General features: G+C 42.4%; 2 protein-coding genes across 3 annotated transcripts; one reads left to right on the top strand and one right to left on the bottom strand.

Annotated features, from left to right (window-relative positions):
- Window positions 1-28,466: 28,466 nt before the first annotated feature.
- On the bottom strand, window positions 28,467-120,172 carry ZNF292 (zinc finger protein 292). Of its 2 annotated transcripts, none has more exons than XM_075862121.1 (8): window positions 119,241-120,172; window positions 61,379-61,533; window positions 60,035-60,113; window positions 48,193-48,328; window positions 43,514-43,716; window positions 39,691-39,827; window positions 38,786-38,927; window positions 28,467-35,994 (listed from the first exon to the last, which is right to left on the bottom strand). In XM_075862121.1, the coding sequence occupies exons 1-8, from the start codon at window positions 119,328-119,330 to the stop codon at window positions 28,933-28,935; spliced, it is 8,004 nt and encodes a 2,667-aa protein (XP_075718236.1). In that variant the 5' UTR covers window positions 119,331-120,172; the 3' UTR covers window positions 28,467-28,932. The 2 variants fall into 2 exon arrangements, with proteins under 2 accessions (XP_075718236.1, XP_075718235.1); XM_075862120.1 differs by lacking the exon at window positions 119,241-120,172 and adding an exon at window positions 100,692-100,957.
- Window positions 120,173-128,594: 8,422 nt separating this feature from the next.
- Window positions 128,595-141,620, top strand: CGA (glycoprotein hormones, alpha polypeptide). The gene is made up of 4 exons (XM_075864175.1): window positions 128,595-128,703; window positions 134,988-135,093; window positions 137,093-137,280; window positions 140,125-141,620. Exons 2-4 carry the CDS (start codon window positions 134,994-134,996, stop codon window positions 140,200-140,202), a joined length of 366 nt encoding a protein of 121 aa, XP_075720290.1. The 5' UTR covers window positions 128,595-128,703; window positions 134,988-134,993; the 3' UTR covers window positions 140,203-141,620.
- Window positions 141,621-144,179: the final 2,559 nt, after the last annotated feature.

Raw genomic sequence — 144,179 nt, 5'->3', positions numbered from 1 at the left:
CCATTCAGCGCTTCCTGGGATTCGCCAATTTCTACAGACAATTCATTCCAAACTTCTCACGGACATCTCCTATCTCTAACCTCACCAAGAAAGGCATGAACGCCAAGGTGTAGACTCCAGAAGCAGAGGCTGCATTTATTAGTCTGAAGAGTTCCTTCACCCCAGCCTCTATCCTCCATCATCCAGATGCTTCTCGACAGTTCTTGTTGGACGCCTCCTCTGTCGGTGCTGGTGCACTCCTGTTCCAGAGAGGTTCCAAGGGCAAGTCAATGGTATGTGGCTATTACTCTAAGCTCTTCTCTTCCGCAGAGCGCAACTACTTGATTGGGGATCGGAAGTTACTGGCCATCAAATTGGCTCTGGAGGAGTGGAGACATCTATTAGATGGCGCAGTTCATCTCATCTTGATATTTACGGACCACAAGAATCTCACTTATCTCCAGACGGCCCAATGACTGAATCCCCGTCAGGCCAGGTGGTCGCTGCTCTTTGCCTGGTTCCAGTCTGAGCTCCACTACCGCCCAGCGAACAAGAATGTGAGAGCCGATGCCTTGTACAGGTCATTCGAGACAGAGGACACTATGGAGTCTCCACAGAATATCATTAACCCATCCTGCATCATCCCTGTCAATCCTCTGCAAGTTAGAGACATTCCCCGGGGAGGACTTTTGTGCGTCTGGCTGACAGAAGAATCCTCTGCTGGGGACACAGTTCCACATTGGCAGGTCACGCGGGTGTCCGTAAGACCAGAGACCTGATTGCTAGTCAGTTCTGGTTGCCCATGCTGCCCAAAGACATCACAGACCTAGTCTCCACCTGCACAGAGTGCGCAGCAAATAAAGTTGCCCACTCCAAACCGGCGGGTCTGCTCCAGCCGCTGCCTGTGCCCGATTTTCCAAGATGGCTGATTTTATTCCACTGACCGGCTTACCGTCCACTTCTCGACTGGCCAATCTCTTCGTCCAACACATCTTCCGTCTGCACGGTTTTCCTCTACATATTGTGTCTGATCGGGGGGTTCAGTTCACCTCAAAGTTCTGGAGAGCCCTCTGCGTACTCCTGTGTGTGAAGTTGGACTTTTCCTCTGCCTACCATCCCCAGTCCAATGGTCTAGTTGAGAGAATAAATCAAATTATGGAGAACTATCAACGACACTCTCTCCAGGCAGCATGATGACTGGGTGCAGCTGCTTCCTTGGGCTGAGTTCTCCTACAAGAACCACACTAGTGAGTCCACCACTAAGAGTCCATTCTTCATTGTCTATGGCCAACACCCTCAAATACCTCTCCCTGTTTCAGCTGCAGGCACCTCGAACGTAGTGGACTCTGCATTCAGGGACTTTATATAGATCTGGCAGAAGACCCGATCTTCTATTTTGCTGGCGGTCGACCACATGAAAAGAAAGGCATACACAAGACGACGAGAGCCTCCCCAGTTCCCTCTAGGCACTAAGGTCTGGCTGTCCCCTAGGAATATCCGGCTGAGGGTGCCATCATACAAGTTTGAAAATAGAGAGGGTTGGGCCCTTGGTAGTTGGCAGGTCTGATATACAAAATTGAAAACAAATGCCAAAGGCAGAGAAAACCCTATTTCCCAACTACCGTTAAATTGGTTAATAATCTTTATTGTGCTATTGCAGCAAACAAACATACAGACAAAAACAACACATAGGGTTAAAATTTTCAATGCATGGATAGGGATAATAGCCGTGCGTGGCTATGCTAATAAGCATGTGTGTCTGCCGTCTGTATCGTCCGTGGTAGCAGTGTACCGTCTGAATAAACAGTAGCTATACCAGTGAACACATGTGTCTGTCGTCTGTATTCGCATCCAGACAGGTTCAGCGGTCACTGAGACCAACAACGGATTGCTAGGCAGTTAGATTTTTAAATTGTTAGTTAGTATTGCCCTAATTCCAGCATGTGTTAAAATAGAACAGAGAGCCCCCCCGACATGTTTCGCTACAGATGTAGCGTCCTCAGGGGTTCATGGGGCTACTGGCGGCGCGCCGAGAAACTCACAGTGTTATGGGAATCCCCAATGACGTGTTAGGGGGGTGTGTAAGTAGATTGGACCAATGGCAATGAAGATGGGTGGGAACTGTCCGCCCACCACTTGAGTGGCAGCTATAGCTGCAAATGAACAGATCAGTAGTACGAACGTCCAGATAAGAACGCCCACGCATGCGCACTAGGACTTTAATGACTCTTATATTAATAGACCACCCATAGGAGTGAAGCTGTGTGAGTAGTGGTTTCTGTTCACATCTTATTAAAGATGCGAAGTTGCTTATATTATTGTGCTAGAGACCACTGGATGAATAGAGAGATATAAATAAACCGATCAATGTGCCGATCCGTGCTGTTGTCAATGTCTGAAAATAGACTGTTGCGGAACAGATGAAGAATGCCGATGCATCCTCACATACCGCAAAATATTTAGGGCGGGGATATGAGAACTATACAAAAAGTACAGTAAAATATATATGCCATTATAGTAAAAAACACTGTAAACATGATTGTAATATCTACATGTGAAATGATTTCAAGCAGGCACACAATAAAGGGAAGAAATTCACATACAGTATACTACATGATACTCAAAAGCACAAACAAATACTTCTCAAAACTCATATGAATGGTTCTTTATCCATTGGATTTTAGATTTGAGGATACCCAAGATAAAACAAGGAGAATCGGAGTCCGCCAGAACTCAATAGTTGAATGTTGTCTGTAATTCTGTACAGTGTCTAATGCAAAAAGTGGACAGAATCATATTATGTACAAGTGCCGCTGCATTAGCAGCACTGAACTAAATGTATTGATATAACAATCTCAGAGAAAAGCCGCAAATGTAAAACCTTCGTTAAGACCCAAAGGGCTAAGAGAATGCAAACGATGAATCCATCGTGCTTCCTCTTGTAATAACATGCGGTCTAAATTACCAGCTCTTGGTCCCAATTTCATCTGGGCAACCCCCCAGAATTGAAGCAGCTTAGTATCGCCACCGTGTAGCTGGTGCATGTGTCTGGATAGTGTAGTGTCTTCTTTATGGTTGATAGTACTGAGATGTCTAGAAATTCTCCTTCTCAGTTCCTGTACGGTTTTACCCACGTATAGCTTGGGACAGGGGCATTTCGCAATATATATTACCCCGCTGCTCTGGCAGTTAATAAACTGCTTGATCGTATACACTTTCCCGTCAGATGGATTAGTAAAGGCTTTTGTCATAGGCATAAGAGGACAGAAGGAGCAACGACCACATGGATGGGAGCCCCTAACTGGGGATTTTAGCCAGGTTTGTTGAGACTTGCGTCTGGTAGAATAGTGACTATGCACCAGAAATTCTCGTAGGTTTTTTTTTTTTTTTTAAACTCGTTTTATTGAAAGAATTGTACAATACAAACGTCTATAGTACATGACAGGAAATAAACACATTTATGTATTCATACACATTTAACACAGATGCATAGTAGCTATGGTGGTTTTTAACATGTCATAACTCAATAGATCACATAGTTAGCCCTCAGAGACAACACACTAACATCCCAACGGGCAAAATACTTTCCCAGGCCAGTTTGATTTGTTCCATATAAATATAGAGATCTTATAAGTAACCAGTCATGCAACACTCGTCCTCCTCAATGCTGCATCAACTGGTCCCTCATGTCTGTAAATCTGTTCGGAGTATACAGGGTACATGATGAATCACACCAAATCTGCCATATTTTATAAAATTTACCAACACACCCTCTTTTCTTATATAATACTCGCTCATATGGTATAATGGAATTGATCAGCGATTTCCATTTCATCACCCTAGGAGGTCTCTGATCCATCCACCGAAGTGCGATGGTCTTCCTTGCCATAAACAACACTTCGCGCAATAAAATACGCATGTGAAATGGCCATTGATCTTCAGGGAGCACCCCAAATAGACAGATCTTAGGTGAAAAGGGGATCGGCTGCTTCACCACTTCCTCAACCACTTTCAACACCTCCCCCCAAAAGGAGGCCACCACTGGACAATCCCAAATCATGTGCCAGAAATCAGATCTGGGAAAACGGCACCTGTGACATTCAGTGCTAGGATATCTGCCCATTCTATGCAATCTCACCGGCGTGAGATAACTCTGATGAACTATAGCTAATTGGATCATTTTGTTATTTGCCGCCGGTGACACAGACACAGGAGATGAAAGTATATCCTCCCATTCCTCCTCTGTCAGATCTGGTATCAGGCTCCCCCATTTATCTTTTACCGGTAATTTGACATTGGCCAGTTTAGCATGTATAAGGGCCGTGTAGACCGCAGAGATCAGCCCCCGGGGGCCCTGCGATTTAAAAACTCCAATCAGAGGGAATCGTGAGAATTCTTGATCTGACCTAGGGTATTGACTTGCGAGAGCATGTCGCAGCTGCAGATATCTGTAAAAACTTTCCCTAGGAATTTGGAAGTCCTCTTGCATTTGCGCAAAGGATTTAAGGACATTATCCTTATACACATCCCCAATTCTATGTACCTCAAATCCATCCCAAAATGAGGGGGCCTGCCCCTCCATTAGATGTGAAAGAAGGGGGTTATCCCATAATGGCATGTCCACTTGTACATCCGTATATGAATAAATTTGTTTGGCCACCGTCCATGCCTGCACGGCCGCCTTGTGGATTGGGAGCATTCTTTTATAAGTTCCCGGGGAGCTTTCTATCACTGGCCAAAGGTGCACTAGATGCAAATATGCAGCGAGGTGCTGTTCCCTCATTGGTAACGGGTCCGACCCAGTCCATAGCTGTAAATATCTCAACTGCCCAGCTAGATAGTACATAAACAAATCCGGTAGTGCCAATCCCCCCTCCTGTTTGGGTCTCTGCAGAGTAGCCAAACTAAGTTTGGATCTATTGGATCCCCATATAAAAGCCGGGAATAATGCATGTAGGGTTTTAAAAAAAATTCTCGTAGGTTTTTACCCCTACGATACGTAATACTTGGAGTTGCAGAGATGACCTTTTTAAGATCAGGGTCACTGGTGAGTATTGGCCAATGTTTTTTAAGGATGTCCACAACTTGAGAGGAGCAAACATCATATGTTCCAATGCAGCGTATGGCACTGGATGACTCAGTTCTAGCAGGGTCAGTCCCGTTATTCTGGATCAAATTCTGTCTATTGGTAGCCCTAGCCCTAGCATAGGCCCTGTGCAGCCATTTTTTTGGATAACCCCGAGCCACAAATTTGTTGTATAATGTATCACATTCGATCTGAAAAGATTGTTCGTCAGAACAATTTCTTTTGGCTCTCAGATATTGCCCTATTGGTATTCCTCTTTTCAGAGGTAGTGGATGATGGCTCTGCCAATGTAAAAGGCTATTTGTGGCAGTGGCTTTTCGAAATATGTCGGTATGGACACTGCCGCCAGGGTCCAAGGAGATCGTGAGGTCAAGAAAATCAATCTCGCTCTTATGTGTTTCATGAGTAAATCTCATGCCAATGTCATTGTTGTTAAGTGTCAGAACGAAATCATTAAATAAGTCAGTGTCACCATCCCAAAAAATGAGAATATCGTCAATAAATCTCCCCCAGAACAAAATATGTGATGTGAAATTAAGTAAAGTATCTGTGAAAACAATAGTATCTTCCCACCACCCTAGAAATAAATTTGCATAAGTGGGTGCACATACAGTCCCCATCGCCGTGCCTTTAATTTGTTTATAGTACTTCCTATCGAAAGTAAAGAAATTGTGTGTAAGAAGGAATTGTAATAGTGATAAAACAAAATCATTATGTAAATGAAATTGAATACCCTTTGTGCTTAAAAAGTGTTTAACTGCATTTAAACCTAATTGGTGCTGAATGTTGGTGTATAGTGATTCAACGTCAATGGTGGCAAGTATAGTAGTTTGTGTGACATGGATCTCCTGGATCCTGGCAACAGTGTCCTTGGTGTCCCTTAAAAAGGAGGGTAGAGAGGAGACAAACGGAGACAGAATTTCGTCCACATAGAGGCTTATCCCCTGTGTGAGATTTTCATTTCCCGACACGATTGGTCTCCCGGGAGGTGGACGTACAGCCTTGTGGATTTTGGGCAGGGCATAAAAGGTAGCTATAGTAGGGCTAGGGTTATACAGACGTTTAAACTCATCTGTTGTTATTAGATTCTTATCTTTTGCCTCCGAGAGGAGGAGATGTAGCTCGGCCAAAAAGCGATCAGTGGGATTCCCTGTCATTGTGACATAGGTGGTAGGGTCATCTAATAATTTATGAACCATTTGTGCATAGTCTAATCGGTTCATCACAACCACATTTCCACCCTTATCGGAGGGTTTTAGAACTATCTCCTCGTTATTACATAAGTCATCCAGTGCCAATTTCTCGCTAGTACTTAGGTTTCCAAAAACCCTAGATCTCTCATTCTTTAGTTTCCCCAGGTCAGTACACACCATTTTGACAAAGATGTCGATGTGACTATACTGGGAAAATGGCGGAGTAAGTTTAGATTTTGGTCTTAAGGAGGAGAAGGGGCCGATAGCGGTCACAGCTCCAAATTCATTTTCCTCTAAAAGAGTTTCAAGATCTCTCAGGGTTTTAAGTTCCTCATGACTATATGATGTACCATCTCGAGTAAGATTTTAAGTTCCTCATGACTATACATCATATAGTCATGAGGAACTTAAAACCCTGAGAGATCTTGAAACTCTTTTAGAGGAAAATGAATTTGGAGCTGTGACCGCTATCGGCCCCTTCTCCTCCTTAAGACCAAAATCTAAACTTACTCCGCCATTTTCCCAGTATAGTCACATCGACATCTTTGTCAAAATGGTGTGTACTGACCTGGGGAAACTAAAGAATGAGAGATCTAGGGTTTTTGGAAATCTAAGTACTAGCGAGAAATTGGCACTGGATGACTTATGTAATAACGAGGAGATAGTTCTAAAACCCTCCGATAAGGGTGGAAATGTGGTTGTGATGAACCGATTAGACTATGCACAAATGGTTCATAAATTATTAGATGACACTACCACCTATGTCACAATGACAGGGAATCCCACTGATCGCTTTTTGGCCGAGCTACATCTCCTCCTCTCGGAGGCAAAAGATAAGAATCTAATAACAACAGATGAGTTTAAACGTCTGTATAACCCTAGCCCTACTATAGCTACCTTTTATGCCCTGCCCAAAATCCACAAGGCTGTACGTCCACCTCCCGGGAGACCAATCGTGTCGGGAAATGAAAATCTCACACAGGGGATAAGCCTCTATGTGGACGAAATTCTGTCTCCGTTTGTCTCCTCTCTACCCTCCTTTTTAAGGGACACCAAGGACACTGTTGCCAGGATCCAGGAGATCCATGTCACACAAACTACTATACTTGCCACCATTGACGTTGAATCACTATACACCAACATTCAGCACCAATTAGGTTTAAATGCAGTTAAACACTTTTTAAGCACAAAGGGTATTCAATTTCATTTACATAATGATTTTGTTTTATCACTATTACAATTCCTTCTTACACACTTTTTTACAATTCCTTCTTTACTTTCGATAGGAAGTACTATAAACAAATTAAAGGCACGGCGATGGGGACTGTATGTGCACCCACTTATGCAAATTTATTTCTAGGGTGGTGGGAAGATACTATTGTTTTCACAGATACTTTACTTAATTTCACATCACATATTTTGTTCTGGGGGAGATTTATTGACGATATTCTCATTTTTTGGGATGGTGACACTGACTTATTTAATGATTTCGTTCTGACACTTAACAACGACATTGGCATGAGATTTACTCATGAAACACATAAGAGCGAGATTGATTTTCTTGACCTCACGATCTCCTTGGACCCTGGCGGCAGTGTCCATACCGACATATTTCGAAAAGCCACTGCCACAAATAGCCTTTTACATTGGCAGAGCCATCATCCACTACCTCTGAAAAGAGGAATACCAATAGGGCAATATCTGAGAGCCAAAAGAAATTGTTCTGACGAACAATCTTTTCAGATCGAATGTGATACATTATACAACAAATTTGTGGCTCGGGGTTATCCAAAAAAATGGCTGCACAGGGCCTATGCTAGGGCTAGGGCTACCAATAGACAGAATTTGATCCAGAATAACGGGACTGACCCTGCTAGAACTGAGTCATCCAGTGCCATACGCTGCATTGGAACATATGATGTTTGCTCCTCTCAAGTTGTGGACATCCTTAAAAAACATTGGCCAATACTCACCAGTGACCCTGATCTTAAAAAGGTCATCTCTGCAACTCCAAGTATTACGTATCGTAGGGGTAAAAACCTACGAGAATTTCTGGTGCATAGTCACTATTCTACCAGACGCAAGTCTCAACAAACCTGGCTAAAATCCCCAGTTAGGGGCTCCCATCCATGTGGTCGTTGCTCCTTCTGTCCTCTTATGCCTATGACAAAAGCCTTTACTAATCCATCTGACGGGAAAGTGTATACGATCAAGCAGTTTATTAACTGCCAGAGCAGCGGGGTAATATATATTGCGAAATGCCCCTGTCCCAAGCTATACGTGGGTAAAACCGTACAGGAACTGAGAAGGAGAATTTCTAGACATCTCAGTACTATCAACCATAAAGAAGACACTACACTATCCAGACACATGCACCAGCTACACGGTGGCGATACTAAGCTGCTTCAATTCTGGGGGGTTGCCCAGATGAAATTGGGACCAAGAGCTGGTAATTTAGACCGCATGTTATTACAAGAGGAAGCACGATGGATTCATAGTTTGCATTCTCTTAGCACTTTGGGTCTTAACGAAGGTTTTACATTTGCGGCTTTTCTCTGAGATTGTTATATCAATACATTTAGTTCAGTGCTGCTAATGCAGCGGCACTTGTACATAATATGATTCTGTCCACTTTTTGCATTAGACACTGTACAGAATTACAGACAACATTCAACTATTGAGTTCTGGCGGACTCCGATTCTCCTTGTTTTATCTTGGGTATCCTCAAATCTAAAATCCAATGGATAAAGAACCATTCATATGAGTTTTGAGAAGTATTTGTTTGTGCTTTTGAGTATCATGTAGTATACTGTATGTGAATTTCTTCCCTTTATTGTGTGCCTGCTTGAAATCATTTCACATGTAGATATTACAATCATGTTTACAGTGTTTTTTACTATAATGGCATATATATTTTACTGTACTTTTTGTATAGTTCTCATATCCCCGCCCTAAATATTTTGCGGTATGTGAGGATGCATCGGCATTCTTCATCTGTTCCGCAACAGTCTATTTTCAGACATTGACAACAGCACGGATCGGCACATTGATCGGTTTATTTATATCTCTCTATTCATGCAGTGGTCTCTAGCACAATAATATAAGCAACTTCGCATCTTTAATAAGATGTGAACAGAAACCACTACTCACACAGCTTCACTCCTATGGGTGGTCTATTAATATAAGAGTCATTAAAGTCCTAGTGCGCATGCGTGGGCGTTCTTATCTGGACGTTCGTACTACTGATCTGTTCATTTGCAGCTATAGCTGCCACTCAAGTGGTGGGCGGACAGTTCCCACCCATCTTCATTGCCATTGGTCCAATCTACTTACACACCCCCCTAACACGTCATTGGGGATTCCCATAACACTGCGAGTTTCTCGGCGCGCCGCCAGTAGCCCCATGAACCCCTGAGGACGCTACATCTGTAGCGAAACATGTCGGGGGGGCTCTCTGTTCTATTTTAACACATGCTGGAATTAGGGCAATACTAACTAACAATTTAAAAATCTAACTGCCTAGCAATCCGTTGTTGGTCTCAGTGACCGCTGAACCTGTCTGGATGCGAATACAGACGACAGACACATGTGTTCACTGGTATAGCTACTGTTTATTCAGACGGTACACTGCTACCACGGACGATACAGACGGCAGACACACATGCTTATTAGCATAGCCACGCACGGCTATTATCCCTATCCATGCATTGAAAATTTTAACCCTATGTGTTGTTTTTGTCTGTATGTCTGTTTGCTGCAATAGCACAATAAAGATTATTAACCAATTTAACGGTAGTTGGGAAATAGGGTTTTCTCTGCCTTTGGCATTTGTTTTCAATCATACAAGTTTGCTCCCAGGTTCCTTGGACCCTACGAGATTTTGCAACAAACCAACCCTGTTTCCTACAAAGCTTCGGCTGCCTCCTACCCTCAAGAACCCCAACTCCTTCCATGTCTCCCTGCTGAAGACGGTGATCTTGAACCGCTACTCCAAGACTTCCACTCCTGCAGTGGCTCCCAGCGGTTCATCAGACTTTTGAGGTGGAGATCCTGGACACCAAGAGAGTGGGTGGAAGAACCTTTTATTTGGTGGATTGGAGGGGGTTTGGTCCTGAAGAGAGGTCCTGGAAGCCAGAAGAGAACCTCAATGCCCCTACCCTCCTGAAGAAGTTTCTCTCTCGTTCTGGCTCCAAAAGGAGGGAGCGTATGAGGAGGGATACTGTCATGCCCATGGGCCATCAGGCTCAATCACCTCCTTACGCCTGCAGCCATGGAACTGTGAGCGCTGGTCCCAGTCTCCGCCTCAGGAGACGCCAGCACGCACTTCCACTTCTCCCGGCCGGCACCTGAAGTGAAGTACAAAATTGACCCATGATTTCTGGACTATAAAAGGGGCCCAGCCCTTTCCTGCCATGCCTGAGCCTGGTTGTCGTTACCCTAGTCTGTCTATGCAAATGGCCTCCTAAGTGTTTTCCAGTTCCCGGAGTTTCCCGTTACTGCTACCTGTAACCCGTGCTATCCTGGTCAAGTGCCGTGCTGAAGTCATGCTGTGCTTAGTATCACGCCGGTCCTGCTGCTCCATGCCTGGCTGCTGCCTAGTCCCAGCCGAGCCGGTCTTGCTACTGTCTGAGCTACGAACTATAGCCTGTGACCTGATGGCCAGCTGCCATACTGTTAAAGTGGTACGTCCCAGTGGGTCCATGTACCCAGCGTGACACACACACACACACACACACACACACACACACACACACACACACACACAATATGCATTCGGAAAATCTTCACACCATTTCAATATTTTCGCATTTTGTTATGTTAAGGCCTTGTGCTATAATAAAAATTAAAGGTTTTCCCATTCATTCTGCACTCAATACCCCATAATGACAAAGTGAATGTTCGTAATTTTTGCTAATTTATTGAAAAGGAAAAAATTCAATATTGCATTGACATAAGTATTCAGACCCTTTACTCAGTACTTTGTTGAAGAACCTTTGGCAGCGATAATAGCCTCCAGTCTTCTAGGCTATGATGTCACAAAGTTTGCACACCTGGATTTGGGGATTTTCTGCCATTCTTCCCTGCAGATCCTCTCAAGCTCTGCCAGGTTTGATAGGGACTATTGATGAACTGCCATTCTCAGGTCTCTCCAGAGATGTTTGATAAAGTCAGGACAAGCCACTCAAGGACATGCAAAGTTCTCTCTAAGCTACTCCTGTGTTGTCTTGGCTGTGAGCTTAGGGTCATTGTCTTGTTGGAAGGTGAACCTTCAGCCCAGTCTGAGATCCATAGCATTCTGGACAGGTTTTTATCAAGAACATCTCAGTACTTTGCTACATTAATCTTTCCCTCAACCCTGACCAGTCTCCCTGTCCCAGCCACTGAAAAACACCCCCACAGCATGATGCGGCTATCACTATGCTTCACTGTAGGGATGGTATTGGGCAGGTGATGAGCAGTGCACGGTTTCCTCCAGACACGACGCTTAGAATTGAGGCCAAAAAGTTAAATCTTGGTTTCATCAGACCACAGAATTTGCTTCTCATATTCTGAGAAGTCTTTTAGATGCTTTTTTTTCAAACTCCAGACAGGCTTTCATGTGTCTTTTACTGAGAGGCTTCTTCCTGGCCACTCTGCCATAAAGCCCAGATTGGTGGAGTGCTGCTGTCTATAGCTGTCTATAGCTCGGTTGTTGACGAAATCTCCCTTTTTATCAGATGTGTTCAACATATTATCAAGGAGTGGACTGAACATCAAGGATCCCGAGAAAGCGATAGAACACAATTTATTTTTTGATTTTGTGTCCCCGACCAAGTCTTGAGCCACAACGCTTTTCTGGCGGCATTGGATAGGGCCCCATTTCTGGCAGAAATCCTGACCGGCTCGGCTGATGAGTCTGCCAAGAAACCGGTCGCCATTTTAAGTAGAGGAAGAGTTTCTAGAATGTCTTTTCTAGAAGTCTTCATTATCAAATAGTTTTCGAATTGAGTTAACCATACGAACATTGATCTTGCTACGGATACAGCTGCAATGTTGTTTAAGACTAAGGGGCATCACACACGAGCGTGTTTGGTCCGTGATATACGGTCCGTATGTCGCCGCATTTCCCAGACCGAACACAATGCAGGGAGTTGGGGCTCTTAGCATCATAGTTATCTATGACGGTAGGTGTCACTGCCTCGCTGCGGGACAACGGTCTCGTACATTAATCATGTTTCATGCTATTTGTTGTGGATTATACAACGGGGAAAACCCTCAACAAATAAGTAGTGTTTACGCAAATAGAATTGACTTGATGCGGAATAAAATTCTGCACCGCAGGCCAATTTCTGAGCGTTTTTTTTCCGCTCAGTATTTACACAGCGTCTGGATGAGACTTGTTTCATCTCATCCACTTTGCTGCTACTGGATTTTCCGCAGCATAATACAGGTATTATAATACAGATTTACGCAATGTGTGAACTGACTACAGGCATACTGAATATGACTAAACATGGTGTCAGTCATGTGACCCCCCCCACAAGTCACCCCTAGAATTCAGTTAGCAAAAGGGTTACATGACATACATGTGTTGGGGCCACATAGAGGACAAATCCATGTGCTAAGTGAATAGGTCTAATGGTGGCATAATGATGAACAACTACTTCACTGTTTGTATTTACTGGCTCTATATGATTTTTAAAATGACCACCTATCTCTATGGGTTGTTGTCATGTTGTTAATAAAGTTAAATATTTAAAAAAAAGAAAACAGAAGGGAGAAGAATGTAAAAGAGCTGCTCCTCACAGACCTCATGATGAGATGGTGTTGTATGTAGAAATACTTTATTTTTTCTGCTCCTCAGTAACTTAATGTCCACCTGTTATATACCTGGAAAGTGTTACCTAAATTCCAGGGGTCACATAACTGCCACCATATTTAGTCCATTCAGTTATCCTATGGATGCATTTCTATGGACTAATCTGTGGGCAATACCATTTTTATTTTTTTTAGACAAAGGCAACTACACTGGTATAAGAAAGGTATGTAAGTAGAATGTTAAATAAGTATACATTACAAATCTGTATGATTTCCTATTCTATAAATGAAATAAATTAAAAAGGGGACAACCCCTTTAAAGAGGACAGTACTTACTAACCTTGACAGAAGTCTTGAAAAACAAACGCCTTTTTCTACCAGTTTTATGGTCTGCATAAAGGCCTTAAATCGAGCAAGGCATCACTTTAAAGATGGATCCAGTCTGCTATATCTCGAGCCTATTCCCTCCAGGATTTCTCTTCTCCACTTATTACAGCTTGTTTCACAAGATTTGCTGCGGTTTCTCGAGCTAAACTGAGGCATGGTTTCTATGGAAAAAAAAAACTGTCAAGCCGCAATCTGGTCTTCCACAAACATGTTGGTATGACACTAGTCTGGATTTCTCCTCCTCTGGTCCAGCCTTTGGTGTCGGAGTGCTTCATGTGGTAATCTTCAAGTCAAGCAGCCGTTACAGCAGGGCCATGGCTGTAGATGTGAACAAAGAAGGAGGCATCCGGTTGTCTTTGCGGTCGTCGGCAGGAGTCACAGGACTTGCCAAGACTCATTGCCAGGCCTATGTGAGTAATACAGCGTTCCAAGTCATCCCAAAAGGTGTTTGATTGGGTTGAGGCCAGGGCTCTTTGCAGTCCACTTGAATTCCTCCACAAAAGGCTCATCAAACCATGTCTTTACCATGTCTCGTTGTACACAGAGGCACAGTCATGTGGAACAGGAAAGAGCAATCACCAAACGCTTGCAACAAAGGTGGATGCATACAATTCTCTAAAATGTCTTTGTACGCTGTAGCATTACCTTTCATTGGAAATAAAAGCCTAGCCCAAACCCTCATTTTGAACAAAATTTTATAGTAGGCACTATGCATTTTGGTAGGTAGCATTCTCCTGGCATCCTTAAAACCCAGATTTATTCATCGTCGGTGACATTGCAAAAAGGTGACCTTAGGCTTTTGTTCAGCTGGTCGACCATGGAACCCCATTTCATGAAACTCCCAATGCAGTTCTTGTGCGGATGCCACTTCCAAAGACAGTTTGGAACTTTGTAGTGAGCGATGAAACCGAGTATAGGAAATTTTTACGCACCACACGATTCTGCACTTGGCAGTCCATGTGTGGTCTGCCGCTTTTTGGCTCAGCTGTTACTCCTGGAAGTTTCCACTTCACAATAATAGCACTTACATTTGACAAAGGCAGGTCTAGCAGTTCAAAAGTTTCACAAACGGACATGTGGCAAAGGTGGCATCCTAAGACAGTGCCATGTTTAAAGTTACTGACCTCTTCAGTATGACCTGTACTACTATCAATGTTTGTCTATGGAGGACATTGCATGGCTGTGTGCTTGTTTGATTTTATCTACCGATTTTTAATGGGTGCGGCTGAAACATCTGAACTCAATAATTTGGAAGTGTACACATAAGTTTGCCCATATAATGTAGCTCCCAGTTGTACTGCCAGCGTTCAAAGAGGAATAAATACATCTTATTCACTGAAAATTTATTTTCCAAAGTCTGAAAGCAGCACTCCTGTAGTAAAATTTGCATATGTAACACATTGGTAAATTTTCAGAGTAAGGATATTAAAAACTCATGCAATTAGCATGAGTGAACAGGAATTGTTAGGGCTTGTCCACACTTAACGGAATTGCTGCAGGAAATTTCTGCATTTCCACTAAAACTGACAGACATTCCGCCTCGGAAAAACCACACCATTTCCTGCATTTTTTACTGCAGAAAATGGTGCAGATTTTGCTGTGTTTTTTTCAAGTCTGTGAGATGGTGATATCTCCTCTAAAAAAACGCAGCAATTCAGTCCACTTTCCACAGCAGGATTTGACATGCTGCGGAACGAAAAAAAGATGCACAACATGTGAATTTAGTGACGGAAATTTTATGCAGTGTGTGGATGAGATATATTGAATCTCACACACTATGCCGATACTGTATTCCGCTGCGTACTTTCCGTCTGCAATTCCGGCCGGAAAATATGCAACAATTCCGTTGTGTGGACAAGACCTAATTGTAGTTCTGGATGTACTGGACCATGGTTTATATTTGTGACCAGACCTTAGGGCTTGTCACTTGGAGAAGCCATAGTCTCATGTGTATCGAAAGTGTATCATTTTAGCCAATATCTATTAAGGCTGGGCACATTTTTTTTCATACAGGTTGTGGCGAATTTACGATGCCTTCTTTGAAACATTTGTCGCAACCTACCTTCTGGCTAAAGGAAGATACATTTTTGGTGAATAAAATTTACTTTATATATCAAAATGATCTTCACAAAAGAGGTCATCTATTTTATCACTTTATTTAAAGTGTGAATTAGCAACATTTAAAAAAAAAAAAAAAAAAAGTAAATTGTTAATTTTTAATTTGGGTGGCTCAAACAAACACAACAAGTTAGGGCCATTACAGGGGTTTTCCAATGCAAAAATTATAATTTTTTAATTTGCGATTACGGTTAGGGATGGTTCCAGGAACACTGCCCAGTTTTTAAAATCAATTTACTTACTGCACGTGCGCTGCGCTCGATTTGCACTTTGTATACCTCTGATACTTCCTCTTGTCGGCCGTTTCCTGTAAGTGTCATTGCCTAAATTCAGCGCAGGCGCTTTGACAGCAGAGGATTGGGCACGCGTGGTGAACACTGTGTAGCAACCACGCATGCGAAGAGGATCCAGTCCACACCTTCCTTTAGTGTATAGTGACGTCAGAAATGATGTACCCGTCCATTGAGCCGGCCAGAAAAGGGAAGTAATAGCTCTTGAACGGGGCAGCCCCAGAAGTTCAGATTTTACTGTTGGAGACACATCACATAACCGGCTCTGGAATAGGGTGTTAGAAACAACAATGCAAACGCAAGTATATTACAAACTGCATTCATTTTAGATGTTCAGTTAAATATGATTGAGTAAATTAGTTCCGGAAAAAAACCTTTAATTCAGCACCTGTGCAAAACCGCTAAAATTTGTCTGGTATATTAACAGGTGTTAATATATTTAAAGGGAAAGGGCAACCTCTTCTCATACTGCATGTCAACCTTGCAACGTTGGATCAGAACTAGGAAGCTGTGAGACTGTGGTAAAAATGCTATTTTTTTTGCTGAGATTTTCATGAAACGGTTGAAAAAAACACGCTATTTTGCAGAGATTTTATGAAACGTGTTAACCCAGTCTATCTTTTATTCTAGTTTTTCTGCCTGCAGCACTGCATCATCAGGAACCCATTGTTCTCAATGAACATCCAGTATTCATTTTGGTTGACTTTCCAGCCTTGGGCTAAGTTCACACGCAGCAGTTGTTACAGAAACTTCTGCAACTCAAAATCGATTCCATACATTTGAAGGAGGTGGTTTCTGCAGGTGTATGGATTTCTTCAAGCCCCATTCAGATGACTGGAAAGGAATTTCAGTCGCAAAAATTTGTGTAAACAGAATCTGCCACCTGTGAACTTCCTCTTACGGTGTCATGAAAAACACTGCACTATTAACCCTCTCACCACCAGTCTCAAACTTCTTGCATCCTGGCAGAAATATTAGGCTGGCAAATGGGTTTGTCTTTTGTTGTATTTAGTCCAATATGAAGTGACAGATGTAGGAATATGTACCAGAAGAGGTGAAAGGGTTTTTTCTTTTAAACTTAAAAGGAGTTATCTGGTTTAGAAAACTAATTTTCATATGCCCTGTGGGAATTCTGAGTTAGATGAGTGCCTTGAACAGGGGCCTCCATTATTACCTGGAGCAGAGGGCGGTTCCAGAATGTCCGTACATTACATGGCTAGCACATTGAGTTCAATGACAACAGATCCTTCATTTACCCTGTGATGAAGCTGCAGAAAAATTGAACACTTGCTGCCAGGTTTTTCCTCACAGATTACAGAGTACGTCGTTTTGATAAGAATAGCACTGCGCACTCCATGGGGGAACACGTGCTGGGCACACAGATGGATCGTTCCCTCGCTGGACTCTGGGAGATGGTGAGAGCTCTCCCCACACGAGCCGACATGGCTGCGCACATGTCTCAGTTGGAAGAGAAACAGGCCAAAGCACTGATGGAGGTCTTCCAATCTGTGCGCTCACTGGATGATCGAGTCACCCGACTAGAGAACAACAACCGGTCCTTAGCCTCGGATGTGTCAACGCTCATCACAACCGTGAGTAATCAGGCCATGCGCCTGTAGGACTTTGTTTTCGATATCATCCACATGAAAAGCAGAGGCAGGCAAACAATCTTAAGTTACGGGGGATCCCTGAATCCGTGCCCTCAGAGGAGTTGCAGGAAGTGGTGTCCTCCATCTTTAATAAGCTGTTGAACCGTGCACCTGGAACGCTGTTGGAATCGGACAGGGTGCACCGCACGGCGGGCCCCAGAGATATGATATGTAGAGTCCATTTCTACAGACAAAAGGAGGACATTTTGCGTAATGCATGGGACCGCGGCTCGGTTCCCTACTACGGGGCTGTTGTCCTGATCCTGCCTGATGTATCTCGCCTAACACTCTATATGAAGCGTATTGTTAAACCTCTATTGGAAGCCACTAAACGGGCAGGTGCCTCATATCGTTGGGGTCACACTTTTCATATAATCCTACAGAAGGCTGGCCAAACCTTTGCCATTAAAACACTGCTAGATCTCCCGGAGGCCTTCCGATTCTTGGAGTCCGAGAGGGTCCCAGATTGGACCCTACCACCCAGAAGATACCTGGCGACCCGTCCGAGATGGCCAGAGCTGCAAGATGAGGGATCCATGCGCCCGGCTCGTAGTCCTCGAAGTTTGAACGATGTTTGAAGGGACGGACTGGCATTTTTTCCCACCTACCTTTTGGTTTCTTTAGGCAGAGCTCAACGTTGACAGTATTCGGTGTTATAGGCATGGAGGTCTGTTTCACCGCATGACCCATGGTGTTGTTCTGCTAAAATGGCTTTACCCCCGTCATAGGGTCCTTGCGAACTGACGAGACTGTTGGACTTGTGAGAGATGGAGGCCATGTTCTTCACATTATTACATAAGGGAGGGGGTCTGGATTCTCACTCCACTTGGGTTCTATGATAGTCTGTGGTTTTTGGCTGTCAATATGTTATTGCCTAATGTGATTTATGCAGTGTGTTGTCCGTGTGCTCCGGCCACCTTATGTTGCTGTGCCTTTCTACGGCTCCATTTATTGACCTGTAGTTTTGCTCGTCCTGTTTTTGGGTTGTGCAAATCACAGTGGTCCCTTGGAGCTTTTGTGCTCTTTTTCTCTTGCTTCTTTCTAACTCCCTGTACCTCGTGCCTTTTGTCCTCTTGTTTGATCCACTCTTCCCCCCTCGCTCTCCTCCTCTTATCCTCAGGGTCGTAACACCGGCTGCATCATGTCTAACTTAACTATTACCTCTCTAAATGTCCAGGGTCTGAATATACCGGAAAAGATATCTTCACTACTACGTCTTCTTTGGATAAAAAAGGCTCAAGTGGTCTTCTTACAGGAGACGCATTTCCGCTCGGACTAGCTCCCGTCACTCCGCAACTCGATTCCCAGATGTATACCACAGTTCCTCTCCGAACTCTAAAACCAAGGGCGTATCCATTCTTGTAGCGAACTCTGTACCTTGAAAGTGTTTGGGATGTCACACAGATGACGCGGGACGATACTTGTTCGTAAAGGGTAAGATTGCAGACTGCACCATGACTTTTGCTAACATATACCTCGGGTCAACTGACATTACTGGAGCAGGCCCTTACTGTACTAAACGACTTTGTGGAGGGGACGTTGGTTATGGGAGATTTTAATATGGCCCTAGACCCCAGATTATACACCACATCGAACCAGCCTGCCGTCTCTAGACCTTTCACTCATCGCCTACAGCGTTCGCTCCACTCCCATCAATTAGTAGATCCTTGGCGCATACTACACCCAAATGATAGGGACTATACATTTTTTTTCTCATTCGCACAATATGTACTCACGTATAGACTACTTTCTGCTTCGGCATTCCAAGCTTACACTTCTTTCCACAGCCTCTATAGATGGCATGATCCGAAAATGATATGCAATGATAACTCTAACCCTGGCCCTCCCCTCCTTGCACCCGACTACGTGGCAGTGGCGTCTGAACGACTCGTTGCTTCAAGATCCTGCGGTCTTGGAGGAAGTGAAGTCTGAACCGTCCGATTCTACTTGGACGCCAATGTTACGGCAGATTCTAATCCTCTTTCAGTCTGGGAAGCCCATAAATGCGTTATGAGAGTTCTCATACGGATTGGCTCCAGGCTCAAAAAGGAACGTGCTGCGGTATTCACAGATCTAGTGGGGGAAAATACACGCCCTGGAACTCTCACAAAAGGCTATTGGACCCAGGCTCGGGAGCAGAACTAATAAGGTTGCGGGATAAATTACGTAATTTGACAATCTCCGCTGTCAAAGCCTCTCTCACTAAATGCCGTAGACACTATTATGAATTTGGCAACAAGCCGAGTCGCACGTTCGCACAGGCTTTGCGAGCGCAGAGGACGCGCACGTATGTCCCTTGCATTACTACACCAGAGGGCACAAAAGGTACACTCGCCGGGACAAATTGCAAAAACCTTTCGTTCCTATTATTTAAAGTTATACAACCTAAAGGGACACTGAAGGCATTCCTCTCCCCAATACTAGACGGGACGTCAACAGATCATATATCCAATCCTCGGGATTAAGTAAGATTCCGCAAGAGGCGGTGACAATACTAGACGCCCCGATTAAGGCAGATGAGTTTCTTGAAGCGCTCAAAGCATCCCCCTCTGGTAAGGCCCCAGATGGTCTATCACTGGCCTACTATAAAAAAACGTACTACCCTCCTCACTAGTCCTTTTTTGGCGGCCTTTAATTCCATTACAGAAGGTAGATCGCTACCTACAGACACATTAAGAGCTCACATCACAGTAATCCCTAAGGAGGATAAAGACCCCTCCCAATGCAGTAGTTACCACCCAATTTCCCTTCTAAACTTAGACTTAAAACTTTTCTCAAGGATTTTGGCTACCCGAATCACACCATTTTTATCGAAAATAGGCTTTCTTCCTACGAGTGAGTCCAGGGATAATACCATTTGAGCTGTCAATCTCATTGAGCACATTACCGCCTCCTCAGTTCCAGCGTTTTTGCTCTCCACCGATGCCGACAAAGCGTTTGACCGGATTGATTGGTCGTTTCTCCATCTTATATAGGTCTGGGCCAGGGTATGATCCATTGGATTTTGAGTCTGTACTCCTCCCCCTCGGCATCGGTGAAGGTCAACGGTCACGATTCTTCCTCCTTCCCCATATCTAACGGAACCAGCCAGGGCTGCCCGCTCTCTCCTTTGATTTTCACGCGATGTTTGGAACCCTTCTTAAGTCATGTCCGAGCTAACCCAGATGTTGCGGGTGTTCAGGTGGGGGATACGACTCACAAAGTCACAGCATACGCGGATGACTTACTATTTTTCCTTTCATGGCCCCGTATTTCGGTTCCGAACCGGATGGCTGAATTTCGGTCATTTGCAGCACTGTCCAACTTTAAAATCAACTACCAAAAATCTGAAGCTCTTAATGTCTCCCTCTCACCCCAGCTGGTGGCAGCCTTGACGGATTCCTTCCCCTTCAAGTGGGCGGCTAGTGCCATTAAATATCTAGGCATTCGGCTCACGAGTCGGCCCTCACACCTTTATGCATGTAACTATCCCCATATATTACGAACACTTCAGGGAGATCTTGAAAGGTGGTCTAAAGGGACCTTCACTTAGCTTGGTCGTTGCGCCATATTCAAGAGGAATGTGTTGCCACGGCTGTTGTACTTTTCAGGCACTCCCAATCTACATACCACGTCTTTTCTTTACCTTCCTCTCTTCTCTAATGCTCACGTTTATTTGGTCGAACAAACCCTCACGCATTGCACGAACGACTCTGACCCGCCCGAGATTTGACGGTGGTTTGGCCTTGCCTGATATTCATCAATATTTTCAGGCGGCACATTTGACGCGTATCATAGTTTGGTGTAGACATGCCGGTTCCAAACCATGGGTCAAGTTGGAACAATCCTTCCTATCCCTCCCTCTTTTGGCGGCCCCACGGCTACTGGATCAGATCCCAACATCGGCAAGATCGCACTCTCTTATAGGTCCCACCCTGCGAGTTGCGACGCTTGCGTTCAAACATTTCCGTATCTCCCCGTCACCGCTATATCCAGTATTAGGCAATCCCTCTTTTCAGCCGAGTTGTGAACCTGGACCATTCTCCCGCAAACGTCTAGCTGGGAAGATACAGGCCCACCGTTATATCAGTAATGACAGTTGGAGGACAACATCTCAATTGACAGTGCGGATCCGAGCCACCTTCCGCTTTGGCAGGCCTCCCAAATCCGTCACTTTGTTATCTCTTGCCCCTGCATCCGAATTTTCACGTGACCTTACAGCATTTGAAACGTTATGCACAATGTCGGGCACGGTCAGTCACGCCCTTTCGGTAAACTATAGTCTCATAAACTCCCCAACGGCAGATTCACATCCATCATACTTGGCTAAATGGGCGACAGACCTTGACATAAGTATTACAGCTGATGAGCATACTCGACTGTATACCATGACTCATCAGTCTTCCATTTCAAGTAGAATTCAGGAGGCGGGCTATAAGATTTTGACGAGATGGTACAGGGTCCCTTCCAGACTTAATAAATTTTATCCAGAGGTATCTCCTTTGTGTTGGAGATGCAGGGTGGGGGTCAGTGATCTCTTAAATACCTTTTGGGATTGTCAGCGCTTAACAACTTTCTGGGAGACGGTCTGGAATGTAGCATCTATGTTCACTGACTACACGTTGCCCAGATCTCCGGGCTTCTTCCTGCTTCATCTGTGTGACAACCCGATCTCCACATACAAGAAGTCAATAGTGCATCTGATCAACACGGCACGTGCTTGCATTCCAGCTATGTGGAAACAGGTCGAGGCCCCCTCGGTGCACCTTTGGTTTCAGAAGATCCAGGAAATGAAACGTATGGAGGAGCTTACGGCTTCCTTGCGGGACACTCATGGATACGTTTATGCGAGTATGGTCTACGTGGGTAAGCTTTGAGAATTCTTCGGAGTATATTGATTTGCTGTCCCAATAGTGTGTAAACTGAATGTACATATTCCTCCTAAGGGACGTCCGCTCATAGGGTGGATGCTGAGGATAAGTCCCCCCTCTATACCCCTTCTTCCCCTTCCCGGTTTACTCTCTTTGTATTCTCTATGTCTGTAGAATTTTCATTTGTGCTCCTGTCATAACTGTGCATCACAGAGTCGTGAAATGTTTTATTTCTCTGTCATTCACCTTTGATAAATAAATAAAAACAGAATAGCACTGCATGCACCAGATCCTCCAGCGCAGATGTGAACACAGGCTTACAGCCCCAAAAGAGGAGCTCTAGGCAGATTATGGGGTAAAAAAATCTGACACAAAATAGTGGTAAGCAAGCTTTTTAACAGAACTGAAACCAGCGCTGTATCTTACATGGATCCAGAGATGTCTCCATTCATTGCTCTGCTTGACTTTCTTCAGGCTGGCGGCTCACGGGGAGTGTCCTGCTTCTCCCGGTCATAGCTTGGCAAGTCAGATCTTCTCAGGGTTTCCTTTCATCTGTAGGGTTAACTAAACAATGCTACACAAATGCCCCTCATTGCATTTATTTTTAGAGCGAGAGTCCAGCCCTATATTAGAGGCAGAGCCCAGAGCTGCAACTAATGTGAGCAGAACATCAGTCTAAAGCTAGTTTGCGCACCACTCCTTGCGCCCAGTGTGTAAGAAATACACACACATTTGCCATCACAGAAGACGCCAAATATGTATTCAGGTGTGTTCACTCAGTTGAATGCACCAGATGTAAAAAAAAAAAAAACACACAAGCACCTAAATTTAATTCCCCCCCCCCCATTTCCCTACCATATTTTTTTTTTATTAAGTTAAATACTTTTTTTTTTTTTTTACACAATTATGTTCTGAGAAAAACAAGACCAAATACATGTAGGTTGGATGAGTAATAGAACAATTTGCTTTAAATGGGCACATGGCTAAAAAAAAAATATGAAAATGTACCTGATTAGGAAGTGGGTAACTTAAGAGGATGGACATTATCGGTCCCATGCTATCATTTACACACCCAGAACTTTTGTGGGGAGAAATACACTATATGGATGAAAGTATTGGGACACCTCTTAATCATTGAATTCAGGTTTCATTTAGTCCCATTGCCACAGGTGTATAAAATCCAGTACCTAGCCATGCAGTCGCCTTTACGAATATTGGTGAAAGAATGGGTCGTTCTTATGAGCTCATCAAGCGTGATACTATAATAGGATGCGACTGTTGAAACAAGTCCGTTCATGAAATTTCTGCACTACGAGATATTCAATGGTATTATTGATAGGTGGAAGCGTTCAGGAACGTCAGCAACTCAGACACGAAGTAGCAGACCACGAAAAGTTACAGAGCAGGGTCGGTGCGTGCGGAGGTGCATAGTGCAGCATAAAAGTCACTATTGCTCTGCTGGCTCAATACTGTAGAGTTCCAAACCTCCTCCGGCATGAACATTCGCACAAAAATGGCGTGCCAAGAGCTTAATGGCATGGGTTTTATGGCCGAGCACCTGCATGAAAGCCTTAAATCACCAAGCACAATGCCAAGCGTCTGATGGAGTGATGAAAAGCACGCAACCACTGAACTCTGGAGCAGTGGAAACATGTTCTGCAGAGTGACGAATCAACCTTCTCTAGCTCAGTCTGATGGGCGAATCTGGATTTGGCAAATGCGAGAGGAACATTACCAGGCTGACAGCATTGTGCCAACTGTAAAGATTGGTGGAGGAGGGGTTATTTTTCAGGGGTTGGCCTAGGCCCCCTCATTTCCAGTGAAGGGAAATAATAATGCTTCAGCATACCAAGACATTTTGGACAATTGTCTGCTTCCAACTTTGTATGTTTTGCATTTACTTCAGTAATTAAGAACTAGTACATTCCCCACAATGGAGATGCTCCATAGTTTGAAGGGTATTTAGAATAAAATTTGGGTGTTCAACGTTCAGCGCAGTCTCTCTAATTTGGAAGAACCCACTATTACCGGAATAAGGTCAACTTGAGGGGTTTGGGAATTGGGAAAAAAAAACAGGTTTAATTACTATTCCACAACTGTAGAACGATAAATATTTCAATTATTTTGAACAGTTAGTGGGGGATTTTAACATTCCAAACCGTTTTTGATTATATATATATATATATATATATATATATATATATATATCTACAGCAGCAGCAGTTTGCAAACAAAGGTTGAAACCAGAGCTTATGTAGTTTGATAATGTATTGGTGGTGTTCAAGAGCCCCAAAGTAAAACATGATATATCTAAAGCTTATAGGGTTATTTTAAAGGCACATCTTAAGTGTAGCTAAACGTTTCACAAAATTCTTACATGTCAAAGTGACATGTCAGAAGTTTGGATCGATGGGGGTCCGAGCACGGAGACCCCCACCAATCTCTAGAATGAAGCAGCAGAAGCGCTCGTGTGAGCGCTCGGCCGCTTAGTTTCTGTTCGGCTTTTTCCGGAAAACCAATGTATCAGAGTATGGGTTCATAGACTTTCTATGGAGTCCGTACAGCGATACATTTATTTCTGGAAAAAGCCGAACAGACACGAAGCAGCTGCGCGCTCACACGAGCGCTTCAGCGGCTTTGTTCTAGGGATTGGTGGGGGTCTCAGTGCTCGGACCCCCACCAATCCAAACTTCTGACATGTCACTATGACATGTCAGAAGTTTGTCAAACGTTTAGCTACACTTTAAAGATCTCCAATGTATGCAAAAAATGGCAACAAGACAGTATCCGTCACCTTTTTTTTTTTTTTCTTAATAGTTTGGATCCGCTATTCATTCTATTTAACAAGTCCTTCTCCTACTGTGCATCACTTCCTACATAAAAAAAAAAGGTGAAAAAAAAACCATGGATCCGCTAAAAAAAGGTGTATAACAGATATCAAGCTTAAACAAACAGAATGTAAAGCTTCGTTTTTTTTTACAGTAACCTTCCATTTTCTCCGGTTTAGAATTTGTTTGTTGCGTCACTTTCCATTAAATTTGATGGATTTACAATACGAAAAATAGGCAGTAACACATGTTCCCCATTACTAGTGGATGTAAACAAATGTAATAGTGGCCTAATGGGTCAGTTTTATTATTGTATACTGCCACCATGTGTACCAAACAAATTACAACATTGGGGTTTAAGCTATAAACTGATAGTTACCAATCACATCTCTAAAGTTGAATTGCTACAAAGAGCAAGAATAGGTCTAAATATTTTTTGTAGAGTTGAATTCATTAGTACTTTTCTAAGCACACTACTACTACTACTACTGATGCACTATGCATGACTGAAAATAAACAATGTTCTACCAAGGCATTTATACAAACAGTACAGTTTATATCACACATTAACCCATGAAAAAATGCTACAGTATGAAAAAAAATTACAGCATACTTCAGCTGTCTGAATGTTTTTGGGTATTTTCTCACATGCAGATTTATACACGTACTCCATGTAGACAAAACTCACATTCATTACCTGCTACCTGTCAGAGACCGTACGCTTTCACAAAAATGGTACTCACCTGGCAAATAAGAAAAACCTGCTGATTCTTCTTGCACTCTGCAAATTGATTAATTGAAAGCCTATGGAATGCTAGGCATACACCTTCAAAATTAGTTTAAAGCTCTGTTCACATTTGTTTTTCGTCAGGGATACCTGTATTTTATTTACAGAAAAAAAAAAAAGTGGTCTAGAGTGCTATTCTTGACCAGACCTAAAGTCAACAGGAGAAGCCAGGATTAGTTTGAAAACAGATCAGTCATAGCTGTTATATACGGAAGCCATGACTGTAGTATTAACAGAGCCTAAGTTTAGTAACCATACATATAACACAGGAGTGGTAAAAATAATATCACTAAACACATGACCTTGAAAATAGTATCAACCTTCCTGAACCAGAATCGTTTTTTCGTTTTAATTTCCTAACCATTCAACACTGACAATGTTAATGACTTGTTACTATCTAAACAGGAACAAAAACACTAGAGTGATCTATCTATATACATACACACAAAAATTATACATTTATCATCGTTCTGATTAACGTCCAGTACATGGCAAAAGTATATGAAAAGTGTATATTGAATATTCCACATCCCTCAGTTTTCAGTAAGCATAGGTATTCTCTATTTGTACAGAGGACACAAAAAACAGGTTTAAAAAAAACAAACAAAAAAAAAACCTCTGTAAATCTTGCTACACACATTCAATATTTGTCACGGAACCTAGCAGATTTCAACAAGTGCAATGTGTATTTGGATTTTATCCCGCCCAACACTTTGTACCAGGGGTGTCTGGGAGTGCTTATTTCATTTCTCTACTGCTGCCACTTAGGCTTATTGAACACACACATTTGCAGGAGACTCGGGGAAGACACTAGTAGGCGTAAAGTGGTCTTATGCGTATAGCCAGCTAAGCCGGAAAATTTAAAAAATTAAAACAAAACGAAACTTCTAAAAATATATGTATAACCTAGACTCTAGGGGCTACTCACACTGTTCTCATACTGTGCTTTAATAGGTGCAGTACAGTGTATGATAACCTAAGGGGTACTTTGAATTTATTTGAGTAGCGGGGAGGGGTACTTGGCTCAGGAACAATAAGAAACACTAATCAAGAGGACAATGATACAAGTTTGCATTGTACTGGCCATCAACCTTTAAAAAAAAATAACAAATAAATGCAAAACTGAATGAGCAAATAAGTCTATAAAAATGTAACTTTTATTTAAGGCAACACTGGGCTACTTCACAAATCACCTGAAATATATACATTGCTCCACACAACTATTAATGTCCCAGGACATTCACATAAGCTTCCCTTAACACGGTGACACACAAAGGTTGTACTGCATACTTCATGATAAAATTAAGCATGGGTGGTCTTTGGTCCCCAGCATTCCTTGAGACTACCACTGCTGGGACTTACTGCTTCATAAAATTCATAAAACTGGTAACAGTTCAGTAATCCTAATAATTTCATCCAATTTTAAAGATGCAGCTTTTGTAGAATACTTTCTTTAAAAACAAAGCAGTTAAAGTGGAGTGTTATTAATGGATATCCGCTATTACACAGGTAACTGGTAAAAAGAATAATAAAAGCCTACCTGCAAGTAAAATGAGTAATTCAACATCCTCTAACAACCAATACTTGAGTTTACCAAAGCCTTTAGACCATGCTCACACGTCGAGGATTCTGCACCTGAATCGGGACAGAATCCACATGAAAATGTTTTTTCCTTATATTCTTAATTCACGCGCTATGGAAAAAAGGCACCACAGATTTAAAAAATGATTATTCATGCTGAAAAGCTGCGAATTAGCGTCACTGAACTTGGAGCTAATCCGAATGCAAATTTGCATGTATTAGTTACTAAAAAAAAAACAAAAAACAAGAGACAAAAAATTCAGTGCCAGAAACTCTGAGCTTTTGCAAACAGAATTTTATAGAGCATAAACACTGTAAAAAAAAAAAAAAAAAACGCCTCAAGAAGTTATCCAACAATGAAATTCTGAATAAGCATCATGTGTGGCTTTGTTCTTTAAGAAATCATTTGATGGGTTAAGGGAAAAAAAAAACAAAAAAAACCTTCAAAGAACGAAACAATCCATATTATGGTATTAAAATCAATTAAAATGGAATTTCCCCAACCTAGCACTTATACTGATGTACTGCAAAACTGGACACACGGTTACACGGTGAGGAAAAAGCAAGGAAAACGGATGCAATTTTATTTAGACTCACAGGTAATGCTTTTGACTGGTATTTTGCCAACTGTAAAACTAATCGTAAAAAGAACCCATTGAATCCATCTTTAGTTGAAGGGAAAAAGGAACCATCATTTCTAGTGTATTGATTGTACACGTGTCCACCCTACAGTCAGACAGGTTTGCAGCAATAAGCACTGTACAGATGTGTAATGCAACCAAGTTGTCAAGTATTTACATATTAAAAACTTTCAATAGATACTCTGTTTAAGTAATTACATAAAATGTGCAACTCAAAATACTTCCAATACAAAATTCTTTAAAAAATGTGATTGCTAGATTAACAAATGAAAATCCGAATATAAATGTGTAATTTAATAGTTTAGACGTAGGCAGCAATGTGTCAGATTGATATTTACAAAAAGGAAAAAATAAAAATAAAAAATGAGAGTGCCTTGTCCCTCCAAAAAAACAAACCATATTTACAAATATCCTGTAAAACATGAGCAGTGAATCTGGTAAATAAATCAAATTTCACGCATAACACACAAACTATTAATTTGTGGAAATTACAATTTATCAATAGAAATAGAGGGTTTGGAACAATATTTACAGTACTGAATAAAATTTCCTTCCTTTAGTCCCATAGGGATAAACATGGAATAAAAACATTGCATGACTTGAGCCACATCTCTCTTTTTTTGGGCCAACTTTAGTCACTTTCACAAAAAAAAAAAAAAAATCCTAATAAAAATACATTTATTGGCATGCTTGAAAGTTTCTAGTTCACAATAAATGTACAGGCTTTGAATATACTAGGACCATTCTATAATGTGGCTTCACCATCTAAGTCTATATTTTGTTCCTTTGCAGCATTTCGACTTTCATTGCAGCAAATGTCATGTTTTTTAAGAACCACAACTGGTTTTAATTCATTTAGCTGCTTTAGAACCAGTTCTATGTAATCATTGAAAGCCTCATTTAAAACTATTTTTACATTGTCCATGTTGGGTAGACGTGATGGGTTAGAAAATAGTAAGTATATATCGGTATCAAAGTCCTCATCAACAGAAAGTCTAGGCCTCTTTTCACAGGACTGCGGTACGGTCTCTGTCTCAGTCTTAAAATTACCCTTTTCTACAGTTTTCTTTTCCTTGACCGCAGATTCTTCTAGGAATTTAAGGAACGACACTTCAAATCCCATAGGTTTGAAGGCGCTCAAGTCAAATGCCGGTGCCTCCTCACAACTATCAGAAACTAATGTGTCCTCACAGCTCAGCGTACTACTAGATTCAGCAGACAGTATTTCATCCTTTGCGTCATTTTTTCTCTTTCTATTAGGAGTCCCATGCTTTTGTTTATTGGTTCGTTTTACAATGTTTACGGGCCGCTGTGGCTCAGACTGACAAGAACTTGATTCCTGGAAGTCACTGCCTACAATGGATAAAGTCCTTGCTTGGCTCTCTGAGCTAGTGCTCTCTTCATTGCTTAGTTTTGAAATAAACAGTTCCGTTAGTTCATCCATCTCATCCTTTTCAGTTTCACTCTGTTGGGAAGTTGAAATTGTGGACTCATCGCTACTTTCAAGTAAAGTGGAAGTTGCTTCTTTTTGTTGGGGCAATGTTGTGTCATTGGGGCTCTGGTGAACCTCTGGCTTTTCAAGCTCTTCTGCGGACTCTAATTTGGGCGTTTGAGACAATTCTTTAGCTTTGGTGCGACCACTCCTTTTGTATACAATTAGTGCTTTTTTGTGCTTCATAATGAATGGCCTAGATAATTTGTGGGATTTGTAATGTCTAATAAGGTTGTGGTCAGAGGCGACAATAGATGTACAGCCACGTACCATGCAAGGATACTGCTTTGTGAGTTCATTTTTACATTCTGCCAACGCGGCTTCTTTATCCTTCAAGGAGTACGTATGTCTACCATATTTAAGAATTGATGGCCCTTTATCATTTTGGCTAATTTTGCGTTTAAGATTTTTTTCTCCCTTGCGGACTTTAGCTTTTCTTGCTTTAGGAACATCAACATTATTTTCACACTTTTGTCTCGGAACTTTGTGTTTTTCTTTAGGAGGCTTGTCATCAATTGTATCCGGATCATTTAGACAAATTTTCCTGGGCCTGATCAAATGTTCCTTGTGTTTATCTTTGTGCTTTAGATAAATATGCCGAAGCAAATTAGACCTAGTGGCATACACACGGTCACAACCTTCACAATCACACTTGTACATTTCGTCGCCTTCCATTTTAACAGGCTTCATTTTTAAGTCATGGACTTCCTCAAGGTGTTCAATGTATTTTGAACAAGTCGTGAAAGTAGCCATACACTGGCTTTGATCACAATTAAATTGTCCTATATTTACAGTGGAGATCACATTTTCAATTTCCTCCGCAATCATCTCATGAAGCTTCACGTAATGTTGTATTAGGCTAGCAAAACTGGAAAATATTCGAGAGCAGTCAGTCTCTGTACATCTGAACTCTTTAATGATTGGTCCATTGCTATCCTCTTTTAGGTCATCTTCTAGAGAGAACTTAGAGCCATCTGACTTGTGGAATACTTGATAATGAAGTATTAAGTTCTGTTGAATTGTAAAAGCTGCTGTGCAGCCCTCATGAACACACTCATAGGGTTTATATGTATTTGATGCCTTAGTAGGCTTGCCATCTTTTTCTATTGCCTTTTTATGCTTATGTTCTTTTTCTTTTGGCTTCCTCCGTGCTTTAGGTCTTTTTTTGCTTTTTTGATCAACCGCAACAGAATGTAACTCTCCAGAAGGCAAATCAATAGGCTCCCTAATTTCTTCAACCTTGGGGGCTTTTAAGACTTTCACAGGAGGTAATTCTTGGTACGTCTCTGGGTTCTGAGTTAGAGGTTCTGGTTTGGTCATCCCTAGAGCAACTTCGTAAGGTTCAATGCTCTTTTTTACTTCTGGACTTCCACTTGGCATTTCGGGAGACAAATCAATACCCTCATTAGCAGATTTTCTACCATAAGGCCTTTTTATTTTTAATTGTACCATTTGTTCAGAAGTAAAATGATGCATTGACGTACAGTGAGCACGGAGATTGGAGTTTCTGGTGAATGTTTTCGTACATGAAGGTACAACACATCTAAAGGGAGCAAACTTAAGCTGATGTTTCTTTATCTCTCCTAGTTTCTCTTCTGTGTAATAATGTACTTTACTGTAATGCTTGAACAAAGCATCTTTAGTCATTGCAGCATAGCTACAGCCCTCCTCTTGACAAATAAAAGGTTTTTCATTACATTTATCACCTAACAGTGAAGATGCATCAGGTGTTTGTTCAGACAATAAACTTACACTTGGATTTGGAACAATTACACTAGACATTATGGGTAACACTTCAATAGGTGAAAATTTCTCTTCAGTTTTTAATTCTTCACACATCCCATTATCCGCAAGCTGAAGGTTCTGTACCAAGTCCATGATCTCCAACACTTGTTCATCATACTTAACACAAGTTTCCTGGGTAGGAGACACTGAGCAGATCGGTATGTTCATTTTGCTAGTAGGGCTGGGAGCAGTGTGTGTAGACATTATGCTATGCATGACCCCAGTTATTTCATCATCTATACTGCTAGAAACACTAGATCGATTCTGTGGCATAGAACAACAAATATTCGGAACGTTACCATTAACAGAGTAAACTTCAGTGGAGTCAGAAGGCGTAGTATCAAAGGTCTTCTCCCTAAAATCTGTGTGGACAATTAGTTTTTCCGTTTCTTTATGATCGGAAGTGAATGCTGGAAATTGCAAAGTGTCACTTTTTTCTTGCTTTGCAGCAAGCTGGCATATTGCATGAGTTTCTGAGCTAGCCTTAAGACTCTCATTAATGCAAGACATAAATATCTCTTTATCAGCACTGCTCAAATGTTTTGCAAGGTTTTCCAGTAAGTCAGAACCATAGGTCATAAAGTTTGGTTGCATCTCAGTAGACATTTGTAGGTTTCCCCCCACAGCTGCCAAAATATTTTTGGCCAGCTTATGTGAAGCTTCAACTGCTACAGGTGCGTCCGATTTTTTCTTCCTTTTGGAACTGTTGCTCCTTTTCTTGGTGGTGGTTACAGAACTCTGAGGTCCACTAATAACAGATACTCGGGCGCTGCTTACTGGTTTGGGTATGCAATGGCTTCCCTCAGCTGAATTAGTCACTAGATTTGGACACAAGACATCTGTCTTTACATCTTCTTCCACTTTGGGAAGCTTTGATCTGTTAGTACAATAAGTCATGTTAACATTTTCTAGACCGTGTCCACTCTCAGTGATACAGTTAGTCTGCGAGACCTGTGTGGGGGCTGCACTTGATGGATCAACTGTGTTTACTGGATGACAAGTGGTAATGCAATCATCTGAAGTCATGTTGGTGGGCAGCGGTTTGGTACTTATATTTTCAGAGGTTTCAAAATTTTGCTTAACAGGACTTCTCAATTTGTTTCCAGATGGCAAATAACTGGATATGCTAGGATGCATAAATCCACTGTGCAAATATTGAGCACTCTCATTGTCAGACTGCACAGGTGTCAAAAACGGCTCATCTTTAATTGTCATTTCTGAGCTTAAAGTCTGTGCAGGCGCTTGTGCTTTTTGCTTTGAACCAGATGAAAGAATCATACTTGCCAGAACAGAGTGCTGCCCATCTTTCTGTGGAACTACTGGAGGAAAGTCATAATCATTATGGGGCTTACATACAGTCCTTTTTGACAAATGGCCACCCAAAGAACGTGGGTTGGTAAACACTCTAAAACACCTGCTGCAGATAAACTTGCCATCTCGGATAATGGCAGGGCATTTCGCACGAGGGCTATGCTTTGATCTTCGTTCTCTATTTCGGTTTGTCCTCTCAGTACTATTCTTATTATCTGCTGAATTTGACAGCATGGTAGAAGATTTCTCCAGATTAAAATTAGCATCCATTTCAGTTCCATCAACCTGTTTGGAAAATTGAGTTTCAGAATCAGCATCTTCTTTCATAAAGACACAGTTATTAGCCTCATTGCTAGCTAGAACATGATCTGAACTGCCTCCAAGTTGAGAGAACATTGTACTTCCACTCAAAGATGACATGACTGGCACAGGATCATTTTCTGTTGGCATTGGAAGAAATGGGTCTGAACCGTTTTCAAATTTCATAGGTAAAACTTTTGCCAAATCATCTAATTGTGATGACAAGGTAGCATTACTCAAATTTCCAACTTCCGGTCCCAAGAGCGTTTCTGCAACATTTTTAGGCATTCCTTGAGATATGACATTTTCTACAGGACTCAATAAAGGATTGACTAGGTTTCCAAGGTGTGTTGGGAAGACTGGATTTGGTAGATGTTGCAACTGGTTACAGTAGTTCGGGTTCACAGCATTCTGCAGAGGTGATGGAAAAGTAGAATTATTTTGACCCCGTGGCCCTAAAAGTATACAATAAGTAGGTTTTTCATCGGATGTTGAAGCCTTTTGTTTCTTTCTATTCTTGCGCTCAGTTTTAAAGGAATTATAATGATCAGGGTGAGTACTCTTCATGTGCTTGCCAATGCTCTGAACTGAATTATATATTCGCGTGCATCCCTCTACATTGCATTTGAACCTTTCAGTTTGAGCTGTTGGTACTGGAGTTGTTGTGGCAACACTGACAGGAGGCAGAACATTTGAGAGTGCATTACTTGTTTCAAGTGACAGTGGCAAAAGGTTTTCGGCCTTTGCACTGTCTTCATACCCAGACATAACTAGATTATTTTCACGCAGTTGGGCAGTTTGGGTAGCTATATTAAATTGCAGTATGTTACTTATCTGCTGATCTCCTTCCATCTTGATTTCAGTAGAATTTACAGCACTAGCTTGATCTTTACTTGGCTGACCTTGGCTGCTATTTTTTGCATCTTGAAACAATGATAGACACCGTTCTTTCATACCTGGATTTGCTATGGTTTGTGCCTTATCTGCAGGATCGACACTGGTAAGTAGTTTATTTCCACTCAATAGGTCATGAAATCCTTCAACAAGAGATGGTAATTTAACGTGTTTAGATTCGGCTTGGAAAGTAGAATTAACCAACATGTCTGGTTTGGGTAAAATATTCTGAGCCTCAGAGGCTGTTGGCAAAACCTGACTTAAAGCTGAATTAGGGAAAGCCTCACTGGAAGACGGAAGTAGTTGATTGAGCATTTGCATAGATGTCTCTAGGTCACGTGAACTCACTGCACCAGTTTTCTGGTCTAGCAGTGCTGCTTCAGGCTCTTTAGCCATGTTCGAACTGGGAACGTCTGATGAATGTAAGGACACGGCATTAAAATTTCTGTTTGCATGACACTTTTGTAGTGATTTTCCTTTGACCGTAACACATTTACTACCAGCAACTATTTTTGTTACTTTAGGGAGATCCTCAGGCTTGTTAGACTCTGGTGCTGGAGAACCTGATGAATGCTCAGATAAGTGCTGTTGTAATTGATGTTCAGAATGATATATCTTTCCACAGGCAGGGATTTTGCAAGTGAATGTGCTGTAGTGTTGTGCTTCATGGTCAAAGAGCATATAAGCTGCAGAGAAGATTCTTCCGCACTTTGGAAACATACACTTTGCTTTGAAGTCCCGATGTGCCTTTCTGTGCGTTAACAAATCTGCGTAAGTGTCAAAAGTTGCCTTGCACTTCATTTGTATACAAATGTATGGTTGACTCCCACAGTGCATTTGCAAATGATCATTTAAGTGAGTTAGACTGACAAACTGCCTTCGGCAATACTGGCAAACTACCTTCTTGCTCTGTATCTCAAGAAATCGTGCAGCTTCTACACAGTCTTTATGACCCTTCACATGTGCAATTAAATTTTTGAAGTATTTGAATCCTTTGTTGCAGAATTGTACAGGACAAGGGAACTCATTAACTAGTGGTGGTTTCTCAGTTTGTAAATTCTCAGACTGGTTGTCTTTGTCATCATTTTCATCAGAGTTGTCATTATCATTAAAAACTATGAAGTCATCAGAGTAAAGGGTGTTTTTCTTAACTTGTCGCTCTTGTTTTGTAACAGTCACCGTTTTCTTTTTCTTACATGCCGGTGTTTTTTTAGGCACATTGACTAATTTCTTGACAGGCCGCATACTTTCCAGTCTTTCTTTGCAGGATTGTTTGACATGTAAAGTTACATGAGGGATAAAGGTATCTTTAGTGGTATATTGTTTTGCACAGATTGGACAGCTATAGATGCCATCTATGCAGTGTTTTTGAGCATGTCGAATTATTCGGTGACCCAAGAACTCTTTGTCACACAACACACAATACTGCATGTAAGCTTGCCAGTTTCTAAACCTTGCAGATATGTTTCCATGCTCTTGGATTTTCTTAATACGCCTCTTTTTTTTCTTTTCTTCAATGACCTCTGGAGCAGGAGCAAGGTCAGCAAAGTAATCAAATCCATTTAATGTAGTGTCCTTAGTCAATTCTTGGAAATCATCCACTTGATCATATGCTTCGTTGTCATTTAACTCATCAATTGAAGAAACAATAGATGCTTCTTCTCCCATTAACGCCAGACATTGACGTTTCAATGTTTTCCAGTCCCAAAACTCTGGATCGAATGGCCATCGAGTTTTCAAGACCAGCAACAACTCACAGCGCAGGGAGTTTGGAACAGGAAGACTTTCTTCATCATATTTTTGGTCTGGTTGGTTATAGAGCATCTCAACAGCATAGTATGCATCGACAGTGGGCTCCAAAAGGAATTCTGTAAGTTGGCAAGCTCTCTTGACCTCCAAGTCTTCAGGCAATAAACACGAGATTGTTTTGCAGATGGAGATCTTCACCTTGGCATTGTCACTTGACTCTAAGCGAAGGGCCCGTACACATAGCTCAATACAAGTTGGGAGTCCTGCAGCCTCAGTCTGAAATACCAACAGAAATAGTAGTTAAAAGTTAATAGTATTTGGCTGAACTAGTAAGAATTGCTTCAATAATACTGTACAGGATGAGATTTCCAAGCAAGACTATTTTTAAAAATCTTTTAGGATAAACATTAACAGTATGTCAATATACAACAATACATATACAGCTGATCCACAGTGGATCTTCAGTAAAATCCACGGCTGTATCTCAGGATTTCCAGTCTATAAAAAACTTAGCGCAGTAAAAAATGACAAACAAAAAAAAAAAGGACAGAAACATCATCTCTGGCTATTAAAATAAGATTGAGACGCTACGGAAATTATTTTATTGAACAAAGAAAGTAGATGTCTGGTAGTGGAATGCAAAATAACATGCAAGTCACTACCCAAGGGTGATGCTGACCTGATACTTATTTTCCTCTGTGATGGCTACCTTTAGGTCAGCTTCAGTAGGACATAGCTACGATTAGTTACATCAGATAATGTCCCTTGTCATGATTATGTTTGGGAGATCTATTCTCGCATGTCTTTTTCTTAAACAAAGTCTCAGCACAAGGTAGAAGGAAACCATTTAATAAGGAAATGCAGGAATATTCAAGACGCCATTTAAAAAAATAAAAAAAATACAAAATATAAAAAATAATTATATATATAGATGTGTTAGAATGGATCTCTGTAAAAGGATGTACAGATGGCCTTAGCTGTATTACGTAATCTGAGCTTGAGGAAGTCTGAAAACACCCCTTGTCTCATCAATTGCTCAGAGTGCTGCTCTATCCCCCTCCAAGCTTTGCACTGAGCAGATAGAGAATGATTATGAACTAAAATGATTATGAACTAAAAGGAGTAAAACAATATAAAAATCGACAGGTAAATGCAACACATATACGAAAGCAAACTAGACTCAATCAAAGGGTAAGACTGCAGAACGGCTATGAATAAGAAATCCACCTTAGATCAAACTCCAAGCACTATACATCTAGCACCATGATCACGAATGCCGTTTTAGATGAGTGGAGTAACGTATAGTCTACTTTCTCATGTGAAACTTCACTGTAACAGCAAAATTTACTGTAAGAGCCTTTTCAGGTCACGTTTTTCTTCTATGTTTCCTGTATATAGTGATGAAGCTCCCGGCGTACACGCCAAGTGTGGCTATAAACCTCCATTGCCAGACAGAAACCAAAAGGTTTGGTTTCCCTTATGGCCACCACCGGTTAACGTCAGTATACTCCAAAAATAAAGGTTTGGAATAGTGTAGTAGACTGTGATTTCATAAAAAAGTATCCAGTAAAAAAAAGTATATATTTTTTTACAATGGGAACCTATGGGTGATGGCTGCCACTGTATGTATCATAGGCCTCCGTTAAACGTAAACTACCCGGGAGGCTCCTGTGACGTCACAGTCCATATATGGACATAATCACTGGAAATTCCCCAGGCACAAAAGCGTAGAGCTGCCTTCAGAGTGTGTATCCTCAGAGAGAGGAGGCACAATCTTCCCGTGGCACTGGAAGCCACTCATCTGGACCTTCTGAGGAAGCTGAGCTGTGGCTTGGCGATACGCAAGTGACTTACATTGTAGCATCTCTCGTCACCACACAACTTTTTATCCTACTTCCTCGTTGACGTATGGCTGATCTCCTTTCTCCAACCTTTAGGTTCACAATATTGTTTGTGACCACGGTGCATGAAGTTAATATTGGTTTTTTTTAGATGCTTATGTGTCCGATGCACTGCTTACATTTATTTAAGTGGAAAAACTGTGTGTGTGTGTGTGCGTGTCATGGAAGAGCCCTCTTTTCTGGCAATTAGTCAAAGAACCTTTGTGCTCCTAACAGGAGAATCAAACAAGATGATTCGAAAACTGAGCAAGATGTATCCCCAAGTCCAGGCACCCAGTGAGTACACGGACATCATTGCCTGCTCTTTAACCCCTTTGAGGACACAGGTGTGGCCAGGGAGGGGTTACCAGGCACAATTCATAATGTAGCACTGGCTCCACACTCTAATCTGCTGTTGACTGGTTCTCAACAGGGGAAACCGCAGGAGCACAAGTGCAAGAAAGACTGAACCTTTGTACTAGATCTAGACAGAGAAGCAGCAGAGTAAGGTGAGCCCTGCCATGCCATTCACGGACGTCTTATAAAAAGCCTGTGAGTTATACCTGGGCTTAAAAGCAGCAGGAGTCCCTTGACAGAGCATCAGGATTTAGAGAGCCTCCCCTCTCGGAATCCCGATGCGCTGTCTGGGGATTCAAGCTGCCTTATGTCCACTCGGGGAATCACCTGTGACATAACCATCCATATAAAAAAAAACAAAAAAAACGACAGTTACGTCAGTGAGGCTTTTCGGGCACTGCAGGTCTGTGCGCTGGAGTTGGAGATATTAGCTATCACGTAAGGGGTGAAGGGGACAAGTGAACCAGAGTCTGTAGCTTCCCTGCATCCCCTCTTTCTGCTGCTGCCAGAGAACCCCCAGACACCTCAACTATCAAGAGCTTCAGTGTCCAGCGGTATTGGGGTTGAGTTTGGATGTAAATGAACGAAATGAGACGGCTGTGCCAAGGGAGGGGGCTGAATGGGCAACGTATCCTACTGTATGCCTATACTGTGGAAACGTTGCAGCCTTCCATCGGAGGTATATGCCGGGAGTCCTCCCGACTTAATCCTCCGGCATAGGTATAAAGCGTAATGTGTACTAAGCCTGAGAGATGTGTGTATTTAAAATATATTGCAGATAGTGATGGTATAAACATGTGGATTTACTAAATGCCTTCTAGAAAACTTACCTCTGACTGGATAACCTTGATGAGAAAGAAGATGTGATACACGGTTTTTGTTAACTGAGACAGCTGACGACATATTTCTAAATACACTTGAATAGATGGTTCAACTCTTCTCTGCAGCTTGCTCCAAAACAGTGTCAACTCCCTAAGAACACAAATATGCATTTAAAAAAAACAATATTAAAGAGTTGTAAGCCTTAAAGCGTACCTCCACTTTCATAGAAAAATTATTATAGTGCAGGAGTGTGCACAATAATAGTTTTTCTAAACACCTTTAATTAGCAATTTTGCCTCTAGCAGCAGGACGGACTATGTAAAGTCCGTGCTTCCGGCAGTGATTAACTCTTCAGTGGGACACAGAGCGTCCTGCTCATCTCCACGACGCCTGTATGCAGAACGGCCGCCAGCACTACATAGTTCTATAGCGCTAACTGAAAGTGGAGGTACGCTTTAAGCTTTGGTGACCAGAACAGGTTTACCTTTTGGAATGATGCATTTTAAAGGTGATTATTTATCTTAGTCTACCCCAATATGCTTTCTTCTTCTCATGATTGCGAGACAGAGGGGCATTCTTTTTGTACCAATTTTGGAACCAATATGGTATTATTCTGTTAACAGTATATAGGGAAAAATGGGCATAACTATGGGGGAAAAAAAACATATGCCGGTTATCTTACTTTGTACTATAATATGGTTGGTTTAACACACTTTGACCTAAAGACTCAAATTTCTCCCCTCAATCGTTATAGCATAACAATAAGATATATCATTAAGGTTTGACCAGTTTTGGTCTGTCCTGATCAATGATTTCAGGAATTCGGATCTAGTGTTTAGATGCCTCTAAATTGATTATTTTTTTCTTAATATGGCCTAAGACTTCGCTTACTTTTTGTTTTCTACGTACTCACCAGGCACAATACATCTCCCCAAATTGGAGTTGGCGGGATAGAAATGCTGCGCACAGTATAAGTGATGTTTTTTCATCCCCTTCAGATTCGAGATTACATATCATTTCCAACGCATCCTTGCAATCTACTTTGGCAATCTAAAAAATAAAATAAAACACATTACATTGTAGTAGTAGATAGTGACCATGGTATTTTAAAAGGATACTGTAAGGACGAACCCATCTAAAACATAAAACTCTTGCTGTTACATTGTTGATTTATCTGTCCAGTGACTATACCATAAATTTGGAGTACGCTCTAAAGAGATCCATCACACTATAACAGCTATGTAATTTTAGTTCCAGTACATAAGACAGCAGTAAATACCATTGATAAAAAGAAACAAAAAAGTCCTGACTTGTAATGCAAAGCATGATTCCATTTCAGCAATGATCTCATTATTGCCTAGTTAGGCTATGTTCAGATCATATTTTTCGTACTCGACATATACTCCGGGGAAAGCTCCCGATGGTATCTGTCAAAGCTTACGTTTCACATATACACCAGCGGCATGAATGAGCATGATCCTTTTTAAGATGTATTTGTTAAATGGATATCATTATAGTCTATGGGTGAGGGATGCCATGCTTAGTAACTCGTTTAACGCATACCTCACGCATAGGGCTATAAAAGCATCTGTTTAACGGCTATGCCATGAAAAACGGCTTAAAAGCTCATTATGTATTCGTATAACGAATGCCAAACAGTTGCATCTGTAAACTATAGGCTACTATGTTAAAATAAATATATTTTTTTTTTTTTTACTGGACTCCATGGGATGGAAGAACGTGATGTACACCGGACAGAAAAAGGACAAAATATTATTATTTTGGCCTCCACCTGACAATGGACCCCTGATGTACAGTCTAAGCTTAAACAAAACAAAAAAAAAGTCATGTAAACAGTGCCTTACCAATACTCAAAAACAAAAAACTGCAGGACATGTCTGCATTTCAAAATATACACACATACATACACAGCTGGCGATCGAGGGTCTTAAAACCTGTGCCATTTGAATGTCAGGTGCACGGCAGTCAGTGACCCTGAAGAGAAGATAGAAGCAGTTTCACTGCTTCTATCTTCTCTGATTGATTGTACAAAGGGCTCAATGAGCGCTGTGTATAGAATAGAGGCAGCAGCACACGATCGCCAGGATGAAGTTAGCAGGAGGCTGCTGCTTGCTCTAACTAGAGCGAGCACAGCCCTAATAGTGACAATAGTCACTATAAGAGGACTGATTTCCCCCATAACTGGGACTACTGTGCAGCCAGTTAGTGGAAAAATGTGTAAAAGAAAAAAAAAGAAAGAAAAAGAAAGAAAATGAAAGTCTTCCAAAGTGGTCTTCTGAACTTTGAGGGTCAGACTATAATAAAATTATAAGATAAATAAAGCGCAAAAAACAAAATAAATACACAAAAAAATACCACACAAAAAAAGAAAAAAAAGTTCCCCTTGCAAATCACTGCCATAAGAAATTAGCTGAAAAGCAAAAAAAAAAAACAAAATTTTTTACTATTATTTTCAAACTATAAGCCTGAAAATGCTAAAAATAGAATTAAAAGGAAGTGTATAAAAATGCTAAAAAAATAGAAGCCTGCATGGTCTACAGAAAAATGTTGCAAAAATCACGTTGCTAGCTCAAAAAATTAAAAAGTTAATAGTTTAACTAACGCATGATAAAAATGGCTAAACAGTGTCTGGTCCTGAAGGCTCAAAATAGCCCAGTCCTGAACCGGTTAAACAAAAACGTAAATGGGTTGTCTCATGATTAAATATTTAGTTTTTCTTATAGATCACGCTAAACATAACCTTTTAAAAAAAGGTTCTGTGTCTAGATATTGCTATTACATAGTTATGGCGCCCCCTAGTGTTCTTTTGATTCCCACTCAGAACGTCAACCTAATGTGTCTAGTACAGGTGAGAAAAAGCCACTTCTTGCGAGGATTCTTATTGGCTTGCACAATAGCAGGGAGAACTCTGCTACCCGTGTCCAAGAGGATCTGGCAGGTGGTACTGAGCGAATTGGACTGTGTCCACAGGCACTGGAGACATTAAAGGGGTCTGAAAGAAAGTCCTAAAATCCTAATGCTCAAGTTATCCCAACAACATACAGATCGCTCCTAATCACCTCCTTAATGTTTTTAGTCTGTTTAGCCTGTGTGTATTTGTTCACCATCTCTGATGCAGCGGGTCAGTGTAAATTTCAATTCTGTAGGTGTGCGCTAGTTGAACGGTCACATGACCTCAGCAGTGCTGTGCACTTTTTCCCCATGATTCAGGTGTCTGCTGTGCTGGCTCCCGAGCTTTGTTGTGCACTTTTTCCCCACGATTCAGGTGTCTGCTGTGCTGGCTCCCGAGCTTTGTTGTGCACTTTTTCCCCACGATTCAGGTGTCTGCTGTGCTGGCTCCCGAGCTTTGCTGTGCACTTTTTCCCCACGATTCAGGTGTCTGCTGTGCTGGCTCCCGAGCTGTACTGTGCATTTTTTCCCTATGATTCAGGTGTCTGCTGTGCTGGCTCCCGAGCTTTGCTGTGCACTTTTTCCCTATGAGTCAGGTGTCTGCTGTGCTGGCTCCCGAGCTTTGTTGTGCACTTTTTCCCCACTATTCAGGTGTCTGCTGTGCTGGCTCTCGAGCTTTGCTGTGCACTTTTAATAATAAAATAATATGTAACATCTTGTGTCTGTGAGATAGATATGAGATGTGTACACACGCATGTCTATCCATATTAACCGCTGTGTGCACCACGGACAACAGTTAGACGAGCCTGGAGTGACTCAATAAAGGTGCTGGTAGGTATCTACCATATATATATATATATATATATATATATATATATATATATATATATATATATACACACACACACACACACACACACACACACACACATATACACATACATATACATACATATATATATGGTCAAGTTAGAAACAGACCAAAAGCTCGGGAATAATCAGAAGTTCCCTAGTGCAAGCGAAAATAAAAAGCACGTTCATGAGACCATGGAAGCCGACCACAGAGGCATACTATGCACGGGATGTTTCTTTGCCCGACCTTAGCCAGAAGAGTGGGTTCTGGTCGGATACAAGGGCAACCAGTAAGGAAAACATAAGTTCTGCCTGAGGCATGGTCTGAAGGTATCTTCCTAACAGTGCATTTTGGAAAATGACATGCAATTAGACAAATGTATAACTGCCATTTCTGGCCACATTCAACTGGCATTTAGTTTGTGGGCAAACCCCTTTAGGTGGACTTTGAGAGGGAATCAAAAGAACAGCAGGGGCACCATAACATGTAACCGCAATATCTAATCAGGACCATCTTTTATTAAATGATTGCAATGAGAAAATTGTTGCTTTGTGTGGTTAAAAAAAAATACAGTATTTAATCTTGAGACAACCCTTTTTGAGGATTAACATTAAAGTGCTGTACTAGATTTCATCATTAATATAAACTCAGAAAGGCTTGAGATGTGACTTTTCTAACGAAGATATGACTTATGTTCATTAGCATACGGCACAGGAACACTAAAAAATGGAATACTAAAGGTACAGAGCCGACTTAGAAGATAATTATAGGTTACATAAAAATGATATCACCCACTTCCACCAGGTATTGATGGGTTAATAGGTGAAATGTTGGCGACAGGCTCCCTTTAAGCGCTTCCCAAATGGATAAAGAAAACGAATTCAACTTATCCACTTTGAAACCATTTATTAAAACAATTGAAAAGATAGGTACACTTTAAAGAGAATTAAAGTGCACTAAGAGAATAACTAACCTCTTCTATGAGCTTTATATTTGGTGAGGCTGCACACAGACATTTCAGGTAGAGCTGTTTGAAGTGTCCTTTCTTGGTCATTTCTTGGTGGTCTGACAATATCTTCGCCAGGCATGTTGCTCCCGCCACTTTGCCAAGTTTAAGGAGCCGTTTGATTCGCATTTCCAGTAGCAATGGGCCCTCGGAATGAAAAAACTCTTCAGCTGTTGAAAATGGAGGAAGAAATTAGATATTAGACACATTCCCTTCGATCGTAGCACAGATATGATGTGACCTGTCTCACCTTAGTTTGCCAATCAGTGGCAAGTTGTTGTTTTTTTACATTTTGCAGAGTTGAATACTGAAACAGTATCATGAAGATTCATAGATTTCCTATTAAAATTCCCTATTTAGACCTCCTTTGCCAAGCAGAATGTGAATGTTTGTGCCACTGCTTAGAAATGAAGACCAGAGGATGGGTGACCTCTCCACGCTCTTATATTGGTAGGTGCCGCTAGCTTGTTCTGCTTCAACCGCTCCAGTCATTGACTATGAAATTGATTGAAACAGCGGAGTGCTGTACTCCGCTATTTCCATCATTCCCATGCTCTACCGCCACTCCATTCAATATTCTCCTCACAGTGGTCGAGCATGGAGGAGGAAAAGGGAATTCACGATCGGTGGGGCCCCCAGTGATTAGATAGGTGAGAACTGTCAATTCTGGGAATACCCCTTTAAACCACAAGTTTCCTTACTATGCATAAAATATACAAATGCACCTTATTGCTGCCTGTAACCTTACATATTTGTGAATATGCACAGCTGAATATTAAATAGAAGCAAATGTACGAAACATAATACTAAAAGATTACATCAGAGGATATTTTATGCTTCCGAGTGCAATCATTTTAATTGAAATTATGTTTGACTGCCTAATATTTATGACCTTGGCATCCCACGCAGTCAGATCAAGGAAATTATCTACTACAGCTTAGAACAGACATTGTAAGATAATAAAAATCTCTGAAGAAAAACACAGTATACATTTTCAGTATATCTTTTACACAAGACTATAAAAGTTAATTAAAGCGGGAGGGGGAAGGGGGTTACCGCTGACAAGCTGTAGTTTCCGTTCTGACCTAACCTCTCTCTGCCCATCCTGCTGCAATAATCCCAAATATTCCCTTAAGGGACAGAAGACATTGGGGGCAGCAGGCTAACCGCTTTAATCAGACCTACACCAAAGTCCTCCATAATAGAGCGCCTGAAGAACATTGCCCGTGAGGAAAACCAAGGCGGTGCCTGCCTCCACAGGGTGGCTCTCTCTGCAGAGCTCTGGCTGACCTAATAGAGAATGAATAAATATTGAAACAATTCTCGGACCAGCTGCTGGCAGTCATTACTGCTTCAAGAGCCTCTCTGATGGGTAGAATGTATGAAATAAAAGTAAGTCTGCTCAGGCAAGATCTTCAGAATTTAGCGAATTGGATCGCACATAAAGAAGACCGAATAGAAAAATCGCACAACCCAGCTCCCATCAACATTACAAGAGCTTGCAATTAAAACCGAGATCTGGAACCAAAAGGCGGACGTCCTAGGAAATGAAGGGGTAATGTTAAAGGAACAGTGTCATCACAAATTATTTTTTTATATGTTAAAGATGTTAGTGCTTTATTAAAAACGTTTATATTCATTTGTGTGTTTGTGTTTTACTTTTTCTTATTTTTACACTTTTTCTTCCCTATGGGGGCTGCCATTTTTTGTTCCATTTCTGTGTGTGTCGATTAACGACACATACAGACATGGAATACGGCAGCCACAGTCCCATAGGGACTGCGAACGGCTCCCGTCCCATTGACTGCAGTGTACGGCGTCTGTGTGGGAACTGCGCATGCGCCGCTCCCACACAGTCCTATTCGAAATTGGCGCCGTCCGGCGCCATTTTCCTGTGGACCGGAAGTCGCGGCCGGACAGTAATATTACTACTTCCGGTCGCGGCTTCCGGATTTGTGCACTTGCACCAGCGGCAGCAAACGGAGCGGACGGGCCGGAGGGAGCCGCGGCGGCAGGAGCAGGTAAGAGATTTCAATGTATGTTCGTGTTTGTGTGTGTTTACTACTGTATGTAAACCTACTACACTGTGGGTTAGCTCAAAAAATGGCGACACACAGTGTAGGAGGTTACATCGTTCAAACCCCTCGTTTATCCCGGCACTAGCCAGGATAAAGGAGGGGGGGAAGCTGAGAGCTCACTAGAGCGAGGGCTTTTAACCCAATGTTGCAATGCTGCAATTTTGGGAACAGCTCCATCTAGTGACCAAAAATGGGTAGTATTATAAATTAGAAATAATTTATAATATTACCTGGACTCGTGCAAAAAAATAAAAAAAATTTGAACAGTGTTTAATCACCCACACACTAAATGTTTAATTTTTAAAAAAAAAACATGTTTTTCTGGCAACACATTCCCTTTAAGGGGTAATTAAACTATCTCCGTATCATTGGAATGCCTGAGAGAGTGGAAGGTTAGAGGTTGGAATAATTTGTGGAAAAACGGCTAGATGGTCTATTTCCAGAGGCAAAATTCCTTAGAGCCTTTATAGGGCAGCCCAACCATGGTGCTTGCAGAGATCAGGATACTGTACTGCAGCTCGCCTGCCGTGCTGGAGAGATCCACCTTGAAATTGAATACATCTCCCAAATTTTCTTCTGCAGATCTGCAAAAACATCGAGCGTCCTTTATAGTCCAGCGCTAGATAAGGGCATTGCAAAATATTTTCCATGGTGTATCCTGCCCATCTGCGAGATGTGGATTGTGAACGCACCCAATTTTTTTTGCTTCTCTAGCCACGGTGGATGAATAGCTGTCCACTCAACATCGTCCTACACGGGCGTAAAGTCATGCCGTCTCTCTACATTGGCACTATGGAACCCTCAAGCTAGTGTATCAACTCTATCCTGAACAATATTTTATTTTGTATATGGCCTTTGTCTATTCTTTTCCCATTTAGCTTATGGTGTAATTGGATCCGGTTAACGGCGAGATCTTTTTGCAGAATATTTCAGGACTCTATTTTGCATCTGTAAGTTTCCTGATCCTTTGTTTATTTTTGTGAAACGAAAACTATTGTGTTATAGTGCCAAATTTTAGCTGCCTCCACTTTACAGGTGCAAAATTCATAGTTGCTAGGTCATGGTGGAGTAACTTCTTTCCATTCATTGTCTGCATAGCACCATTACACCTGTCGCTACACGGACTCCCTACGTCATCTATGCCAGGAACAGAAATGGTTGTTATGGTTGCTACCACTGATCTTTTATGGTCACTTGGTTACCTGGTCTATACAAATAACCAGTTTATCACCGGTGTACAGACTTCGATTTAAATACTATGCACAAACATTTGGGAGAGAGATGATTTATCGATGGTCATTTACAACAACATGTTCTACAACCAATATATAACTGTATACATTATATTTTATTATGACCGCACTGATGGACACTTCCCTTGCAATTCAGAATAAAAATATAGTGTATAGGAGCTGCACTGTAATAAGATCCAAAAAATGGCCGGGTTCTAGGTGGAGAGAGTCTTGACCAAGTCCCCTATGACTTTATCCCTTACCATACATACGGACGTCCTGGGGCATATAGAACGGTGTATGTGTGACCATATTTATTATGTATATTTATTGTATATCATGTTTGCGCTTTAAAGGGAATGTGTCGCTAGAAACATTTTTTTTTTTTTTTAGTTAAACAGTTAGTGTATAGGTGATTAAACATTGTTCTAATTTTTTCACGAGTCAGGAGATATTATAAATTAGATTCTAATTTATAATATTTCCCAGCACTGGTCACTAGATGGAGCAATTCCCAAAATTGCAGCATTGAATGTGGTAAAGCAACCACATTGCTTTATGCTGCAAAATTTGAGAAAACACACTCGCTCTAGTGAGCTCACAGAATCCCCCCTCCCTTATCCTGGCTAGTGCTGGGAGAAACAAGGGATTTAATGGTCAAACCTCCTACACTGTGTGTCGCCATTTTTTTTAGCTAACACAGTGTAGTAGGTTAACATACAGTAGTAATCACACAGTAAAACACGAACATACACAGAAATAACTTACCTGCTCCTGCCGCCGCCGCTCCCTCCGCTCCGTCTGCTACCTCCGCTCCAAGTGCACAAGTCCGGAAGCCGCGACCGGAAGTAGTAATCTTACTGTCCGGCCGCGACTTCCGGTCCACAAGAAAATGGAGCCGGACGTCGAACAATTCAATTTGGACTGTGTGGGAGCGGCGCATGCGCCATTCCCACACAGACGGCGTACAGCATAGTGGATGGAACGGGCCCCGTTCGCATTCACTATGGGACTGTATGTGCCGTATTCCATGTCTGTATGTGTCGTAAATCGACACATACAGAGATGGAAAAAAAAATGGCAGCCCCCGTGGACAAGAAAAAGTGAAAAAATAAAAAAAAAGTAAAACACAAACACACAAATAAATAAAAAAATGTTTAATAAAACACTAAAAGCAAATTGATCTAATTTTGATTTAACTTTTTTCGTGACACTGGTCCTTTAATGCATTTGAGTAATATGTAAATCTGCTGTACTTTTTCTTTATAGGTTATTACTATTTAATAAAAAACAAGTTTGGACAAACAAAAATGTAATAAATTTTAACAGCACTTACCCTGATAAGGATCCTGGATTTCATCATTAAGAATTTTATCCAAGATTGGATCCCTCCAGACGCCATCTTCTTGAGACATATTGTACAAGAGCACAAGCTCATGGCTGCCATTTTCTGTCAATCTCGTATGTGCGGCCTGAGAGAGTAAACAAATTTAACAGGTGCTCTAAAGGAAAAATGTGAAATGTTAGCAAGTTATATTTTACTATAAATACGTTTACTTGAATTCTTCATTCCACCTACTCTTTACAGCTATCATTAACTCCGGATTCTTAGAAATTAAATAAAACTGGGCAAAAAGGAAACTAAACCGATACCGTTTTGGCCCATAGGAAACTATGGGTGCCGTATTAAAGATGCATCTTAGGGGTCTATTCACACAGCGAGTGTGAGTTTGGCGTGTCCATCGAACCTATCTTAAGAGCCTCATTCACTCGACAGATCCGACGGGTCAATGATCCCTTTATTCAACTGTATAGAACAACATAGTCGACTATGCTATTTTATATAGTAGCCTCCAGTTTAAAAAAAAAAAAACAAAAGAAGAAAGTAGTGTGAATAGATCCTAACTTGTTTACTACTATAATTTTTTCCATTTTACGCCGTGTTATTTATTTATCGAATTGACCGCTGATGAAGGATGAGAATTGTAAAGCGTAGGGTTGTTCCTATTGTAGTTTTAGCTGACAGCTAGTTAGAATAAATTGAGTTAGAGAGTGACCTATAATAGAATAGGATCCGGTTCTTTTCTACTGTATCTAAATATAGGGCTAGAATCCTCAGGGCTTTAGCAGGCTGTCCAAAATCTCACGTATATTCACATCAATCTGTCGCACTTAAAAAAAACAATCTGCAGCTAGGGCCTTATTCAGAGACTGGCAAACTGGTTAACATCCAGCGTTTCCCTTCAGCAAGTAGAAACCCCAATTTATTTAAACGATTGTAAGGCAAATGTAAAGTGTTTTTCTTGCTGATGTAAATAACCTTTTGTCGGATTTTCCCCACCAACAAGTGTCCTAGGGCTAATATGCCTCCAGAACTCTAGACTACCTATTGTGATAAACAGGGAAATGAGGGGGAACATATCGGAGTACTTATATGCAGGACAAGCAAAAGGCCTCCAGATTATTGTTGAAGTCTTTGATACAGATTCAGCGAAGCAAACATTCCAAAGAATATGGCAGACACATCAGAGAATACCAACCAATACCACAAAGCATTGAGAATCCCACTGTTGCTTTGTTGTGATAAATACATCAAGTCAAATCAGGCAGCTTTTTACAATATATCAGTTCCATCCGGACAGTTTTTAGCCTGAGCAGGATACAATTGATACATTTTGCGCACCAGTCAGGCGTCCATAGCCAGACTATAAGGCCTAGTTCAAACAGCGCTTTTTGCAAGTAGAAAAAAATCTGCCTAGAAATTCCTTCAGGAATTTTGAGGCAGATTTTGAATAGCCAGCGTTGTTGGACGCTTTTTTTTTCTTCTGCCTCCCATTGGAGGTCAGTGGCGGAAACTAGAAGAGCATACAGTTTTTTTTGTTTTTTTTTACGTAAGTGGCCAGAAGCCACTCAAGAAAAAAAAAACACCTCTGCCTCCTATTGAAATCAATGAGGGACGATTTGGGCAATTTTTTGGCGCCAATTCAGATGCGGTTTCCGTATCAAAATCAGCGCCGAAAAACTCTTTGTGAACTGACCCTAGGAGAGGAAACTGCTGCACGCAACATTGTTCTGTCTGACAAAGGTAGACATACGGCATTAAAAAGGATGCAACTGATGCCAGAACAGCTTCTATAGGAAAGACTGGTATCAGTTCTGGCATCAGTTTCCCTCCGGTGTTTCTGTACCACATCAGAAGGAAACTAAGCCTGATCGCCGGATATATGGGAGCGGCCCTAAGCCAGGCATCATAATTTAACCCCTTCCCGCCGGATCACGTACAGTAACGTCATTAAAACTGGTGTCTTACCGCATTTTCACGTTACTGTACGTCATGGAGATGAAGCTGGCTCAGGAGCTGAGCCAGCGACATCACCGCCGGGTGACAGCTGTATGTTACAGCTGGCACCCTGAGGTATCGGGCAGGACCGGAGCTAGCCTCCGATCCGACCGATTAACCCCTCACATGCTGCGTTCAATAGAGATCACAGCATGTGAGGAGTTTATAGCCACCGGCACCCCAGCAACGTGATCGCTGGGTTGCCGGTGGCTGCAAAGGCAATCGGAGAGCTAATGCTTACCTCCCGATCAGCCTGTAACGGAATCCTCCTATGCCCTGTCGTAGGCGGGGCCCAGGAGGCTTCCGGTACCATCAGCAAGATGGTGCCGGCTCAGCTTCCGGCTCAGAAGCTGAGCCGGCGTCATCAGCAGTGGGTGTCCGCTGTATGTTACAGCGGACACCCCGATCTATCTCCAGGAACCGGAGCTAGCTCCGATTCCTGGCATTAACCCCTTCGATGCAGCGATCCATTATGATCGCTGCATCCTAGAGGTTTTTAGAAAATCGGCAGCCTTGCCATGCGATGGCAAGGCTGGCGACTGTTACTATGGCAACAGGAGCCCTAACAATGGACTCCTGTCTGCCATTACGTAAGCTGATTAGGCCCCACCCAGAGGCGGAGCCTGATCGGCTTGCTGTCAGTGAACAACTGACAGTTCCAATACATTGCACTACATAGGTAGTGCAATGTATTAGAACATCAAACAAACAGTTGGACATTCAAGTCCCCTAGTGGGACTAAAGAAAAAGTATAAAAAAAAGTGTAAAAAAAGTAAAAATAAAAGTTGTAAAACATACAATACAAGTTTCAAGTAATAAAATAAAACACAATCGCCCTTTTTCCCTTATCAAGTCATTTATTATAGAAAAAAAATAATAAAGCCATACATATTTCTTATCGCTGCGACCGTAACGACCTGAACTATAAAAATATTATGTTATTTATCCAGCGCAGTGAACGCCGTAAAAAAAAAACCTCAAAAACACTGCCATAATTACTGTTTTTTTTGGTCACTGTCTTCCAAAAATTGAAATAAAAAGGGATCAAAAAGTCGCACGTATCCAAAAATGGTACCTATAAAATCTATACCTCGTCTTGCAAAAAACAAGCCCTCACACAGCTCCATCGACGAAAAAATGTAAAAGTTATGGCTCTCACAACTTGGCGACAGAAAAAATACATTCTCTTTCCAAAAGTAATTTTATTGTGCAAAAAGGTTATAAAAAAAGTTCTATAAATTTGGTATCGCCGGAATCGTACTGACCCGCAGAATAAAGGTAACATGTAGTTTATAACGCATGGTGGACGCTGTATAAAAGAAAACTAAAAAACTATGGCAGAATTGCTGTTTTTTTATTACATTGCCTCCCAAAAAAACGATAACAAGTGATCAAAAAGTCGCATGTACCCCAATATGGTACCAATAAAAGCTACAGCTCGTCCCGTAAAAAAAGAGCCCTCATACCACTACGTCTATGAAAAAATAAAATAAGTTAAGGCTCCAATAATTCAGGAAAGAAAAATATCCAGTTGTGAAGGCCCGAGGGGAACATTTCTTCTGTTTCAAAAGGCGATGTATCAAGGCACTAAAATTAGAGAACCAGGAAGGGGAGGGCCCAAACATATCTGCTGGAAGAGACGGTGCCCGTATTATACCAGGACAACACTTTCCCGGCAAAATTCCCCAAACTCCAAAGGTGCGGAGTGTGGACCAAAAGGGGGATAAGGAAGGACATTTATCAGTGTGACACCGGCCTGTGCAGAAAGGATCGATCACAGCGTAACAAACATCTATGGATCATTTTATTATTTTTTTTACCTTATTATTATACCACCTGACTATGCCCCTGATGTACTCTGCCCAGCTCAGATATGCCCCACATTATAAACGGAAACAACAGTGATACTCCAAACAAAACTATTACCAAGCAAATTCCATGCTCCAAAACCCAAATGGCACTCCCACCCATCTGAGCCCTACAGTGTGCCCAAACAGCAGTTTACTTCCACATATATGGCATCACCATACCCGGGAGAACCCTTTTAACAATTTTTGGGTGTGTGTCCCCAGTGGCACAAGCTGGGCACGACATATTTGACACTGAATTTGCATATCTAGGGAAAATTTTTAATTTGTACCTTCCGCAGTGCAATCATTTATGGAAAAGACACGTGGGGTGAAAATGCTCACTACACCTCTTAATAAATGCCTTGAGGGGTGCAGTTTCCAAAATGGGGTCACTTCTCAGGGGTTTCTTTTATTATTTCACATCAAAGCCTCTGCAATTGTGAACCAATACTTTATATGTCGCCAAATTAGGCCTCAATTTTACATGGTACTCTTTCACTCCTGAGCCCTGTCGAATGTCCAGGCAAAAGATTAGGGCCACATGTAGGGTGATTCTAAAACCGGGAAACACCGCATAATAATTGAGAGCTGTCTTGTTATGGTGGCTCAAGCTGGGCACCACATATTGGCGTATCCAAGGAAAAATTCCCATTTTCATTCTCCCACATCGTGTGCACACGAATTTCTGCAAAACACCTGTGGGGTTAACATGCTCACTACACCCCTAGGTGAATACCTTGAGGGTGTTGTTTCCAAAATGGGGTCACTTCTGGGGGGGATCCACTGTTTTGGTCCCACAGGGACTTTGCAAATGCAACATAGCGCCCAGAAACCAAATGCAGCAAAATCTGTACACCAAAAGCAAATGGCGCTCCTTCCCTTCTGAGCCCTGCCACGTGCCCAAACAGCAGTTTATGACCACGTGTGAGGTATTGCCGTACTCCAGAGAAGTTGCTTTACAAACGTTGGGGTTCTTTTTTTCCTTTATTTGTTGAGAAAATTAAAAATTTGGAGCTAAAGCTACGTCTTATTGAAGAAAAACGATTTTTTTTATTTTCACTGCCCAATTCTAATAAAATCTATGAAACACCTGTGGGGGCAAAATGCTCACTACACCCCTAGATGGATTCCTCAAGGGGTGTAGTTTTCTCAATGGAGTCACTTTTTTGGCGTTTTCACTGTTTTGGTACCTCAGGGGCTTTGCAAATGCGACATGGCCTGCGCAAACCATTCCTGCTAAATTTGAGCTCCAAAAGCCAAATAGCGCTCTTTCCCTTCTAAGCTCCACCGTGTGTCCAAACATCCGTTTATAACCACATGTGGGGTATTGTTTTACTCGGGAGAAATTGCTTTACAAATGTTGTGGTGCTTTTTCTCCTTTAGTCCTCGTGTAAATTAGAAAAAATTAGCTAAACCTACATGATCTTTGAAAGAATGACTATTTTTATTTTCACGGCATACTTCCAATAATTTCTGCAAAAAACCTGCAGGGTCAAAATGCTCACTATACCCCTAGATAATTTCCTCAAGGGGTGTAGTTTCCCAAATGGGGGTCGCTTTTGGTGGATTTCCACTGTTTTGGCACCGAAAGAGCCCTTGAAACCTGACATGGTGCCTAAAATATTTTCAAATAAAAAGGAGGCCCAAAATCCACTATGTGCTCCTTTGCTTCTGAGGCCGGTGCTTCAGTCCATTACCGCACTAGGGCCACATGTGGGATATTTCTAAAAACTGCAGAATCTGGGCAATAAATATTGAGTTGCGTTTCTCTGGTTAAAAACTTCTGTGTTACAAAAAAAATAGATTAAAAATGAATTTCTGCAAAAAAATATGAAATTTGAAAATTTCACCTCTACGTTGCTTTAATTCCTGTGAAACGTTTAAAGGGTTAAGAAACTTTCTAAATGCTGTTTTGAATACTTTGAGGGGTGAAGATTTTAAAATGGGGTGACTTTTTGGCGGTTTCTAATATATAAGGCCCTAAAAGCCGCTTCACAACTGAACTGGCCCCTGTAAAAATAGCCTTTTGAAATTTTCTTGAAAATGTGAGAAATTGCTGCTAATGTTCTAAGCCTTGTGACGTCATAGAAAAATAAAAGGACGTTCAAAAAACGATTCCAATCTAAAGTAGACATATGGGGGATGTTAATTAGCAACAATTTTGTGTGGTATAACTGCCTGTCTTAAAAGCAGATACATTTACAAAAATGCTAATTTTTGCAATTTTTCACTGGTAAATATTGAATTTATCGACCACATTTTTCCACTATCATAAAGTCCAATGTGTCACGAGAAAACAATCTCAGAATCGCTTTGATAGGTAAAAGCGTTCCGGAGTTATTACCACATAAAGTGAAAAATGTCAGATTTGAAAAAATGGGTCTGGTCCTGAAGGCTAAAATGAGCTTGGTCCTGAAGGGGTTAAGCAAGAATCTTCAAGAGAAAAGTGACGCGATCGAAGACAGCGGAATCCCTTTGCAGTCAGCCCTGGGGACCTATAAAGGACCCCAGGGCTGTCTGTTCAGTTTGCCTGCTGTTAGGGCACCGTATGTGGTGCCCTAACAGCAGCCTGTCTCATAGTGACACAGAATTTCATGTATTAGCATACAAGAGTATGCGAATACATTATAAGTAAAAAAAACCAAAGTAAATAAAGTTATCCCTTAGATTTTTGGAGACAGACGCACCCAGATTTAGAACAATACTCTTGTTATAATAAATCTAGTGGTACTCTATCTATAACATAGGAACCTAGATCGGTATCCGATCATTGTCCGTTATTATTGAAGTTACAATTGAGAGAAGATGTGCCTTATGTATCTCGGATGAGAATACATCCTCAGTGGTTGGCTAGGTTAGCAACACATGAAGAAATAAAGTCATTTGAAGGAATTTTTAAAATGTAACCTGGGGACGACCTCTAAAAGGGGTGGTTTGGGACACCTTAAAGGCTTTCTTAGGCTATGTTCACACGGGGTATTTTGCCGAGTTTTTTGACGCGGAAACCGCGTCGCAAAACTCGGCAAAAACGGCCCGAGAACGCCTCCCATTGATTTCAATGGGAGGCGTCGGCGTCTTTTTCCCGCGAGCAGTAAAACTGCCTCGCGGGAAAAAGAAGCGACATGCCCTATCTTCGGGCGCTTCCGCCTCTGACCTCCCATTGACTTCAATGGGAGGCAGGAGAAAGCGTATATCTCGCTGTTTTATGCCCGCGGCGCTCAATGGCCGCGGGCGAAAAACGGCGCGATAATCGCCGCGAAAATTGGCGTGCAGGGAGAGGAATATCTGCCTCAAAGTTCCAAACGGAATTTTGAGGCAGATATTCCTCCCCCAAAATACTCCGTGTGAACATAGCCTTAAGGGGGCTAATGAAGAGATATATTGTTCAGGTTAAAAGAGGACTTAGAAAAGAGGAGGAACAGGCTAGTATAGAGGAACTCAGAGGGAATATCAGAGGAGGAAGGATATATGTACAAAGGAAGATTGGACAAGGGCTTGTGAGGCAGTGCTGCTACGCAAGGCAGAAAGTAGGGCAAAATATTTGGATATTAGAATATACGTACAGGGTGGTAGACAAGGGAAATGTTTATGTAATAGGATTAAGGGGAAGGAAAATCATACTATAATTCAAGCTATAACAACAAAGGAAGGTAAAATTGTAAACAGGGAAGAAGAGATAAGAAGAGAATTCTATAGATATTTTAAACATTTATATTCTTCAGAAATATAGATAGATCAAAAAACAATTAAATTATATTTGGGGGAAATTGTATTGCCCTCCTTATCATTGGAACAAAAAGGAATACTTGAAAAGGAGATCACTTTAGAGGAAGTTTTGGAAGTGATCAGTAATTCCCTAAAGCAGGAGGCCTTGATGGTCTACCATATGAAATATAGTTCCCCATTGTTGGTGGAAATTTTTAACGAGATATTGTAGGGCCCGGGTGAACGAGGCATTAATAATATTAATTACCAAATCTGATAAAGGAGCTTTGGATCCCGGATCTTACCAACCGATTTCATTGTGGATTACAGATGTTAAGATCCTGGTCAAAATTTTAGCGTTACGTTTGGCAGGGGTTATTTCATCATTAATTAAGGAGGATCAGTTTGGCTTTATGCCGGGAGAGTCGACATCCACCAATATCATGGAAGTGGACAAAAATTCGGAGTATCCAGCACTCGGATAAAAAAAAATTGACGTTTTATTCTGTCATTTTAAAACCAGAACAATTAAAATGAAAATCCCGGTAGCACGCTGACGCGTTTCGAACCTCTGGGGTCCTTGATCACAGCTATGATTAAGGACCCCAGAGGTTCGAAACACGTAAGTGTGGTCCCGGGATTTTCATTTTAATTGTTCTGGTTTTAAAATGACAGAATAAAACGTCAATTTTTTTTTTATCAGAGTGCTGGATACTCCGAATTTTTGTCCACTTCCATTGTCTTGCATACCCGTTGTTGACTCAGGATTCTTCTGGGAGTATCTTCTAGCACCTGTAACATCTAGACGTGGAACCAACCAACGCAGAAAATAACGCAGAAAATAACGCAGTGAGCGAACCTTTGTAATTCTTTCTATTTTTCTATCAACCAATATCCACCATCTGTTTGGGAATATAGAGTTAGAGGGTAAAGAGATACGGGAGGCCGCTCCATCCTGTCATTAGACACAGTTAAGACGTTTTACAGGGTGGAGTGGTCCTTCTTATGGGAAGTGTTGAGAAATGATGGCTTTGGAAGTAGGTTTATTGGTTGGTTGAAAGCCCTAAATGAGGGACCGGTAGCCAGGGTTCTGGTAAATGGGGTTCCAACTGAACTTTTTTCATTGTCCCCTGTAGGGTTGCCACGATACCAGAATTTGTACTTCGATACCGAGGCTTTGTGTAGTATTTCGATTTCAATACCAAAACGACACTTTGCCAAATGTAAAAAGAACAAAAAAAGAGAGTTCTTCCATTTTCTGATGTGAGGTGTGATGATGAATTTTGAACCTCCATGTGCCTCACATTAATAGTAATTAACCCAATCATGTTCCTCAGTCGGAATGGGTTAATGTGTAAGGTACATGATGGGGTTAATTACTATTAATGTGAGGCACATGGAGGTTAAATTCATCACACCTCGTGCCTCACAATAAGTGAAAGAAAGCAGTTTTTATTATATTTTCTTACAGAGTACACATCATAAATGACGCAAAAAAATAGTTGTGCACGTTATTACAGCCACGCCAATATCGAATGTGTATAGTTTATGTATTAACCCCTTAATGACCGGGCCTGAAAAGACGTTAATGACCAGCTCAATTTTTCTGTTTTTGCCTCTCTGCGTTTCAGCAGCCATAACTTTTTTATTTTTTCATTGACGTGGCTGTATGAGGCCTTGTTTTATGCGAGAGAAATAGTATTTTTTTTCCCCACAGTTTGGTGGTAAAAAAAAATTTTCCCACGCCATTAATATAGGAAAAAGCGATTCTCTGAATAGTTTTTTTTTTGTCTATTTTTTTTATCCCGTTCACGTTTCACGCTAAATAACCCATTAGATAAATTCTTCAGGTTATTACGGTCGTGTAGATACCTAATATGCGTAGGTTTTTTGTTTTTACTTAGTGTAGGGGCAATAAAATGTATTTTATGCAAAATAAAGACTCTTTTTGGGACTTTTTTTTATTATTTATTTTGTTATTTTTTTTTTTAATCCCATCAAGGGATAACTTTATTTGTAACTTTTTTTTTTACTTGTAATGTATTAGCATACTCCTGTATGCTAATACATTACACTGTGTCACAGGCTGCTGATCGGGCAGCACATAGTGTGCCCGAACAGCAGGCACACGGAACAGACAGCCCTGGGGTCCTTTGTAGGTCCCCAGGGCTGACTGCAGAGGGATTCCCCGGTGTTTGATCGCATCACTGGAATCCCGGTGATGCGATCAAAGAGGGGAATTCCCTTTGATCTTGCCGCGGTCACGGACCGCGATAATCAAAGCGTTAAACAGCTGGGGTTGGAATGTTTGCCGACCCCAGCTGTGTTCAGGAGGCTGCTCCAAGATCAGGAGCTGTTAGTAACAGCTCCTGCTTAGAGGACGAGCGCTCACACGAGCGCTCATCAGCCTGATCTACAGCGACGCCAAAAGACATCTCTGTAGACTAAGCACCCGCACCGCCTGACGTCAAAAGACAGTGGGCGGTCGGGAAGGTGTTAATGTTTGTTGTAAAAAACGTGTATGTGTATTTTTTTTAAATGTAATATTACTTTATCTTTAAACTTTAATCTACTGGCATATATCTATACGGCGCGCACTTGTCAGGACTCAGGAGCGGGGCAGTGGCTGTATTACATAGCCGCAGCCTCGCTCTCATACATTCATCTGTTACGATGCCAAGGCCGCACAGTTTAGTATCGAAATTCATGAAATAACCGTATTGAACCGTTTGGGGGTGCACAGTATCGAAGTTTCGATGCATCGTGCATCCCTAGTCCTGTGGTATGAGGTAGGGATGTCCCTGTTCATTACTCTGGTTGTTGAAACTCTGGCCAGTAAGATTCGTAAGGATGAGGAAGTCGAGGGGTTTGGATGTGCGGGGAGAGGTGAGAAGATCTCTCTTTATACAGAGGACATATTAATATACGTAAGTAGACCTGCCCGTACCATGGGGAGAATAATGCAGAGGATTGAAAAATTTGGTTATTTGTCAGGACACCCGATTAACTGGGAAAAATCAATAATGCCTCTGGAAGAAGGAACCGGTTATGATAAAATAAAGGTAGCGGGTAGGCATTTAAATATTTGGGAGTGATGGTGTCGCAGGATGTATCCAGTTACCTGGATTTGAATCTAGCTCCATTAATAAAGAAGTTGAGGGGAAAAATTCAAATTTGGAAAAGACTCCTGTTATCAATGGCGGATAGGATCGCACTGCTAAAAATTATAGTACTGCCTCAGATCCTATAGGTGCTTAATAATTGTCCGATTTGGGTGGGGGGAAATTTTTTCAAAATTATCGAGAGCTTAGTCTACTTATGTTAGAAGAGAAAGAAGGAGGGTGATTAATAACAGACTTTAGAGCATACGATTTGGTGGAACAACTTTGGAATATTAAAAAGATGGAAGAAATTTTCACACCGAAGGAAAAGGAATGGAAAAGTACTATACTGAAGACTACAAACTATGAAATGAGATATAAAATTGTAAAAAGATGTGGGATCGTGGAAAAAAAAAAAAAAAAAAAAAAGATGTTCCTTAGTAGAGAAGAAGAGAAAGGGTCTTTAGGAAGCTCAGAGGTTTAGGGATGCTCCTGGGGTAAGGTTTTTTTTTTTTTATATGTGAAAACGTGAAGTAATTAATTAAATAACGGTTTTTCAAAATAAAAAAAATTAAAATGAAAAAAGTTATGCCCTAATGGTTGTTAATTTTTTTTTAATTTTTTTTTAATAAAATATATTTTATTGGCCATACATTGCATAAAAACAAAAAAACAACACATATTAGGGATCTACACGACCGTAATAAACTAGCATTATTTTAACAGGTTATTTTGCGTGAAACGTGAACAGAATAAATAAAAAATAAATAAAATACAGAGCATCGCTTTTTCCTATATTCACACCGTAAAAATAAATGATCGCACTTACACAGTGAATTTTTTCTACTCTCAAACCGCGCCAAAACAAAACACAATTTCTCCCTCATAAAACAAGCACTCATAAAACAAGCACTCATAAAGCCACGTCAATGAAAAACGAAAAAAAAGTCATGGCTGTTGAAAGGCAAAGACAAAAACTGAAAAATGTAGCTGGTCATTAAGGCGTTTCCAGGCCCGGACATTAAAGGGTTAAGCTGTGGAGCAGTGTGCAGAAATAGAGTAAACATCATATAATACCTACAATAACATACAAGGAATCCACAATCACATGAGTGACATGCACTGCTGTCCAATCTATAAAGTAACACATGTATTCTATGGTAAAGACACTCAAAACGTTACCTTTATGGAGTCTTGAAATCTTTCCCAGTGATCATTCGGTAACTCTTGAGGCAAACATAACAGGAGTTCAACACAGCTCCTACAAAACATAAGAGAAATAATGTAAAACATGTGATTCTTTAACCCCTTAACGACGAATAAATCCATCAGCAGCAGGTTTTCACATCATGACGGATATATCCATCACTCGGAACTTGTGGGCACTGTCACTGTACCCATCAGGGGCAGGAGCACAGCTGTTACACACAGCCAGACTCCTGTCGTATTAAAGAGAACTCAGATTAGGGCAGTTTAACCCCTTCAATAGCGACCGCGTTATTTAAGGTGTATGACAGAGGCACGCCGCCAATGGGTTACCATGGCCCCCAGGTCTGCCACCAGGAACTACCTATTAGGCTATGCTAGAGGTATGACCTAATAGGTTGCCTGTCAGTGAATCACGTTTTCCAAAGCATCATACAAGCGATCAAAGAATCACTGCTTAAAGTCTCCTTGTGGGGCAAAAAATAAGTTAAATATGGACTTCTCCATTTTGCACATGTGAGATCAGAAGCCACCAAAACCGCCTAAGGGCCTGTTCACATCAGCGTTGGCGTTCTATTGCGCAAACCCCGCAACAGAAAGTCAAACTGAAACCACAGCTTCCGTTTCGGTCACCATTGATATCATTCCGGCAGGTTTCCATTTTTCCGACGGAATCAATAGCGCAGCTGACTACGCTATTGATTCAGTCATTAAAACGGAAACCTGCCGGAATGGTGACGAACGGAAACCATTAGCAATGTTTCTGTCACCATTGATATCAATGGTGACAAACGGAAGCTGTGGTTTCACTTTCCGTTGCGGGGTTCACCCGACGGAAACCTCAGACGGAAGCCCGGAACGGAAAGCCAACGCTGATGTGAACAGGCCCTAAGCTGAATTCTTCTTGTAATTTCCTACACGCTCTATTGGTTATATTTGTAAACGTGGAAAAACTCAAGTATTAGAAAATAAATAAATTAAAACAAACACTTAAAACTAAAACTTTAGATATTTTGCAATCTTTACATTTTGGACGAAAACGCTCTTTAAATGTAGTACACAATGAAAATCTTTACAGTTCCGCCATGTCTAAATGTGGCATAGTAGCAAATCCTTATTATTTGCTATGCAAAGGAATGTTGCAATTAATTGTTTATATGGGTTCCCATGTTGTAGCCGAAGACGTAAGGTGTCCCTCACATTATACAGGTCTTGAAATTCATACTAGTAAGACCAAGAAAAACATGGGCTATATAGAATAACAAAGAAAATAAAATAATTTGTAATAGAAGACAGAACATTTTTGTTAGCCATACTTACAAAGATAGCCGCTCAAGCACTAAGCTGACATTTTCACACTGCGAGGTGAGGTACGGTCTGGCATTCGAGTAACTTTGGATGGCCACGGTGTATACTTCCAACAAGGGCAGAGAATCTTCAGACGCCTTCCACTTCTCAGCATACTCCAGGAGAGTCTGTTTGAACAGGAGCGCACTTTTAGAAGCATGGACAAGCAGACACTACAATTCTAGCCACTGCCTATATAGCTGAACGTAAATCAAAACTATCATTAAGAATGTGTTCACATCAGCGTTGCCCTTCCGTAACCCCTCATCGGAAAGGCAAACGGAAACCTTAGCTTCCAATGATCTCAACGACAGGGTTCCGTTGTTTTGACGGAATAGCACAGTCGACTGTTTCATATATAAAAATGGTTCAGAAAAATGTCAGTGCTGCCTGTAGCAACTAATCAGATTATTTGTATCTTTGTATCAAACGCACTGTGGTAAAATAAAAGCCAATATAGTATTGGCTGCGGTGACAATTTGAATGGAACCCTTATAGGGAAGATTCACCCTAAAATATCTCAAGTCAGCAGATGTTATCCTTTCAAGTAATGTAAAGTGCATGCAGCAAGCGCGTCCAGTGAATCAGCTTAACCCCTTAGTGACCAGCCCATTTTAGGCTCGAATGACCAAGCTATTTTATTCGTTTTTCTATAGTCGCATTCAAAGAGCTATAACCTTTTTATTTTTTCGTCTACATAGCTGTATGAGGACTTGTTTTTTGCGGGATTAGTTGTGCTTTTTAATGGCACCATTTTTGGGTACATATAATTTTTATATTAACCTTTTGGGGGGGGGGGGATTATAAAAAAAAAAAACTGAAATTCCGCCATTGTTCTATGCGTTTTTAAATTGACGCCGTTCACTGTGCGGCGTAAATAACATGTTACCTTTATTCTATGGGTCGGTACGATTACGGCGATACCACATATGTAGAGGGTTTTATGTTTTATGACTTTTGCACAATAAAAACACTTTTGAACAAAAATTATTTGCTTTTGCATCGTCTCTTTCCAAGAGCCGTAATTTTTTTTATTTTTCCATCAATGTAGTGATTTTTTGGGCTTGTTTTCTGCGGGACAAGACGTAGTTTTGAATGGTACTGTTTTGGGGTGCATGGGACTTATTGATTCATTTTTATTATGACTTTTTTGGGGGGCAATGGAAAAAAATTGCAATTTCGCCATGGTTTTTTGCGTTTTTTTTTTACGGTGTTCACTTTGCGGTTTAAATTACATATTAACTTTATTAATGGAGTAATTACGGTCGCGGCGATACCACATATGTGTACTTTTTTTTTTTTTTTACACTTTTACTAAATAAAACCACTTTTTATGGAAAAAAATGGATTTTTTTACTGTACTTTTTATTAATAATATTTATTTCACTTTGATGACTGATTTTATTAGTCCCACTAGGGGACTTTACTGTGCGATATTCCGATCGCTGCTATAATGCTTTGGTATACTTCGTATACCAGAGCATTATTGCCTGTCAGTGTAAATCTGACAGGCAATCTGTTAGGACGTGCCTCCGGCGCGTCCTAACAGGCATATGTCCAGGGCAGACCTGGGGGCTTTTATCAGTCCCCCGGCTGCCATGACACCCCATCGGAGACCCGCGATTGCATTCGCGGGCCGCCGATAGGTGACAGAGGGAGCTCACTCCCTCTGTAAACAAAGTTAAATGCCGCGGTCGCTATTGACGGCGGCATTTAACGGGTTAAACGGCCGCGATCGAAGTAAACTTCGATCACGGGCGTTGGAGCAGGAGCTCAGCTGTCATCAGACAGCAGAGCCCCGGCTCCAGCCTGCACGGGAGATCCGTGCAGGACTTAGACTAGGCTGACGTGAAAAGGCGTCAGCCTAGCCTAAAGCCCATTAGTGACCGACGTAAAAAGGCGTATTAGTGGTCACTAAGGGGTTAATGGGTAGCAGCTCCATTCCACCGTCCATAGTTTAGAGCGCATAATGAATCTTCCCTCAAACTGCTACAATTGATACTTCCCAGAAATGTTTTTCTTTTGGGGGTTACAACTTCCACCAGCTCAGGGGTACAGCCTTAGGCCTAGTGCACACTTCAGTCTTTTTCTTCAGGGTGCTAGCCGTTTTTCTGACGGCTAGCACCCTGACTCATTCATTTCAATGGGGCTATGCACACTTCAGGTTTTTTTTACGGTCCCGTTTCTCCGTTCCGACAAAAGTAGAGCATGTCCTACTTTGGTCCGAGATTCCGTGACTGTGAGGCCCATGCAAGTCAATGGGGCCGTCAAAAAAACTGAAGGCACACGGAAGGCATTCGTGTGCCGTCCGTGTGTGATGGAGCCGTTGCCTAGCAACGGCCGGGCGGGCAGAATTACATTACAGATATATTACACTAATCGGCAACCACTTGTCTCTATCAATCACTGATGGAGAAAAGAGACTGCTGATTAAAAATAAAATAAAAAGCAGTTCATACGTACCCTGGTCGTTGTCTTGGTGACGAGTCCCTCTTCTTCCTCCAGTCCGACCTTCCTGTATGAGGCAGCAGCCTCTGATTGGCTGCAGAGGCTGTCACGTGGGATGAAGAGTCATCCCAGGAGGCCGGCCTTCTGACGTCATCCAGACTTGCGTGACCGCCACTACAGTCTGTGATTGGCTGCAGCGGTGACATGGGATGAAACGTCATCCCAGGAGGCCGGACAGGAGGAAAATGCAGGGAGTTCTGGGTAAGTATGAACAATTTCATAAATTGTATTCCCCGTGTGCACTCCGTGTTTCCGATCATGGTACTGTCCAGGGGGGCTGAAAGAGCAGGGTCGTTCAGCGCTAGTCACTGTCCAGGGTGATGAAAGAGTTACCGTCGATCAGTGCAGCCCATTAACTCTTTCAGCACCCTGTACAGTGACTAGCGCCGAACAACCCTGCTCTTTCAGAACCCTGGACAGTACCATGCTCAGCGCTCAGAAACGCAAACACGGAGTGCACGCGGCAATCACAAGGCCGCTAAAACGGGCTCACGGACTTGTCAAAAACGGTGATTGAAGTGTGCACTAGGCCTTAGGAAGCCAAGTTATGCAAATCTGTACCTGTGCTGGTGGGAGAATCAGATGGTCTTCATGGAAAACCTTGAATTAAATACCTCGTTCTTAGTTTCATAGGTTGAGGTATATAGATAATTAATATTATGGGGGAACCCACTTCACAATACAGGAATTTTTTTTAACTCCTGAACCAGAACCAACTTGGTTTCTTTTTTACATCTGAAAGCCAGGATAGAGCAATTAATTTTCTGGACATCACGATCTTGAAGATGGACTTCAAACCCAACACCACAAACAGCCTGCTATCATTAACCCCTTAAGGACGCAGCCTAGTTTGGGCCTTAAGGCTCAGAGCCCATTTTTCAAATCTGACATATTTCACTTTATGTGGTAATAACGTCGGAATGCTTAAACCTATCCAAGCGATTCTGAGATTGTTTTCTCGTGACACTTTGGGCTTCATGTTCGTGGTAAAATTTAGTCGATATATTCAGTCTTTATTTGTGAAAAATTGCAAAATTTAGAGAAAATTTACAAAAAATAGCATTTTTCAGAATTTAAATGCATCTGCTTGAAAAACAGACGGTTATACCACCCAAAATAGTTACTAGTTCACATTTCCCATATGTCTACTTTAGATTGGCATCGTTTTTGGAACATTCTTTTATTTTTCTTGGACGTTACAAGGCTTAGAACATAAACAGCAATTTCTCATATTCTTAAGAAAATTTCAAAAGCCTTTTTTTGAAGGTGCCAGTTCAGTTCTGAAGTGGATTTGAGGGGCCTATGTATTAGAAACCCCCATAAAACACCCCATTTTAAAAACTAGACCCCTCAAAGTATTCAAAACAGCATATAGAAAGTTTTTTAACCCTTCAGGCATTTCACAGGAATTAAAGCAAAGTGGAAATGAAATTTGCAAATTTCATTTTTTCTGCTGAATTTCAATTTTATTCAATTTTTTTTTAGTAACAGAGAAGGTTTTACCAGAGAAACACTACTAAATATGTATTGTCCAGATTCTGCAGTTTTTAGAAATGTCCCACATGTGTGTCTACTGCGCTCGTGGACTAAAACACAAGCCCTAGAAGCAAAGAAGCACCTAGTGCATTTTGAGGCCTCTTTTTTATTAGAATATATTTTAGGCAGCATGCCAGGTTTGAAGAGGTGTTGAGGTATCAAAACAATGGAAACCCACCAGAAGTGACCCCATTTTGGAAATTACACCCCTCAAGGAATTCATTTATGGTTTTTGTTATCATTTTGACCGCACAGTTTTTTCACAGCACCTATTTGAATTGGGCTGTGAAATGAAAAAAATGATATTTTTTCCAATAAGATGTCATTTTTGATCAAAATTTCTTATTTTCACAGGGAACAACATACCCCATTTTGTTGCCCAATTTGTCCTTAGTGCGGCAATACCCCATTTGTGGTGATAAACTGCCGTTTGGGCCCATGGGAGGGCTCAGAAGGAAAGGAGCGCTATGTGTTTGTTGGAGTCCAGATTTTGCTGGATTGGTTTTCGGGTGCCATGTCGCATTTGCAGAGGCCCAGAGGTATCAAAACAATGGAAACCCACCAGAAGTGACCCCATTTTGGAAACTACACCCCTCAAGGAATTCATTTATGGTTTTTGTTATCATTTTGACCGCACAGTTTTTTCACAGCACCTATTTGGATTGGGCTGTGAAATGAAAAAAATGATATTTTTTCCAATAAGATGTCATTTTTGATCAAAATTTCTTATTTTCACAAGGAACAACATACCCCATTTTGTTGCCCAATTTGTCCTTAGTGCGGCAATACCCCATTTGTGGTGATAAACTGCTGTTTGGGCCCATGGGAGGGCTCAGAAGAAAAGGACCACCATTTGGCCTACTGGAGCTTTTCTGGTGCTAAGTCATGTATGCAGAAGCCCCTGAGGTACCAGTACAGTTGAAACCCCCGAGAAGTGACCCCATTTTAAAAACTACACCCCTTAAGACATTCATCTAGAGGTGTAGTGAGCATTTTGACCCCACAGGTACTATGTAAAAGGTAATGCGCAGCAGATGGTGCAGTGTGAGATTTGCAATTTAATATATATATATGCCATTTCAGTGTCCAATATATTGTGCCCAGCATGCGCCACCGGAGATATACACCCCTTAAATTGTAATGTGGGTTCTCCTGGGTACGGCAATACCCTACATGTGGCTGTTATCAGCTGCCTGGGCATACGGCAGGGCTCAGAAGGGAAAGATGAGGGGGGTAAGCTGTGCGGAGTGCATCAGGGTAAATTAAAAATCAAGGGATGTATGATACATTTTAAAACAATCTTTTATACAGAGCCCTGGTTTTTCGGGACACGTGTCACATTGGTATATTGTGTTCTTCCTTATCCCCCTCTTATAGCAGACTCTGCACCTCTTTTGACTCTTTCCCTTTCCACCGGTTTGGGGAACTTCTCCTGGAAAGTGTTGCCCTGGTACGATGCGTGTGGCCCCGCTTCCAGAAGTACTGGGTGCCCCCCCTTCCTGGTCCCTAAAGATTAGATCTTGAAAGTCCAGGAAAGTTCCCCTCTGGCCTGCACATCGACGTAGCACGTACGCATTGTACAAAGCCATCTGTATGATGTACCCGGCCAGCTTCTTATACCACACCGCATGGCGCTGTAGGGCTTCAGGACTTGATTTGACAAGTCCATCCCTCCCATGTACCTATTGTAGTCCAGGATGCAGTCTTGTTTGGGGTTGCCTTTCCTTCATATATCCTAAATCTGTAGGTATACCCTGATGCACTCTCACAGCTTATACATCTTCACGCCATACCTTGCCCTCTTACCTGGCAGGTACTGGCGGAATTGAACCCTCCCTTTAAAATGTACCAGGCACTCATCAATAGAAATACACTTCTCGGGGGTGTATGCTTGGGAAAACCGGGCACTGAAACGGTCTAATAGGGGTCTCCGTTTATACAAACGGTCAAAACTGGGGTCATCTCGGGGTGGGCACGGCTCATTATCAGTATAATGTGAGAAGCGAAGTATTGCCTCATTTATTTATTTTTTTAGGTTCCAGTTCATTTCTGAAGTTGCTTTGAGGGGCCCATATATTAGAAACCCCTATCAAACACCCCATTTTAGAAACTAGACCCCTCAAAGTATTCACAACAGCATTTAGAAAGTTTATGAACCCTTTAGGTGTTTCACAGAAATTTAGAGCAAATTAGAGGTGAAATTTACTCTCTTTATACCATTTTTTTTATAACACAAAAGGATTTATCAGAGAAACGCAACTTAATACGTATTGCCCAGATTCTGCAGTTTAGAGAAATATCCCACATGTGGCCCTCGGGCGGTAATGGACTGAAGCACCGGCCTCCGAAGCAAAGGAGCACCTAGCGGATTTTGAGCCCTCTTTTTTATTAGGCACCATGTCCGGTTTGAAGAGGTCTTGTGGTGCCAAAACATTGGAAACCCCCCAAAAGTGACCCCAATTTGGAAACTAGACCCCTTGAGGAATGCATTGTAGTTTTCTTGGGGTGCATGCGGCTTTTTGATCAGTTTTTATTCCATTTTTAGGTGGCGTGGTGACTAATAAACAGCAATTCTACTATTGTTTTTGTATACTTTTTTTTTTACAGCGTGCACCGTACGCTATAAATGATATATTCACTTTATTCTGCGTGGCGATACGATTACGGCGATACCAGATGTTTATAGTTTTTTTTTATGTCTTATGGCGTTTGCACAATAAAATACGTTTTGTAAACAATCATTCACTTTTTGTGTTACCTTATTCTAAGAGCCAGAACGTTTTTATTTTTCAATCAATAAAGCCGTGCGAGGACTTATTTTTTGCGTAACGAACTGTAGTTTCCATCAGTATCATTTTTAGGTACATGCGACTTTTTGATCTCTTTTTATTCCATTTTTTGGGAGGTGAAGTGACCAAACAATTGTGATTGTGGTACGGTTTATTAATATTTTTTTTTACGGCATTCACCGTGCGGGATAAATAACAAAATAATTTTGTAGTTCAGGCCGTTACGGACGCGGCGATACCAATTATGTATAGTTTATTTGTTTGTTTATATATTTTTATTAATAATAAAGGAGTGATAAGGGAAAAAGTGGGACTTTTACTTTTATTACTTTTAAAACTTTTATTTTCTTATTTTTACACATCTTTTTTTAACTTTTTTTTTACTTTATTACTTTGTCCCACTAGGGGACTTGAGGGCAGGAGGCCCTGATCGCTATTCTAATACACTGCACTACATGCGTAGTGCAGTGTATTAGAACTGTCAGCTACTCACTGACAGCAAGCATAGTGGGTCCTGACGTTGTCAGGACCCACTAGGCTTCCGTCTATGGCATAGCCGGACGCCATTGTTTGGTGTCCGGTTGCCATAGTCACCATCGCCGGCCGCTATCGTGTAGCAGGCCGGCGATGGCGGATTAACCCCTAAGAAGCCGCGATCGCTATTGAACGCGGCTTCTGAGGGGTTAATCGGCGGGGGAGCTCCGCGATCGGTCCCGGCACATTGAGCAGTGATAGTCTGCTGTCGGAAACAGCAGCTATCACAGCTCATGAACGCGCCCCGCGCGAACGGCGCCGTGTTTACTCCATGACCTACTATTAGGTCACTGAGCGCGAACGCTACAGTTAGCATGACCTAATAGTAGGTCATGGAGCGTTAAGGGGTTAAATAGTTATCATCCAACTCGCCTGAAAAGCGGTATCCACAAGGGACAATGTCTGATACTTAAGGAAAAATTGTTTAAATCTCGAGGATCTCCTTGATAAATTGTTATCTATCTTTCAACTTAACGAGAGGGGTTACCCACCCCCAATCATGAAAGGGGTTATTACCATGTACTGTCAAAATAGAAATAGTCTTCAAAACGACGGAACCCTTGCACAACGGCGACAAACGGAAACCATTGGCACCGGATCCGTCACCATTGAAATCAATGATGATGGAAACGGAAACCTTTGGTTTCCATTTATGGAAGTCAGGGTCAGTCGACTGCGCTATTGATTCCGTCAAAGAAACGCAAACCTGCTGGAAAGGTGATAAACGGAAACCATTAGCAATGTTTCTGTCACCATTGATATCAATGGTGATGCAAACGGAAGCTGTGGTTTCCGTTTAACTTTCCGTTGCGGGGTTCCACAACGGAAACCTCAGACGGAACTTGGGATGTCACGATACCAGAATTTGGACTTCGATAACGATACTTCGTTTAGTATTGCGATTTCTATACCAATTCGATACTTTGCCAACAGTAATAATAAAAAAAAAGTTCTTCCATTTTCTGATGTGAGGCGCGTGGTGTGATGATGAATTTAACCTCCACGTGCCTCACATTAATAGTAATTAACCCCATCATGTTTCTCAGTCATAATGGGTTAATATGTAAGGTACATGATGGGGTTAATTACTATTAATGTGAGGCACATGGAGGTTAAATTCATCACACCTTGTGCCCCACAATAAGTGATAGAAAGCCGTTTTTATTTTATTTTTTCACAGCGTACACATCATAAATGATGCAAAAAAATTGTTGTGCAGGTTATTACGGCCACGCCAATACCAGATATGTGAATATTTTATGTATTGAGACTTATTTTAACCCCTTAGTGACCACCAATACGCCTTTTCACGTTGGTCACTAAGGGGCCTTAGGCTAGGCCGTCGCCTTCTCACGGTGGCCTAGTCTAAGTCCTGCACGGGTGTCCCGTGCAGGCTGGAGCCGGGGCTCTGCTGTCTGGTGACAGCTGGGCTCCTGCTCCAACACCCGCGATTGAAGTTTACTTCGATCGCGCCCGTTTAACCTGTTAAATGCCGCCGTCAATAGCGACCACGGCATTTAACTTGTTTAAAAAAGGGGGAAGGAGTAGGATCCAGCGCTGAGTCAAGTTAAAATGGATTTTCTGTTCCAAGTTTAATGGCATAAATGATAAAAGGAAGTCCAGTTGTAGATAGTCCTGGGTTAGTAAGAAGTGGAGGTAATGTCCTCGGGGCCTACGCGTTTCGGACGACTGCCGCGTCCTTAAACTTGGCTGTAGTGATTTTGAATAGCGCGCGCTGTCAGATTTTGTACTGAATCAGTGGGGTCAGCTGATTACTCCCTGCGTGTCATCGTTTATAGTGTGTTGGAACGCAAGCCGGAAGTGGTTGTCCGGTCCTGTGTTGTGATCAAAAGAACTTGAGAGTAAGTATTGAACTTATTATAGGGCTATTCTTTACCTAGATTGAGTAGATTATACAGTGCATTGATGCGTATCTAAGACCTATGAGTATTAAAATAAAATGTGTTTTGACGTTTCAGTTTTCTATTTAGGGGTATCAGACAACGACAATGGCCGGCCCGGCCGATCACCTGAGCCCAGTATGTCTCCCAAGAAACATCATAAACGTTCGGTTAGAGGTAAGTACAGAAGTAATATAAAATTATGATACGTTAAATTTTATTTATATGTCCTGTATGTGTGGAAAACTACGAATGTTTCGAAAAGAGCCTTTATTGAAGAATCGAAGTTATGAAAACAAAGCAAGGACTAGAATTGTGACGGCTGCGAAAATTTTGCTGTAAATATGCCGGATGACTGACATGGTGTTATTATGAGGCAGCGCATTACATAGAAAACGAGGATCTTGTGGGGAAAGTGCAGATAGGACACAACTGGAACTATATGGGGGTTCGGAAACATATATTGAGACGAACGAGACTGAGTGGTTTGTGAATTAAAATGTGTGCATGACAAACAGCAAATATTATGCATGCAACACTGGATACGTTTGTATACCTAGGATAATATTATGTTATGTGATTGATCACATTATATTGTTTTGTATATCATACCTAAATCCTGCGTTTTACTCATGTATAGTTGGTATTGCTAATATGACGTTAATATTGATACATTAATTCTTTTCTTAGGTTTAAGCCTTTTGGAAATCTTGTGTTTAATCTATAGATCCAATAGGCTTCACGAAGATGGGTTTTATGTTTTATGTCACCTCCCCTTTTGCATGGTTGGATCTTTTCAATAGCATAGCACCTAAACGATTTAATTGATCTGTTATGTTGGGAAATGAAATGTTTAGATGCATTTGATGTATTCAGGATATTTTCGTTTCTCACGTAGCTAAGATGTTCCAGAATTCTTGTTTTAAATTTCCGGTTGGTGCAGCCTACGTATTTTAATTTACATTCTATGCACTCAATGATATAAATAACTGATTCAGAATTGCAGTTTATGTAATTTTGTATATTGAAATTGTCGGTATATGTGGAGTCACTGAAAGTTTTGGTTGTCTGGACGTGGGAGCAAGTTTTGCAGGGGTGCTGGCCACACTTGTAGAAACCTGTGGTTTCTAACCATGTTGTATTTATTTTCTCATTGGCAGTGAATAAAGATGGAGACAGAACATTGCCCAGAGAAGAGGCTTTCCTTGCCAGTATTCTACACCCCCCAGCTAGCACCGTGCGCAAAGTGTCATCCTCCATGAGGATAGGTAAGTAGTTGGTTATTAATTTTTTAATTTGCGTAAACTGGTTGCTTTGTTGTAGGATTAACGTGGGTTGGTTGTCAGTAGATTGAGTTTTCTGTAATATGTCTCCTGTTTTATTATGGTGACTCAGAAGTTGAGCTCTGGATTTTTTGGTCATGATGTTACTAGCTCGGTTAAGTGACCATTGGGGATAGCCTCTCTCATGGAGTCTTGTTTTGATTGATTCTTGTTCTATCTCATATTGACTCTGGGAAGTGCAGTTCCTTTTGGCACGGTGCATTTCACCTACTGGTATGGCTTTGATGGTATGCCTGGTGTGGTTACTATTCGCATGTAGTATATTGTTTGTAGCCGTAGGTTTACGATGCGTTTTGGTCGAAATAGTTTGACCATTCACACCCATTAACTCCAGATCAAGGAAAATGATGTTAGTAGCATCATGGTGATGAGTGAATTTAAGATTACAATTATTGTTGTTAAGAGTTTCCACGAACTTAGGGATAATATCAATGTCTCCTTTCCAAATAATCAATATATCATCGATATATCTACCGTACCATTCAAGATGGTGGCTGTATGTATTTTCGGTAGAGAAAATGTGGAATTGTTCCCACCATGCCATGACCAAGTTTGCTACTGAGGGGGAGAATTTTGCCCCCATAGACACACCTCTGAGTTGCAAATAATATTTTGTATCGAATTGAAAGTAATTGTTGGTTAAAAGAAACATGAGTACGTTTAACTTGTTTACAGAGGGAGTGAGCTCCCCCTGTCACCCATCGGTGGCCCGCAAATGCAATTGCGGGTCTCAGATGGGGTGTCATGGCAGCCGGGATCTTGATAAAAGCCCCCAGGTCTGTCCTGTACATATGCCTATTAGGACGCGCCAGACTGTTTGGGGATGTATCGAAGTTTCGATGCATCCCTAGACGGAACGCGAATGCTGATGTGAACCGGCCCTTACAGATCCAGACGTTATAATAAGAAATGCAGGAACACCTTTAATATATCCATACGAAAAAAACAAAAACGTTCTAACATCACAACGCTAGGGCCGGGTTCCCAAGGGACAGATACGCTGCTTAAAAACCACGCAGCGTATCCGACCTGGAACCCACAGTACATTCTGGTGGTGCGTTTTTCAGACGGAATTTCCACTGCGCAAAGCAGTGATAAAAGCTACTCATACTAACGTAAGCCGTTGTTATGGCAACGCGTCCCTCCTGTGCAGTCTGGTCTCCTTGGATGACGTGGCAGTCACATGGGATGTAATGTCATCCCAGGAGGCCAGACCTCTGATGTCATCCAGGCCATCCTCCTGGAATGATGTATCATCCCATTTGATTGCTGCTACAGCCTATGATTGGCTGCAGCGGTCACATGGGATGCAACGTCATCCCAGGAGGCCGGAGTTCTGGGTAAGTAGATACGATTTTTGCGGCGTAATCGCTGTGAATACGCCACAAAAGTCGCAATACTTGGCTTTCTGTTGCGAGTTTTGAATCCCCAGTGAAAATCAATGGGGAAAACCCACAACGGAAAAATCAACAAAAACGCAGCATGTCAAATGGACATGCTGCGGAATTAAATTCCACACCGCAGGTCAATTAACGTTTATGCTGCGGTTTTTCCCCCGCCGTGTGGGCATGAGATTTTCTGAATCTCATCCACTTTTCTGCTAATGTAAATGCTGTAGAATTTCCGCACAGAATTCCATTGCGGAAATGTGGAAACCCGGCCTAAGATTGAAAAGGGAAGCCAAACTTGCAGGCTCTCTGGCAGCATTTAAACTGCTTTTTAAATGAAAAAAAACAATTCAATTATCGAAAACTATAAACCCACAAGCTTAAAGGGGTTTTCCAGGGACACTATTTTCGTCCAGTCGTGTAGCACACGAGCACTGTGGAGATTTATTAATGAGGCAAATGAGGTATTGAGGTGTAATCAAAGAATTCAACAGGGCGGGCATTGAGGAGGCTGTGGACCAATAGGATGCCCCAAATCTGGGTATACGTCAGAAGTCCCGGGTTTGAGGCATCCTATTGGTCCACAGCCTCCTTAATGTCCACTCCGTTCATGCTTTGTTTCTGCTTCAATAGCGGCACTGTAAAGGATCTGCCAGGCACTACGTCTGTGGAGACTCCCAGGGTTAATCAGTCGACACCTGAGGCCAGACCTCTTAGACTGACACCGGCTCCCACCAATCAGGGTGGCAGGCTCAGGAGTGGGAGAGCCTATCGCGGCCTGGTCAGTCAGAGTTAGCTCCGCCCCCTGTCCATTTATACCTGCAGTTTTCTCTTCCTCATTGCTTGTTATTCTTTTGGATTCCTGGCCCCACTGCTGCTTGCTCCAGCCTGCTTCTGCCGTGCTTCTGCCTTGCTGCAGTTCTCCTTGACTTGACTTGCTTTGCTTTGCTTTGCCTTGCCCCTGGCTTGCTTCTGTCTCCGTGCCCGCTCGGGTTACTCACTTCGTCCTGGTCCTGACTGTTCGTTCGCCGCTCCGTTTCCTCGTGGCGTTCCGTGGCTACTGCCCCTTCCCTTGCGTGTTCCCTGTTTGTTTTCCTGTGCACTTAGACAGCGTAGGGACCGCCGCCCAGTTGTACCTCGTCGCCTAGGGCGGGTCGTTGCAAGTAGGCAGGGACAGGGCGGTGGGTAGATTAGGGCTCACTTTCCCTTCACCTCCTTCCTGCCATCACAGAATAACAAGCCCTTACCTAGTCTACCATTTCTCCTACGCTGTCGCTATCATGGACCCCCTTGAGACCCTGACCCAGCAGATGCAGGGCCTCTCCCTACAGGTCCAGGCCCTGGCCCAAAGGGTTGGGCGCACCACCTCACCTCTAGAACCCGACCTCAAGTTACCTGACCGGTTTTCAGGGGACCGTAAGACGTTTCTCTCCTTCCGGGAGAGTTGCAGACTATATTTCCGCCTTAAGCCCCACTCCTCAGGTTCCGAGAACCAGCGGGTGGGTATCATCATATCCCGACTCCAGGAAGGGCCCCAAGAGTGGGCCTTCTCCTTGGCTCCTGACGCCCCTGAACTTTCCTCTGTTGATCGTTTTTTCTCTGCCCTCGGACTCATTTACGACGAGACTGACAGGACTGCTTTAGCCGAGAGTCAGTTGGTGACCTTACGTCAGGGTAGGAGACCGGTTGAGGAATACTGTTCTGATTTTAGGAAGTGGTGCGTAGCCTCTCAGTGGAACGATCCGGCCCTAAGGTGCCAGTTTAGGTTAGGATTATCTGACGCCCTGAAGGATCTGCTGGTTAGCTACCCCTCGTCTGACTCTCTTGACCAGGTTATGACCCTAGCAGTACGACTTGACCGACGTCTCAGGGAACGTCAGCTAGAACGCTTCAGTGTGCTCCCCTCTGACTTTTCTGCGATCCCCCCCGAGGTCCCGCCTCCTCGCCCCTCCACGGAGGACTCGGAGGTACCTATGCAACTCGGGGCCTCCATGTCCCCTCGACAACGTAGGGAGTTTCGCAGAATGAACGGTCTCTGCTTCTACTGTGGGGACGACAAGCATCTACTGAACACCTGTCCCAGGCGCAAGAATAAGAAGCCGGAAAACTTCCGCGCCTAAGTGATCATCGGGGAGGTCACTTGGGCGCACAGGTATTTCCCGTTAATGTGAAACGCAATAAAATTTTGCTTCCCTTTCAGGTCTCGTTTGCTGGCCGGTCTGCCACGGGCAGTGCTTTCGTGGATTCTGGCTCATCTGCTAATATCATGTCTGTGGAATTTGCTATGTCTCTAAAGATGCCTTGTATTGATTTACCTTATCCTATCCCTGTAGTAGGAATCGACTCTACTCCCCTTGCTAATGGTTATTTTACTCAGCATACTCCTGTTTTTGAACTCCTGGTTGGCTCCATGCATTTGGAGCAGTGCTCTGTACTGGTAATGCAGGGATTATCGTCTGATCTGGTTTTAGGCCTTCCCTGGTTGCAGTTGCATAATCCCACGTTTGATTGGAATACTGGGGATCTCACCAAATGGGGTAATGAATGTCTTATGTCATGTCTTTCTGTTAACTCTATTTCTCCCCGGGAGGAGGTAAACACGCTTCCTGAGTTCGTTCAGGACTTCGCCGATGTGTTTTCTAAGGAGGCCTCCGAGGTGTTGCCCCCCCATAGAGATTACGATTGCGCTATCGATTTGGTGCCTGGTGCCAAGCTTCCTAAAGGTAGGATATTTAATCTTTCATGTCCTGAACGTGAAGCCATGAGGGTGTATATCCAGGAATGCCTGGCCAAGGGTTTCATTCGCCCCTCGACTTCTCCTGTAGGTGCTGGCTTCTTCTTCGTGGGGAAGAAGGATGGTGGTCTTAGGCCGTGCATTGATTATCGTAACCTGAATAAGGTCACTGTAAGGAACCAGTACCCACTTCCTTTGATTCCGGATCTTTTTAATCAGGTTCAGGGAGCCCAATGGTTTTCTAAGTTCGATCTACGGGGGGCATATAACCTTATCCGCATCAAAGAGGGGGATGAGTGGAAAACTGCGTTCAACACACCCGAGGGTCATTTCGAATACCTGGTCATGCCCTTTGGGTTGTGTAACGCCCCTGCTGTCTTCCAGAATTTTATTAATGAAATCCTGAGAGAGTACCTGGGTAATTTTCTTGTTGTGTACCTTGATGACATACTGGTGTTTTCCAAGGACTGGTCCTCTCACGTGGAGCATGTCAGGAAGGTGCTCCAGGTCCTTCGGGAGAATAATCTGTTTGCTAAGACTGAAAAATGTGTCTTTGGGGTACAGGAGATACCATTTTTAGGGCAAATCCTCACTCCTCATGAATTCCGCATGGACCCTGCCAAGGTTCAAGCTGTGGCGGAATGGGTCCAACCTGCCTCCCTTAAGGCGTTACAGTGTTTTTTAGGGTTCGCCAACTATTACAGGAGATTTATTGCCAACTTCTCGGTCGTCGCTAAGCCTCTTACGGACCTTACCCGCAAGGGTGCTGATGTCCTCCATTGGCCCCCTGAGGCCGTCCAGGCCTTTGAGACTCTCAAGAAGTGCTTTATCTCGGCCCCCGTGCTGATTCAGCCCAACCAAGAGGAGCCATTTATTGTGGAGGTTGACGCTTCCGAGGTGGGAGTGGGGGCCGTCTTGTCCCAGGGTACCAGCTCCCTCACCCATCTCCGCCCCTGTGCTTACTTCTCTAGGAAGTTTTCGCCCACGGAGAGTAACTATGATATTGGCAACCGCGAACTTCTAGCCATTAAATGGGCTTTTGAGGAGTGGCGGCACTTCCTGGAGGGGGCCAGACACCAGGTAACGGTCCTTACGGATCACAAGAATCTGGTTTTCCTAGAATCGGCCCGGAGGCTTAATCCTAGACAAGCTCGGTGGGCACTATTCTTTACCAGATTTAATTTCTTGGTTACCTATAGGGCTGGGTCCAAGAATATTAAGGCTGATGCTCTGTCACGTAGTTTCATGGCCAATCCTCCTTCCGAGAAGGATCCCGCTTGTATTTTACCCCCTGGTATAATCGTCTCTGCCACGGATTCTGATTTAGCTTCTGATATCGCGGCTGATCAGGGTGCAGCTCCCGGGAACGTCCCTGGGGACAAACTGTTTGTTCCCCTGCAATACCGGCTGAGGGTACTCAGGGAAAACCATGACTCCGCTCTATCTGGTCATCCTGGCATCTTGGGCACCAAACACCTCATTACCAGAAACTATTGGTGGCCTGGGTTGCCTAAAGATGTTAGGGCTTACGTCGCCGCTTGTGAGGTTTGCGCTAGGTCCAAAACCCCTAGGTCCCGACCTGCGGGCCTACTACGTCCCTTGCCCATTCCCCAGAGACCTTGGACCCATATCTCCATGGATTTTATCACCGATTTGCCTCCATCTCAGGGCAAGTCGGTGGTGTGGGTGGTAGTCGACCGCTTCAGCAAGATGTGCCACTTTGTGCCCCTTAAGAAGCTACCTAACGCCAAGACGTTAGCTTCTTTGTTTGTGAAACACATCCTGCGTCTCCATGGGGCCCCAGTCAATATCGTTTCGGACAGAGGGGTACAATTTGTTTCCTTATTTTGGAGAGCCTTTTGTAAAAAGTTGGAGATTGATCTGTCCTTCTCCTCCGCCTTCCATCCCGAAACTAACGGCCAAACGGAAAGGACCAACCAATCCCTGGAACAATATTTAAGGTGTTTCATCTCTGACTGTCAATTCGATTGGGTCTCATTCCTTCCCCTTGCTGAATTTTCCCTGAATAACCGGGTCAGTAACTCGTCAGGGGTTTCCCCGTTTTTCTGTAATTTCGGGTTTAACCCAAGGTTCTCCTCCGTCTCCCCTGGTTGTTCCAATAATCCTGAGGCAGAGGAGGTTCATCGGGAACTGTGCACTGTCTGGGCCCAGGTTCAGAAGAACCTAGAGGCGTCCCAGAGCGCACAAAAGATTCAGGCGGATAGTAGACGTTCTGCTAACCCCCGGTTTGTCGTCGGGGATTTGGTCTGGTTGTCGTCCAGGAACTTGCGCCTTAAGGTCCCGTCCAGGAAGTTTGCTCCCCGATTTATTGGGCCTTATAAGGTCATTGAAGTCCTCAACCCTGTATCCTTCCGTCTGGAGCTGCCCCCATCCTTCCGCATACACGACGTCTTTCATGCTTCCCTCCTTAAACGCTGCTCCCCGTCCTGGTCCCCCTCTAGGAAACCTCCTGTTCCCGTTCTCACCCCTGAGGGGGTGGAATTCGAGGTGGCCAAGATTGTGGACAGTAGGATGATCCAGGGCTCCCTCCAGTACCTGGTCCATTGGAGAGGATACGGGCCGGAGGAGAGGACTTGGGTACCTGCTCGAGATGTTCACGCTGGGGTATTGGTCAGGAGGTTCCACCTTCTCTTCCCCACTAAACCGGGTCCTCTTAGTAAGGGTCCGGTGGCCCCTCATAAAAGGGGGAGTACTGTAAAGGATCTGCCAGGCACTACGTCTGTGGAGACTCCCAGGGTTAATCAGTCGACACCTGAGGCCAGACCTCTTAGACTGACACCGGCTCCCACCAATCAGGGTGGCAGGCTCAGGAGTGGGAGAGCCTATCGCGGCCTGGTCAGTCAGAGTTAGCTCCGCCCCCTGTCCATTTATACCTGCAGTTTTCTCTTCCTCATTGCTTGTTATTCTTTTGGATTCCTGGCCCCACTGCTGCTTGCTCCAGCCTGCTTCTGCCGTGCTTCTGCCTTGCTGCAGTTCTCCTTGACTTGACTTGCTTTGCTTTGCTTTGCCTTGCCCCTGGCTTGCTTCTGTCTCCGTGCCCGCTCGGGTTACTCACTTCGTCCTGGTCCTGACTGTTCGTTCGCCGCTCCGTTTCCTCGTGGCGTTCCGTGGCTACTGCCCCTTCCCTTGCGTGTTCCCTGTTTGTTTTCCTGTGCACTTAGACAGCGTAGGGACCGCCGCCCAGTTGTACCTCGTCGCCTAGGGCGGGTCGTTGCAAGTAGGCAGGGACAGGGCGGTGGGTAGATTAGGGCTCACTTTCCCTTCACCTCCTTCCTGCCATCACAGGCACCATTTTATATCTAAAGTTATGATGGGGTACATATATTTAGGGATGATGTATCGGAGGTCTGTGATGATTAGATATCAGGGATGATTAAATATCTGAGGTGTGGTAACAGGATCCTGTGACCACACCTCAGATAAACCAGGTGGGCGGAATAAACTAAAGGGGAAGGTAGAACTAGTGGGGAGAGACAATAGACACAGAGGGAGCAAGATAATTAGTAAAGAACAGCCCTGTGTCGTTACGTAGGTCAGTGAGGTATCGACACAGGACTAGGGATGCACGGTGCATCGAAACTTCGATACTGTGCATCCCTAAACGGTTCGATACCGCTATTTCCTGTATTTCGATACTGAGCTGCGCAGCCGCACAGCTCAGTATAGTAACACATGAATGTATGGGAGCGCGGCTGCGGCTGTGTAATTCAGCCACAGCCCCGCTCCTGAGTCATGATAAGTGCGCGGGGTCAGGATGATGCGATGCGGCCGGCGCTGCACTAATGAGCGGCGGCACTGAAGACAGAACATGGCGGGCGCTCTACAAAACACCCCCATGTTCTGTCCTCAGTGCATGAACCGCCGCTAATTAGTGCAGGGCCGGCCGCATCACCTCAGGCTGACCGCGCGCGCACTTCCTGTCAGGAGCGGGGCAATGACTGTATTACACAGCCGCAGCCCCGCTCTATAACGGTGGAGATCAGAGAAACCTCTCATCTCCGCCGTTATTCCCCTGAATGCTGCCATCAAAGCTGACTGCAGCATTCAGGAGAAAATGAGAAGGGGGGATGCCCCTGGATCGCGTCACAGGGAATTCCTGTGACGCGATCGAGGGCCATACCATATATGGGCAGAAAGCCCAGGGTCTATTGACGGACCCCAGGGCTGTCTTACCATATTTCATGTTGTTAGGACATACTCAGGTATGTCCTAACAGCCTGTGTGCTATCCATACACAGGCTAATGTACTGGCACATATCTGATATATGTCAGTACATTAAAGTTTCTGAACAAAGTAAAAACAAAGTATTGTTAAATTTAAAAAAAAATACACATTCACCTTTTTTACAATAAACATTAAAAGAAGTCTCAATACATAAAATACACACATTCAGTAATGGCGCGCACAACCATTTTTTTCCATCATTTATGATGTGTACGTTGTAAAAAAATGAAATAAACACGGCTTTCATTCACTTATTAATGTGAGGCGCGAGGTGCGATGAATTTACCCTCCATGTTCCTCACATTAATAGTAATTAACCCCATCATGTACCTCGCACATTAACCCATTATGACTGAGAAACAGGATGGGATTAATTACTATTCATGTCAGGCGCGTTCAAAATTCATCACACGTCGCGCCTCACCTCAGAGAATGGAAGAATTATTTTTTTTTTATTACTGTTGGCAAAGTATCGAAATTGGTATCGAAATCGCAATACTAAACGAAGTATCGGTATCGAAGTCCAAATTCTGGTATCGTGACATCCCTACACAGGACTGTGTGTATTTTAAGGGTATGTTCACACGCACTGTTTTCAGACGTAATTCGGGCATTCTACGCCTCGAATTACGCCTGAAAAAACGGCTCCATTATGCCTACAAATATCTGCCCATTGCTTTCAATGGGTTTTACGATGTTCTGTTCGCACGAGGTGTAATTTTACGGGTCACTGTCAAAAGTGCATGTCACTTCTTTGGGACGTTTTTGGAGCCGTTTTTTCATTTACTCTATTGAAAAACAGCTCCAATAACGTCCGTAAAATACGCAGCGAAAAACTCCGTAAATACAGACGTATTTTGCCACTGCGTGTGAACATACACTAACTCTCGTGCACGAGCCTGTGTCGAAAAAATAAAAAAAAAAGACGAAAGCAGAACTTCCTCGCAGGGTAGAGTTAGGGAGAATAGGAAATTGTGTGTCCCTGGAAAACCCCTTTAAAGCGGCTCTGTCACCAGATTATAAGTGCCCTATCTCCTACATAATCTGATCGGCGCTGTAACGTAGATAACAGCAGTTGTTTTTATTTAAAAAAACTATCATTTTTGAGCAAGTTATGAGCAATTTTTGATTTATGCCAATTAGTTTCTTAACCCCTTAGTGACCACTAATACGTCTTTTCACGTGATTCACTAATGGGCTTTAGGCTAGGCTGACGCCTTTTCACGTCAGCCTAGTCTAAGTCCTGCACGGGTCTCCCGTGCAGGCTGGAGCCGGGGCTCAGCTGTCTAATGACAGCTGAGCTCCTGCTCCAATGCCCGCGATCGAAGTTTACTTCGATCGCGGCCGTTTAACCCGTTAAATGCAGCCGTCAATAGCGACCGCGGCATTTAACTTTGTTTACAGAGGGAGTGCGCTCCCTCTGTCACCCATCGGCGGCCCGCGAATGAAATCGCGGGTCTCCGATGGGGTGTCATGGCAGCCGGGGGCTTGATAAAAGCCCCCAGGTCTGCCCTGGACATATTCCTGTTAGGACGCGCCAGAGGCACGTCCTAACAGATTGCCTGTCAGATTTACACTGACAGGCAATAATGCTCTGGTATACGAAGTATACCAAAGCATTATAGCAGCGATCGGAATATCGCACAGTAAAGTCCCCTAGTGGGACTAATAAAATAAGTCATCAAAGTGAAAGATTATTAATAAAAAGTACAGTAAAAAAAGAAATCATTTTTTTCCATAAAAAGTGGTTTTATTTAGTAAGTGTAAAAAAAAAAAAAAAGTACACATATGTGGTATCGCCGCGACCGTAATGACTCCATTAATAAAGTTAATATGTAATTTAAACCGCAAAGTGAACACCGTAAAAAAAAAAAACGCAAAAAACCAAATGAATCAATAAGTCCCATGCACCCCAAAACAGTACCATTCAAAACTACGTCTTGTTCCGCAGAAAACAAGCCCAAAAAATCACTACATTGATGGAAAAATAAAAAAATTACGGCTCTTGGAAAGCAACGATGCAAAAACAAATAATTTTAGTTCAAAAGTGTTTTTATTGTGCAAAAGTCGTCAAACATAAAAAAACCTCCACATATGTGGTATCGCCGTAATCGTACCGACCCATAGAATAAAGGTAACATGTTATTTACGTCGCATAGTGAACGGCGTCAATTTAAAAACGCATAGAACAATGGCGGAATTTCAGTTTTTTTTTATAATCCCCCCCAAAAAGGTTAATAAAAGTTAATATAAAAATTATATGTACCCAAAAATGGTGCCATTAAAAAGCACAACTAATCCCGCAAAAAACAAGTCCTCATACAGCTATGTAGACGAAAAAATAAAAAACGTTATAGCTCTTTGAATGCGACTATAGAAAAACGAATAAAATAGCTTGGTCATTAGGGCCTAAAATGGGCTGGTCACTAAGGGGTTAAAGACCAACTGGGCGTGTTTTTACTGTTGACCAAGTGGGTGTTGTAAAGAAGTGTATGATGCAGACCAATCAGTGACCAATCAGCATCATACACTTCTCATTGTTCCAGCCCAGCTTCTTTCACTGCACACTGTGCTGTGGATCATGCTGGGCTGGAACAATGAGAAGTGTATGAAGCCGATTGGTCAGCGTCATACACTTCTCTTTACAACGCCCACTTGGTCAACAGTAAAAACACGCCCAGTTGGTCACTAATTGGCATAAATCAAAAATTGCTCATAACTTGCTAAAAAATGATCGTTTTTCAAAATAAAAACCACGGTTATCTACATTACAGCGCCGATCACATTATGTAGGAGATAGGGCACTTATAATCTTGAACAGGGCCTCTTTAAATAGGAGTAGAATAGAAGACCAGACAGATTTGGAGAGGGTGGGAGTTGCACCTAATTTATTAAAAGGTGCACGTCTTAATAAATGTGGTGCATTTGGAAATGTCTGTTTGAACAGAGGTTGCAATAAAGCCTCTACAGGTGTCATTGACGTCTGGAAAGGCTTTTTCAAGCCAATCTCAAGTCCTATGCCTTCCTAGCCCCTAGCATGTCTCCCCCTCTCAATCCTAGGCACCAGCATGTCCCCCCCCTCTCATACCTAGGTCCCAGCATGTCTCCCCCCCTCTCATACCTAGGTCCCAGCATGTCTCCCCCCCTCTCATACCTAGGTCCCAGCATGTCTCCCCCCTCTCATACCTAGGTCCCAGCATGTCTCCCCCCTCTCATACCTAGGTCCCAGCATGTCTCCCCCCCTCTCATACCTAGGCCCCAGCATGTCTCCCCCCCTCTCATACCTAGGCCCCAGCATGTCTCCCCCCCTCATATACCTAGGCCCCAGCATGTCTCCCCCCCCCACGCTCATACCTAGGCCCCAGCATGTCTCCCCCCCCCCCACTCTCATACCTAGGCCCCAGCATGTCTCCCCCCCCACTCTCATACCTAGGCCCCAGCATGTCTCCCCCACTCTCATACCTAGGCCCCAGCATGTCTCCCCCACTCTCATACCTAGGCCCCAGCATGTCTCCCCCCCCCACTCTCATACCTAGGCCCCAGCATGTCTCCCCCCCCACTCTCATACCTAGGCCCCAGCATGTCTCCCCCCCCACTCTCATACCTAGGCCCCAGCATGTCTCCCCCCCCCACTCTCATACCTAGGCCCCAGCATGTCTCCCCCCCTCTCATACCTAGGCCCCAGCATGTCTCCCCCCCTCTCATACCTAGGCCCCAGCATGTCTCCCCCCCTCTCATACCTAGGCCCCAGCATGTCTCCCCCCCTCTTATACCTAGGCCCCAGCATGTCTCCCCCCCTCTCATACCTAGGCCCCAGCATGTCTCCCCCCCTCTCATACCTAGGCCCCAGCATGTCTCCCCCCCTCTCATACCTAGGCCCCAGCATGTCTCCCCCCCTCTCATACCTAGGCCCCAGCATGTCTCCCCCCCCCCTCTCATACCTAGGCCCCAGCATGTCTCCCCCCTCTCATACCTAGGCCCCAGCATGTCTCCCCCCCTCTCATACCTAGGCCCCAGCATGTCTCCCCCCCTCATACCTAGGCCCCAGCATGTGTCCCCCCCCCCTCTCATACCTAGGCCCCAGCATATTTACTTAAAATAAATCCCTTTTTTTTTTTTTACGTGGCAAGAAATGTAATTGTATACTTTTACCAGCACCCAATGTGTGGTGCACGCTGCTGGTTGTGCATCTGCACGTCCTTGTTTTGGTCGGGTCAGTAGTTCTGCATACAGCCAACAAATACATTTCCCACAGTGCCTGAACACAACACTGCCCCGTCCATCTCGTCGTCTGCTCCTAGTCTCTGGCTGGTTTATGTACGGCATGTCAGCACTGACGTCACGTACATGGGTGTGCCCAAGTGCTGACTGGGATTGTGTATGTGCCAAGCAAACACAGTGAGACCCAGCATTTGAGTCCGCCCATGTACGTGAGGTCAGTGCTGAAGCCCTATACATTGTGAGTAAGCCAGCCAGGATAGAGAACGTAAACCGCACATGTGATCAAGAGAATCAAATGAGCAGCGGCAATATGCTCACGTGACCGCTATTGCAATCACAGAGTCAGTTGTATTATGATAGATGACATAAGAAACTTTTACATTAATACTATATGTGCAAGTTAAGGAAATAAATGTTAGTCTCGAATAACCCGTTTAATTACTGCCAATGATATAGAACTGCAACCTCTGGCCAGGAACACTACAGACGTGACTTATTTGTTGTGGACTCTGGGATCTTTTTTTCACTGTTTAAATCGGTTCATGGTGATCGTTTACCACTGTAGGTATCTACTGTCATATATCTTGTATTTTCTCTATCAGAGGAACAGTATCTTGGCAGCGCAAGGCCATAAAAATTGCAGCAAAATCCATGTTAGGCTTTGTTCACATCTGCATCAGGGCTCCGTTCGGACGTTCTGTCGGAGCTTTCCGTCAGAACGGAGCCCTGACGCAGATGTGAACGAAGCCTTATATGTGAATTTTGCCACAGATTGCGTTGAAATCAGATCCTTGTGAAATCAGATGTTCTCGCCTCATACTTCCCCCTCCTGTATCCTGATCTCTCAGCGAAGCTGATAATACAGATCCCCTCTGTCTGCTGTATACAGATTATATCAGTGGAGAGTGAATGAGCAGAGCATTAGGGTGGAATCTGATAAGTGGAGAAAATAGCATTTTTCTGTAAGAAGATATTACAAAGTTTCTTATCCTCACTTGTACTATTGGTTTAAAGAGGATCTGTCTCTAGTTTAGGAACGCCATATCTCCTAGCCAATCTAACAGGCACTGTCACACCGATAATTCTAGTGAAAATTGTGTCCCAAAAAGATTATTATTTCAAAATTTAATCTTTTTTCTAAATATGCAAATGAGGCTATACTAGACAAGTGGGTGTCAACACCAGCAATTCTCCTGAGGTGGAGCTACATCACAGCCTCTGACGCTGTCCTATCAGCATGAAGCTGCTTCACACAGTGTGAGAGACTGAGGCTGAAGGAAAGGGGGATCACTTCAAACAGCCATATCTCTGGCTGTGGACCACCTAGAACAGTGGTTCTGGTGGCATATGAAACATGAGATTCTAATCGCAGTTCTAGCTGTGAAACAAATCCGACGAATCACCAGTTGAAAAGAGTCGGGAATGGAAGCTGTATACTATATGATCACGCAGTGTTTCTGGGCAGAGGAGAACAGTGTGACACTGATTGGACATACAGAAAACATTCCACCGCCCAGAGTGAAAAGAAAGAGTTACCTCCCATTTAACAAGTATAGCCAAATTAGCATATTTAGAAAAATGCTCATAACGTTGCAAATAAAAGTTAAAAATTACACTGTAGTTATCAGCATCATAGCGCTTATTAGATTAGTTAGAAGATAGGGAATTAATAAACTAGTGACAGATCCTTTTAGTCATGTGGTCGGCCCTGCTGTACTCTACGAGCAAGCAGCGATTACATAGAGTACAGCGGGGCCGGTTACATGACGAAGAGTCGTAGCATCATCAAAGAAGCCCGCGCAACCAGACTTCCAGTCCCACATCAGCACTATAAAAATCTATGAAAATCTCAGAATCAGTGCGACAGGGGACCGAAATGTATATTAGAGAGTATACACATATACTGCTGCGAGCACACTGCTAATCATTTTTGGTCCCCACGTAACCCCTTTAGGGAGGTTGTTTATAATTGGAGATACACTTTAACAAAAAGGATTTAAAGTTGAACTTCCAGAAACCTTAGAACTACTACATGAAAAGAAATGACAAAGAAATACCCTTTCCCAAAAGTTATGTAAAAACAAAGAATTTAAAGGACACTTGTCATTTAGAAAATGCAACCCGATCTGCAGTGCGTTATAGAGCAGGAGTTGCAAAGATGGATATATAATTTTGTGCGAATTGATTCAGTTTAACTCCGTAGGGATTTAACAGGGATAATAAAATCTCATTCTGATCTTAGGAGTCCAATGGCTGTTCTCATTCAGTGATTGACAGCTATCTCTGTATGAGCACGTATATAGAATAGGTTATTAATCATTGAGGGAGACTATCCACTGGACTCCTAAACTCAGAAGGAGTAGTGATTTAACTGAATAAAATACAGGTTATAAATGTTCCCACAAAACTATTCTGTATATAGTAAAGAGCAGCATATTCAATGTTCAAATAGTGTGGAATTTCTGTCTGGTTTGTCAATGCGGAAATTCTGCAGCATATTACAGTAGACGCAAAGTGGATGAGATTTGAACAAATATTAACACGCTGCGTAAAGAAAACCAGCAGAAAACACGTGCGGAAATTGACCTGAAACCGTCGCAGAATATCCGCATGGAAATTCCGCAGAGATTACACGGTGTGTGGACGTACCCTCAAAGCTTTTTTTTCTAGCACATCTTGCTTGCAAAATGTCCAATAAAGCCAAGTACTACACTTAAAAAAAAACCAAAAAAAAACCTGCCCAAATGTCTCTCTCCACCAGTGTAATGTACCATATCAACTTCTCAAACTCTTTCACCCACTTCCTTCAGTAACCCTGCTGGTCTAGTGCTGAAGAGCCAGAGCATCTTAGGCAAAAAAGAAAAAATCTTAGAAAACACAAGACTGTTGGGTAGACGGATGTTTCTGCATTCAGCACTATGAAAGAAGGATCCTAGAAGTTGGTGGCTGAACAAAAAGGGAAACAGAAAAATTAGTTCTACAGAAATCTGATGGAAAAATAAATAAAAATACACATCCTAGAGATGTATACATACGTTTGTTACACCCTAATATATCCTACCATGGGCAGAACAAGAGGTCAATATAATTACACAAGCCATTATGTGTAAAAGCATCATTAGCAAAAGTAGTAGATGTGGCAGGCCTCACTTTCTTATACAGGCTTGTGAACGGGTCTAGGGAATAAGAGTCTCTTGGGTTACTAACTTCATTTAAAGGCATATCTATCAAAACTCCTTTCCTGAGCCATGATAAACGTGAACAAAATCTCCATCTATGCCTCTAAGATAAGGCTGGGCAATTAAATCGAATGTATTCAGAGTCCGCTGCCCTTTTCCCATATAACGGCGTTTCAGGGATCTTATTGGTCCACGACAGTCGCCCTATTTATTTCAAGTCCCAATGCCCTCCCCAATGTTTTATATACGGATGATGGGGGGTTATATACAGGCATGATGGGGGTCTCTGTATATAACCCCCATCATCCCTGTATAGAGGGATGATGGGAGTTATATACAGGAATGATGAAGGTAATATAAAGGTATGATGGGGGGTAGTGAAGCAGAACCTGAAAATATGCGCCAAGCTACACAGACCGGAGGAGCAGAGGGATCTCCTCCACTCATCATTGGAACGGCATTAGGTAAGTATGTATTTTATTTTTAGTAGGCACTATTGGGGCTGTATGGAGGACTTTTACTGCGTGGGGACAGCTATAGCGACATTGTACTGTGTGGGGGCAGTGTCAGGGTGTATATTATATGTAGTAGTATACAGCAGGCTCAGAGGATCTATATTAATTAAATGTCATGTCATGCAAATAGGAGGCGTGCTATGCACAAAGGGGTGTGACCTAAAAATCATTTATTAATCGTAACTGAGGGTACATGTTCAATTAATCGTGATTTTGATATAGGGTCATAAATCGCCCAGCCCTACTCTAAGCAGTATCTGAATGAGCATGGGAAGATGCGTCACTCTTGATCATTCTCATGCTGCAGACAACTCCTAAACTCTCACACTGAGCTCTGCAGGGGAGTATTGGGAAGTAGTAAGTGACCAGGAATGACCTCAGTCATTCATCTCTGCTCACCAATCACAGAATAATTCTCACGCTCTGTGATTGGCTCTTGAAAAGCATCTCGGTCTGCAGATCACAAGCTTTCCAATAGTAAACATATGTGATAGTTGTGGATTATGTCAGAAGCAAGAAAGACTACCCTGTGGTGGTGAAGATGACGAGCAGATATATTTTCTATTTTTATAATATATATATATATATATATATATATATGTGTACTTTTTTTTTTTTTACTTTTACAAAATAACCACTTTTTATTGAAATTTATCCTTTGTGCACCTTTTTTTTTTTGAACTTCATTTCACCTAAATTTTTTTTTTAGTCCCACTAGGGGACTTTACTATGCAACTTATCATTTCTTTGGTATATTTACTATACTACACATTACTGCCTGTCATGGCAAACCATCGGCAGCCTATGATCGCATTCACGGGCCACTGATAGGTGACAGATGGATCCCCATTCCACTGTAAACGTCGCGGTTTTACTTCGGATATCTTAAGATTGGCGTATGTATATCCCCAAAGTATGTTATATTCTTTGGACTTCAAGGCCTGCAAGATAGTTGTAATACAGTCTTTAGACAGAATGTGTGGTGCCAAAGGTGCCATTTTGACATAAATGGCACAAGATTGTATTGAATTGGTAGTGACAAATTGCATAACAACTTAATTGAAGAAAAAGTAAAAGGCCCTTTTACATCGGCCAATTATTCTGCAAACGAGTGTTAACCGCAATAATTGTCCTGTGTAAAGAGGGAAACCATCAGCTTGTTCATATGCTGATCGTATGGTTTTAAATGCCTAGACTATTATCATCGTAGTCAGCAGCACGTGTCCCTGTGTAAACAGGGAGATGCGCTGCCGACATGATACAAATGTATGGGAATGAGTGATCGAAGTAACGAGTGCTCGTCTCCATACGTAGCTCCTTGTGAAAGTAGCAAACGAGCGCCAATCAACAAGCTGTTTTGTTGATTGGCGCTCACTTACACAGCACATGTCGGACCGTGTAATAACACCTTAAGAGTGGACACCTCTATATCTGCCCTGTATTGTCTCTTTTCATGCTAAGCACCAAGACAAAATAAGTCAGGAAACCTTAAAGGGGTTGTCCAGGCATGGGGCGGTTTTTCATACTGATGGCCTATCCACAGGATAGGTCGTCAGTATATGATAGGTGGGGGTCCGACACCCAGACCTCGACCGATCAGCTGACACGGCTGCTTCCAGGGACCGGATGCCCGTGCTGGAAGCAGATGGCTCTGGTCACAGTATGTATAGCAGCCATGCTGCAGCTCTGCTCCTATTCAAGTGCTTAGGAGCAGAGTTGCAGTACTGCAGCACGGCCACTATGCAGAGCCATCTGCTTCCGACATCGGCCATTGCCCAACATCTGATGCCCGGAGGAAGCCGGAATAGCTGATCGGTCCGATCGCAGCGAAGGGGACATGAACCCCTTAATGACCAGGCAATTTCGCGCATTAATGACCAAGGATTGTTTTTTCACGCATTCCAAGAGTCGTGACTTTTTTTTTTTTATTCCATCGTCATAGCCGTATAAGGGCTTGTTTTTTGCGGGACGAGTTGTATTTTTCAATTGCACCATTTTTGGATGCATATATCGATTAACTTTTATTAACTTTATTTTAGGAGAGAATTGAAAATAAGCAGCTATTCCAGCATTGATTTTCACGTTATAAATTTACGCCGTTTACTATGCAGCGTAAATAACATGTTACTTTTATTCTATGTGTCGGCACGATTACGGGGATACCAATTATATAAAGGTTTTATATGTTTTCCTACGTTTACACAATAAAAGCCCTTTCAGAAAAAAATTACTTGTTTTTGCATCACCGCATTCCAAGAGCCGTAACTTATTATTTTTCCGTCGATGTGGCCATATGTGGGCTTTATTTTTGCGGGGCAAGGTGTAGTTTTCATTAGTACTATTTTGGGGTACAAGGGACTTCTTGATTAACCTTTATTTTATTTTTTATGGGGGGGAATGGGAGAAAATAAATAAATAATTTTGCTGTTTTTTTAGATGCTGCTCATCTGGCTGTTTATTTAATGTGATAATTTTATTGTTCGAGTCGTTACGATTGCGGCGATACCATATACGCGTATGTGTTGTTTTGACACTTACTAACTAAAACCACTGATTTTATTTTTACTGTAATTACTGGCGTGGCGTAATAGGCAGCTGCTGAAGGCAGACTTGGGGGCCTATGTTAGGACCCCAGCTGCCATGGAAACTCAACGGCGCCCAGCAATTTCTTTGCGGGGGTGAAGATGGGATGACAGAGGGAGCTATTGACAGCAGCATCTAATGGGTTAAACAGCCGAAATTGGAGTGCACTTCGATTCCGAAGTTGGGGCAAGAGCTAGGCTGTGTATAACAGGCGTGCTCCTGCCGCTGACCGCGTGGGTACACTGGCAGTACCCACACGATCAGAGGACAGATATATCCATCCTTATGTAGGAACTGGCTCCTGCATAGGACAGATATAGCCGTCCTTCGTTGTAAAGGGGTTAAAACCTTCAGTCGTGCAACTTGCTTGACCGAAAACATGTAAAATTACGCTGCTCTCCCTGTTCTGTATAAAGTGCTGTCAGCAGTTATAAAGGCTCAAAATTGCTGATAGATACCCTTTAACGCCTTCCCTCTTTGGCCACTTTTGACCTTCCTGACAGAGCCTCATTTTTCAAATCTGACATGTTTCACTTTATGTGGTAATAACGTCAGAATCGCTTGGATAGGTGAAAGCATTCCGAGAGTGTTTTCTCGTGACACATTGGACTTTATGTTACCGGCAAAATTTGCTCGATACGGTCAGTATTTAATTGTGAAAAACACCAAATTTTAGCGAAAAATTGCAAAATTTTTTATTTTTCTCAATTTAAATGTATCTGCTTGTAAGACAGGCAGTTATACCACACAAAATTGTTACTAATTAACATCCCCCATATGTCTACTTTAGTTCGGCATCATTTTTTGAACATCCTTTAATTTTTCTAGGACGTTACAAGGCTTAGAACTTTAGCAGCAATTTCTCACATTTTTAAGAAAATTTCAAAAGGCTATTTTTGCAGGGCCAGTTCAGTTGTGAAGTGGCTTTGAGGGCCTTATATATTAGAAACCCCCAATAAAATCACCCCATTTTAAAAACTGCACCCCTCAAAGTATTCAAAACATTTAGAAAGTTTCTTAACCCTTTAGACGTTTCACAGGAATTAAAGCAAAGTAGAGGTGAAATTTACAAAATGTTTTTTTTTTTTTTTTGCAGAAATTCATATTTAAAGGGAACCTTTCACCTCCCCAAACATGTGCAGCATGTTATAGGAGAGGCTTCACAAACACTGTCTCACGTAAAATTATTTTTGTAACTCCCTCCGTTATTTACATATCGGTGACGTTATATTTGGCGCTCGATATGTAATTAAGCCCCTGAACAGTCAATGGGGCGTTTCTAACTAACTAAAAGGCAAGGGGGCGTGATGTCTCCGTTCTGACATTGTCCAATCAGCTGTGGACAGTGTCAGGGTGGCTAGCGCTGTGTTCTTTCCCACGAGAACACACACAGACTTGCTGATTGTGCTGCAGATAGCGTGGGCGCACACATCGACGGATGTAAGTAGATCTCCTCCTCGTCTCTTCCTTCTCTGCGTCTCCTCCTCGTCTCTTCTCGTTCCGTGGCGGCGGGAGTGGTGACGTCGATGTGCGAGTGAACGGCCGTGCGCGCATGCGTGAGGGCGCGCGCACGCCACCTGCAGCACAAACGCCAAGTTTGTGTGTGTTCTCGCGGGAGGGAACACAGCGCAAGTCGCCCTGACACTGTCCGCAGCTGATTGGACAGTGTCAGAGCAGAGACATCATGCCCCCATGCCTTTTAGTTAGTTAGAAACGCCCCATTGACTGTTCAGGGGCTTATTTACATCTCGGGCGTCAAATATAACGGCACCGATATGTAAATAACGGATGGAGTTAGAAAAATAATTTTACGTGAGACAGGGTTTGTGAAGCCTCTCCTATAACATGCTGCACATGTTTGGGGAGGTGAAAGGTTCTCTTTAATTCATTTTTTTGGTAACAGTTTTACCAGAAAAATGCAACTCAATATTTATTGCCCAGATTCTGTAGTTTTTAGAAATATCCCACATGTGGCCCTAGTGTGGTAATGGACTGAAGCACCGGCTTCAGAAGCAAAGGAGCACCTAGAGGATTTTGGGTCCTTATTTTTATTAGAATATATTTTAGGTACCATGTGAGGTTTGAAGGGCTCTTGCGGTGCCAAAACAGTGGAAACCCCCCAAAAGTGACCTCATTTTGGAACCTAGACCCCTCAATTAAATAATCTAGGTGTATAGTGAGCATTTTGACCGCACAGGTTTTTTACAGAAATTATTGGAATAGGACGTGAAAATTAAAATCTAATTTTTTTTCCAAGAAAATGTAGGTTTAGCGATTTTTTTTTCTCATTTCCACAAGGACTGAAGGAGAAAAAGCACTGCAACATTTGTAAAGCAATTTCTCCCGAGTAAAACAATACCCCATATGTGGTAATAAATGGCTATCTGGACACACGGCAGGGCTTAGAAGGGAAAGGGCGCTATTTCGCTTTTGGAGTTCACATTTAGCAGGAATGGTTTGCGAAGGCCTGATCACATTTACAAAGCCCCCGAGGGGACAAAACAGTGGAAACCCCCACAAGTGACCCCATTTTGGAAACTACACCCATTGAGGAAATTATCTAGAGGTATAGTGAGCGTTTTGACCCCACAGGTTTTTTTCAGAAATTATTGGAAGTAGGCCCTGAAAATAAAAATCTAAATTTTTTCAAAGAAAATGTAGGTTTAGCTAATTTTTTCTCATTTCCACAAGGACTGAAGGAGAAAAAGCACCGCAAAATCTGTAATGCAATTTCTCCCGAGTAAAACAATGCTGCACATGTGGTAATAATCGGCTGTTTGGACACACGGCGGGGCTTAGAAGGGAAAGAGCGCTTTTTGGAGATCACATTTAGCAGGAATGATTTGCGGAGGCCATGTCACATTTACAGAGCCCCTGAGGGGACAAAACAATGAAAACACCCAAAAAGTGACTCCATTTAGGAAACTACACCCCTTGAGGAATTCATCTAGGGATGTAGTGATCATTTTGACCCCACACGTGTTTCATAGAATTTATTAGAATTGGGCAGTGAAAATAAAAACAATCATTTTTCTTTAATAAGATGTAGCTTTAGTTAAAAATATTTCATTTTCTCAACAAATAAAGGAGAAAAAGAAACCCAGCATTTGTAAAGCAATTTTCCCGAGTACGGCAATACCCCATATGTGGTCATAAACTGCTGTTTGGGCACACGGCAGGGCTCAGAAGGGAAGGAGCGCCATTTGGAGTGCAGATTTTGCTGGATTGGTTTCTGGGCGCCTGTGGGACCAAAACAGTGGAAACCCCCCAGAAGTGACCACATTTTGGAAACTACACCCCTCAATGCATTCACCTAGGGGTGTAGTGGGCATGTTAACCTTGCAGGTGTTTTGTAGAAATTAGTGTGCACTCGATTGCAGAGTGAAAATGGGATTTTTTCCATAGATATGTTAATATATGGTGCCCAGCTTGTGCCACCATAACAGGACCGCTCTCTTATTATTATGCGGTGTTTCCCAGTTTTAGAAACACCCTACATGTGACCCTAATCTTTTGCCTGGACATTCGACCAGGCTCAGGAGTGAGAGAGTACCATGTAAAATGAAGGCTAATTTGGTGATTTACAAAGTATTGGTTCACAATTACAGAGGCTCAGATGTGAAATAAAAAGAAAGTGACCCCATTTTGGAAACTTACACCCCACAGGTCTTTTCCATAAAAGAATGCGCTGCGGATGGTGCAAATTAAAAATGTCTATTTTTCCCTAGATATGCTATTTCAGTGGCAAATAGATCGTGCCCAGATTATGCCACTGGAGACACACCCCCCAAAAATTGTTAAAAGGGTTCTCCCAGGTATGGCGATGCCATATATGTGGAAGTAAACGGCTGTTTGGGGACGCTGTAGGGTTCAGAGGGGAGGTAGCGCCATTTGGCTTTTGGAGAGCGGATATTGCTTGGTAGTAGTTTTGTTTGATTACTGGGGTTTCCATTTATAATATGGGGTACATGTAAGCTGGGCAGAGTACATCAGGGGCATAGTCAAGTGGTATAATAATGGGGTAAAAAAAACAATAAGATGATCCATAGATGCGTGTTACGCTGTGAAGCAATCCTTTCTGCACAGGCCGGTGTCGCACTGATAGATGATGTGCTTACTTTTGGTCCACACTCCGCACCTTTGCAGTTTGGGGAATTTTGCTGGGAAGTGTTACCCTAGTATAATACGGAGGCCCTCTCTTCCAGCAGATGTGTTTGGGCTCTCCCCTTCCTGGTTCCCTAATTTTAGGGCCTTGATAAATCACCTCTTTCAGAAATGTTCCCCTCGGGTCGGCACAACTGCATATTTTTTATTTCCTGACTTATTGGAGCCTTAACAAATTTAATTTTTTCATAGACGTAGCGGTATGAGGGCTGTTTTTTGTGGGAGGAGCTGTAGCCTTTATTGGTACCATTTTGGAGGCCAGGTAACCAAAAAAAAAACGCAATTCTGGCATTTTTTTTTTATACAGCATTCACCATGCATTATAAATAACATGTTACCTTTATTCTGCGGGTCAGTACGATTCCGGCGATACCGAATTTATAGCACTTTTTTGTGTTTTACAACGTTTTGCACACTAAAATTACTTTTGTAAAAAGAATGTATTTTTTCTGTCGCCAAGTTGTGAGAACCATAACTTTTTAGTCGACGGAGGTGTATGAGGGCTTGTTTTTTGCGGGACGAGCTATAGTTTTTATAGGTACCATTTTTTAATACGTGTGACTTTTTGATCAGTTTTTATTCCAATATTTGTAGGGCAAAGTGACCAAAAAACAGAAACTCTGGTATAGTTTTTTACGTTTTTTTTTTTTACGCCGTTTACTGCGTGCAATAAATATAATATTTTTATACCTCAGGTCGTTACGGTCACGGCGATACTAAATACGTATGGTTTATTTCTTTTTTTCATTAATAAAGGACTTGATAATGGAAGAGGGCGATTGTGTTTTATTTTATTACTTGAAACTTATGTTTTCAAAGTTATTTTTTTCACACTTTTTTTCCAAGTCCCACTAGGGGACTTGAAGGTCCAACTGTCAGATTTTTTTTTTTCCCCGTATACATTGAGCTACCTACGCAGTCCAATGTAATAGATCTGTCAGTTATTCACTGACAGCAAGCTGATTAGGCCTCGCCTCCCTGCGGGGCCTAATCGGCTTCCGTAATGGCAGAGCCAGTAGGCCATTGTGTCTCCTGTTGCCATAGCAGCAGTCGCTAGTCCCGATTGCCTGCCAGGGCTGGTGATCTGCTAGCAACCGCTAAGATGCAGCGATCGCTTTTGATCGCTGCATCGAAGGGGTTAATAGCAGGGATCGGAGCTAGCTCCGGTTCCTGCCATTACAGGTCGATGTCAGCTGTAACATACAGCTGACTTCCACCGCTGATGACACCGGACCAGCTCCTGTGGTGGCGCCATCTTGCCGGCAGCTACGTAAGACGTGCAGGCTCCGCCGCCGGGCGGGGGCTGGAAGTTTTCCATGCTAGGCAGACCGGGAGGCCAGTATTAGGCCTCCGGTTGCCATTGCAGCAATCGGAACCCCCGGCAATTTGTGGTGCCGATTCCGCATTGCAAACCCACAGCAATTTACAATACAAGTGGATGGGGATTATAAAACTGTCCACATGAGGCGGAAAAAAGTCCTTTGAAATCTAATCCGCAGCACGCTAAGGCCTTATTTACACGAGCGTGTGCGTTTTGCGGACGCAAAAAACGCGGCGTTTTGTGTGCGCAAAAGGCACTTAACAGCTCCGTGTGTCATCAGTGTATGATGAGCGGCTGCGAGATTTTATCGCAGCCGCCATCATTATGACACTCCGTTTGGATGTTTGTAAACAGAAAAGCACGTGGTGCTTTTCTGTTTGCATTCAGAGTTTGACAGCTGTTGCGCGAATCACGCAGTTCGCACGGAAGTGCTTCCGTGCGGCATGCGTGGTTTTCACGCACTCATTGACTTCAATGGGTGCGTGATGCGCGAACAGCGCACAAAGATAGGTCATGTCGTGAGTTTTTTTCAGCGGACTAACGAGGAGCAAAACTCACAGACTGTCTGCACGGCCCCATAGACGAATATAGGTGCATACGACACGCGTGAAAATCAGGCCTAAGTCTGTTGCAGAGAAGTAGCCGATTTCATCCTTTGTAATGCATAGGATGAAACTTGCGGGAAATCCAGTGCTTAATCCGCAACAAAATCTGCATGTTTCATATGCAGATCCATTGCGGAACTGCTGCAAAATCCACAGTGGAAATTGTCTGAATGTGCAGTGACTCCACAAGATAAACCATACATTTTCCAAGAGAAGGAGACAAAGTGAAGAAGTGGTCGTGCATGCTTGAGGCTCTACAATGTAGTTTATAGGAGCTGTGAAATGCTCAGCTGTTTCCATAACAGCTGCCAAACAGGGGAGCCCCGTACTCTAGATAGGCGGGAGTCCCAGAAGAACTAGCGCTGACAGTTCTATTGAAGAGCAGTATAGAGAGATCAATAAATACGGTTGTCCATAAAGCCAGCTGTACAGTCAAGAGTGTTGCCAAAAGTTTTCCCCCTTTCATCAATTATGGTTTAGAATGTGTCAAGACAAGGCGGAAAATTTCAAAACTCCAATCATTTACATTGTGCATTACTTTGCTACCACGTGTGAACATGTTTATGTTGCATATATTTTTAATATAGGTGAAAAATAGTGTAAGGAGCTACGCCACCTCCTCCAATAAGGGATCCTTGACATACTGAAAATGAAAAGTATGTCAAAATTACACACATTAGTACATATTTGGCCCATAGGGAACGAGATACTGCAAGGAGCGCAGTGCACAAGTGGCCCCTACACTCCAACTTTAAAAACATACTAGTCCAGTTAGGCCTTATTCACACGACAGGGTCCGAGCGTCACTATAAAAACGTCCGTTTTGAATCCGTTCCGATTCCGTTCCGTTTTTAACGACCGATTTTACACCCGTTTTTTTCCTTGTCCGTTTTAAAATCGGATGAATTTCATTTGTACATTTTTTGCCACACACATCTCTCTATAGATACTGCCACAGACCCCCTTGTAGGTAAAGCCACACAGACCCCCTTGTAGGTAAAGCCACACAGACCCCCTTGTACAGTCACCCCCATAGATGGCATCCCCCCCTACTTTCTTGTAGGGGACGGCTCCAGGAGAAGTCCCTCATTTCACTGTCGATATAAGGACAGTGAAGGCAGGGACTTCACCTGGAGCGGAATCCCCAGCCACAGCTTCGGCAACGCTGTGGCCGGGGATTGGGGATTCAGCTCCTACAGGGAGCAAAAAAATACCTTCCTCCTCACATGTACTTCGCACTGTGAGGAGGAGAAGGAGAGAGAGAGAGCGAGCGATGGAAGACACAGCCGTCACTTGTAGCACATTCAAGTGATGGCCGTGTATTACCCGGCCCCATAGACTTCTATGGGAGCCGGGCGGCCGAGAGAACGGCCGAAAATAGGGCATATCCCATTTTTTGACGGCCGGGTTTCCCGGGCCATCAAAAAAAAAAAATCGGTCGTGTGAATAGCCCCATTTGGGGTCTATTGTTCCTACTGCGGCCGTGTGACGGCCGTTTTTTGAACGCCGTCACACGGCCGGGAAACCCTGTCGTGTGCATAAGGGCTTAGTCAGACTGAAAGTAAAGGACAGTTGTAAAGACAGGGACATGATGTAGTGCTGGCATCTGTTGCCCACAGTCCCGCCATAAACATTCCTGCTACATAACAAACGATAGTGGGGTAACTGTGATACCATAGTGCATTGAAGCAGGGCTACAGTGTTCCATTATGTCACAGCCATATTAGATCTCACCTGTCTGTAGAGGGATGCGACACAGTAGAAGATTTATTAGTAATGGCACACTGTTTACGCCCTTTCAGCAATCAGAACATTCACCAACAGGGAACATGGTATACTAAAAGTTGTGGCATGGGCTAAAAACAACGCTAGGTCAGATCTGGTTGCTGCTTTTCATATTCTTAATTGTCAGAAAACAGACATTGTTAGTAAATTATGTCCTGCCCACTCCCCATCACATGTTGATGGGCAGTGGGCAGGACATGGGGGCTACATTAATATGGTGTTGAGCACTCCATTTTTTCATGTATTCATGCTAGAAAATTCATTGATAAATCTGCCGCATGTGACAACATAGCAGGTGCAAGAAGAAAACTGCCCATAGCAACCAATCAGCATTCAGAAATCATTTTCTAAACAGTAAAGATATTAAATGCTGACCTAGTTACTAGGGACAACAATGATTATATGAGGCCCACTATCCTAATCCCGGTAGTGGGGCCCCTGGTGATCAGACAATCACATCCTGTGGAAAGGTCATAATTGTACATATTGGGGCAACCCCTTTAAAGAGGACCAGGCACCTCTCCTGACATGTCTGTTTTAGTAAACGCTTATATTCCACATGAAATAATCCTGGAACATCTTTTCTTAGAACTCTGACAGGTGCCTTCCTCTGTTATTCCTCCTAGAAGAAGTGTATGAATACATTTACAACTAGCTGTTACTATTGCCCTTGTCCTAGGGGGCGTGTCCCTACAGTCTGACACTGACAGCACTGATAGGACATAGTGAGTCTGTGCAAGGACACACCCCCAACTGGTAACACCCAGCTGTCAATGTATTCATAGGTTTCTAGGAGGAATAAGAGAGGAATGTACAATACAACACAGAGTTCTAAGAAAAGATGTTCCAGACTTGTTATTTAATGGAGAATACAAGTATTTACTAATACAGAAATGTCAGGAGAGCGGACAGCTGCTTTTTAAATAAACCATAGCAATTTATAAGCCACTTACATGAATCAATAACAGGTGACACGCCTGAGTTGTGACCTGTGACTAGTGGGCAAGCAGTCATCAGAGGGGGTACCCAGCCTCAGAGAGAAGGCAGAATTGTGCAAGTGTCAGGGGGTAGCTGTCATTTAGGGGGTTAATAAATAATCCCCTTAGTGGCTATGCTGCAGCAGCAACTGGATCAAACTTGAATGGAGAAGGGAGGGGGCTTTAGCAATCCTATTTCTCCCCTCACAATGCAAACCTCCAGAGCAGTAGACGCTCAAAGGCTGCAATGTAAGCGAGTGGGTGGAGGCTCCCTCTCTGCAGATCCTATCACAGAGCCCTCAGCTGGGAGGAGAAAGCGAAAAATAACTCGTAGTAGCGTCCACACTATAATACATAACGTTACACGGGCCAAATGACTGACAAAACCAGGCCAATGCCCGGCCCAGACAGAAGGCGGGCGGCTGCAGATCACAGCGGGAGGGGCGTGGAAATCTATGGAGGATGTTGTCTGTCAGACAGTGAGGGGAACACTGGGGGCCAGGGAGGTCATGTACCCAGCACATACAATGGACACGACCCTCCCAGCAGCAGACAAACCCCTGCTCTGCTATGTGTGACACATGAAGCCCAGAGAGTCGGGTGTTCTCGTTTCTCAGTCCTAACATGGAGTCCACAGGGGCCTCTCCATCCACTATGATACCCACACACCCTTACATAGATGGTAACGGTGCAGATTGACGGCAAAGTTAGGACGCAGCACCCCTGCTAGCTCACCGTGCTTGTAGCGGGCACAGGCTGCGGGGGGTGGGTGACAGGCCTGCACATGCATGTAGCATGTAAACACACAAAGGAGCCTGTGATCCCGCCCAGTACAGTAGCCACCATTACAGCTGCGGGGAGCACACTCGTACCCACAGTCGCTGGTGGAAGGCGGCCGTGGAGGTGCAGTGCACCCGCTTGACATGGCCCTTCTTCCACAGCTCCACACTCACTAACCTGACAGAAGCGCTGGCAGTAGTCGCTGGCTGCCTGCAAGGCCTCGTCCTCTCCCGCGCCTCCCACTATCCGCAGGTTGCTCTCTAGCTCCTGCAGTCTTTCTTCCAGGTGGGGAAGTTCGGCGGAGACGTCGGGGCCGGAGCTGAGGCCGCTCTCCCTTTCGGCCTCCCCGTCCGCCATATTCACACCCCGCTCCGTCTCGTACACACAAACTCTCGCTCTCACACACCGCCACTCGGCGGTCGTGTCTAGAATGGAGTTGCGCCTGCTAGGTCTGACGTGGGAGTCACGTGCTATCGGATGGTCACGTGACTCCTATGGCTTTCCTTTCGTATTCAATACGCGGCCTGCAGGAAGAAACCAAGCTTGGACTGACGTGACGCCTGCTTCTCTGGCTGCGGGGAGGGGGGTTCTGCATGAGTGGGATGGGGCTGCGGTGAGGTCAATGTTGTTGGGGTGGAGGGGGCGTTGTTGTGATCAAGGGATCTGGCGCACTTGTGATGTACCGTAGGTGCTGAAATGGCTGGGTGGGTGATATGGCCCTAGGGTGACATTATGTGGTGTGCAAGGATCCTGGCATCAGGTTGGTACTGTGTGGTGCACGAGACCCCTGCAGTGTCAGACTGGCACTTTGTGGTGTATGAGATCACTAGGGGTTGGCATTATGTGGGGTACAAGGTTCCTGCCTCTCACCTCTCCTGACATGTCTGTTTTTTTTTTTTTTTTTATAGTAAATACTTGAATTGACCATGACGTTTCTGAAGCATCTTTACTTAGAAGTCTGTGTTGTGCCTGCTCCTCTGATATTCCTCCTGGGAATATATAAATAACTATTCTCCTTGTCAATGGGACGCATGCCTACGGATTGCTTAGAGACCCACACTATTTACAAGGGGAATAGTAATGGCCAGACGTCAATTCATTCATACATTTCCAGGAGGAAAAACAGAGGAATGGCAAACCACAGACTTCTAAGAAAAGATGCTTCGGAAATGTGATGGGCAGTGCAAGTGTTTACTAAAACAGACCTGTCAGGAGAAGTGTGTGATGGGCTTGGCACCTGCGGTTGTGATGAATGAGGGTCTGGTGCCAAGATGTGGTGTACGGAGATTCTGGTGCTTGGGAGTGTGGGGTATGTGAGGGCAGTAATGTCATGTACTTGCTATTTGAAGTTTCTTCAGTACATGGTGTTTAGGGAGTGGGGTCTAGGGTGTAATATGGGCTACTGATGTTTTTAAAAGGGTAATGCACAGTGGTACTTTTTGGTGGGAGTTCACGCGTGGTTCAGATGGAATTGATGCTTATTAATGGGGAAATTAGTGGAACCAGTCTCCCATTTGAACTCCTGCCTGTAATCCGAATGTTTAGGCCAGTTCTCTTTCTACTGCCTTTAATGGTATGTTCACTTGGCTTATTTTCAGCCGTTTTTTGGGCCGTAAACGCCCCGAAATACGTCTGAAAATATGGAAGCTGAACTCCTCCAAATATCTGGCCATTGATTTCAATGGGAAAAACTGTGTTTCGAATCCCACGGGGCTGTTTTTTATGCGCCGTTTGTAAAAATGGCGCTTAAAAACCGCCCCGTAAAAAAGAAGTGCATGTCATTTGTGCCGTTTTTTGAGCCGTTTTTCATTGGTCAATAGAAAAACTGCTCCAAAAATGTCTGTAAAAAACACTTGACGCATAAAAAACGGCTTAAAATCAGGGTCTGTTTTCACTTGAAAACAGCTCTGTATTTTACAGCCGTTTTTTTGTTAAGTGTGTGAACATAGCCTAACTGCTAGAATTTGCCTGGGCTGTTGCATCCATCCTGGTATTGCGTGACAACGGCAGATCTCCATTAATCTGCGTAGTCGCTGAGAGTTCCACCTCTTACTTTACCCTGTAATTTCCATGCCATCTTCTATTCCCCACCACCACTATAGAACCCTCAGCATCTAGATGCCATTCTCTTACAAGCCATGGGAGACTAGTGTTGTTTCTGCAAGCATAAGGCTACATGCACATGTTGCGGAATTTGATGCGGAAAATCCGCATTAAAACCGCAGATAAACGCATGTCATTTTAGAGGGAAAATCCGCACTTCATATCATGGTTTGCAGATTTTATACTGCGGATTTTGGCATGTTTTTTTTATAATAAACTTGCTAGATATAATTCTGAAAAGGAAACGCAAGATAAATTGACATGTAGCGGATTTCAAAATCTGCAAAAGTTCATTTTACGTGCGGAAAAATTCTGCAACGTGTAGATGAGATTACTTGAGATCTCATTTAATTTGCTGGAACTGTATTACGCTGCAGATTTGCCGCCGTAAAATCCGTGGGGCAAACTTCGCACGTGATACGCCTCATGTGCATGTGGCCTGGTAGTAGCTGGATAGGTTCAGATTATTTTGGGGATAAAAGAAAAGGACACCATTATGATGGGGATTAGTATAGTCATTGCCAGAGTTCTGTAATGTGTGGTAGACAAGAAACAGGGTGTTTAGGCCCCATGCACACGACCGTATTTTTGTCCACCCGTAAATACTGGCGTAAATACGGGTCCTTGGTCACACGTATTTGACCCGTATTGCACCAGTATTTACGGACCCGTGCTCATAAATACGGGTCCGGTGCCACCCGTATTCCACCCGTATTTACTAATCGGCAGCCCTTCTCTCTATCAGTTCAGGATAGAGAGAAGGGACAGCCCTTTCCGTAGTAAAAGTAAAAGGAATTCATACTTACCCGGCCGTTGTCTTGGTGACGCGTCCCTCTCTTGATATCCAGTCCAAGCTCCCTGGATGACGCGGCAGTCCATGTGACCGCTGCAGCCTGTGATTGGCCTGTGATTGGCTGCAGCGGTCACATGGGCTGTAACGTCATCCCAGGAGGTCGGACAGGAGGAAGAAGCAGGGAGTTCTGGGTAAGTATGAACGTCTTTTTTTTCTTTTTACAGCTTTATCTATATTGTGATCGGTAGCCAGTGTCCAGGGTGCTGAAACAGTTACTGCCGATCGTTTAACTCTTTCAGCACCCTGGACAGTGACTATTTACTGACGCACCTAGCAACGCTCCCGTAATTACGGGTGCACACACGTAGTCACCCGTAATTACGGGAGCCCCATAGACTTCTATGGGCTGCCCGTGCCGTAATTACGGCCTGAAATAGGACATGTTCTATATTTTTCAACGGCACGGGCACCTTCCCGTAAGCATACGGGGAGGTACCCGTGGGCAATAGAAGACTATGGGTCCGTAATTACGGGAGTTTTTACGGCTGTGTGCATGGGGCCTTAATGTGAGGACATGGGTAGTGGACTATGTGGCATGGAAGCAGATGCCATCTCTAATCTCAAGATTCAAAAGGGTAAGGCACCCCACCCCAAACTTGCCTAATGAATGAACTGCACACGACAAACAGCTACTATGCTACTAAAATCTACATTTCTTGAGGGCACACAGCATACCATGTATAAAAATAAAATTTATTAATTTAAACACACAACCACCTTCATGCAACTTTGCATCAACAGGCTGTCAGGCCTAATGGACAATCATGGTCACTGGAGAGCCCATCAATGAAGCAATAACCGGTTATACTAGTTCATGTGGATGGTCCTTCCCATAACCTGCTCATTCCTGGGATATATATATGATATATATTAACATGTGGTTAATTTACAGTTTGTCTTATAGGTGTTTTAATATGTGTTGGCATAGTCCCTAAAAGCGTACCTAACCTTTAAGGTGACTTTTCTGAATACGCTGTCATATGTGTGTACATGAGGGATAACACTCTGGCCATTATATGACGTATTCTGGATTATTTAACAGTTTTCCCCTCTGTAGGCTCTAGCTCTATTTCTCAGTTGACTCTGAGCTGGTGGGCGGAGCCTAACTGCTATCCTGTTTTCTATACACTGCACACAAAGAGGAGAATCCTGCTCTCCTAACTATCACATATATAAAATCTGCAGCAGCATGGAGGAGATGATACTACATTAATAAGCATTGTAGCTGAGATTCCAGCACTGGGATGCGATATAACTCTTACTAGAATCTGCAGTAGCGTATGTCTCTCTCTGCTTCAGTCTGCGCCTGCTCTTTCCTCCCCTCTCCATAGACTTCTACGGGCAGCTCTAACCTGATCCCTCAGTGAGCTGATAATCTGTTTTGTCTCATTTTAGCAGTGAATTGAGAGTGAATGATCGTTGGAGGGGGAGGGGGAGAATTGCCTGTTTACCGGAGAGAAAGGCATTTTTCTCTAATAAGATATATTTATACGTTTCTTATATTCGATTGTACTATTGAATTATGCAAATTCTGTTGAAAGGTTAGTGACCACCATTTAAATAATGTCTTTCACATCATTTGTACACGCTCTTTCGGACTATTAACACTGAAGATGTTGTCCACTTTTGTCACTTGAAAAAAGCTTCTGTGCAAGCAGAACTGTTGTCACTGGTGTTTAACTTCTTTGCCTGAATAAAATACTTTGATATGCTGACATCCATTTTTCACATTTTTACAAACCGACCCTGAGTTGAGTGATTAAATGAGATACTGCTCAGCTTCTCACTGCTTTTCTGGGGGGGAAAAAGCCCCCCTCCCGCCCCCAAAATTTGACAATCAGAGAGCAAAATATGCTCTCTAAATCATGTGGGGGTGTAACATGAACTAAAGTTCATATTACCCCTCCCCTTGGAGTCATCTACAGCCATACAGGGACAGAAGGGTGATTGCAGATCCTCCTCCTCTCCTGCATGCTGCCAGCACGTCTTCCGCTGGGCCCATCTCTCCTTCACACGGCTGAAGTAAGTGCTGCAAATATATGCAGCTCCCACTTCAACCTGCTCTAACTCAAGCTGGATCGCAGCTCTAGCTGCAATCTATCCTGAGCTAGAACATTAAAGTGGTTTTCCCACTAAGAACATGTGTCACCTGTCCACAGGATAGATAAAAATATGATCGCTGGGGGCCCCACCAATAGAACTCCCCCCCTCGATCACTATAACTGGGGTCCCGACTCGATTATACCTCCTCACTGCACGATCGCAATGAGTACGATTTTGAGTGGAGCGGCATTTCCACGTGCCCTGCCACTCCGTTCAATGTCTATGGGGCTACTGGGAACAGTCGAGCACTGCGAGGAAAGGGGGTTGGGCCCCCTTTTTCTGGCATAGGAAACGTCTTTGGCAGGGAAAAGGTTAAAAGGGTCTGTTATCATGACCGATGCCCTTTAAAAATTACATAAGGCAACTGCATAAATAGTAGTTAGATTAAAATAATGTTATTTTACAGTCATATCTGTTCTAGTAATCACATGGGACTGTGTGGAATTTAAATTTTGCCTTACTACTGTTTATGGTGGCCTGTATTCTGACAGTGCAATGCAGGCACAAGCCTTGTGATCACGGCATCCTGTTTTCTGCATAGCATCAACGGATAACAGTTTTTGGTGAGTGGTAAAGTTTTAAAGGGAATGTATCATCAGAAAATCATAGCTTTTTTAAAACAGGTTTTTGTTCTAAACATATTTTTTTTGTGTTTTCATTTTTTTTACGTCACAAAAAAAGTCCTTTTTTTGCAGTTTACTCGTTACTAAGTAAACTTGGATAGGGTCAACAGAGTCATCTAATTATTATAGCGAGTTAATGACAGCTTTTGGGCTTGTTCACACGTTGCGGAATTGCTGTGTGTTTTCCGTCCGGAATTGCGGACGGAAAAAACGTAGCAGAATACAGTAGCAGCAAAGTGGATGAGATTGAACAAATCTCATCCACGTGCTGCGTAAATCCTGAGCAGAAAAACTGCTCAGAAATTGACCTGTGGTGTGGAAATTTATTCCGGAGCATGTCAATTGTATTTGCGTAAAAGCTGCTTATTTGTTGCAGGAATTCCCAATGTAATTCAATGGGGAGCTAAATCCCGCAACAAATAGCAGTTGTTTTTTTGCGGCTCAAAAAAACAAAACTTGATACTTACCGAGAAGTCTGTGCTTCCCTCCAGCGTGGCCTCCTGTGATGACAATTCATCCCATGTGACCACTGCAGCCAGTCACAGGCTGTATCGGCGGTCACATGAATGAAACGTCATCACAGGAGGCCGGCCTGGGTGACGTCAGAAGGCCGGCCTCCTGGAATGATGCTTCAACCCAGGTGACCGCTGCTGCAGCCCATCGCTGTTTTTTGCCCATTTCACCCCACAAATAATTTTCAGCTTCCCAGTATATTATGTGGTACAATAAATGGTGCCATGAAAAACTACAACTTGTCCCGCAAAAAAAAGCCCTCATACAGCTATGTTGACAAAAAATAAAAAAGTTATGGCTTTTGGAAGGCGGGGAGGAAAAAGCGAAAATGAAAAAACTAAGATTGGCCGTGTTATTAAGGGTTTAATAAAAATGCCTCTGACTCTGAAAAGCAAAACTATATAAGTAGGTTTTCTCATAGTTGACTAAAGACTTTAAATTAACATCATGCCGCAGCGTTTTTGCTCGCAGTGAACAATGACACCGAAAATGCGTCAAAATGCTGTGTGTGAAACCGTCCTAAAGCACACACGCCTTGCTCTATACAGACAAAACAGGAAGGAAGTGTGTCTCCAATATGGAAGCCCCCAAGAAAGTAATTTTTTTTATCTTCTACGTACTTTAAGGCGGGATTCACACGACCGGGTCCCGCCCGAGCCCGAGTGTCGGCCGGTAAAATCGGCCGGTTTGCATAAAGTTTTGCATCCGGGCCGGGCAGATCTGGACAGTGACAACAGCGGCAACTCCAGAAGGCGAATCCCCATGTGTTCGGGGATTCCGCTTCAGGAGTTTCCCCTGATGTCACTGCCCAGATATGGACAGAGACATCAAGCGCTCTGTCCAGGAGCGGAATCCCCGAAAACACGGGGATTCCGCTCCTTCAAGGAGCTAAAGTGCGGCTAGCACATAGCAGAGCGGGGAGATACCTCCCTGCTCTGCTATAGTGGCGTCGCTACAGTAGAAGCGTGTACAGCGCAGCACTCCCTTCCACCTGCTGTACACCCCGGCCCTGCCACACAGTGTACAGCCATTCGTCCGAATGGCATCAACTCCTCCTCACATGCACTCTGCGCTGTGAGGAGGAGGAGATAGAGCGCAAGCGCTGGAAAACCCGGCCATCACTCGGGACACATTCTGGTGATGGCCGTGTATTACCCGGCCCCATAGACTTCTATAGGAGCCGGGCGGCCGGGTACCCGGCCGAAAATAGAGCATGTCCTATTTTTTGACGGCCGGTTTTCCCGGCCGTCAAAAAATCGGTCGTGTGAATAGCCCCATTAGGGGTCTATTATTCCTAATGCAGCCGGATGCCGGCTGATTTATGAACGGCCGGCACCCGGCCGGGAAACCCTGTCATGTGAATGAGGCCTAACCGGTTCCCGACCGCTGGCTGTGGTCCTTAAAACCCACGCCATAGACTATTTATGGCGAGGGTTTTCGCTTGCTGCCCGAGCGGGCAGCTGAATGTCGGGTCTCAAGCAGTCAGTGACTGCCGGGGACCCTGAGGAGAGGATAGAAGCAGCTTTCGCTGCTTCTGTCTTCTTTGATCTCTTCTACACAGCGCTCAATGAGCGCTGTGTATATGACTAGAGGTCCCGGAGATCATATGCCATTAGTGGCAGATTGCTGCTGGGTCTTACTAGACCCTAACCCTAACAGTAAAAAAAAATACAGATATCTATTGAAATCTGTGAGGTTACTGGGGAAAGGGGGAGGGTGTTGAAATTTTATGGCAATGGTACACCAGTGTTTAAGGCCTCATTTACACGAGCGTGTGTGTTTTGGGCGCGCAAAAAACGCAGCGTTTTGTGTGCGCAAAAGGCACTTGACAGCTCCGTGTGTCATCCGTGTATGATGCGCGGCTGCGTGATTTTCGCGCAGCCGCCATCATAGAGATGAGGCTAGTCGACGTCAGTCACTGTCCATGGTGCTGAAAGAGTTAACTGATCGGCAGTAACTCTTTCAGCACCCTCGACAGTGCATTCCGATCACCATATCGAGTAACCTGTTTAAAAAAAAAGAGGTTCGTACTTACCGAGAACTTCCCGGCCGTTGCCTTGGTGACGCGTCCTTGGTGACGCGCCTCTCTTGACATCTGGCCCCACCTCCCTGGATGACGCGGCAGTCCATGTGACCGCTGCAGCCTGTGCTTGGCTTGTGATTGGCTGCAGCTGTCACTTGGACTGAATTGTCATCCCGGGAGGTTAGACTGGAGGAAGAAGCCGGGAGTTATCGGTAAGTCAGAACTTCTTTTTTTTTGACACGTTCACGTATATTGGAATCGGAAGTCACTGTCCAGGGTGCTGAACCAGTTTAACTCTTTCAGCACCCTGCACAGTGACTGTCTCCTGCCGGGTTCGGTCAAAACGAGTTCGGCCGAACCCGGTAAAGTTCGTTTCGCTCATGTCTAAGACACTCCGTTCGGATGTTTGTAAACAGAAAAGCACGTGGTGTTTTTCTGTTTACATTCAGTTTGACAGCTCTTGCGCGAATCACGCAGTTTGCACGGAAGTGCTTCCGTGCGACCTTCGTGGTTTTCACGCACCCATTGACTTCAATGGGTGCGTGATGCGCGAAAAACGCACGATTATAGAACATGTTGTGAGTTTTACGCAACGCACTCGCGCTGCGCAAAATTCACGCATCGTCTGCACTGCCCCATAGAGTAATATAGGTGCGTACGACACGCGTGAAAAGCAAGCGCGTCGCACGCGCGTATATTACGCTCGTGTAAATGAGGCCTAAGACTTGGAAGATGGAACAGGATTGCCCAAACTAGACAACCCCCTAAATCACTGTATCTTTACTCAATTCACTATAATATTGCTATGTACATCCTAAGGGTATGTTCACACGTAGCGTAAACACTGCAGAATTTCCGACTGGATTTTTTTGTGTGGAAATGGACATGCTGCAAATTGAGAATCACCACCGCATGTCAATTTCTGCACTTTAAGGCCTGATTCACACGAGCGTGTTACGTCCGTGGGACGGCCGTTGAAACAGCGGCCATCCCACGGACCTATGTAATTCAATGTGGCCGTTCACACAGCCGTTGTTTGTACGTTGGTCCGTGCGAAAATAGGACATGTCCTATCTTTTCACGCATCAAACATCCCTCCATAGACTCTCACCTATGGTGGATGCGTGACATCGCGTCCCGCAGCGCTGAGCACTAATGCACCTCGGACGTGAAAAACTGCAGTTTTTCACGTCCGAGATGCGCAGCGCTCGTGTGAGTCAGGCCTAATGCTGATTTTTTTCCCCCACAGATTTGAGAAATCTCATGCACTTTGCTGTTACTATAATAAGCTGCAAATTTCCTGCCGAGGCCTAAGGCCTCATGCACACTTACATCACCATTTTCACGGCCGTTTCTCACGGATCCGTGTGTCCGTTATGGTATCCGTGTGGTTTCCTTGTGTGTTCCGTGTTTCCGTTTCAAACGGACGTTTGGCTTCCGTGTTTCTGTTAAAAAAAACGGAAGGTATTGAACTTTATGTGAACTTGTCACAGTCTGTGAACTTTGGCACGCCCTGCCGTTGTTAGGGCAACGGAACCGTCAGAAACAGACGGCACACGGAAGCCTTCCGTGTGCCGTCCGTTTTTTTGACGGACCCATTGACTTCTATGGGCCCCACTGTCACGGAATCACTGACCAAAGTAGGACATTTACTTTTGACAGAACGGAACAACGGATCCGTCAAAATAACGGAAGTGTGCAAGGGCCCATTGAAATGAATGGGTTCAGGTTGCTATCAGTGCCAAAAACGGATAGCACCCTGAAGGCAAAAACTAAAGTGGGCATGAGGCCTAAGGGCATGATCAGATGTGGCAGAATTCTGCAGACACTGTCCGCATCAATGCCGCACATAATCTGCGTTGCAGATTCAGTTGCGCCTTTGCCTAAATGTGAAGTAAAATGCTGCGGATTAGTCGTTGCGGATTCAGGTGAAGTGTAAATCCTGCTCTCTTTTAAAAACATTCCATCTCAGTCTGGCTATAGACCTGGAAACACATAAGTCCAGCCAGAATGAAGAAATATCTTGTTCGTGAAAGCAATCCGCAACGCAACACACATAACATCTGCGGATTTCATTGCGTAATTTTGCAACTCCATTGAAGTCAATGGAGAAATTACGCCATAAGTACGCATCAAGTCCGCAACAGCCAGTGTATGCTGCGGACACCAAGTTCCGCACCACAGCCTATGGTCCGCAGCGGAGTTGTCCGCAACGTCTGCACGAAGATAACTAAAAAGATGTGGAAATCAATGGACAGACTGTCTGCTGCGGATTTCCAGTGCGGACTGTCCGCAGCGGAATTCCACAGCAATTCCGCCACGTGGGAACGTGCTCTAAGGGTGACCAGACATGTTTTCCTCAGCGTACTCACAGCTTTTCTGTAGCGAAATCGGCATGTGTTATGTGTGTATTTTGCTGCGGATTCCACCCCTTCTACATTCAAAATAATAAAATCCTCAGTAAGGCTATGTTCACACGGAGTATTTTGGGGGAGGAATATCTGCCTCAAAATTCCGTTTGGAACTTTGAGGCAGATTTTCCTCTCCCTGCACGCCGATTTTCGCGCTGTTTTTCGCCCGCGGCCATTGAGCGCCGCGGGCATAAAACAGCGCGAAATACGCTTTCTCTGCCTCCCATTGAAGTCAATGGGAGGTCAGAGGCGGAAGCGCCCGAAGATAGGGCATGTCGCTTCTTTTTTCCGCGAGGCAGTTTTACTGCCCGCGGGAAAAAGACGCCGACGCCTCCCATTGAAATCAATGGGAGGCGTTCTCGGGCCGTTTTTGCCGAGTTTTGCGACTCGGTTTCCGCGTCAAAAAACTCGGCAAAATACCCCGTGTGAACATAGCCTTAACATCCAGAACAGAATGAGCATGCTATGGATTCGAAAATCTGCAGCATGCTCTGATTTCTGTACAAAAAATGTTCACCAGCATGTGGATGAGATTTTGCAACATTTTTCTGCAAATCCAGACAGAAATCTGCAACAAGTCTTCTACATGGGCAGGATGTTATAGGAGTTGTCCAACCACCACAACCATTGTCCATTTAGCTCATTAGAGTAGCCAGACCTGTGTATTCATGAGAAAAAGGCCTGATTCAGACAGGCGTTGCGCATCTCGGACGTGAAAAACTGCTGTTTTTTAACGTCCGAGGTGCATCCGTTCTCTGCGCTGTGGGATGCGATATCACGCATCCCCCATAGATTAGAGACTATGGAGGGATGCGCGAAGCGTGAAAAAATAGGACATATCCTATTTTCTCACGGACCCTTAACAGCGGCCGTGCGAACGGCCACATTGAATTATATAGGTCCATGTGACGCCCGTTGTTTCAACGGCCGTTTAACACGTTTGTGTGAATAAGGCCTAAGGGTATGTGCACACGATAACGTCAATTACGGCTGAAATTACGGAGCTGTTTTCAGGAGAAAACAGCTCCTGAATTTCAGACGTAATTGCTCGTACTCGCGTTTTGCGAGGCGTCCATTACGGATGTAATTTGGAGCTGTTCTTCATTGAAGTCAATGAAAAACGGCTCAAATTTCGTCCCAAGAAGTGTCCTGTACTCCTTTGACGAGGTTGTTATTTTACACGCCGTCTTTTGACGTGTTTTTGTCATTGTAGGTCTGAGGCACTATGACAGCACTTCCTGCTTTGTTTTCTGATAGTTCAGGGTTGTCTTTGGTACATTCTGTGAATCACCCTCCACATCACTGTTTACATTGCTGCCATTCACGTCACCTAGGATATGGACAGTGATTTACTGAATGTAGTGATGACAACATGGAACCACCAGGGAATGCCGCAGGAAGCAATGTCTATCCATGCTGCTGTCACAGGGCCTGAAATATATCTGTGATAACACAAAGCAGGTGTAACATTAAAAATAAAAGTCACAGTATTTACACATTCTTAGAGGGGGTGTACACCATGGTAGCCTAAGGCTTAGTTCACATCTGCGTCGGGCTCCCGTTCATGGGTTCCGTTAGACCTTTCCGTCAGGGGAACCCATGAATGGAAACCAGACGAGATTCATAGCTTTCATTTGCATTAGCATTGATTTCAATGGTAATGCTTCCATTGTTAATGTTTTCCGTTTGTCTCAGTTCCGTAAGGTTTCCGTTTTTTGGCGGAAACAATAGCGCATTCAGACATGCATTGTTTATGCAGCGTGTGTCCTCTGCGTGAAACTTACGGCAGGTCCTATTTTTGTGCGTTTTTGCCACCAGGCAGCCCATTGAAGTCAATGGGTTGGTGAAAACAATGGACAGCACATGGACGTCATCCGTGTGCTGTCCGTGATTCACGCACCAGTTGCTAAAGAAATGATGACATATGCACGTAAAAGACGCAGACACCATACACGAATGCCACACAGAACTGCAACGCAGCAAAACTTAAACGTTTGTTTGAATCTAGCCTAAAGTGGGCCATACATATTAGATGAAAGTGGATGATTTTGATGATAATGAAAGATCGTCTGTTAGAAAATGTAGCAAACCATCATTACAACCAACCTACGTCTGACAGTAATCTTCGAAAAAATGTATTGTCCTTGTTGGAAAAGTTTGTCTGAGCATTGAAAGGGGTAGAATGTGTACGGTTCACTCGTGTGGCCACGAGTGTTTTCTTATCCTATTGGACATATATGGGCACATTGCACGACTGTAATGGGCAACATCATCTGAAATGTGTATGGAGAAGTGGACTTAACAAATATTCGTAGGATGAACAATTGTTCAAACATCGCCCCACTGCTGTCCAATGTGTTTGGCCACCTTTATAGATAGTAGCATAGAGAGGATTGTACTCAGCAGATTGGAGTGTGGAGAGAGAGGAAAGGATCAAAGGGATTGCAGATCAAACAATCTGAACTGTATCAGATTATTGGGAGGAAATAACACAGGGAGGGAGGGGTAATCACACACGCTTTCAGTTTCGAAAGAAAGCAGTACAGGGATGAAGCTGTGATGATACATGAGAGCTTGTTACAGCAGCAGCATTCCGGATTCACAGACCTCACATCGAGCATGTATTACTGGGAAGGACACGTCCACATGAGAAAAATCTGAAACTATGAGGGGGCGGGGGGTTGAATGAAGGAAAGAAGATTGAAGCCTGAAATGTGTAACTTTGTCAACTGCAGATAACCACTAACATAAAATATGTTTTAAAAAAAATCCATCTCAAAGGTGTTTATAGCCTTTAATGAGTTTTAAAACCAGAACTAGAACGAAGAATAGAACTATAAGTATTTCCGCTACATGGTTCCCTTTTATTTAGGATCCATGTCCATTTTTGGCTTTAAGTGTACCTAATGTTATTTTGTCTGTATATTTTAGTGGTATGTGGAAAGGTGACATTTTGTAATCTTATTAGAGGAATGTGGCATCTTCCTCACCTTCCAGTAACCTGTAATTCCTCTGCCTGCAGGGAATGTTCACAGAGCTTCTCACTCACCAAAATAAGTTACATTTACATACAAAATAAGGAAGACAGTGAAGAAGGGAATGCTGCTGAAATTTCTGTGTGTGTGTGACTGCATGCTGTGAGGAGATGGGCAGAAGAGGGAAGACAGCTGACTGGCACAGAGTGCTATATTTGCTTCACACCAAGAAGAGCTTGCCCACTCAGCAGGCATGGAGACAGAAAATATGCATGCTCGAATGGCATAAACAGGGATGAAAAACACCTATAAATACACACATTTCATTAGATATGCTAAGAAGTCAGTTTTCTTTTTTTTGTAAAGGCGCACTTTGAAAAAACACATGCAACAACTTCCGCAAATCTGCACTTTGTGAACAAGACATAACGGGATTGACGATTGACCTTACCTGCACAATAAGGCTGGATTCACACATTGCGGTAGTGTGCCGCGTGGCATTGCCATGTGCATTTTATCACAAATTGCTGCGGTTTTGCAATGCGTTTTATTGGGCGCATGCTTTTTACAGGTAAAATCTATTAAAAAGATGTCTCATGGTTTTTCGCCGCGAGGCACACTACCAGAACGTGTAAACCAAGCCAAAGGCTCCTCGTATCTTTATAATTAATACATAGTTATTGCTAAAGCTGACAAGACCTAGTACCAATAATGATTTAAATAAAGAAAAATTATTTGATATGAATATAGGGAATGATTATTCATACATGTCCGTCTAGCAATGATGATTACTGAACAAAAATAAATGAAAACATCCTATAAATTTTAGGGTTGTTGCTTAAACGCAATGTACAGCTCTGCACTGTTTTTTTTCTTATTTATTTTCTTCCTAACTGCAAAATTAATGGGAATGTATCATCAAATGAGTACACACAGTATTATTTAAATCAGGATTTTAATATATATTTTAAAAAAATCTGGATGGTGTTTTTTTCATGTTATCTATTTGTAGTTGGGTAATGACAGAAGATAAAAGTGAGCTTAAAGTGGTATTCTCATCTTAGACATTTATGGCATACACCAGCTCTGAGACACACACATATCTCCAGAACGATTGTCCCCTGACTATCTGCTCCCCTGGCCGCCGTATCCAGGCGTGGACTGTGTAGGGAGGAGGCCGGGCTTAGCTACGCTCTTTCCGTAACTCCCATAGAAATGAATGGAAGTTACGGAAACAGGGCAGCACAGCGATATGCTCTATATGCCATAAATGTCTAAGATGGGAATACCCCTTTAAGGCCAGTCTAGGGGAGGAGACACACATAGCCGAGGAGGACAATGACCGAGCCGGCATGCGGTTTTAACAGAAATCATTGTGACTTTTAAATGATAGTTAATATCTGCATGTTTTTTGCAGGTTAAACTGCTATTTATCTGCAAAAACGCACGGACATTAACAATCTTTTATCAAGCAAGACAATTTGCAGAAAATGCGCATGTCTGTTTGGTGTTCGGCCGCAGTGTGACCGCTACGTGTGTCCCTAACAAGGATAATACGGCACATTTGTACTTCTATATTATGGCCGCAAATCATGGTCACCCATGGGTCTAAATGACCTGCTGTTGGGTCAGGATTTGCAGCTATAATACCGACACAAAAATGTGACATGTAAGTATTTAAAAAATAAATTTGTTTATTATTTTTTAAAGGTTGTAGCTATTTTTTATTTCTAAAAACTTCCCTGGGGGCTTCCATATTTAGGACACACACTTTCTTCTTTGTTGTCTATGTAGACAGTGCTTTATGACTGCAGAATTAGTGTCAACAGACTGAAGTACAGCACCCTCCCCAGGGACCAGGTATAGGGGATATGTGTACAGTGCCTTATCTGTGTGTATAGAGTTGCTATCCTACCTTATCTATGGCCCCATGCACACGGCCATGCCCGTAATCATGGCCCGCTATTGCGGGCGTAGCCGGCCGCCGACGGCCACCTGCATTTTCGGGTCGTGCTCCCATACAAAGTAAAAAACGGTCATGCTCCATAATTCCCAGCACAGTTCTACGGCACGGACACCCATCCGTAGCAATAGGGAAAGGTCTCCGCAGTCAATAGAACTAAATGGGGCCGTCATTACGGACGGTAATTACGGACTAAATTACGGTCGTGTGCATGGGGCCTAAGGTTCCAGCAATACAATAGACTTGTTATTAAAGCTCCTGGTCTCTGCTGACCCTGTCCCTGCCTACACAGCTAAGCTGATAAGTGAGTTATAGGAAATGTCAGCCTGTTGTTTCTGCGCTAGTAACCAGTGTAAAAACGGCAATATTTTATGATTTTTATTTATATTGATAGTCAAATAAATAAAACACCATCAAAAATGTTTTAAAAATATGTTTAGAATACAAACTTTTTTGCATATTATTTTATTTTATGGTAATACATTCCATTTAAAGGGGTTATCCGCTTTAGATAATAACTACTTGTTAGAAGGATCTCTTAACAATAAGGTGATCACAAAGTGTCTACCTGCTGGAACCCCTAGCTGTAATTTGTGAGGAAATGTAAGGGTATGTTCACACAGTTTTTTATGGCATATTTCGGAGCATAAAGCATTACGCTTCAAAAAACGCTTTTGAAAACACTTGCAAACAGCTTGCCTTTGAATTCAATGGTAAAACGCTGTGCAGTGCATACGAGGCGTAATTTTACTCCACTGTTTAAAAAAACTGTAAAAATACGCCTCATAAAAAAATGGACATGTCACTTCTTTTGAAGCAGATTTTTAACATTTCAATGGACTTTTCCAAAAACACTTTGAAGAAACACTTCATAAATGCTTGACAAATCTGCATTGAAAACACCTAGTTTTTAGAGGCAGATTTGTCTTTAAATCAGCCTCGTATTTTTCTACCTCAAACACATACTGTGTGAACATGCCCTAAGTGTTTAATTTGCATGCATTGTCACCACAGGGGAAATTAAGCATTTCATAGGGCCCATTCACATCATTTGCATTTTTCTAAATATGCTAATTTGGCTATACTTGCCAAATGGGAGGTTACTCTTTCTTTTCTCTCTGGGCGGTGTAATGTTTTCTGTATGACGCTGTCCAATCAGCATCATACAGTTCTCCTCTACCCAGCCCATCAACACAGCGTGATCATATAGTATACAGCTTCCATTCCTGACTGTGTTTTCAACTGGTGATATATCTGGTTGTTTCACAGCTAGAACTGCGATTAGAATCTCATCTTTCATATGCCACCAGAACCACTGTTCTAGGTGGTCCACAGCCGGAGATATGGCTGTTTGAAGTGATCCCCCTTCCCTCCAGCCTCAGTCTCTCACACTGTGTGAAGCAGCTTCATGCTGATAGGACAGCGTCAGAGGCTGTGATGTAGCTCCACCTGAGGAGAATCACTGGTGTTGACGCCCACTTGTCTAGTATATCCTCATTTGCAAATTTAGAAAAAAGCTCATAACTTTTAAAATAATAAACTTTATGGGACACAATTTTCACAGCATTATCAGTGTGGCAGTGCCGATTAGATTAGCTAGGAGATAGGGAATTACTAAACTAGTGACAGATCCTCTTTAAAACAGATTTCCCTAATAGGGTATATGAAAATGGTATTTCTAATCTAGACAACCTCTTTACAGTGTATCTATCGTGGCTTCTATTATTAAATACAATCTTTACTGACAGTAATAGCAGGGAGTTGGTCATACATTGTATTAGGGGCTCAAAGCTCTGATACTCTTATACTTAGCAACAGATCCCATGAACATTCTGACAGATTTAGGGCCCTTACATGCAGCAGTATTGTACACATCCATAATAGACTGCTCTTTATCCATACTGAACCTTATATTTTACAAGAAGCTTTTTTCTCTCAAATTTATATAGAATTCATGAAAACAAAAATCATGTCATGTTCTAATGCATGCCTTATGACTGAGGTAAGTGAAAATGCAGCTTCTTATAGAAGCACATGCAGTGCCTGTAGGTCTGTAATGCGCTATTTGCATAGACCCTTATGTAAGACCTGCAACGGCTACTAGATGGAGTATACACCTTAACAAATAAATACTGATAAAACATGGGCAAAACTATCCATGATATGTGTCTGTGTTTAAAACTATTCTGCAGTGGACTGTCACTTGCCTTGTATTTACACACCTACTACAGCAAGTTTAGGCATTATGTATAAAAACGAACGAGCAGAGTAAAAATTGATCAGTTAGCCGTAACAACATATGAGTCACATCTTTCCTTTTCCAACCTGCGGTGAAAAAAATAAAAACTGGAACCTAATTGCTATGAAAATTGTTGGAAAATTGTTTGCTATTGACATCTGCTCCACTTTTTGCCCTTTCCAGTGTTCTACAAGGCCTAGTATATGAAAACACATAGGATTACAATCCGTGCAATAAGAAAGTGATTCAATTATACATTTTTGAAATCTGAGAATAAGTCATATCTTCTAGGAAAGCAACTAAAACAGATAGAAAGGGGAATTTAATAAGACTCGCCAATCTTAATCTAAAAAACGCATAAATCTTAATGAATTAGGCGCATCTATGGCCAGCCGTGTGCCAGAAAATCAAATCTACGCCAGCTAAGAGCTGGCATAGATTTAAACTATAATGTGAAACAGTTTTCCGTCTTAAACTATGGTACATTTTTCAATTTGCACAATTTTTTGGTGCAAATTGAGACATTTCGAGCGTTTAATAAATTCCTCCCCATTATATCCAACGGAGTTCTAACAACAGTTTTCCAACTAGCGACTTCTTTTCTGTTAAACAGTCAAAAACATACGTGAACATTCTAATACTACATTGGAAATCTAACATATTACAAGTCTACTCGAACTGCCTTGCAAAAAACCCAGGTAGGCCACAACATGAACCTTCAAGATCGCAGTATCAAGCATGCTATGTCTAGCCAGGCCACAAAAATTACACATAGTATACCAGAACAGCATTATAACAAGATGAGGATCCTCCATAGGCCTCCCGTAAAGTAGGAGTGTATATTACATTATAACAAGCCAAAGCTGCCTTTAGTTGTAAGAAAACCTGATTTTTGAAGAATGCTTTCTATATCGTAGTACCTGTCTCAATGGAAACAGCAAATGGAATATGTGCTTTTTAGTCGTAGGTCCTTGAAGAAGTCTTGCTCGAATCGGGCCCACTGGTTCCATGTGCCATGTGTTCACTTTGCAGGATCTGGTATGACAACTGCTTGTCTCATTACATCCGGTTTTGCTTCACTAAGGTGGATAAGGAAGGCAAGGCTGCAGAATTTCCTTATCTGAAGCTCAAACAGCAGCAGTATAATGCAGGCTGGGCACAAAAACGCTCTCGAGCCAAATCCTATTCTGCCTTTTCTTCCTTGTTCTGCGGTACTCCACAATTCTTAAGGCCACCTAGCCCCCATGTGTATATTTGTGCTTCCAGTATTTTCAGTCTATATAGCAACATACTCAATGTTGTCTTATTTTTCCGTTTTCCTTCCAAAGCAAGCAGAGCCATTGTAGTTTCAGCAACCCAAAGTTTTAACTTCGACATTAATGGAATGGTAATGGATTCCAATTTATTGCTGAAGGTATATACAAAATGCATACTTTTCCCTCCTCTTCAATTACTTCCTAGGAGCAGGCACCATACGTATGAAGCAAGCTGGTCTATCCTCTTCTGTTTCCTGATCTCCTGATACCGTGTCAGAGAGAGGTGGGGCCACATATTTCTGGTCTTCAGCTGTTTCCATTACACAGAGGGCTGGGAAGGATGACGACCTGAATGGCAGAAGAACATGATAGCTGGGGAAACTGCAAACAAGGCAAGGTCTGAGGAAAATGCTGAGAGATTGCAATGCAAGGAAGAGCTGGAGGATTTCTTTGTCTAAAAGGGTGAAGAGCAGTCTTTCCACTTTACAATAAAAATTTCCTGATTTTCCCATAGACTTCAGTGCAGTGTTCAGGAAATATCTTGAAAGTGAATCTACTGCTTGTGAGGGAGTTATTTGGAGAGAGGAGAGACAGAGGACTGCGGAGTAGACAGAGAGGGAGAAATGAAGTGAAAGAGCTGAGCAGTAAAGCAAGGAGTGGCTTTACTGTAGAGAAGGAGGAACACCAGGGAGGGGCTGCACGACAGTGGACAGACAGAAGGAGAATGTGGGCCCAAACAGTTAATAGAGAATGGAGTCAGGGTTTCCTTTAAAGTTAATGGTGCTTAAAATATAAAGTACAACACATCCAGATTTCCTTCCTATATGCAAACTGGCCCTGAGAATTGAGCAAACTTGTTATAACACCATTTAAAGAGGGTGGATCTTCACTATGTTCATATGGAGCCTATGGAAACAGCTTTATGTATTCAGCTAATCGTACGAGGGCATTAATGACTTATGAGCCAGCATGGACTTCTGGAGGAGCCATTTTTCTTGAGATGTAGAATTGACTTAAGAGTTGTTTACAGACCATACATACACCACCCTATACATTTATTGGGGGAAACTGGGAATGGCTCCCAATACAGAGAAGACGAAAAACCTTTTCCAAATTCCAGTTTTAGGCAAAATAAAATAAAAATGGAGGGAACGTGGTCCGCAAATCTGGACGTGTAAATGAAAATTTGAAGAGCAAAAGTACAGAAGGGATAAGGGACTGTGTTTTATCCTATATAAAGAAGTCGGAAATTGAGAATTGTGATGCATGACTATATTGTAGCAGATCATGCATGCAGCTGAAGAGGTTCATGGCGTTATATTTCTATGAGTCAATATAACACATGTGAAGGCTGCTCTAGATACTACATTGTTTTTCTCACAAATGGACAGATTAAGGTCTTATAAAAAAAAGTGAGCTTGGCCCAATGCCACATCCCATACATATTAGCATTATGGTGCGGAGCAGCTGTTTGCATTGTATTTTGTAGTACGCCCTCATTGAAGGACTTGTTTCATGGATATTCATTCTTAAAATAATGACACATTCTAGCAGAAATCCAGTAGCAAACTATGTAGCCAGACAGACTGGGAAACATTATTATAAAGGCTACACAGTATTTTTTATAGAATCACCGTGACTAGCTGAGGACACAGCTTCAGTGTTTCCAAGCAGCGTTTCCTTCTCCGCTCACTGGCAGTTCATCAAAAAGCTGTCGCAGCCTGCCATTTGAAGCAAGCTGGTTGTTAGGGATATGTTGCTTAACAACCAGAATCATAGAGCTGAGGTTATTAGCTAACAATTGGCCCATCCTATACCACAGGCTGTACTCACCCTGATACATTGTGGATCTGCCTTCAAGAGTAACTAAATAAATGGTAAGAAAATATAAAAACAATAAACAAAAATTTCCACAGAGTCGCCATGACTGAACATACCCTTAGGCCTTATTTACATGAATGTGTTAAACGGCCATTGAAACAACGGCCGTCCCATGGACCTTTGTAATTCAATGTGGCCGTTCACACAGCCGTTGTTTCAACGGACCGTGTGAAGGGTCCGTGAGAAAATAGGACATGTCCTATTTTCTAACTCTTCACGCATCCCTCCATAGACTCTCATCTATGGGGGATGCGAGACATCGCGTCCCGCAGAGCACGGATGCACCTCGGACGTGAAAATCTGCAGTTTTTCACGTCCGAGATGCGCAGCGCTCGTGTATATAATGCCTTATACTGAATCTTTCCTACAAAGCAAAATATAAATCTGCTCAGCTCTACCTGATCTAGGACACACAGCCCATTATATATCACATTGGAGCAAAAATCCTATGGAAAGTACCCCTTACTGTGGGAAGGCAAGTGACATTTACTCTGTGCATGTTGTATATCGTATATCTAACTCGGAAATGTGCTCAACAGGATTTCCAGTTGATTTCTAAAAAATAATATTTCATCAGGATGCAAACGGAGATGATTTACATTACAAGGGCAGAATCATTATAAACGACAAGCAACTAAACCACCAGTGAAGACAAAGAAGAGGATCGGGAACTGTCACACAAATGAACCTCATTTAGAGGGAAGCATGAAGTTCTTCTTTAATTTGTAACTTATTGGTCTGGAAATGTGTAAAATGATTGTACAGACAGTATCTCTGTTCTGGATGGTTTTATTTTAGTAACCTACTATAATAACTCTTGAGAATAGGATGCACTATTGTGATTCTGCTAATAAAAATAGATAAAAAATAAGAACAGATAGGTACCACAACAGATGTAAAAGGCACCCAGCTTTATTAGATCACAGATATGTACATCATTAAATTTACCATACTGGCAATTAAAAGCAATTTTTTTTTTGCACATTTATACATCAATTTTCTGTTAAGCGTTTAGCCAAATAGTAAATTCAGATTAGATGAGGTCAAAGTCAAAAACTTCTTCCAAAATGGGGTAAAACAAACGTATGAAATTGGAAATGAAGGTACTCCCAAGTATATGAAAGAAATAAGAATCCCGCACACTTCATCCCACAATATTTTCTGTCTTTTTTTTTTTTTAAAAGAAAACATGGCAAAAACCGTAGCAAAAGCACAAAAGAATATGGACTTAAACAGGTTGCAGAATGTAGAGTGGTCATAATTTTAGAACCACTATAATGTATTCAATGCTTTTATTACCCTCACCCACAAAGCTCTCCACAGTGCTGCACCTCCTTACAGCTCGTCGCTCATCTCTGTCTACCGGCCAACTCGCGCTCTACGTTCTGCCAATGACCTTAAATTAACATCCTTCATAATCTGAGACTCCCACCCCTGTCTCCAATATTTTTCTCGTGCTGCACCAGTCCTCTGGAATGCGCTACCACAGACAATCGGATTAGTTCCCAACATCCACAGTTTTAAGCGTGCCTTGAAAACACATCTTTTAAGACAGGCCTATAATATTCCCTAATTGGACTCCTTTCCTTGGTCCCACTATTACGTTTGTTATTAGAACTTGACCCCTTCATTTAGCAGTATCCCCCACAATCCTTGCTCCCTAATGCACTTCATGGCTGTCATACACAGATACTGGCTTGTGACTTGCTCATGCAGCTTTATGTGTACTACCCCATGTTTTTATAAAATAAAAAAAAAAGAAGAAAATGGCTGGTCCATTTTTATAAACACGCACTTTTTACATTTTGTATCCCCCCTATTTACTCATAGATTGTAAGCTCTTGCGAGCAGGGTCCTCGCTCTATTATGAATTGATAATTAGTTTGTCACTATGTAATGTCTGATATTGTCTGTACATGTTCCCTCTGAATTGTAAAGTGCTGCGGAATATGTTGGCACTATATAAATAAGGATTATTATTAAAGATTATTAATGGTTTTAGGAGAGAAAACCGCCATAATAAGGCATGTGATTGAACATATGATTTTATTTTCTCATGGATATATAAAATAAGGCCTGCGTATGAAAAAAAAAGCCTGTATATGAATTAAAATGAATACACAGATACATCATGGACCCGTAGGTTTTCATGGGTGCTGTTTTACGGATCCATAATACAGCTGTGTAAAGGAGCCCTAGGGAAGGATTGAATAAATAACTATTTCAAAGATTGATATTAGGTACTTGGATTCCTGCATTAGTGCATGTGAGCATCAGAACGTGACCAAGGAAGAAGATGGCCTGGTCTGGTGAATAACGTTTTCTTTCACACCATGTGGACAGCCAAGTGCGTGTGCGTCGCTTACCTGGGGAAGAGATGGGACCAGGAAGCACTATTGGAAGAAAGCAAGCTGGCGAAGGCAGTGTGATGCTCTGCGCAATGTTCTGCTGGGAAACCTTGGGTTGTGGCATGCATGTAAATGTTACCTAAACATTGCTGCAGATCAAGTACACCCCTTCATGGCAACGGTATTCCCTAATGGCAGTGGCCTCTTGCGCTGCCACACTGCAAAAATTGTTCAGAAATGGTTTGAGGAACATGACATAGACTTAAAGGTGTTGACTTGGCCTTCAAATTCCCCAGATCTCAATCCAGTCAAGCATCTGTGGGATGTGGTGATAAAACAACAGTCCGATCCATGGAGTCTCCACCTCAAAAAATAAAAAGGACTTAAATGGAGGCTAATATTTCAAACAACTTATGTTGCTCTAATTGTATACCTCATATAAATCAACTTTGTAATTTACTTGCTGTTAAAATGTAGTTTTTTAATCCATGCAAATTCTGTGCAAAATTATTGCCACTAGGTGTCTCCCTTCCTGTAATCAGCTGTCCACCCCCTGTTGTCAAGCAAAATCTGTCTTTAGTTACAGAGCAGACGGACCGCAGGAAGTGGCATGGGGCCTCTTCACTGCCTGCCAATAGAAGTCTATGGAGAGGAGGGAGAAGGAGCAAAGAAAAACACACAGACACGCTGGCCATTAAAGTCTATGGAAAGGGGAGGGGGAAGAAGTAGCAGAGTGAAAAAGATACACACAGATGTGCTGCAGCTTCTGGTAAAAGTTATTTCTCTCCCCAGTCCCTGATTATTAAATACACTGCTCATTATTTTTGTATGATGTCGTCCATGTTGCTGCTGCTTCTCTATATCTGATAGATAGAGATAGGAGAGCAGGATTCTCTTCTTCTCTATGTGTGTAGGGTATAGAAAACATGATATTAGTTATTCTCTGCCCACTCGATCAGAAAAAAATGAGAATTAGATATAGAGCCTGCAGAGGGCAAAACTGCTAAACTAAATGTCATATGCAAGTCATATAATAGCCAGAAATAGTGTTATTTCTCATGTACACACATATGATAACTTATTCTGAAAAAAGTCACCTGAAAAATTAAGTACCTTTTAATACTGCTGACGTCTTGGTGCCAGATACCAAAGGACACCTTCAGATGTCTTGTGGAGTCCATGCCACGACGTAGTGGTTTTAATACTTTTATATATAGTATATACACTCCTCAACATTGAAATTGTAACACCAAGAAGGAAAAGTTTTGGAATTGTGGAAATCACAGTATCTATAGAAATGTTAATAAGCAAATGATAAAAAAGTGGAAACAAAATATTCCAAAAAGTCTTCATTTATTTAGTATTGAGTATGAGCGCCACAAGCAAAAATACACACACTTACATGCCTTGGCATGCTATCAATGAGGTTATTAATGCTTGTCTAAGGAATGGTATGCCATGCTGCATGCACTTGGGCACGCACATCATCAAGATTGGCTGCTGGTAGCTCCCTTTTGCAAATGCTGACCAATGACGTCCCAGATGTGCTCAATGCGAGACAAGTCCGGAGACACTGCAGGCCATGGTAGCAAGTATAGGTCAAGCAGGCTGCTCACAGTAGCATGAGCAAATGGGGCCTGGCATTGTCCTGTTGAAAAACTTCTTTTGGGACCCTTTGGAGAAATGGCCATAGCACTGGATCCACTACCAAATCCATGTAACGCCGAGCTGTTTGTGTATCTAAAATCAAGACTAGAGTGGTCCGGCTACCATACACTATGCAACCCTACTCCATAATCCTGGGAGTAGGACCGGTGTGACATTCCCTTGTGAAGGCCTCTTCATAGCGTTGCCAATGTGGTCTCCAGACCGATCTGCGGCTATCATTGCGTCCGAGACAAAAAGCGGTACTTATCACTGAAGAGGATAGACCTCCATTCCAGCCTCCATTGCCGTCTTGCTGTGCACTATGATAGCCTTTGGGAGCGGTGGCTTGTAGTCAATGGAACACCTGAAGCTGGACATCTGACTCGTAGCCCAATGTTGTGCAAACGCCTTCTGATGGTTCGTGTCGACACTGATTGCCACCCTAGGCTTGGGATGTGATGTCCAATTTAACTTGCAGTACAGAATGGATAACTATGCGCCATTCTTCCAATCAGACGAGCAGAGGTTTTCCTCTGTGCACCTCTTGTTGTCATTCCCGTTCGTTGCAGTTCTCCCAACCTTTGAACAGTGCTGACATCTTGACCTAGGCGTGTAGCGATCTGCAGGAGTGATAATCCATGGTCTTTCAGCTGAAGGATTCTGTCCCTCTCAGTTTGCGACATGTGGCAATAACTGGCACGTCGACGAACAGGAGGCATGGCACAATCATCCCACACCACTTGATTCAATTCATGAGGTTTCATGTGGCTACAAAACTTTGCTTTTAATCTGGCTTTTATGCCCCTCCTGCATGCCACAGATTGGAGCTAGGTGCTTGAAAATGTCATCATTTGCAGATCTTAGCGACACCTGCTACTTCCTCGATTTGCATAACCTTACGGCTTGCCCTTCTTGGTGTTGCAATTTCAATGTTGAGGAGTGTAGATATATGATTACTCCCAAGGTGAAATATTTCTTCCAGAAGGAAAAGTAGCTCTTTTTAGGAATATTAACTAAATACATGACTGCAGAAAAGCCTGGCATCATTAATATCAGAGCTCTATAGAGCTCAAGTCTTTGAACACAGATGTTTTTATTTTTTCCCTTTACTGACAATGGGATTACTTCATGGGCAAGTGAAGAATTGAGTTTCTAAATATCAGTCTTGTGGTTGGAAAAGAAAATAGTTTAAAAGATATTTAACTCCGTCCCTCCGCAGTCAATTTTTTTTTTTTGTTGTAATTTTTTTTCTCCCAAAAGCCAAAACTTTTTTATTTTTCCATCGACGGCCGTATGAGGGCTTGTTTTTTCCAGGACAAGTCGTAGTTTTTTATGTTTTAACACTTTTACAAAGAAAAAAATATTTGTTAAAAAAAAAAATATTTTGTATCGCCATATTTTGAGAGCCTTACCTTTTTTATATTTTCGTCAATTGAGCTGTATGAGGGCTTCGTTTTTGTGGGGCGAGCTGTAGTTTTTATTAGTATTATTTTGGGGTGCATGCAACTTTTTCATCACTTTTTATTAAAACATTTTGGGGAGCAAGGGTGTTTGCCATTTTTTAGATAGTCTTGTTCTAGAAATACACAGAAAACATATGCATATGTTACCCAAATTTTGTCATGCAATGCCCAGACATTACTCAAACTTCATTCATCTCACTCAGTCCCTCACTCATTCAATCATTCATTCAGATGTGCACTCACTCAGTATCCCTCATTTGCTAAGGTGCTCGCTCACAGACAGTAGTCAGATATTGAGTCAATGACTAATACGCACTCAGGAGCTACTAAAGTGTTCAGACACTCTCTCACATGCTCAAATGTGCACCAGTTTGATATTCTAGGAGTAGATAATATTAAATCATATACAAAAAATATATTAAATAGTATCTAATAAAAGCAGATTATATGAGCGCTTTATAGGTTAAGTCATAAATGGCAAAAAAAAAACATCTAACAGAACTAAAAGCTTCCAGGAAACACTCTAGCGACCCATCACCCAACCATTGCCATTCTTTCACAATGTATGGACTACACCCCAACCATCCTTAGAAAACTAGTAACAAACTGGTTAAAATGAACTTGAATAGATAAAATGTGAAAGGCTTTTAACTTTTTGTTAGTGCGAGTCCCCCTCATCATTTTTAAAAAGTGTTGCACGCACAGTAAAAATTTGCATCAGGCGTTGAGCAATGCCTCAAGCTGAAAACCGGAAGCCAGTTTATAAATATGGTACGTGTGTAATTTACTGCACCAGTTAACACAAAAAATTTGTCAGAACATCTTTCATATTTTTTTTTAACATGCACCCCATACATGTGCAGATATTCTATATTGATAGTGACTAATGATATAATGATATTGAGAAAATGTTTTCTAAAGGCTCTTTCAAAAATGAGTCCTAGAATCTGATATGAATATGAGTAACTTCTCCACTTCCCACATGTACTAATTTTGGATAAATCTCCCCATCGTATTAAACCATTGGGTTTACTATAACATGCCACCCTACCCCTTCACCATTCTGAATACAGCTTTTAAAGGTTCATGACTTCACATCCGTTTTTGAGTACAGGCAGTGATATTTTTTTTTGCATTCTCTGTTGATTTAGGCTTTGTTCCCATTACCGGTCTATTAGGTTTCAGTTACTTTTCACAGGCAGAATAGCATAGTCTGCTGCACTTTACTTCTACCCAGTAAAAATGGATTTGCTATCACAACACAGTTAAAAACAGATTGATCATCGATTCTTTAAAAATGGTAGCCATGATGCCAGTGTCACATAATGTAGCAATTTTTTTTTATTGTTTTGAAATAATAATCATCTTTATTTATATAGCACCAACATAAAGCAATCTATGCACTGGTATACACTGTTTAAACTAAGCCTGCTACAGGTAACTAGTTTAAGGAAGGACATGATGCAAGCCGATGATTCAGAAATGAATTCTGCGATTGTACACCTTGATAATAACCTGACACCGGCAGCGCGATATGAGGTACATTTTAATATGAATTTTAAAAACACTAAACGATTAAGTGGATATAAAAGTAATTACATCAAGAGCTACTTGACAGCCAACAGACGGGGAGTTGATCCCAAGCTTATCTAGTATATCTTGTGTTATAGGAGCAGACAGATATAAAAGGGGAGATCAGAATACATTAGTCAGTAACGGCAAGAGAAGTTTAGTCTGACAGTAACCGCAAATCCGACAACAGGCATATCCCTGCTCGAGAGAATACAGGTACCAGAACGCTTTCTTACTCTTCTGTGCACTACTTTATACAGAAGGAAGGATATATTGTATATAGATCTCTCATTTTGATACATGTAGTATTCCCACTTTGACTAATAAGGGCTCATACATGGAGGCTGTAATGTTTTTTAGTATGAAGTCTCTGTGCACTACTGTACAGGCTCCGTTGGACTTCGTGTGTATGCAGATGTTGTCCTCTAGAAGCAATCTGATAAAGCATGCCACGATTTTGTTTTCTGTCAAGTTCGTATGGAATACAAAAGAAATAAGTTTTGTATACCTCCATATGAAATTTTAAGCATATGTAGGTACAGTAGGTGGCTCATGCACCTTTATGGCAGCCCTCTGTACAAAACAGAGCCATAATACAGACGTGTGCATGAGTATGAATAATTTTTCTTGCACTTGTATTTTGGCTTGTTTTCAAGGAAAAAACAATCAAGCAAGATTAGCAAGAACACCATCTAAGGGCCTGTTCACATCAGCGTTGTCTTTCCTTTAAGGGGTTCAGTCAGAGCTTTCCGTCGGGGGGAACCCCTCAACGGGAAGGCAAACCGAAACCATAGCCTCCGTTTGCATCACCATTGATCTCAATGGTGACAAATACTTTCTGGTTTCTGTTTGTCACCGTTGTGAAAGGGTTCCGTTTTTTTGACAGAATTAATAGCGCAGTCGACTGATTCCGTGTGAACACACCCTTAGCACTAACTTAGTTACAATATAAAATGTAGCATTTGAATAACTTTAATGTCAAGTATATTTAACAGCTTTAAAATACATGTTTAGTTGGTAGGTATATTTATAAATAAATGCACACACATAACCCACTCCTGTCCTCCTGAATTGTGATTGATTAGTGAGAAAAGGTAATTTTCATGAAAAATCCTGAGAATTGTTAAATTATTAATATTATTAGTAACATTTACTTGACTTCATCAGTCTGTAAATTTGATTTTAAAAAAAGTTAAATATGGTGAATTAGAAATATGTATATGTGGTAAACAATGTCCAGAAATTAAACTGAATCTTAGCCCCAGGCAAAGGAAAGCCTAGCTACACCTCTGTGAACTGGCACGCTACCCCTATCAATCTGTTTTGTTGTTCTTTTATCTACATAGTTCCAAAATTCTGTTTCTATTTGATTTCTTATTAAAGCGTTCAGTGCTGTGATTTTCTGATACAGAGCTCTAAATCCCCTGCAGTAGTTAAGTGATGAAATTCAGACTGCCTGCCGTCACCACTAGAGGGAGCTTAGGAGCTTACTGGATACTGTTTTACTGTTGATATAAATGTATAAGTAGTATGCAGTAAGCTCCCTATAGTGATGGCTGCAGGCACCCACAATTTTATCATTTATGCTATGCCTATCCATGGGTTTTGGAGCTCTGTATCAGAAAATCAGTGCTCCGACACATTAAGAAACTAATGAACACAAAATTCTGGCTCTAAAAACAACATTGTGGTAAAAGATTAACATTCACTTTAAAGGTGCATATACACTTTAATATTAATAGAATAAAGTGGACTTCCTGTACTTTATTTTAACTAAAATACATATGCAGTCACCAAATGTAAAACCTAGCATCGTTTTAATATATCTGCATTCCTTTTTTTTCACCTTTTTATGTATTTCCAATTCAATTTTACTCCTGTTCAATAATAATCTCTTATTCATACCTGGAAACCATCAATAATCAATCTTATTCTGTGTCTGTTTTACACTTTGAGTGTATATGTATGAATTTACTCATCATTTATAACAGATGATGCTCATAAACACATGAATACCTGATTCATTAATATTTACACGTGCAGGTTTTTGTTTTTTCCCTGTGATTATTACATAATTGTGGTAAAAAAAACCACTGCAGTTATGTGAAACAGCAGAAAAAACTGTTCTTACCGCGATTTTGCGATAATTAAAGAGGCTCTGTCACCAGATTTTGCAACCCCTATCTGCTATTGCAGCAGATAGGCGCTGCAATGTAGATTACAGTAACGTTTTTATTTTTAAAAAACGAGCATTTTTGGCCAATTTATGACCATTTTTGTAGTTATGCAAATGAGGCTTGCAAAAGTCCAAGTGGGCGTGTTTAAAAGTAAAAGTCCAAGTGGGCGTGTATTATGTGCGTACATCAGGGCGTTTTTACTACTTTTACTAGCTGGGCGTTCTGAAGAGAAGTATCATCCACTTCTCTTCAGAACGCCCAGCTTCTGGCAGTGCAGACAGCGTGTTCTCGAGAGATCACACTGTGTCGTCACTCACAGGTCCTGCATCGTGTCAGACGAGCGAGGACACATCGGCACCAGAGGCTACAGATGATTCTGCAGCAGCATCGGCGTTTGCAGGTAAGTAGCTACATCGACTTACCTGCTAACGCCGATGCTGCTGCAGAATCAACTGAAGCCTCTGGTGCCGATGTGTCCTCGCTCTTCTGACACGATGCAGGACCTGTGAGTGACGTCACAGCGTGATCTGGCAGAAGCTGGGCGTTCTGAAGAGAAGTGGATGATACTTCTCTTCAGAACGCCCAGCTAGTAAAAGTAGTAAAAACGCCCCGATGTACGCACATAATACACGCCCACTTGGACTTTTACTTTTAAACACACCCACTTGGACTTTTGCAAGCCTCATTTGCATAACTACAAAAATGGTCATAACTTGGCCAAAAATGCTCGTTTTTAAAAAATAAAAACGTTACTGTAATCTACATTGCAGCACCTATCTGCTGCAATAGCAGATAGGGGTTGCAAAATCTGGTGACAGAGCCTCTTTAAAGCAAAAAAGCCACAAAACCTTAATACACCCTTAATATACTTTAATACACTGCATAAGGCTTTGCTTTTAGGGGAGAATATTTCCTTAAATACGACAGCCGACAGAGCCTGTACAGTAGTCAAAGGAGGCCATATGGGTCTGTAAAACAATTTTCTAGAAGGTCAGAGATAAACTTAAGAATGTAAACCCCTTACAGAGCTTGGAGGGGGTGGGCTCAGAAGCTGTGTCCTCGCTATCTACAGCTGACACCATGCTGCAACAGCCGGGATCAGAGTTGACTCAGATCCCAGCCATTTAAACCCTTGGATGCCATGGCCTGTACTGACCACAGCACCAAAGTGCTGTTAAAGAGGGAGGGGACTCCCTCTGTTAGCCCACAAGCTCCCCAGTGACTCAATTACAAGGTTTCAATGGGTTTCCATCGCAGTGGAGGGCCAATCAATGTCCCAGAGCCCATTAGGCCCTTAGATATAATAGGCTGCCAGTCAGTGTAACATTGACAGGCATAATATACTGCATTTCAGAGTGCAGTGAATTATCTGTTTTATTTAAATCACCAGCGGGCACCGCATAAATATCGCCACATACCCTGAAAAGCACAATCTGAACAGAAAACACAATCGGGTATGTATATGTGGCGAGAAAAAATATCATGAGATAACTATGTATATTACAAATATACGTTTTTATTAGAAGTAATAACACCACATGAAAAAATGGAAAACATTTAAAATAGCATAAACATACTACAAGAAATCTCTAAGGGGGTAGCCACCCTGATAAGTGGCAAATAATCCAAAGCCCCCGCAATACCACCTAATCCCCTAGATATGCAGTCCTAATATATACGCATACATATGTTGCATCAAACCAACATAATTACGTGATATGTCAAGAGGGGAGAAGGGGACTGAATGCCCCACGCGTATCGCCACAATGTGGCTTCCTCAGGGGTTATTTTTGTGAAGGGGTGTAACCTTACTTATATAGGCCTATAATGACTTACAATAATTAGTACAATAATGTGCATCTTTTGGCGCATTTACCTCTCTCCGGTGCACAACATGTGGATACCAGGTCGGTGTCTTCTTGGGCGTACTGCGCACGCGTCGGGGCCGGAACCACGGCTACGTGATGCGGTCCCCAGCACACGCGCAGCACCCCGAGCGGAAGCCGACAGTGAATTATCTGAGCGATCAAAGGATGGCAGGGTTAAGTTCCCTAGTGGGACTAAAAAAAGATGTAATAAAAAAGTCAAATAAAGTTTTCTGAAAATAAATCTAATCAAAAATAACAGAAACCCTTTTTTCCCTTAGATAATAGAACAGATTTACTAATACTGACCCAGATTTACTAATGCTTTTTAAAAGTGTCTTGTGAGAGGCAAACATCAGGTTTTTTTGGCGCATTTGATTCATAAATAGTTATACACAGAAAAAGCGGAGTACGAAGCCATGTATATATAAAATATAACAAATTTTATTAATTACAAAAATGTAAGACAAACATTTAAAAAGGTACACAAAGAAATGAAGAGACTCTATAATATTGTGTGATACAAGTAAACAGGCTATCCATGTAAATATAGCAATAAAGTATTGCACTGTACACCTTACAATAAGGATATATGAAATGGGTGGTGTGTTGTCCTATAAATGGCTAGTCCCTCATGTGAAAACCCATAAAATAATGGGCATAATAGTCCTGGGAACAGTTTACAGAAGGGAGAGCTTAAATATCATAAATGATTGAAAGGAACCTTACCCATGTCAATGGTCATGGAAGCCTGGATAGCTTATATTGAACCCCAATGCGCGTTTCGCGATGTCTGCTTCCTCAGGGAGTCTATTCATAAATAGGTCTAAAACTTGATGCGAGATTATGCTTCAGAAATGCGCCACATTTTGGTGCATTTTACGTCAAAATCTGAGTGCAATCACATTAGTAAATCTGCCCCAATATTTTGTTAAAAAAATAAAAAGAATAAAAAATTACACATTATTGGTATCACCACATCTGTAATGACCCGTACTATAAAATTAACTTGTTACTTGTTATGGCTTTTGGTATGCAAAAATTAACAAATGCTGTGTTCTTAAGTCCCAAAATAGCTGCGTCCCTAAGGAGTTAAATATTTGAATCTTAATGAAAGAATGGAAGATATTTCATTGTAGAGACTAAAGAAACTTGTAAGGAGTAAGTTCAGGCAGGGTTCACATGTGTGTTTGCGGGAAGTTTACATCTTTCCTCTGTTTTCCTTTTCTCTTTTGGCTCAGAATTTCGTTTTGAAAAACAAAACAAAATAAAAACAAACCATGCAAACAAGGTCTTTGAACATTTGATTGTGAAAAGTCTGACTGTGTCTTTATGTGCTCTGTAACACATTCTTGAAAAGCCTGTCTATAATGATCAAAAGAGATCAAGCTACTGGAGCCTTATATAAGTGTATACTAATTTCTTACACTAGGTGGCAGTCAATCCCTTCCCGTCAATGTTTAGGTTATTGAAAAAAAAAAAAGTTCTAGCATTATAGTCATAACGTTTAAATCTGTACAAATTTTTTTTTATCAGAAGTACATTAGTTATTGGGCAACTAATCAAACACATAAATCAGAGAACTCACTATTGATATTGAGTTAGAACGGTAAACCAATATACAAAAACTATTAACTCACTCACAAGTCATTTACTGAGAAAGTTCTACATTAACCTTGCTTTACTTCTCTTGTTTGGCTCGTATTGCTCATATGTCACATACTGTGAATTGGATTGTTTAGATTATTGATCATATATAGATCAAATGGGTCCCATTGCTGCTGCTGTTCATGTCATTATACCCCACCATTCTGTGGACCTGGAGCTTCTCCTCCTGCCTATCCCTCGTAGGAGGAAAGAGTGGCATACCTGTCTGGACCTTCACTTGTTTGCAAACATTGCTGTGATTGTGGATAGCATTAGTCCTGTACAGTTTCTACAAGGCCAACCTCTGAGGAGCCCCCCATCCCATGGGCCTCAGAAGAGCTGCATAGGCTGCCTCCTATATGCCCATATTTTTTAAGGGTTTTATGTACTACACCTATTAAAACTTCTATGAGACTCTCCAAAGGTGCATGATCCCACATAATTATAAGGTTGATCAATTTATCTCAGTACTGGATATGTAGTGAAGAAGAATGAGGGATATGGTAATGCTCAGTTCAATGTTATTTCTCGTGTAAAAGTTTTCTACGAATAAGCAGATCGAATCTTTGCTTAAATTTATGACAGTGTAAGACAAGGATATATTAAGGGGAGAAAGGGTCCTATAGCAAAACACCAAATGGGATTCACTTGGTTCACATTACCACTGCACCAATTCTAGATGAGCCCATAGCTTGTTTTACCCTCCTTCACATCCTTTGTATGAGTGATGGGTGACTGTCTCTGTGATATATATGCCTTGGTTTATGATAATAAACTAACTCCTTTCTTTTTTTTTTTTTTATATTGAAAGAACACTATGGATTGTTATGGAAAGTACATAGCAGTTGTCCTGGTGTTTTTCTCAGTCTGTATGCATGTCCTTCATTCCTTTCCTGAAGAGAATCTACTGGCTCCAGGTAATGATGTCTACCATTTATTATCTATATTGGTAATTATATGTTAAACTATTCTGAAAGCTAGTTTTTTTTTTTAGATATAAAATATAAATGTCAGCATTGATCTCTTTGAATCTCGTGTTTCTTCCTTATTGCTCTGTAAGTGTAAGTGTCATTCAGTGAGGGATATACGCATATTTTTCCTTTCCTATTTAATTTTACTGTATTATACTGTACAAGCTGTTTTGGCAGTTTTGTTCTTCCTTTATTCTTGTTTTTTTCTTTCTATTATTGTCTAAAAACCTGCAATAAGAATGTATCCTGATAAAATATAAATGTCAGGTCTTTACCTATTCCTGACATTATCAACTGCTCAAGATCTTTGGTATATCCTTCTATCGTTGAGCTACCGCAAAATAATCTAGCATAAAGAGGTAATACAAACATAAAAACTTAAATGGTCCATAACTTTTCAACAAACTTTGTATAAATCAATAGTACAAGCGAATATAAAAAAACTTTGTAAAAATGCCTCTTTCTCCACTTATCAGGCTACACTGTGTCTCCTAACTGTTCACTCACTCTGAATTTACTGCTACATCCGTCTCCTTAAGACAAGGTGGACTATCAGCTAACTAAGGGATCAGGTTACAGCTGCCCATAGAAGTTTATAGCGAGGGGAGAGGGAGGAGGGAGCAGGAGCAGAGTGAAAGAGAGGCAGAGGGAGACACAGAGAGACAGCTTCTAGTAAGTATTCTACCATCTTATCTCAGTGCTGGATTCACAGTTACACTGCTCAGTACTGCGGTATGATGTCCTCCATGCTGCTACTGTTTTTGAGATGTGCTACAAAGAGTTAGAGGAGCAGGATGTTCTACTCCCTATGTGTGAAATGTATGGCAGACATGATAGCAGTTAGGCTCCACCCACTAGCACTGAAAAAACGAAGAATTAGAGATAGAATTTTCAGAAGAGAAACGGCTAAAAAATGCCATATAAAAGTAATATAATGGGCAGAAATAGTGTCAATCCGCATTTACACACATTAGAGCTCATTCTGAAAGTCACCTGGAAGGATAGATACACTTTAAAATTAAAAAATATTATTGTCAAATAACTGTCTGTCGAAGAACTGATCGAATTGAATACGTGTACTATTTATGCATCTCTACTGTTTTTCTTTTATTCCTTTCAATATTGAATTTATAACCATGACATTTGACTTCCATCTGATGTTGTATTGTCTTAGATTACAAAAACATATGTTTAAAAAAATATATCATATATACAAGAATCAAATACTCCAGTTAACCAATAAATGTCCAAAAGAATAGAAATAATTCATGAACAGACAAATGATGTTAAGTCCATGTGATACAGGGAAAGTGGAAAACAGATTTACTTATGATCATTAGTAGTGCAGAGAAGTTGGTTGACGTAGAAAAAAAAAGAAAGATAGGAAAGACCAAAGCTTGAGACCCAAAGACCACTCAGCTCCCATTCTTCTGCGAATCTTGTCTGATTGCATGTGTGTGTGCATTGAAGATCTTTTACAGTATAAGATGAAAAATGTATTACAACCATTTTCCAAGACCTGGCTACCTGCTGGAAACAAACATCTAATTGATTCCTGGCAATGTTTTCGAGATCTCGGAAGATTGTAATTTGTTTTTGAAGGTACAGGTCTATAGCGTGTACATACTTTTTTTTCCTCAAATAAAGTCAATGGAGGAAATTGCTACCATAGAACATCAGATGCAGCTGCCCACATATTTTTAAGAATGTTAACTTTCACCCTACAGAGGGAATTTTGTTTTACGACATTGAGTAAAGTATTAGAGACATTTTTTATGAACTGTGAGACATTTTTAAGACATTACTCATTACACATTACTCAAATTAGAGACAGTTTTCGTCCCGAGGATGTAAATCATAAAAGAACCCCACTGTGTCATTATGTGAATAATAAAAGCTGACTTTTCTACTCCCTTCAACAAAACAGACTATTTTTCCATGACAGGTTGTCCAGAATGCAGACTGAAGGAAAACATTTATTTCTCAAAGATGGGTAAAGGACCAATATTTCAGTGCAGTGGATGCTGCTTCTCTAGGGCTTACCCTACTCCAATGAGATCAAAGAAGACAATGCTGGTGCCAAAGAACATCACCTCTGAAGCTAAGTGCTGTGTGGCCAAAACACAATACAGGGTAAGTAGTTGACTAACAATGAGCCATCCCCAATCCTTTATTACTACATAGATAGGCAATTCGTAGCGCTAGTAGATCTGAGTGGAGCACTGTATGTAATTGTATCTATGTGGCTATCACCCAACTTTTCAAGAAACAAATATACACTATATAGGCAAATGTATGTGGACAACACCCCTAATTATTGAGTTCAGGTTTTTCAGCCACATCCATTGCACACAGGTGCATACATTTTAGCACACAGTAATTCAATCTTCATAGAAAAACATTGATAGTAGTATGGGATATACTGAAGAACCCAGTGACTATAAAAGTGGCATTGTCATAGGAGCCACCATTGCCACAAGTACGCTTTTGACATCTCTGATCTGCTAGATCTGCCCCGGTCAACAATAAGTGAAATTATTGTGAAGTGGAAGCATCTAGGACTAACAACAGCTCAGCCATGAAGTGGTAGAAAAGGAAAACTCACTAAGCACGTAAAAATTGCCTATTCTCTGCCTCTGGAAGTGACATCAGAACAAGAACTCTGCGTCAGGAGCTTCATGAAATGGGTTTCCATGTCTGAGCATCGGCACACAAGACAAAGACCACCATGTGCAATGCCAAGCATCGGCTGGAATGGTGTACAGCAAGCCACCACTGGACTCCAGAGCAGTGGAAACCGTTTTCTGAAGTGGTTAATCACATTTCACTATCTAACAGTCTTTTTGACAAATCTGGGTTTCGCGGATGGAAGGATAACGCTAACTCCCACAATGCATATTGCCTATTGTAAAACTTGGTGGAGGAAGGATAATAGTCTGGGACTGTTTTCAGGGTTTAGGCTAGGCCCCTTATTTTCAGTAAAGAGTAATGTTAATGCTACAGCATACAAAGAGATTTTAGACAATTGTATGCTTCCAACTTTGTATGTTTTGCATTTACTTCAGTCCACGGAATTAAGAACTAGTACATTCCCCACAATGGAGTTTGGGGGAGGCCCTTTTCTTTTTTCTGTATGACTGTGCTCCTGTGCACAAAATGCGGTACATAAAGCCATGGTTTGACGAGTTTCGTGTGTAGGAACTCGAGTGGTCTGCAGAGAACCCTGACCTTGGCCGCTTTGAACCCCTCTGGGATAAATTGGAATGCCGATTGCGAGACAGAGCTTCTCGTCCAACATCTGTAACTGACCTCACAAATGCTCTTTTGGCTGAATGAGGACAAATTCACACAGACACTCTAAAATCTTGTGGAAAGCCTTCCCAGAACAGTGAAGGTTGTTATAGCTGCAAAAAGAGGCCCAACTCCATATTAATCTCCAGCCATATGATGTCCAACAATCTCATTGAGGTGTGATAGACAGGTGTAACATATTTTTAGCCATATAGTGTAACGTAGAACTGGTCAATCTGTGTTATACAGATCTGCAGAACAGTGCCCATAGACTCTATGGACCCATAATGTACTTTTGTGTCACAGATTCACATAGAGTGCTTATGGCTGCATAATCAGAACCGAAGGGACCTCATGTGCTGCCATACAAAGTCTATGCTTTTGACTTTGTATGTTATTGACCATGTCAGAGCTAGATTCCACTGAATTGTGTCACACATTTCCCACAACGTATTAAAATGGAGTTTAGTACTGTCCTAAAGTCACGCTTAAGCTAAATATCCACTCTTGAACATCAATTTCTTTTTATCTAAATAGATTCAAACTTCTGCCCTGATTGAAGGGACACTCTGCCCAAAACGAAACTTTCCCATGTGCTCCATTGTGTTATTCCATGTGTCAGTCTCCCTCCTGTTATTTTTCTTGCTGCCTCTATCTCTATATATCAGACTGGGATGGTTGCTTAGCAGCAGTGTGAATCTGGCTCGGTGACACGCTTTCTCTACTTGAGTCTATGGAGATCTATATTTCACCCATCACAGGCTTCAGCAGTTCCTGTACCACACTAGTGTTGCACAGGGGGGGACGGGACAGAAACTTCTATCATCAGCTACCACTGAGACTTAGACAGGTTCCTGTCACACAGGTATAATGTAGAAGAATATAGTGCAGCCTCCCTGTCTGTACACTTATGGGTTCTCAGATTATTTAGGAGAATATAGAGAGAATTATAATCACAGTGTCCCCTGGTATGCAGAAATGGTATGGTCTTTAGCTGGTCATGTGATGCTGTGCTGAAGGATCATGGTATTGATAGCAAAGCAGAGAGGAAGAGAAAGCAGGGTAAATCTAAGAATCAAGATGGAGCCTTTTTTAAAGCACAGACAAGGCAGCAGTTCAATAAGTAAGTCCAGCATACATAAAAGAAGTGTAGATTGTGGTATACAGTCATGTGGGGAATGCAGACATGGAAAGTTGTGTTTCTACCGGAGGTCTTCTTTAGTTTCTTAAAATATCTTTATGCCAATTAAAGTTCCACTCTTGCAGCCGCTACTAGAGGTAGTGTAGGAGTTTACAGCATACTGTAATGCATTGAAATCAATAAAAAAACAGTATGCACTAAACTCCTAAGCTCCATATAGTTGCAGCTGCAGTTCCTGATATAGGGATTAGTCAGGAGTGGCGCTGTTCCGGGGATAAGCCATAGGGGCCTTTATTTTATAATAACATGTAGTTGTTTTGTACTCTAGTGCACAGTTGTTTCTCTTTTATACAATTTGTCATATTAAAACATTTTCCATAACTCCTGAACAATACCTTTAGCAATGTGGTGAGACAAGCAATGATCATACAACACCAGTGAAAGAGAAATTATTCTATTTCCAATGTTTCCATAGTCATTGTGGGTTAGATATTGCCATTTACACTGTATTATTGATTTTTAACATTTGTTGCTTTCATTTTCAGGTCACATTAATGGATACTGTGAAGATTGAGAATCATACTGCTTGTCACTGCAGTACATGCCTCTACCACAAATCTTAAATGATACATCTCACGTTTAACATCTCTTGTTTTTTTTATAACATAAAAAAATGTTCCTAGCTTAATGTGTCTGAACGTCAGTACATTTCTTCTTCTTCACTATAATTACTGTCAGTGCATTTAAATAAAATTGAAAATGCCTTTCTGCATATAAGATAGAATTGCTATTTTATTTAGGTTTCTTTGCTTTATTAAGAATGTGAACATGTGATGTGTCTTTTGTAAATCACTATAAATTGTCACTGTCTGCAATTGCATATTGCAAAATTTCAGAGAAAACCAAAATAATTCACAAGTTTTTTTCCTCAAGAAGGCTGCTCAGAAAACATTTGGATATACAGTATTTAAGTTTGTTTGTCTACCATTTACCTATCATAGACAAGTAGTCTACAACCTGTGGTTCTCAAGCTGCAGCAGAACCACAATTCTCAGAATGCCCTGACAGCCTGTAAGGATTTGTGGTTTTGCAACAACTGGTTAGTCCACGGGTTGGAGACCACTGAATTAGAGGGTACACTTACTATGTGATGGAGTCTAAAGCAGCCATCCAATTTTTGTACATTTCTAATATGGGCATCAAATTTTAAATCCCAGTAATCTTAGGAGCAATATCATTCGGCTTTATTACTACAGTGTCTATTATTATAATTTGTAAATTATTAAGAATTTTCATATATTCCAATGTCTCCTTTGGCAAAAAGTAGTAATACAGATATTCTCAGCACAGCGAAAAGTAAGGGCACGTTCAGACGTGGCAGAATTGCTGTGGAATTCCGCTGCGGACAGTCCGCAGTCGAATTGTCCAGCGGCCGTTTTTTACATTTGTTTCAATACATTTTTAGGCAAGTTAGTTCAGACGTTGCGGAAAACTCCGCTGCGGACGATAGGCTGCAGTGCGGAATTTTCCCTTCGCAGCGTGCACTGTCTGTTGCGGAGAAGAAACGGAATTTCACTGCGGATTTCAGCCTTTCCAATGCAAAAACTGAAATCTGTGGCAAGTCCGCTGTGTTTTCTGCAACGTCTGAATTACCTGTCAAATATGCAAATGTTGGTGCAGATTCGTTGCGTAATTGCCCCAAATCTGCACCAACAAAACTCTGCCACGTCTGAACGTGCCCTAACAGGTTACTGAGATTGGGAGGAGACTTTACAAGGAACAGTTATTAAATCTTACTTACTTTGCAATGCAGACTCCTAGTACCTGAAAATGAACATACAAGTATCCAAACATGTGACCTACAAGCAACAACATGCTAAAATTATCATCTACTCGTAGTTTTAGGCGACAGTGTCCTCTTAGGGTGCCTTCAAAGCCTTGCATGTAACAAACTCAGGCTTTACCAGTGGGGATATTCTAAAGTAAGCATGTTTTGCAGCTCTATCTTATGTATATCATTAAACATTGTATGTGTAATTATCATATGACTTGTTTTGTTTATAAATATATAAACAGTCGGAAATCAATAAGTTTAGAGCTTACAGATGTATTTGAAGGTATGTCCACTTTTCCAACCAAGTATTTTGATTGTTCCAATGCATCTAAAATGAAAAATGAAGCAACTTCGCAAATAGTCTTTATTAAGAACCGTTTTGTGTCTTTAGCTCTATATACAGATGTATACAATATGTTTCCATGGTAACAGACTACAAACTCTGTGTAGTCTGTACTTGCAGTCATACTAACATAGTAAAGTTGAAGAAAAAACACAAATCCATCTAGTTAAAACTATTCTTCTGCAATGTTGTTCCAGAGGATGACAAAAAACAAACAAACCATGAGACAGAAGCCAATTTTCCTAATGTTAGGGGAAGAAAATTCCTTTCCAACTCCAAAGATCAGAATAAATTGTTGGATCAATGACGCATCCCCAGTAATTTAGTACATATAATTTGTGATATTATTTTCGAAGTTTTCTTTTAGACGTTGAGTAAAATTCCGCTGCGGAGCATAGGCTGCGGAGCGGAATTTGGTGTCCGCAGCATGCTCTGTCTGTTGCGGAGCAGTGGCGGACTGGTTGCGGACTCATGGCGGAATTTCTCCATTGACTTCAATGGAGATTCTAAATTCCGCAATGAAGTCCGCAGCTGTCATGCACATGTTATGTGTGCTGCGGATGCGTCTTGCTTTTTTAACATGACATTTCTTCATTCTGGCTGGACCTATGTATTTCTAGGTCTACAGCCAGACTGAGGAAGTCAATGGGGCTCCCGTAATTACGGGAGCGTTGCTAGGCGACGTCAGTAAATAGTCACTGTCCAGGGTGCTGAAAGAGTTAAGCGATCGGCAGTAACTGTTTCTGCACCCTGGACAGTGACTACCGATCCCAATATACAGCAACCTGTAAAAAAATAGAAGTTCATACTTACCGAGAACTCCCTGCTTCTGTCTCCAGTCCGGCTTCCCAGGATGACGTTTCAGTGTAAGTGACGGCTGCAGCCAATCACAGGCTGCAGCGGTCACATGGACTGCCGCGTCATCCAGGGAGGTAGGGCTGGATGCCGAAAGAGGGACGCGTCACCAAGACAACGGCCGGTAAGTATGAAATTTGTTTACTTTCACTACGGAAAGTGCTGTCCCTTCTCTCTATCCTGCACTGATAGAGAGAAGGGAAGCACTTTTCCCGCAGTCCGCAGCAGCTAGTCCGCATCAATTTACTGCACATTTTGGGCAGATTCGCAGCCGCAATCCGCAACCCGGATTAGGTGCGGCATTGATGCGGACAGTTGCAGAGGAATTCCGCCACGTGGGGGCATGCCCTAATTGTATCAACAACGCAGTCAATTCAGAAGGCAGTGTGCAGAGAACTGCATCGCTGATTTTTAGTGCATCCAGGAGTGTTGCAAGCCCCAGAGCATATGTCCCCCTCTCACACATGCAAAAATCTATACACATATACAGTTATTAACCCCTTCCCGACATTTGCCGTAAATATACGTCATGGAAAGCCAGTGCTTCCCGCAAAATGTCGTACACTTACGCCAAATGTTTGGCACCTGCTCAGAAGCTGAGCCGGTGCCATCATCGTCGGATCTCAGCTGTATCTTACAGCTGACATCCGACTGTAACGGCGGGGACCGAAATTAGCTTCGATCCCCGCCATTAACTCCTTAAGTGTAGCGCTCAAACGCGATCGCTGCACTTAAGGTGTTTGCAGCTCATCGAAACCCCAGCAATGAAATTGCCGGGGTTCCGGTGGCTGCAATGGCAACCGGAGGCCTAATACTGGCCTCCCGGTCTGCCTAGCACTGAAGCCGGTCAAGATCCGCCCGGCGGCGGAGCCTGATCAGCTTCTGAAGCTGCCGGCAAGATGGGTCAGGAGCTGATCCGGCGTCATCAGCGGTGGAAGTCAGCTGTACTGTACATCTGACATCCACCTGTATCGGCAGGAACCGGAGCTAGCTCCGATCCCTGCCATTAACCCCTTCGATGCAGCAATCGAAAGCGATTGCTGCATCGTAGCGGTTACTAGCAGATCGCCAGCCCTGTCAGGCAATCAGGACTGGCGACTGCTGTTATGGCAACAGGAGACACAATGGTCTCCTGCTCTGCCATTACGGAAGCCGATTTAGGCCCCGCCGTGAGGCGAAGCCTAATCGGCTTGCTGTCAGTGAATGACGGACAGATCTAATACATTGCACTACATAGGTGCACTACATAGGTGCAATGTATTAGAAAAAAAATAATCTGACCGTTGGACCTTCAAGTCCCCTAGTGGGACTTGAGAAAAAGTGTAAAAAAAGTGTCAAAAAAAGTGCAAAAAATAAAAGTTTGAAAACAATAAAAGTTTCAAGTAATCAAATAAAACACAATCCCCCTTTTACTCTTATCAAGTCCTTTATTATTAAAAAATAATAATAAACCATATGTATTTGGTATCGCCACGACCGTAACGACCTGAGGTATCAAAATATTATATTATTTATTGCACGCGGTGAACAGCGTAAAAACAAAAAGGTAAAAAACTTTACCAGAGTTT

Source organism: Rhinoderma darwinii, chromosome 4, assembly GCF_050947455.1.
Source record: "Rhinoderma darwinii isolate aRhiDar2 chromosome 4, aRhiDar2.hap1, whole genome shotgun sequence".
Lineage (NCBI taxonomy): Eukaryota > Metazoa > Chordata > Amphibia > Anura > Rhinodermatidae > Rhinoderma > Rhinoderma darwinii.
The sequence above is the reverse complement of the archived record's forward strand: the minus strand, read 5'-3'. Positions and strand labels throughout refer to the sequence as shown.

What these genes read in the sequence shown, in the direction of transcription:
- ZNF292 (XM_075862120.1), bottom strand. Translation starts at nt 100,871, where the DNA reads ATGGCGGACGGGGAGGCCGAAAGGGAGAGCGGCCTCAGCTCCGGCCCC. An exon ending in ATATAAAGCTCATAGAAGAG is followed by an intron (nt 39,828 to 43,513) that starts GTTAGTTATTCT and finishes TTTATTTTTTAG; the next exon opens with ATTGCCAAAGTAGATTGCAA. An exon ending in TCAAGGTTATCCAGTCAGAG is followed by an intron (nt 35,995 to 38,785) that starts GTAAGTTTTCTA and finishes TTGGTATTTCAG; the next exon opens with ACTGAGGCTGCAGGACTCCC.
- CGA (XM_075864175.1), top strand. Translation starts at nt 134,994, where the DNA reads ATGGATTGTTATGGAAAGTACATAGCAGTTGTCCTGGTGTTTTTCTCA. An exon ending in AGAGAATCTACTGGCTCCAG is followed by an intron (nt 135,094 to 137,092) that starts GTAATGATGTCT and finishes TTTCCATGACAG; the next exon opens with GTTGTCCAGAATGCAGACTG. An exon ending in TGGCCAAAACACAATACAGG is followed by an intron (nt 137,281 to 140,124) that starts GTAAGTAGTTGA and finishes TTTCATTTTCAG; the next exon opens with GTCACATTAATGGATACTGT.